The 141074-nt window shown below is 50.2% G+C and overlaps 4 protein-coding genes across 4 annotated transcripts in view; 2 read left to right on the top strand and 2 right to left on the bottom strand.

The window, feature by feature from the left end:
- LOC132317210 (death domain-containing membrane protein NRADD-like) overlaps nucleotides 1-4428 on the top strand; it is a 6731-nt gene extending 2303 nt beyond the window's left edge. The window contains exons 3-5 of the mRNA XM_059818761.1: nucleotides 2093-2276; nucleotides 2367-2512; nucleotides 4124-4428. Coding sequence (XP_059674744.1) covers nucleotides 2093-2276; nucleotides 2367-2512; nucleotides 4124-4428 — 635 coding nt within the window. The remainder of the gene's footprint in view (nucleotides 1-2092; nucleotides 2277-2366; nucleotides 2513-4123) is intronic.
- Nucleotides 4429-8624: 4196 nt separating this feature from the next.
- On the bottom strand, nucleotides 8625-61145 carry SETD2 (SET domain containing 2, histone lysine methyltransferase). The gene is made up of 20 exons (XM_059818760.1): nucleotides 61125-61145; nucleotides 56031-60451; nucleotides 53654-53785; nucleotides 52628-52756; nucleotides 48447-48570; nucleotides 47127-47204; nucleotides 46723-46820; nucleotides 44978-45104; nucleotides 43226-43360; nucleotides 42440-42568; nucleotides 38745-39383; nucleotides 27108-27156; nucleotides 26616-26796; nucleotides 22674-23349; nucleotides 21658-21792; nucleotides 20923-21062; nucleotides 18392-18503; nucleotides 11726-11806; nucleotides 11305-11406; nucleotides 8625-10018 (listed from the first exon to the last, which is right to left on the bottom strand). The coding sequence occupies exons 1-20, from the start codon at nucleotides 61143-61145 to the stop codon at nucleotides 9857-9859; spliced, it is 7671 nt and encodes a 2556-aa protein (XP_059674743.1). The 3' UTR covers nucleotides 8625-9856.
- A 25421-nt stretch (nucleotides 61146-86566) lies between these two features.
- KIF9 (kinesin family member 9) lies at nucleotides 86567-111341 on the bottom strand. The gene is made up of 21 exons (XM_009809653.2): nucleotides 111319-111341; nucleotides 110127-110227; nucleotides 109340-109505; nucleotides 109099-109205; nucleotides 108085-108309; nucleotides 106179-106262; nucleotides 105966-106058; nucleotides 105117-105264; nucleotides 104206-104270; nucleotides 103016-103093; nucleotides 101560-101628; nucleotides 101010-101114; nucleotides 99546-99601; nucleotides 98028-98118; nucleotides 96820-96947; nucleotides 95319-95501; nucleotides 93271-93479; nucleotides 91540-91719; nucleotides 89711-89826; nucleotides 87324-87428; nucleotides 86567-86691 (listed from the first exon to the last, which is right to left on the bottom strand). The coding sequence occupies exons 1-21, from the start codon at nucleotides 111332-111334 to the stop codon at nucleotides 86584-86586; spliced, it is 2433 nt and encodes an 810-aa protein (XP_009807955.2). The 5' UTR covers nucleotides 111335-111341; the 3' UTR covers nucleotides 86567-86583.
- Nucleotides 111342-114614: 3273 nt separating this feature from the next.
- Nucleotides 114615-140676, top strand: KLHL18 (kelch like family member 18). The gene is made up of 10 exons (XM_059818537.1): nucleotides 114615-114752; nucleotides 128637-128767; nucleotides 128957-129097; nucleotides 131328-131526; nucleotides 133620-133780; nucleotides 134087-134223; nucleotides 135194-135416; nucleotides 137260-137364; nucleotides 137692-137803; nucleotides 139459-140676. The coding sequence occupies exons 1-10, from the start codon at nucleotides 114615-114617 to the stop codon at nucleotides 139843-139845; spliced, it is 1734 nt and encodes a 577-aa protein (XP_059674520.1). The 3' UTR covers nucleotides 139846-140676.
- Nucleotides 140677-141074: the final 398 nt, after the last annotated feature.

The following is a 141074-nucleotide window of genomic DNA, read 5'->3' as shown; positions in this document are numbered from 1 at the left end:
ATTTTATTTCATTTCGTTTTATTTTATTTCATTTCGTTTTATTTTATTTCATTTCGTTTTATTTCATTTCATTTAATTTCATTTTATTTAATTTTATTTTATTTCATTTCGTCTTATTTTACTTTACTTGTTTTTACTTTACTTTTTTTTACTTTATTTCCTTTTCTTTCATTTTATTCTCCTTTATTTTATTTTGTTTTGTTTTCTTTCACTTCATTTCATTTTAATTTCCTTTTTTTTTTGCTTTACTTTCTTTTACTTTATTTCCTTTTCCTTCATTTTATTTTATTTTCCTTTTTTTTTTACTTTATCTCCTTTTCTTTCACTTTACTTTCCCTTATTTTCTTTCCTTTTCTTTCATTTTACTTTATTCTCTTTTACTTCCTTTCATTCCACTTCATTTCCTTTTCCTTTTTTCGTTTTTTACTTTATTTCATGTTTTTTCACTTTCTCTCTCTCCGTTTCGCTTTATTTCTTCCGCTCTTCGCCCTCTCCCTGTGCTTTATTTCCCCTTCAGTCCGTCCGTTCCACTCTGTACTTTTATTGTCAATATTTTTCTCCGCCTCTTGAATTTTATTTATTAATTTGCGAGTTTTTTTATTAATTTATTCTATTCACTCCTCCCCCATCACCCCCCCCCCCCGCGGCCGAGCACCCCCCGCCCCCCCCCCGCTCCCCCCACCCCCGAGCGGGACCCCCCCCCCCCAGCGGGGGGGGCACCCCCAGACAGTGGGGGGTTGGGGGGGGGGGGCACCCCGGGGCAGAGCGGAGGGGAAACTGAGGCAGCGCCCCCCCCCGCAGGTGCCGGTGCGGGGCGGGGGGTGCGGGAGGACGACGGCGGCGGGGGGGTGCTGCACCCCCTGTCCCCCCGGCTTCGGCGTCACCCATCCCTGCGGCCACACCGACACCCGCTGCCAGCCCTGCACCCACAGTGAGTACCCCCCCACCCCCCCCCCCGCACCCACACCCCCCCCCGCACCCCCTGAGCACCCCTCGCCCCCCCCAGACCGCACCTTCTCGGCCGTCAGCAGCGCGGAGGAGCCCTGCCAGCCCTGCACCCCCTGTCCGCGCCCGCCCGCCCGGCCCTGCACCCCCACCCGCGACACCCTCTGCACCCGTGAGTGGCACCCGGGGCGGGGGGGGCACCCACACCCCCCCATGCTGTCACCCACACCCCCCACCCCGGGGTTGGGGTCTTCGCTGAGGGATGTGGCTGTGCCTCAGTTTCCCCCGGGTGGGTCTGGGTGCGGTGTCCCAGCGCGGGAAAATGGGGTGAATTTGGGGTGGGGGGGGGGAATGGGACACCCACACCCCCCCATGCTGTCACCCACACCCCCCCACCCCGGGGTTGGGGGTCTTTGCTGGGGGACGTGGTCGTGCCTCAGTTTCCCCCGGGTGGGTCTGGGTGCTGTGTGCCAGCGCGGGAAAATGGGGTGAATTTGGGGTGGGGGGGGGGGGAATGGGACACCCACACCCCCCCATGTTGTCACCCCCCCACACCCCGGGGTTGGGGGTCTTTGCTGGGGGACGTGGTCGTGCCTCAGTTTCCCCCGTGTGGGTCTGGGTGCGGTGTCCCAGCACGGGAAAATGGGGTGAATTTTGGGGTGGGGGGGACAGGACACCCACACCCCCCCCTGCTGTCACCCACACCCCCCCACCCCGGGGTTGGGGGTCTTTGCTGGGGGACGTGGTCGTGCCTCAGTTTCCCCCGTGTGGGTCTGGGTGCGGTGTCCCAGCACGGGAAAATGGGGTGAATTTTGGGGTGGGGGGGGGGACAGGACACCCACACCCCCCCATGTTGTCACCCCCACCCCGGGGTTGGGGGTCTTCGCTGGGGGAACGTGGTCGTGCCTCAGTTTCCCCCGGGTGGGTCTGGGTGCTGTGTCCCAGCGCGGGAAAATGGGGTGAATTTGGGGGGGGGGGGGTCACACCGCTGCAGCACCCCAACATATTTGCCCCCCCTCCCCCCCCAATCCACCCATGGGTCCCCCCCAAGGGGAAACTGAGGCACGGGGTAGGAGGGACCGGGAGCTCCCCTAACCTTTGGGGAGGGGGGGACGGACCCACCCGACTCCCCCTCCCATCCCCACAGATGAGGACCTGGAGCGCACAGAGGGGCCCCCCCCCGGGGAGGGGGTGACGGGGGACCCCCCACCCGCTGCCACCCCTGAGTTGGTGCCACCGCCCGATGCCACCGGCAAGGACATCATCCCGGTCTACTGCTCCCTCCTGGCCGCCGTGGTGGTGGGACTCCTCGCCTACGTGGCCTTCAAGTGGTGGGTTTTGGGGGGCGACGGACACCCCACGGGGTGGGGGGGCGCGGGACCCCCGGCACCCTGTGTGACACCCCGGGGTGGGGGTGGCAGCTGGCACACGTGCAGGCAGAAGCGGCAGCTGGCCAAGGCGCGGGCGGGGGACACGGGGACGTCACCCGACGGGGAGAAGCTGCACAGCGACAGCGGGGTCTTCCTCGACACCCACAGTCTGCAGGACCCCCACCAGCCCGGCAAGGGTGAGCACCCACCGCCCGGCGGGGGGGTTTGGGGGGGGGGTGTCTCCCGATGGCATCAGGATGGGGTTGGGGAGCACCCGTGTTGGGTGGGGGGTCAGGGTGCATCTGTCCCCGGGGAGAGGCGGTGGATTGGGGGGCGTCTGGATGGGGTTGGGGGGCTCTAGGGAGCACCCAGAGGGGTTGGGGTGCCACCGTGGCCCAGGGAGCACCCAGGTGGGGTCGGGGAGCACCCATGTCCTGGGGAGCACCCCAATGGGGTCGGGGAGCACCCAGATGGGGGTCAGGGAGCACCCATGTCCTGGGGAGCACCCCAATGGGGTCGGGGAGCACCCAGATGGGGGTCAGGGAGCACCCATGTCCTGGGGAGCACCCAAATGGGGTCGGGGAGCACCCAGATGGGGGTCAGGGAGCACCCATGTCCTGGGGAGCACCCCAATGGGGTCGGGGAGCACCCAGATGGGGGTCAGGGAGCACCCATGTCCTGAGGAGCACCCAAACGGGGGTCGGGGAGCACCCAAACGGGGGTTGGAGAGCACCCATGCCCTGGGGAGCACCCAAATGGGGTCGGGGAGCACCCAAACGGGGATCAGGGAGCACCTGGATGGGGTCAGGGAGAACCCATACCCCAGGTAGCACCCAAATGGGGGTCGGGGAGCACCCATACCCTGGGGAGCACCCAAATGGGGTCGGGGAGCACCTGGATGGGGTCGGGGAGCACCCATACCCCAGGTAGCACCCAAATGGGGATCAGGGAGCACCCAGATGGGGTCAGGGAGCACCCATGTCCTGGGGGGCACCCAAATGGGGGTGAGGGACCACCTGGGTGGGGTCAGGGAGCACCCAAACGGGGGTCAGGGAGCACCCAAATGGGGGTTGGGGAGCACCCATGTCCTGGGGAGCACCCAAATGGGTGTCAAGGACCAGCTGGATGGGGTCAGGGAGCACGCGAATAGGGGTCAGGGAGCACCCATACCCCAGGTAGCACCCAAATGGGGGTCAGGAAGCACCAAGATGCAGTCAGGGAGCACCCAAATGGGGTTGGGGACCAACTGCACGGGGTGGGGGGGCACCCACACGGGGGTCGGGGAGCACCCAAACGGGGTCGGGGAGCACCCAGATGGGGTCAGGGAGCACCCATGTCCTGGGGAGCACCTAAATGGGTGTCAGGGACCACCTGGATGGGGTCGGGGAGCACCCAAATGGGGGTCGGGGACCACCTGGGTGGGGTCGGGGAGCACCCAAATGGAGTCAGGGAGCACCCAAATGGGGGTTGGGGAGCACCCATGTCCTGGGGAGCACCTAAATGGGTGTCAGGGACCCCCTGGGTGGGGTCGGGGAGCACCCAAACGGGGGTCGGGGAGCACCCAAATGGAGTCAGGGAGCACCCAAATGGGGGTTGGGGAGCACCCATGTCCTGGGGAGCACCTAAATGGGTGTCAGGGACCCCCTGGGTGGGGTTGGGGAGCACCCAAACGGGTTTGGGGAGCACCCACGCCCCGGTAAATCTCTCTCTCTCTCTCCCGGGAGCCGGCGACGCCTCCGGCGCAGCAATCCCGCCGGGCGGCGATTTGGGGGTGCCGCCGCTCACCCCCTCACCCTCCCCACCCGCAGCCCCCCGCCCCGAGGGGCACCCGCTGAGCGGGGTGCCACCGCAGCAGCGGGAGGAGCTGGAGCGGCTGCTGGATTCCGGGGGTCCCGGGGGGGACTGGCGCAGCCTGGCCGCCCGCTTGGGCTTCGGCCCCGACGCCATCGGCACCTTCGGCCGGGGCCGAGCACCCACCCGCACCCTGCTCAGCACCTGGGCCGCCGCCGAGGGGGCCACGCTGGAGAGCCTCTGCCAGGCGCTGGCCGCCATCGGCCGCCACGACGCCGCACGGCGCTTGGCGGGACCGGGGGACGTCACCTCCGCCGTGTGACCGGGGGGGGTCCCCGAGGCTCGCCGGGACGCGGCGGGGTGGCCGGGTGGGCTCGGTGGGTGCTCCCCGCTTTTTCCGGCCGGATAGTTGGGTGGTTTGGGGTTTTTTTTTAAGTGGGTTTTGTACTTTTTTAGGGGTGTCGGGGGGTGGGACGGGGACGGGGGGGTCATTTGGTGGCCCCGGTGTGGGGACGGGGGGTGGGAGGCTCGGGGACGCGGCTGGGCCCTGGGCGGGCGCATTAAAGTTGTGTGTCACCAGGATGGGTGTCCTCGGGTGTCCGTGTGTCCCCGCGAGCGCGTGTGTGTCCCCCAAACGTCTGTCCCTGGGCTGCGTGTCCCCAGGTGTCCGTGTGTCCCCACGATGCGTGTCCTCGGGTGTCCGTGTGTCCCCAAGCGCATGTCACCAGGACATGTCCTCCGCTGTCTGTCCGTCCTCAGGATGTGTGTCCCCTGGTGTCTGTGTGTCCCTGGGCTGTGTGTCCCCCCCAGGTGTCCGTGTGTCCCCACGATGTGTGTCCTCGGCTGTCCATGTGTCCCCAAGCGCGTGTCACCTGGACATGTCCTCCACTGTCTGTCCGTCCTCAGGATGTGTGTCCCCTGGTGTCTGTGAGTCCCTGGGCTGTGTCCCCCCCCCAGGTGTCCGTGTGTCCCCACGATGTGTGTCCTCGGCTGTCCATGTGTCCCCAAGCGCATGTCACCTGAACATGTCCTCCACTGTCTGTCCATCCTCAGGATGTGTGTCCCCAGGTGTCTGTGTGTCCCTGGGCTGTGTGTCCCCAGGTGTCCATGTGTCCCTGGGCTGTGTCCCCCCCCCAGGTGTCCGTGTGTCCCCACGATGCGTGTCCTCAGGTTTCTGTGTGTCCCCAAGCACGTGTCACCGGGACATGTGTGTCCCCCAAGCGCGTGTCCCCAGGCTGTGTGTCCTCAGGCGTCTGTGTGTCCCCCAAAGCACGTGTCCGCAGGTGTCCGTGTGTCCCCGCAAGCACGTCACCATGAAGTGAGTCCTCAGGTGTCCAAGAGTGTCCCCAAGCGTGTCACCGGGACGTGTGTCCTCAGTCATCTGTTTGTCCCCAAGATGTGTCCCCTCAGGTGTCCATGTGTCCCCAAGCACGTGTCACTGGGAAATGTCCTCTGCTGTCTGTCCGTCCTCAGGATGTGTGTCCCCTGGTGTCTGTGTGTCACTGGGCTGTGTGTCCCCCCCCCCAGGTGTCCGTGTGTCCCCACGATGCATGTCCTCGGGTGTCCGTGTGTCCCCAAGCGCATGTCACCAGGACATGTCCTCCGCTGTCTGTCCGTCCTCAGGATGTGTGTCCCCTGGTGTCTGTGTGTCCCTGGGCTGTGTGTCCCCCCCAGGTGTCCGTGTGTCCCCACGATGTGTGTCCTCGGCTGTCCGTGTGTCCCCAAGCGCGTGTCACCTGGACATGTCCTCCACTGTCTGTCCGTCCTCAGGATGTGTGTCCCCAGGTGTCTGTGTGTCCCTGGGCTGTGTGTCCCCAGGTGTCCATGTGTCCCTGGGCTGTGTCCCCCCCCCAGGTGTCCGTGTGTCCCCACGATGCATGTCCTCGGGTGTCCGTGTGTCCCCAAGCGCATGTCACCAGGACATGTCCTCCGCTGTCTGTCCATCCTCAGGATGTGTGTCCCCTGGTGTCTGTGTGTCCCTGGGCTGTGTGTCCCCCCCAGGTGTCCGTGTGTCCCCATGATGCATGTCCTCGGGTGTCCGTGTGTCCCCAAGCGCATGTCACCTGAACATGTCCTCCGCTGTCTGTCCGTCCTCAGGATGTGTGTCCCCAGGTGTCTGTGTGTCCCTGGGCTGTGTGTCCCCCCCCAGGTGTCCGTGTGTCCCCACAACGCATGTCCTCGGGTGTCCGTGTGTCCCCAAGCGCATGTCACCAGGGCATGTCCTCCGCTGTCTGTCCGTCCTCAGGATGTGTGTCCCCTGGTGTCTGTGTGTCCCTGGGCTGTGTCTCCCCAGGTGTCCATGTGTCCCTGGGCTGTGTCCCCCCCCAGGTGTCCGTGTGTCCCCACGATGTGTGTCCTCGGCTGTCCGTGTGTCCTCGGCTGTCCATGTGTCCCCAAGCACGTGTCACCGGGAAATGTCCTCCGCTGTCTGTCCGTCCTCAGGATGTGTGTCCCCAGGTGTCTGTGTGTCCCTGGGCTGTGTGTCCCCAGGTGTCCATGTGTCCCTGGGCTGTGTCCCCCCCCCAGGTGTCCGTGTGTCCCCACAATGCATGTCCTCGGGTGTCCGTGTGTCCCCAAGCGCATGTCACCAGGACATGTCCTCCGCTGTCTGTCCATCCTCAGGATGTGTGTCCCCTGGTGTCTGTGTGTCCCTGGGCTGTGTGTCCCCCCCAGGTGTCCGTGTGTCCCCATGATGCATGTCCTCGGGTGTCCGTGTGTCCCCAAGCGCATGTCACCTGAACATGTCCTCCGCTGTCTGTCCGTCCTCAGGATGTGTGTCCCCAGGTGTCTGTGTGTCCCTGGGCTGTGTGTCCCCCCCCAGGTGTCCGTGTGTCCCCACAATGCATGTCCTCGGGTGTCCGTGTGTCCCCAAGCGCATGTCACCAGGGCATGTCCTCCGCTGTCTGTCCGTCCTCAGGATGTGTGTCCCCTGGTGTCTGTGTGTCCCTGGGCTGTGTCCCCCCAGGTGTCCATGTGTCCCTGGGCTGTGTCCCCCCCCAGGTGTCCGTGTGTCCCCACGATGTGTGTCCTCGGCTGTCCGTGTGTCCTCGGCTGTCCATGTGTCCCCAAGCACGTGTCACCGGGAAATGTCCTCCGCTGTCTGTCCGTCCTCAGGATGTGTGTCCCCAGGTGTCTGTGTGTCCCTGGGCTGTGTGTCCCCAGGTGTCCATGTGTCCCTGGGCTGTGTCCCCCCCCCAGGTGTCCGTGTGTCCCCACAATGCATGTCCTCGGGTGTCCGTGTGTCCCCAAGCGCATGTCACCAGGGCATGTCCTCCGCTGTCTGTCCGTCCTCAGGATGTGTGTCCCCTGGTGTCTGTGTGTCCCTGGGCTGTGTCCCCCCCCCAGGTGTCCGTGTGTCCCCACGATGTGTGTCCTCGGCTGTCCGTGTGTCCTCGGCTGTCCATGTGTCCCCAAGCACGTGTCACCGGGAAATGTCCTCCGCTGTCTGTCCGTCCTCAGGATGTGTGTCCCCAGGTGTCTGTGTGTCCCTGGGCTGTGTGTCCCCAGGTGTCCATGTGTCCCTGGGCTGTGTCCCCCCCCCAGGTGTCCGTGTGTCCCCACGATGCGTGTCCTCGGGTTTCTGTGTGTCCCCAAGCACGTGTCACCGGGACATGTGTGTCCCCCAAGCGCGTGTCCCCAGGCTGTGTGTCCTCAGGCGTCTGTGTGTCCCCCAAAGCACGTGTCCGCAGGTGTCCGTGTGTCCCCGCAAGCACGTCACCATGAAGTGAGTCCTCAGGTGTCCAAGAGTGTCCCCAGGTGCGTCACCGGGACGTGTGTCCTCAGGCATCTGTCTGTCCCAGAGATGTGTCCCCTCAGGTGTCCATGTGTCCCCAAGCACGTGTCACTGGGAAATGTCCTCTGCTGTCTGTCCGTCCTCAGGATGTGTGTCCCCAGGTGTCTGTGTGTCCCTGGGCTGTGTCCCCCCAGGTGTCCATGTGTCCCTGGGCTGTGTCCCCCCCCAGGTGTCCGTGTGTCCCCATGATGCGTGTCCTCGGGTTTCTGTGTGTCCCCAAGCACATGTCACCGGGACGTGTGTCCTCAGGCATCTGTTTGTCCCCAAGATGTGTCCCCTCAGCTGTCTGTGCGTCCCCCCAAGCGTGTGTCACTGTGACGTGTGTCCTTAGGTGTCCGTGTGTCCCCGGGGGGGGGTGTGTGTCCCCAGGTGCGTGTCCCACGCCCGTCCCCATAACAACAGCAGGAGGGCGGGGGGACACCCCCCCCAAAGTCCCCAAGGCAGGTGGCACCGGGGGGGGGGGGGGACGCTGCGTGACGGAAAAGAGCCGTTTTAACCCCAAAATGCGCAGGGGCACCCCTGCCCTGCGCTGGGTCACCCCAAAACCCCGTCCCGCTCCCCCCCACGGGGTGTCGGGGCTCATGGGGACGCTAAGGGTGACGGGGGGGTCCCTGAGCGAGAGGGGACGGCCCACCGAGCCGGGCCCCTGTGTCCCCACCGGTGCCACCGCCAGGTCCCCCCCACCACCCCCCCCCGGCCGTGTCAAACCTCTTTCGGGGCGGGTGTCGATTTTTTGTCATTTTTCTTTTATTTTATTTTTTTTTTAATTTTTTTTTTTTTACATAAAAAGTTCCGTAAAAATTGGATAAAGTAAAATGATTTAAGCAGTAAAATCAATCTTATCAACATAGCACGAGGGCGGCCAGAAATCCGGGGGCAGCCCTGCTCCGCAATATTTACATGAAAACAGATTAAACCTCGCAGAACCAAAAAAATAAAACCAAGGAAACAACCGAAACAACAACAAAATAATAACCCCGAAACTATCCTTACAAAGTGTTCCCGTGGTATCGGCACGTCTTGGGCTAAAAGCAAAAACAACAACAACAAAAAATAATAAACCCCCAAAATTATCAATATATTCACATATACGTTAAAATATAATACAGAGCTCGGTGACGCACGGGGCGCGCGCGTCCGACAGCACCGCCGGGGCAGGGGAGCCGGCAAAGCCTGGTTTAACAAAGCCCGGCTTTTCCTCCGCGTCTCCCCGGCAGCACAAACCGCCTCACGCCGTTGGGAACGAAGTTTATTTTCTTTTTTTAAAAAAAAAAAAAAAAAATAAAATAAAATAATAAATTCACAGGTTGGTGGTTTAAAACCGTGACTCCTGGCAGAATTGGGTATTCATTCCGAGGTTTGGCTGTGTTGGGCGTCGATGGGGTGGTGCTGGTGGAAGAGGAGGAGGAGGAGGAGGGAGGAAGAGGAGGAAGAGGAGGAGGAGGAGGAGAAGGAGAAGGAGGAGGAGGGAGGAAGAGGAGGAAGAGAGGAGGAGGAGGAGGAAGAGGTGGAGGGAGGAAGAGGAGGAGGAGGAGGTGAAGGAGGAGGAGGAGGAGATGATGGAGGAGGAGGAGGAGGAGGGAGGAAGAGGAGGAAGAGAGGAGGAGGAGGAGGAAGAGGTGGAGGGAGGAAGAGGAGGAGAAGGAGGAGGAGGAGGAGGTGAAGGAGGAGGAGGAAGAGAAGGAGATGACTGAGGAGGAGGAGGAGGAGGAGGAGGAGGTGGTGAAGGAGGAGGAGGAGGAGAAGGAGATGATGGAGGAGGAGGAGGAGGAGGAAGAGGTGGTGAAGGAGGAGGAGGAGGAGAAGGAGATGATGAAGGAGGAGGAGGAGGAGGAGGAGGAAGAGGTGGTGAAGGAGGAGGAGGAGGAGAAGGAGATGATGAAGGAGGAGGAGGAGGAGATGATGAAGGAGGAGGAGGAGGAGGAGGAGGAGGAGGAGGAGGAGGAAGAAGAGGTGGTCACTCCAGGTCCGTGTCCTCTTTGGGTTTGTAGATGGCCCCGAATTTCTGCATGTATTTCTTGATGTATTCCTTCGTCTTGTGTTTCACGTTCTCGTTGCACTCCAGGTCCTCCGGGTTCTTGCAGTATTTCAGCTCCTTGTTCATGACGCCGTGAGTCAGCTGCGGGGGAGAGGAGGGGTCGGGAATCCCCACCGTTATTCCCAGTATTCCCAATAATCCAAGTCTTGGGGATCCCCAGGATTCCCCAAGCTGTTTCGCTATTACTCCCTAAGTGTTTGCTATTGTTCCCCAAATATTTCATACTACTCCTTAAACTATTTTGCTGTTATTCCCCAAATATTCCCCCCAATATTTTCTGTTATTCCCCAAATATTTGCTATTATTCCCACAATATCAGCTATTATTCCCCTAATTCTCCCTATTATCCCCCAAACTATTTTGCTATTATTCCCCAAATATTCCCCAAGTATTTCCTATTATTCCCCAAATATTGGCTATTATTCCCCAAATATTTCCTATTATTCCCCAAATATTGGCTATTATTCCCCTATTATTCCCCAAGTATTTCCTATTATTCCCCAAATATTGGCTATTATTCCCCAAGTATTTCCTATTATTCTCCAAGTATTTGCTATTATTCCCCAAATATTCCCCAAACTATTTTGCTATTATTCCCCTGTTATTCCCCAAGTATTTCCTATTATTCCCCAAATATTGGCTATTATCCCCAAGTATTTCCTATTATTCCCCAAATATTGACTATTATTCCCCAAGTATTTCCTATTATTCCCCAAATATTTCCTATTATTCCCCAAATACTGGCTATTATTCCCCAAGTATTTCCTATTATTCCCCAAATATTGGCTATTATTCCCCAAGTATTTCCTATTATTCTCCAAGTATTTGCTATTATTCCCCAAATATTCCCCAAACTATTTTGCTATTATTCCCCTGTTATTCCCCAAGTATTTCCTATTATTCCCCAAATATTGGCTATTATCCCCAAGTATTTCCTATTATTCCCCAAATATTGACTATTATTCCCCAAGTATTTCCTATTATTCCCCAAATATTTCCTATTATTCCCCAAATACTGGCTATTATTCCCCAAGTATTTCCTATTATTCCCCAAATACTGGCTATTATTCCCCAAGTATTTCCTATTATTCCCCAAATATTTGCTATTATTCCCCAAATATTCCCCAAACTATTTTGCTATTATTCGCCTGTTATTCCCCAAGTATTTCCTATTATTCCCCAAATATTGCCTATTATCCCCAAGTATTTCCTATTATTCCCCAAATATTGGCTATTAATCCCCTATTATTCCCCACCACCAGCTGTTAGTCCCCCACCATCGCTATTTTCCCTCCCTCCCCCTGCCAGAGGAGCGGGCAGAAGGGGCGATGCCACCCGCCCCTCCCCGGGGAGGGAGGGGACGTCACCTTGCGCGCCAGGTGTTTGAAGTCCTCGGTGGTGGTGATCCGCCCCGCCTTGCAGTCGGGTTTGCGGTAGGGGTTCAGGCACTGCACGATGAACTGCGACATCTGCGGGAGAGGGGACCCCGATCCGGCCCTGCCCTCGCTCACCGGCCCCACCGCCCCTTCCCCACCCCGGGGTGGGGACGTGTTCCCACCCCGGGGTGACAACGTGTCCCCAAGGATCCAGCGAACCCCGCGCCCAACCCTCCGTGGGGCGGCGAGGGGGGACACCCCGATGTCCCCCAGCAGTGGGGTCCCCCCAACTCCAGCGTCACATCACCTGCGTGGGACAGTGAACCCCCCCCACCCCGCTCCGGCGTCCCCCTGGGTCACGTCACCGGAGCGGGACAGTGACAAACCCCCCCGGGGCGCGGGGGAAACTCACTTCTTTCCTGAAGACCTCCTTGCTCTTCTTGGCTAGCTCGCTCGAGGTGTCCGCTTCCGCCGTCTTGGGCTTCTTGGAAGACTGGAGAGGGGGAAATAAAAGGGCGTTAGACGCTCCTCCGGTCCCTGTCCCCACCCTGGGGACAGCGCACCCGCCACCCACCCCTGCCCCACAGCCAGACGGGCAGCGGGCGCTTCCCAGCCCATTCCCGGCACGCTTCCCAGCCTGATCCTGGTGAGCTTCCCAGCCCACTCCTGCTGAGCTTCCCGGCCTGCTCCTGCTGAGCTTCCCAGCCTGATCCTGGTGAGCTTCCCAGCCCGCTCCAGGTGAGCTTCCCAGCCTGCTCCTGGTGAGCTTCCCAGCCCACTCCCAGCACACTTCCCAGCCTGCTCCTGCTGAGCTTCCCAGCCCATTCCCAGCACACTTCCCAGCCTGCTCCAGGTGAGCTTCCCAGCCCATTCCTGACATGCTTCTCAGCCTGGTCCCTGTGAGCTTCCCAGCCCATTCTCAGCACACTTCCCAGCCCGTTCCCGATGAGCTTCCCAGCCCCTTGCCAGCATGCTCTCCATCCCAATCCAGATGCGCTTCCCAGCCTGGTCCCGGTGAGCTTCCCAAGCCAGTGCTGGGGCACTCCCCAGTCCAATCCTGGCAGTCCTTGCTGATCTTCCCAGCCCAGTCCCGGTGCGCTCCCCAACCCATTCCCAATGTCCTTCCCAGCCCAGTGCCGGTGCATTTCCTAGCCCAATGCCGGCATGCTTCCCAGCCTGATCCAGGCACGCTTCCCAGCCCAGTCCCGGTGAGCTTCCCAGCCCAATACCGGCATGCTCCCCACCCCAAACCAGACACACTTCCCAGCCTGGTCCCGGTGAGCTCCCCACCCCGGTCCCAACATGCTTCCCAGCTCAGTGTCAGTGCGCTTCCCAGCCCGATGCCGGCATGCTCCTCACGCCATTCCAGGCACGCTTCCCAGCCTGGTCCCAGTGACCTTCCCAGCCCAGTGCTGACACGCTCCCCACCCTGATCCTGGCACGCTTCCTAGCCCAGTCCCAGGGCACTTCCCAGCCTGATCCTGGTACGCTCTCCAGCCCAGTGCCGGTGCAATTCCCAGCCTGCTCCCAGCACACTCCCCACGGCAACTCCGGAGAGCTTCCCAGCCTGGTCCCGGCACCCTTCCCGGTGCGCTCCAGCCACGCTGCTGGGCTGGGAGCGCAGTGCCCAGGGAGGCGCGAGGGTCGCTCCTTGCTCTCGTTTTCTTTGGAAAAAAAGCTGGAAAAAGGGCACGAGCTGGTCCCGGGGAGTCGCGCTGGTTTGGAGGGGGGGCGAGCGCTGCGGTGGGGGGTATTATCCTTAGCTGGAGGCGAGGGGGGAGGAAAGCAGCGGATCCCCCCCCCATCCCATTTATTTCATGCATGTTAAAGCCTAATTACCGGCACAACTATGATTCGCGGGGATGAATCCGGCACGGCCGGACACCCAGGCAGCGGGAACGCTGTCCTAACCCCGCTCCGGGGGCTGTTTGAGCAACGCTCGTTTATTCAGCCCGTTGTTAATCAAAGCCAGGCGCTCGGCGGCAGCTATCGGCCGCGGCAGAACCATCCCCGCCGGAGAGGCGTGCCGGCGCACCGTCAGCCCTCGTGCCGAAATCGCTGCGAGGTCTGGGAACCCACCAGCAAGCATTTACAGCGGATTATCTTTAGCTATAGACGATCGCGGAAGGATGAAGTGAATTTTAGAGGAATTTCTGGCTCTTCCCCCAAGTACTAATCCCACAGAGCACAAGCACCCGCTGATTTCATTTGCTGCCCGTATTAATGGAGTAGAAACTGCCCCCGCTGCCTCCCGGCGAGCGCCCCTTCGCCACCAGCTCAACACCCACCTCCCCACGCACGCCCATCCCTGCGGGCTTCGCCTTCGAGCCCCGCGACCTCCTCGGGGACTAAAGACGGCGAAAAGCGGCATCGCTCCTCTGGCGCTGGTTTTCGGGTTATCACGACTCAGATTTTAAAGATGGGGAGAGCAAAAGGGCTTGTTAAAGGCTTGCAAAGCCGGGGGAGATTTGCCTTCTCCTTCTGCTCTTTGAAGGTGTCCTCCTATTTCTTTTAATTAAAAAAAAAATGATTTTTTAAAGTATTTAACACTGCAAAAAGCAGGAGCCATCCCACCCCTTTCAAACCCCCAGCGCCTGGCTGAGGCTGGAGGGCAGAGCTGCGAAGTCCCGTACGCAAACCAGCGTCGGAGCTTAAATCAACCCTTGACGGGGAAGTTTTATTGCCGAGGGCTGTCCCGAGCGAGCGCTGGTGCGTCTCCGGGCTGGCCGCACATCAAAGCTCGCCGCTCCCTGCCCGCGGCTCGGGTACCGACATCAAAAGGTCGGTAATGGGGAGCAGATGGCTCCCTGCCGGCTCCCGGCGCGGCACCGGCACGGTGGCGTCACCAAGCCCTGCCACCTCCCGTCACCAAGTCCTTCTCCATCGCCGAGCCCTGGGTTCATCGGCACACCCCGATTTCTCTTCATTCCCCGAGCCAGCACGAGGAAGGAGTTATTTTCTACGCGGGTCAGTTTGGTAACGATGGGATTTTAATTTAGCCCTCCAAGGATGTTATAAATTATCGGCGTTAATTAGCTTGCTTAAGTAGAGCCGGAGGACGGGTTTGGAGGAGCTTGCAGGGAAGCGCTGCGAAGGCCAGATAAAGATGCCTGTAAATAAATGCGTAAAGAAAGTAAATGCAAAAATAAAGCCTGGCCTGGCTGGATTAAGCCTGGGACTAAATGCTCCTGGGATTTCGAGCTCCATCGCTTCCCACCACGACCGCGGGAGCCACCCAGGCTGCGGGGGGTGACCTAGAAGGGGAAAAACGGCACTTTTTGGGGACCGGAGCTGGGAGGAGAAGCCAAACCCCGGCTGACCACCAAGCCCGACGGATGGGAGAGCCGTGAGCCGAAGCACGGCCGCGGTCCCTGTCCCGGTGCGGGCAGCGCTGCCTACACCAGGCAGCCAGCACGGTCTGGTAGCCGATGCGAAATCCTTCTCCCCTTGGCCGGAGCACATGGGATGGGGGGAAAAATCAGTGCCAAAATCTGGGGGGGGCACGCGGAGGAGAAATAGAAACTGTATTTCTAAGCTACTACTTGTGGAAAGGTGCCAATTTCTCCTTATGCTAAAATTAATCTTTATTTTAAGATGAAAACCTCCTTATGGAAGGGCTTTAGCCTGACGTGACCGCAGCGTTTCCCCCGTAGCCCCTTCCAAAGCGCTCCCACAATCCAAAGCCATGCCACCTGCCAGGAAGACTCTAACGCAGGAAAAGACCCCCAACACGGTGGTATTCCCGTTTATCAGCCTCGCTGCGTTAGGCAGAAACCCTCCAGAGGAGAGGTGCGATGGGGAGGTGGGCAAAGATGCTGTTAAGGGAAAACCAGCCTGGGATGGGGTGACAGTGGGAGCTGAATGAGCTGGTAAATCCTGTGCAGGATGCTCTCCTCCGGCAGCACGGGATAAGGATGCCAGGATCTGCTCCAGTGATGCCGACCTTTCCATGCCCTTCAGGTACCGATGGGCAGAGACACGAACACACCCGTGCAATAAATCCGGGCTTTTTCCATCTTAAAAGGATGCAAAAACTTCGGCATCCAGCCCTGCGTCACTGCCAACCTCCCCGAGCGCTCCGCCGTGCCGCCCTCTCACGAAACCCTTTTTCCAAGGGAAAAAGCGGGTTTTAAAATGTGCTTTAAAGGGAAATAGTGAGCGCGGCTCCGCACGCCTCTTGTGCCTTTCCATCAAAACCACCATACCGGCACACAAGCCCCAGGCGCGCTCACCCACCGCTGACACCAGCCGCGGTAACGCCGGCCGCGCCGGGGCTTTGAGGGTGTCAAGAAGGGAGCAGATGATGCTCAGAAGCATGCTGAACATGCTCCAGAGGAAATAAAATACCCTGGTCGCCGCCGTCGCACGCGTTTCGCCGGGGCGAGCGGTCGCCCGCGGCCGGAGGACACCAGGAATAGCAGCAGCAGCTGTCGGATGGTCGGAGCCACGATGCTGGTGGGTTTAATCCCTCTTGGAAAAGGTGCAGGGTGGGGAGGAGGAGGGTAAAAAAATCCGAGGAATGTGGCTGCAGTTTCAGGGTGGAAGCGTCGTTATGGAGGCGGCGGCGAGCGAGCTATGACCACGTGGGAATTCAACGTTATTTCCACAACCGGGAAAAACCCAACCTTCAGGCGATCCTGGCCAAGAAGGAAAAGATTTAAAGCTCTGAAGTGAGTAAGAACCACATCACCGTGAGGTCAGCCAAAGCTGCGCGTCCGGTGTTCATTTAGGAACGAGGTATTGATGGCTTCAGAGAAGTTTTGCACCTGAAAACAGGGATTTGGGGGGTTGAGTGAGCAGCGAAAACTGGCAGAAGCAGCCAGCTCACGTCTGCCCTGAGGCGAAGCCCTTCGAGCATTGCCCCGGTCCTCGGCACCTTTTTTATCCCAAAGGTTTTGAATCTGGCATGGAAACGCCTGCCCGCACTTACAGAAGCATCTTTCCTTGCTGCTCCCTCTGCAGTCGCAGGACCCACCGAGACCCTTGAAAGTCAGTAGGAAAAAGACTCCCAAGCTGCAAAGCACCGGCGCAACTATATTTTCTCGCTCAGAAGAGCCCAACCGTCTCCTCAGTACCTTGTTCTCATCAAAGAGACGCGCCCCAATACCTCCAGGCTGCTCCACTCCATTCCGCTTTAGCGTGTACAGCTAGAGCAGCAAATCCCTCCATGGGGATGCAGTTTACGGCTACTCCAGCTTAACAAAACCTCGCCTTAAAGCCTAAAATGAAGGTCTGTTTGATAAATAGGTTCTCGCGTCTCGTTCTGCACGCCGATATCCTTCAACAGCAACTCGCAACCCGAACCCAGAAGCGGCAGCAAACGCAGATAAACTGGGATCGACGCGAGGCAAGCGCAGGGGAAAATCCTTCCCGTTGAAGCGAAACGCGCTGTAGAAAACAGGCAAATTAGGAATATTTGTTGTTCTTTCAGCCTGAGTCATCTGGAGCATTCATAAAGCTGCATGAGCGGTTTTTAATGTTTTGCTGAGCACAATAAAGCGAAGTATCAGCCAGAGCAGTGCAGCGCAAGCTCGCTGCACGCTACCGATCCCGAAGCTCACCTAAGGGATCCAGCAAGCCCCAGCGATCCCAGGACACTCGCCTGTTTATAAATCGTCCCCGTGCCGTGACTTTTGCTCCTTTGCCTGCCGAGGTTCCCAGAACCGCAGGGGATGCCGGCAGGGTACGCGGGATACCAACCCAGGGACAAAAATAATTTAAAAGGCTTTTCTGGATTCCTCTGCAGAAGTAAAGGCTCCGTGGCTGAGCGGCGTGTGCCAGGTCTTGGTTCATTTTCTAATTAACTTTTTTACAGGGAGATAAATATTTGTAAATAATGTAGTTTAAGTGAACTCGCCAGGAATCCCGGCTGAAGTATTCGGAGGCATTACGGGGATTGGGTTAACCCTTAGGATCCTGGCAGCACATGGGAAGACTCCGCGGGAAGGCGACGGCAACTGTGGGAGATGTTCTTGGGCATTGTAGGATGGACGCTGCCTTCGGTACCTACAGCAAAATCAGCCCCGGGTCTGTGGGTATCACCGGAGCACCGACAGAACTGCTCCCTGAGAGTTATAACCCAACAAACCTTTCTTTCCACAGCTCTTCTCTCTCCTTTTTAGGGAATCAGAAAGGTATATAGAGTGATTTATCTACAGGGGCTCAGCAATCGCTGCTCAGACTCTGCCCTCCCTCCTTTGCAAGGGCTGGAAACCCACGCCGACGGCAGACGTGTCCTCCAAGGAGGCTCAGCCAAGTCCCCTCCCGCCGAGCACTGGGTTGGATGTGGCCGCAAAGGGACCTAACTGGAAATCAAGCCCCATCTGGAGAGCAGCTCCCTCCTCTCAGGTGTTACCTTTGACAGCAGCAGCGATGGAGATGCTGCAGCACCCACAAGAAAAGCCACAGCAGAAAGGCAGCTGGTGGTGGAAGCAACACAGAGCTCCCAGCACCTCTGCTCCTGCTGCTGCACCGTTAGTTTTCCCTATTTCAACGTTATCCCCCCCTCACACCCCTTTTTTTGGCCAGTTATAAGGTCGTCTCCTGACGTGAGGTTGCAGCGACGGTTTGCATCCAGGGCAGAACATCAGCCGCCCCCCAGGGAAGTCCTGCGTTCACCCAAGCCGCGGTCGGCACAGCCCAAGAGGTGAGCAAAGGCGCACCGGGGTCTTTACCAAGCCAGTACCCAGAAGGATGAGGAGGTGAGAGCGCCACGAAAATCTCTGCTTGACTATTTGTCAAGCAAAACCTGGCAGCAACAAGGGGAAGCTGCTCTTCAGCGGCTACCAGGCAGCACAGCATGTTTCATCAGGTATTTCACAGTGGCAAGAAAAGAACAACTTAATCCAGTACTCCTCTACCACTATTTTAAAGCACAAAAAACCCGTGGCCCCATGGTCAGTATAGCCATGACGGCTTATCTCAGGCTGCTGCTGTCCCTCCGTCACTCCTCCAAGTCTGTAACAACCCCAAGAACAGCCCCGGCTGTTGCCGCTCCTGCTCCGCAGGACAGGATTGTCCCCTCAGTCTGTCCAAGAGATGTTAACACCGAGTTTCCCTCGCTGACCCCCACGCTTACCTTCATGGGGTTTTCGTCGTATGTTGGGGTCCCAAGGTCCATTTCAGCTTCGTGTTCAAGGCTGGCATCATCGCCTGGGCTGTCCCAGGTAGGAGGGTCCCACTGGGTTTGCCTGGAGGAAGACAGACAGACAGACTGACCACCGTCACCCTCTTAAAAGTAACCAGTATCTGCTCATTGATCATCCCATCAAGTGGGACATCTGGTCTCCATAAGTCACCGAAACTCTTAACACGGGTGTAACACACGGCCCTACCTTGCTATTAATGATGAGTTTGAGTCGGCTGCTCAGTTGGAGAAGGCTAAAGCCAAGCAAGAAGAACTTAAAAAAGAGAATTTGCACAATTTTCTCTCACTGGTGACACTCAACGTGGGATCAAGGGAAGTTTGTCACAGGCATGAAATAAAGAAGGTCGGTGATTCTGGCATGGAAAGATGGGAAACATCACAGCCAAGACCTTGGGGAAGGCACTCCTTCCTGCAGAGCAAGGCACCTCAAGCCAAGTATTCAGTCACAGGTATCTCATCGTGGAAAGGATGACCAAAGATCTTGAGAAAAGCCACAAGAATGAGCAGGAGCCTGAAAGGATGGAGGGGTGGATGCCATGAAGCCCATCCATACGCTAGAAGAGGCTAAACGCGGGGCCAGAGCTCTCCTCGGCTCACCGCACACGGGAAGCACCATTTCTGCAGAAACATCTGGGCTGAGATGGAAGAAGCCATCACAGCCTGCGTGGGCTCGTCAGGCCAATGCTCGGGGAAGAGCCCCACCATGCCTAAACCGGGGAAGGATGGGGAGAACTGGTCTGGATTTCCTCAAGAGCCCCACCATGCCTAAACCGGGGAAGGATGGGGAGAACTGGTCTGGATTTCCTCAAGGTGGGAGAAGGGGAGCGGGCAGCCGTCAGCATCCGAAGGCAAATACAGGACGGTGCTGGGGAGGAAAACCACAGACCAGGGGAGGAACACAACCAGGAGAAACGGGGGCCAGCAAGACAGACCGCTGTCTTTGCAGTACTAGGGTGAGTATGGGACTCCGCATCAGGTGAGAGGACTCACTCACAAACAGACTAAACAAGAGGGAGGCAAAGGACAGATCTCTAGACTTTGTTAGGTTTGGAGGTGACCTAATGCGGCAACTATTTTCCATCTCTAGACTCTGTGTGAAGCCAGGATGTGCACTCTTCAGCTCAATACAAAGAAATCCCGAAAGCCTGCATCAAAAAAAGCTACTGGTTTGAGTTTCTCAAGGTTTCTGACCTGTATCAGAAAGTTCAAGATTAATTATATTCAATCAGTGGCTTCTCATGTATTCGCAGAAGATGCACGGAGGAGGCATTCCTCGCCAAGGGGGAAGGCTCAGTTGGGTCTCTTCATCTCATTGCAAGACTTCCAAACCACGGCACAAATCACAAATTCCTGCTCGACTGTTTTCTTTTTCTTCCTGGGGTTTGAAGGTTTCCTGCTCTGCTGGTGGTGCAACTCTCGATGTGTAAGGTAGCAGGAAGGAGTCCAAACAGGAGATTAAAAAGATCGATTGATGCAGAGAAATGTGTGCAGGTAACAACAACTGACATCAAGACAGTCAGGACACATAAGGGCTTAACCCTTTAGAGAGGTGGATCCCCACACAGACTTCACGTGGAGTTTGAAATAAAAAAAAAATCCTTTTCAGAAGTCTAAAATTACAATACTCATCTTAGTTAAGTTCATAGGTATTGATCCAAAAACCTGGTACCTTCCAAAACTGATCGCAAAGCTGTGGGGAAAACACTGGGAAACTATTTCTTGCTCCAGAAGAGACTGGAGGCTTGAAGGTGGAAAAAATGAGGATGAGAAAACAACCCCTTTGATGCCGGACACCACAGATCACAGCCGATCCCTGAGCCACCAAAGACCTCCTGTTCATACGGCATGCCCACCGCAAGGCTCGCACGCGTGTTAAAGCCTGCACAGACCGGGGTTATTTGCCTGGCACCGCTGCCAGAGCCGCACGGGTGTTTCAGAGCACGGGGGACAGACAAGGTCTCTCTCTACCTGTTAATTCTGCTGCCATTTCAGCACCATGTGGGGCAGGGCACATTCCAGCAGAGTGATGGGAACCAAAGATGATGTCAAAAGAACTAAATCCAACTTGACCGAGATGCTGGGGAGAAAGATGTTGCTTTGATGGGATTTTTTTTTTTGGCAGCCAGACGTCAGAAGTGGAGCTCCTCACCACCACATTATCACACCGGGTTACAACACGACACATGGCCGGAGTCATCGTTTGCAAGGAAATAGTTTGCTATCGTTGCACTTCTGCTCGCAGAAAACAGGGCTCTATCCCCGGGCCACATTTATGGGGGTGAAAGAAAGGGTTTGAGCAATCTCAGCCTCCCACCCACCCGGCTAACGAGCAGCACCCCCCTGGGTGCCTAACGAGACACCGAGGGCTGAACATCCATTTCTCTTCCACCCAATTCCTTCGCATGAGCTATCAAACTGCAGCCCCGAAGCAGCCATCACGCTCACCTCGTTATCACGCTCACCTTGTTACCACATGGTAGTAGTAGATCTTCCCCTCTGGGTCTCGGGCTGTTTTCCAGTTGGGTGGGAGGACGATCGTTTTCGGTTTTGGAGGGGATGGTGGAGGCAAGTCCAGGAGGTTATTGGTCACCACAAGCTCTGGCTGAAAATAGCACAAAAGGGGTGAAGAGAAAGACGTGAGTGGTCGTGAGAGTGGTCAGAGCAGCCCTGACAGCTCTTTCCCCCGCGACAAAGACTTTGTTGAAGGTAAAACTTCAAAACAACATTAGTGTTGGCCCAAGTAGTGATGAGGACAATGTCTTTCCCTAGTTCTTCATCAAATAGCCCAAGCACCCACTCATCCACACCCTGAGCTTATAACGCAGCCACTTTGCCACCCGTGCTCTTAAATCCTCCGTGGTAGATGCCAAAACCACCATTTCTGACAGAGGGGCTTCAGCAGCGAAAGCAGGTCATGGAGCTCCCACGTGCCCACCCATACACAGCCTGCTTGGATGTGCTGGTAGAAAGCCTGAACACAACAGGATCTGGGCTCAAAACCCCCAAAAATGTGTCTGATGCCAACATCCAGCCTGGAGAGCAGCGTCCCGAAGGGTGCCAGCCCGCTGCCGCATGGGAAACTCCTCCAGCTGGTACCACGGACGCTTTCACAGCATCCAGAAGCCATGGGGAATCACGCAAACCCAGAGCAGATGTAGACGAACGCTCCCCATCCCTTCTGACCCACCAAGCCTTACCTGCTGGATGGGCTGAGGCTGCCCGGCTGCAACGATCGTAGTTACTGCTGTCGGTGGCTGCACTATGACTCCCTGCGGATGAGCCGTGTAAATCTGCTGGCCCTGGATGTACTGGAGACCTGGCTGGGCGTAACTCTGAAACAGAGCACGGGGAATCACAAGTCAGCTTGCTTTACCAAAAAAAACCTTTACTGAAGGACACAGGACAGCTTCCCTTACTGGGAATCAAATAGCGGAGGCAAGAAGAAGATAATAGTCCTCGACGACTAGCAGAAGATTAATATCCAAACCAAAGAGCAATAACCAGTGACTTGAGGCAGGGTTTAAGCAAATGCTTTTCATATACGATTGGCCTATTTGCTATCCCAGCAGTCGTACAATTGCCTGCCTCTTGCTTTTAGGAAGAACTAGGCATCGGCAAGACGCTGAACGCCAATACCCTTGTTAAGGAAGACATAGTAGAAGGAGGCAGCGCTTCAGCATGGTCATTCGAAGCTCCAGGCTGAGCCTGATGGAAAGGGACGCGTAATTCAGAGAAAACAGATAAAGAAGGTTGATCTGTTGGGGTTTTTGTTTGGTTTACGTCATACAAGAGCCGGTAGCTCCAGACCCTGCTTCCAGAAGTCAACAGAAGGCACACTCACACCTCCACGTTTTACTGCTTACTTGGTCAGTGACAACGGAAGCTCTTACCCAGAAATATCCGTTCACCAGAATCAACAATCAAAAAAACAACCTAACTTTTATAAACAGGTTAAAAAAAATCTCTGCAAGCTGTAAACTCCTGCAAGGACTATGATGTATGGCATCTGTACACGGAAAGTACCCTGCCTACATGTGCTTTTCTCAGACTTTTGGATGAGAAGTTATCTGAGAAGCGCTACTGCAGCTTAATATTAGAGCAAAGTAGGATGCTCTAATATTAAGAGCACTAGCAAAGAATGAGTAAATAACGTGTACCAGGCTGGCACCCTTCGTTTTGTGGGTGTTTCATGCCACGCTGTGTCTGAAATTACCTGTACAATCGGTGGGGTCGTCTGCGAGTAGGGGGATGTCACACCGTAAACGGTCTGACAGGTCTGTCCTTGGTAATATATGGCTGGTTGGGACTGGGCTGGCGAGTACTGCTGTTGTACAGCTACAGTCTGCTGGCTGGAATCCCAGACCCCGTAGCTCTGGCTCTGCACCGGTCCCGGCGCGGCCACGGGCAGGACGGCCACGTTGGGTTCTTGATGGACCACGGTGTCGCTTTGTGCTACATACTGGGGAGTTGTAACCTCCATCGTCGTTGCTACATGTTGGACTACTGGTACCGGCTGAGGAGTAGTTAGGGTTGGTTCCACCGTGTGCCCGACCAACGTCTGCGTGTGCTCGTAAGCTGCCGGCGAGCACATCGAATCCATGGTGGGCGTGGGCAGCAGCACCTTGCCAGCGTTGGGGTTGCTGGGGTCTACGTAGGCTTGCATGGGGTAGCCAGGCGGGTAGCCGATGAAGCTGTGGTGGGGCGTGCCGTAGCCCATGGAGTCGTAGGGCAGGGGGGACGTCATCCCCAGGTTTTGCAGTTGCTGTTGCTGTTTCTGGGCCTCCCGCTGGGCGACCTCCTGCTCAAACAGCTTCCTGCGCTCCTCCGTGGACAGCTTGTTGCGATCCTTAAGCCGGACTTTCTTCTTCGAAGATGCTGGTGTGTCATACCTGGGAGAGAAAGAAAAGGCTTTGTGAGACCTCAGAAACCCGCAGGTCCAGGGCATCAGCAGCAAAAGGACCACCACCGATGGCACGCAGACCTGGGGGGGGTCCAAGTGCCCAACAGCAGCATCAATTCCTAAAAACATTCATTTGTTTTCAGCTGCTTGACCAACCATGGCAACTCACAGAGAGGAGAAACACCCACTGATCCTGCTCGTCCACAAGCAAGGAGCCAGGGCAGAGGATGAGCTAAGTCCCACTGGATTTACCGACTTTGGTTCAATGCTGGAGCTAATGGAGATGCAAAGGTGCAGCAGAAATAGTCTGCAGGACCTGCTAAGCCTCACCGAGATACCCAGAGAGGTAAGGCAAGATCTCCAGGACCAAGAGGGAACAGGCTGGGTACGCGTGCTGGAGACCCTCTGCCATGGTTTCCCAAAGCAGGACCAATGAAGAAGGGTTTTGGAAGAGGCTCTCCAAACAGAAGGCGCAGCTCACACCACAGCATCTTCAGCCCCAAAGACCAGGGAGGCTCAGCGATGGGGAAAGCACCCCATCTTTCTTGTCTAAGGACACCCCCTCACACATTGGAGCTGCAGACACAGGCGCGTTTGCAGACATGACGAAGAACAAGGGAATTTCAAACAGCACGTTTCTGTTTAGAGTTATGCTATTTACTAGACCACAGATTCAGCTTAAAAAATAATAAAGCGTGGAAGGATTTTTTTAATTCTTTTTTTAGGAATAAGAATTTTCATCCCGAGACACAGAGCAGCTGGAGGGATTTTTCCAACGAGTTTAAAAAAAAAAAAAAGCCTAAGGACTTTGATCAGACCTCAACCATGGAAAATTTCAGATCAAAGGTGGATATTTTGAGAAGTTATGAGTGTGGTAAAACAGGGATTACAAGCGAAAATGCTTTACAGCCCTAATATAATGGATTCTACAAAGTATCCAGTATATTCTCTATATACTCACTTTATGTTCATTGCGTTCCATTTACGTATCAAAAGCACATTGCTACCAACAGATACACTTAAGATGTTTCCTCGCATTCCCAGAGTAGCTGCAAGGATCTGTTAATGCGAACCTTATTGACGTGAAGAGTTCAATTTCAGTAATTAAAGTCTTTCCTGGCACCGTCTGCAGAGTTTACACGAGAGGCAGCCGGCGTGAAGGGACGGGCAGAAGAAAACCGCGGGTTTAGCGTAGAGCAAGCCAGCGATGCTCTTGTACTTACTCTGCTTCTCTCTCCACCTATTTTATTATTTTGTCTCATTAAATCCTTCATAAAAAAATACGAAGGAGGACAGTCAGAGCGGGGAGAGCATCCCCAGAGAAGGATGCTGGGACCCCGGTCCTTCTCCCGGCAAGCACCGCTCACCAACAAAGATGCCGGCCGCAGGGGGAAAAAGCCAGAGCAGGCGACTCCTTGCCCAAAAAAGAGTTTGTTCTATTTAAACTAGCACAAAACATAGGCTATTTATTCCATCCTTTTTCATATCTCTTGACACACCGCCATTACTCAGCTCCACTGCCACCCCCAGACCTCACTGATGTTGCCATCCTCCAAACGGCTAATTACAGTATTATAGATTTACGTCTTTTTTTTTATCCAGATGTTTTAAACTTTCCCAGCAGACCTCACTACGAGGACAGAAGTTTCCTTGCCTGGCTGACTCACCACCAATTGTTCCCTAATTACTAAGTGGCTTTAGATCCTATTTAAGAGGGACAATGGAAAACTGACTTCTTTAAAGGAAATTACTTGGTAATTTTACTGCCTTTGACAAGATCTGAAGTCTCCCTGAAATGCAAGACGTGTAGTATTTTCCTTCTCTTAATTAAGAAGCAACTTTCGAGGGAGGAAAACGAGCATCTGGTACCAAGCAGCCGCTGATTCATGCTCTGCCTAGGACCAGCCCTGCCACCACCATCACCTCTGTCGCTCCTCCGGTTCCCGGGAAGTTTGGCTGCGCCTGGCTGCACACTCACAGGACGCTTGGGAATGACCCTGGGAGCCGGCGCAGGCTCAGGCACTCTAAAAGCGATGGTGTGAGTCTACAGGAAAAGGAAAAGGCAGCTTTGGGTGGCTGCCAGGGTCATTGCACTGATCCGATTCTCACTTAAAATCTGGGAGAATGGCTAATAATTAAAAATATTTTCTCTTACTGCTTGTTCCTTGAACTGACCAACTCATCAAGACAGAAGACATCTACATTTCAGTTATCTAGCCCTTATCTTTACTCTTCTAAACACCCATCCCACCAGACCTGGTCAGCAGAAGCCTTTCACGTGGAAGGGCACAACTCACGCTAGTGCAACACAAATTGGGTGCTTTTATTTGCTACTTTATCTTCAGCTTCTGTGCGCACTGTAACTTAAAGTATTTTATACTTTCACTGGAGCTTATAGACTTCGTGCCTTGTTCCCCTAGACAACATGTGTTTAAAAATCCTTTTTTTTATAAAATGTAAGTAAATTTGAAGTCTCCACACTCCCTTGTATCCATCACTTGCAAAATGTACTCAGGGGAGGTGGGAATCCATCGGGCAACGGAGCGCCCACAAAAAAAGAAACACAAAGTAAAATCACCGCAAGGTCTTTAAAACTTAAGAGACGCCCTCTCAGCCACGACAGCGTGATGCCGCTCTTCCCAGGGGAAGGCAGGAGACACGGCACCAGCTCGGTGGGGTCATACCTACCTGGACCGCTTTCCTTGCGCTCAACGCTTTTGGGGGATATTCACTTGGTCAAGGAAGATGTTTTGTGTTAGAAGTCCTGTTTGGCTCGGGTACTGCTAGCTCTTGTACAGGCACGGGCTTGCTCTAAGTTTAAGTTTAGAATAATCGCCAAGTGCACTGGGGAGAGGCGGAGTAGAAGAAGGGAACAGGTTTTGAAGGACTCAGAAGACCTCTTTGCATTAGGAGGGCTACATCCTTAATTTCTGAGCAAGAGCTGGATAGAGCTTCCCTCGTCACCCATCTAATTCCCAAAACGTGCCTGAAGATGAAGGTGTAGGTTATCTCAAGATGAAGGTGTAGGAGAGGCCACCTAATGCCAAGGAGCCACCCAACTCCGGTCAGGGAATGCATCTCACCATTCACATGGGATTCCTCCAGAAGAAAATTTCCTTCCCCATCCCTAGGTGTCTTCAAAGACCACCAGGACCATTTTTCCCAGAGTTTTCACCCAGGACTACCGCAGATCCGACGCTCCCAGCCCAGCGGTCAGATCCTCAACCCTGCCACCACTGCTGCCAGACAACTTGCCTGTCCTCCGGCCTCTTTGTTCCTCGCTCGTACGCCGAGGATGGAGGGGACAACGAGTCTCTCCGTCTCTTCTTCTCTTTACTTTGGCTCTGCCTCTCGGGATCCCGCTCTCTGCTCAGGATGGGGTTCTTCGGAGTAGGAGTCTGATCCCTGAGGCCGGCTGTCTCTCTCCCACGGTCAGCTATTGGGGAAAACGGGTCAAAGGGAGAGAATTTTTATAATTCAGAGTATTATATAATTCAGCTCTCCCCTCCCGCAGTTTCAGTAGCTTCTGTTAGTCAACAGAATCTTCATTCAAACAAGTCACATGTTGCCCCGTATCGGCCTCAGGACTACATTTCCCATCGCCCACTGCTTAGATTATCCTATTTACAAGAGGTGTTTTCAAGGAGTAGGAACGCTGAGCTATGAAGGCAGAACATCTCCTGACATACCAGACCAGGAAAATTTCACAGGAACGGAGCGACATGTGGGAAAAACGTGAGTACATACCACTGTTCTCCTTTTCTGCTTGACTCTTCTTCGGGATCCGGTACACCTCCTGCAAAGCAAGCCGCAAGCAGGGTCAGAGTTTCAGCTACTCACAAGAACAACCCCGATATCTACGGGGCTGCAAGAATCATAACAGGGCGCTAATAATTTACCAATTCAATCATAATTTTAAAACAAACCAAAAAAAAAAGGTGTCTCTTGAAGCAAAGTTCTGGCTGTAGGCAAATTATTGTGGTGCTTTCTATATATTGCCTCTGATGAGCATTTCATGTTTGATGAGTTTAGGTGGTTTTTTGGGCCACGTGCGACAGGCAGCGCTGCAGGATCCAAGGTGGCCGTCCCACCCACGTGCTATGAGCACCTGAATGTGCAGCTCTGCTGGAATAGCGAAAAAAATTATTTTTGCAATTAAACAAACTACCCTCCAGATGCAAAATTGCGCTTTTCTACCTCTTATTTTGTCAGCCCTGGTGTTCCCACAGTGACCACAGCCAGCATAGATCCCAGCTGAGTCTTGATTTGTCGGGGTGTCTAAGGCCACCAATCTCTGCCCTGGCAAACAGAGCTGAACACGGGCATCTGACCTGTCCTCTAACGACACCGCGGTGACGTGCCTGTCTGCCACCAGCGCCTGAAGACCTCCCGTTGTACCCGTCCTGCTCTTCAAGGCAGTTTTAGGTAGTCCTGCGAGGAGCAGGGAGTTGGACTTGATGATCCTTATGGGTCCCTTCCAACTTGAGATATTCTATGATTCTATGACAGCTGCAGTTTCACCACGTTGGAGGAACAGAGAGCGCGCTGGTGGCCATCATCTGCTCACCCATCTCATGGGCTCCTACGGACCATCCCATGGCTTCTCCCAGCACCCACCAGTCCCATCAGGGACGGGGTCCACCACCTATCCCATGATGTTCCCCTGATCCGATGCTTGATGTCGGAGCACCGCAAGGGAAATGAGCAGGAGGCCATCTCCCAAGTCTGAGTAAATCCCTTCGACCAAGCACCTACTGAAGGCTGGTGAGATCAACAACCAACACCCACCACCCCTTCTCCTACGGCAGCCAACTCCGCACCCCGCTTCTTATCCAGCTCTGGGGTCCTCAGCACAGGAAAGACATGGACCTGTTGGAGCCGGTCCAGAGGAGGCCACAAAAAAGATCAGAGGGCTGGAGCACCTCTCCTGTGAGGACAGGCTGAGAGAGTTGGGGTTGTTCAGCCTGGAGAAGGCTCCAGAGAGACCTTATTGCGGCCTTTCAATACTTAAAGGGGGCTTATAAGAAAGATGGGGACAGACTTAGTAGGGTGTGTAGCGATAGGACAAGGGGGGATGGTTTTAAACTAAAAGAAATTTAGACTGGACATAAGGAAGAAGTTCTTTATGCTGAGGGTGGTGAAACACTGGCCCAGGTTGCCCAGAGAGGTGGTAGATGCCCCATCCCTGGAAACATTCAAGCTCAGGTTGAACGGGGCTCTGAGCAACCTGATCTAGTTGAAGATGTCCCTGCTCACTGCAGGGGGACTGGACTAGATGACCTTGAAAGGTCCCTTCCAACCCAAACCATTCCATGATTCTATGATTCATTTTTATATCAAACCGTATCAGCCGGCTGAGCACCAGACACGGGGACAGCCCTTGGAAGAAGCATCATGTCCCAGATAACCTGCAACTACCAAAGAAACTCACTTTTCCCATGCATTAAGCAGCCCCTGCTGTGCCCAGCAGCTTTTTATATCCATGTTTCAGCTAAGAAATACATATATTACATATAAAAGAAAAATATATTCTTAGCCCCGTGTTTCAGGCTAAGAAAATATATTTTCCTTTGGTGAAATAAATGAAAGTATAAGAAATCCTGTTGTGGTCTGTTCACAAGATGCAAGCACTTCAAAAGTGCTGCCGAACGTTAAAAAAAGGGGATTTTGGCCAAGATTTTAGTTTTTCAAAAAATATTTTCGCTCTTCCGTGGAGCCTGAACACAACGCAGGAAACACATGCAGTTTGAAGCATCTGCTAATATGCTACCATGTGTGCTGTGACCTCTTCCAGCGCTGAGAGGCACTAGGAGTCTGTAAACATGCCCTTTTCTGATTGTTCTTATTTATTTACACGTTTGCTAGGGATCAAAAAAGGCAGGAGCAGGAAAACCAGACCAGGAGAGTCCAGAGCAGAGAGGTGGGATGCAGAACCATTGCTAGTGCTCCCCTTTCCCAAACCCTTTCCTTCTGGAGCCCAGGCGTGCTGCCCATGCCCATCCAGCTCAACCCAAGGCATGCCAACCTGGAGAACCCCCCCTGACCATGGGGCAGCAGATCCACGGGGACCAGGGCAGGGAGAAGGACCTGTTGAGACCACAGCCACCACCTGCATGCTCTTAACACCAGGTGGGCACCGAGGGCTCGAAGCAAAGCAGGTTATGATGCACAGCCAACGCACCTCTGCATCTCCAAGACCCCCAAGCCCTGCCCTTGCTGCGCCACCGAGCTCCTGCCTGATTTCGGTGCCCTTCATGCCCCATCCCACTTGCAGCACCAAGGGAATTCCCCGTTAAACACACTCAGGCTGTTGCTCATCGCTTGTAGCAATTCTGACCTTCTAATACCTGAATGCTAGCACAACTCCTGGTACTAAGTCACGTATTTCAGACCAACCCACGTTTCTTCTGTCCGTATTTCAAGGCAGGTCATGGTTCAGAAGCTGGAGCAGCACCCAGCTTAGCTCCAAGCCTGCCGGCAGAGCAAACCGGAGCAGTTTTCTGCTGACCTGCGGGGCTTATGTTATGCAGCTGCTTTTTTAACTAGGTTTTGTTCGCCTTGCAAGGGTCTTCAGGGCATCCTCTGATCACCTCCTTTAACTACCCTGTCTGATCTTTAAGTGCATTGCAGTAAACCCCACCCCGTGTTTACTTGCCAGCGTTATTATTTGCAGTAAGGACCTCTCAGCTGCACCCACACAGCCCTTTGCCCGCACCGCTGTCCACCAAGATTTCTGCCCACGCTGGTTCGGTCCCCAAACGCCACCGACTCGGTCACATGCACTGGCCTCCTGAGAGAAACCAGGACCTTAGCCCTGGATATTAGGATACTAGGGGGATTGCAGCCACAGCAATGTCAGAGATTGCTGAAGTAAAGGTGCTGCTTTGCAATGGGAAATTACCAGAGGTGTTATAGCACTTTTACTTATTTACGGCTTTTCTGACCCACCGGCAGCCCTGGGGTTAGGCCACTTGCTCCGTGCCTTGTTTGCAACTCCAGGCAGAGACGGCACCGCAGGGAGAAAGGGGAGAAGAGGAGCCTCAAAGAAAGGAAGCGCAAAAGAGTGCGTTTTGCTAATGCATTTTGCTAAGGCGATAGGTAATTCTTGGCAGCTTCAAGTTATTTGAGCCAGAAACCATTTCTCATATATATATGGATGGCACGCTATGTGTTGCTAGACCCCAAAACCCACGTGAGCAGGAATAAATCATCAATACCATCCCATTAACTTAACAAAATGGGACAGGACTTGGGAATGAAGATTAAAACTTCCCTAGGGTGCTGGTCTTGCAAATGCCGAGACTGGGACTGCCACAGCTTAGCACAGCACCCTTGTTAAACACCACTGCATCACGCAGCAACGATTATTTCAATGTCATGTTAAGCAACACTACAGATTACGAAACAAGTTTTATTAGTGCCACCGTGTTTTCGATTGTACTTGTCATTGAAATATTCTGACGCTCAAAGTGTAAATGAAACTTTATCATATTAGTGATGCTAATGATCCTACAGCACGTAATAGAGGCATTTTAGAGTACTAACAACCATCCAAATTCTGGTAGCTTGGGAAAAAAAGCTCGTTTTCTCTTAATTCCAGTTTGTAGCAAGCCCTTGCTCTGTTCCCTTCCTGAAGTAATACAGTAGTTCACAAGAACACACCATTATTTGAAGCAGAATGTGATGAACCAGCTATTTTCTGGCTGAATGCAACCAGTATGGTCAGGCAAAAGGAAATAAGACCAAAGAAACCAACTATGAAAAATCAGAGAGAGAAAATCCGGGGCATCCCTAATGGAGGCTGCAGCTGCATCCCAAAAAAACCTGATTAATTCAAAGATATACTCAGCGCTATACAAAGAAGCTGTTCTGGTGGAGTGTGCCAAGATCCCAGCCTTCCCAGGGCAGGATTTGTGCCTTCCTATGACAGGAGACAGAGCAAAGCCAAAACCTCGGTGAAGCCACCTCCCCAAGTCCCCACTCCACAACCATCAGAGCCTCTGAACGGCGTTAATTCTTCATACCTGACATGATGCCAAATGCACCAATCATACCTTGATGCCTCGGGGCGAAAACACCAGGGACCTTCCCTGGAGCACTAAAATATCCTTTAATTTAGGTCATGGATGAGGCAGAGGGGAGAAAAAGAGGCATAAAACTGACTGGGGGAGTAAAAGCTGCTTCTAGTTGGGTATTTAAAGCTTCCCCACGCTCAGAAATACGAAGCTTTAGCTTGACTTGACTCTCAACCTTATATAATGTTCATTTTCGAAATAAAATCCCGCTTGATTGTTTAAAGCTGGTTGGAAATTAATTGACTACCATCTCCGTTGGGCTGCCCGGTTGCACCAGATTGCATCACTCATTAGCAATGTGTCCACCTCCAGCACTGGATTTAACGAGGGAGCCCAGGTTTGAGAATCCCACTTTTATTGTGTTAGGAAAAAAAAACCCTGTGCCCCATGGGCTAAGAAAATATATTTTCCTTTGGTGAAATAAATGAAAGTATAAGAAACCCTGTTGTAGTCTGTTCACAAGACAAAACCACTTCAAAAGTGCTGCTGAAGGTTAAAAAAAAAGAAGAAGTGATTTTGACTAAGATTTGTATTTTTTTAAACACTTATTTTGCTTTTCCGTGGAGCCTGAACAACACAGCAAACACTTGCAGTTTGAAGTGTCTACAAATACATATGCCGTGATCACAGCCATTAAGAGTCTGTAAATATGCCCATTTTTAATTTTTCTTCTTTATTTACACATTTGCTGAGGATCAAAAGACCCCAAATCTAGTGTGTTTTTACCCAAATGCAAAGACACAAGGCAGCAGCTCATTGTTTGGGGTGGGGAGGGATGCAGAAGGAGCCAGCTGGGATAATAAAGCCTATATAATGCTATTTACTTGCCGTCCAGCAGCAGGGATGATTTTGCCTCTCACTGCCTTGTGCGGGAAGGAGTGGACCACGAGGGCAGCTTCTGCAGACCCAAAAGCACCCACCAGCAACAGGTTTTGTCTATTTATTTTCTCTCTCCCACATCACCCCCCAAAAACGTTCATTCTCAGACACACCGCAGAGCAGCACGTTGAAAAAAATCACCCGATGTCTGGCCCGAGCGGTGTCCCCATCAGCAGGAGAGAAGGTGTGATGAGGAGCCACCAAGCCATGAGATGATGGATGAACCAGCCAGGACAGCTAAAGGACAACGCAGCAGGCAAGTGGAGGGAAGAGCTAAGCTAGACCAGCCTCCCCAGCTCCTAAGAAGATTTGTCCCATTAAATAGCAGGACATGCAACGGGAAACGACTGGAAAAAAGAGTCAACGGGAATCGAAGGAGGACAGGGGCCACGTCGAGTAAGTGGACTTGGCAAACACGGCACTGCCCACTCCTGCCGTACGCTGCTTTAGGTTCACCATGACATTGAAAGCGCAGCTGCTGAAGCTAAGAAATACGGCAATTTCAACTCAACAGAGATAACTGAGTCTAAGCTTCGAGGCCAAAGATGGTTGAACATGCAAGGGGCAAGAAAGCATGTGCCCTCCCTAGGTAGGAGAAAGCATCTTCCTCTGAAAGACATGGCTGTGACCACAGAGACAGGAGGCACCGGAGGGGGAAAAGGGCTGAACCATGGCAGGATCTGTCCCATCAAATTGGACTGCCCTAACGAAGATCCAGGAGGCTCAAAATACAAGATAATTATGAACCGGGGAGCAATCTATGTCTTGCTGGAGCACAGCTATGGATTTACCCAAGGGGCTGCAGAGCTGCCAGCATCGGTCTGGTGAAGAAGGAGGCAGCCGAGTCTTTGAACCAGCAACAAACAGAGGAATATGTCAAAATTGCTCCATGAAAACCAGATGGTGGTCAAACCAGACATAAGCCAGGGGGAACTCCGAAGAAAAGCCTATTTTATTTTTGGAAACGGAAGCTGCTGGCTTTGAGTATGCATAACTGCTAAATCAATGCAACCGCCGCTAACAGAGTCCAAATGGCTCTCTACCTTCCAGAACAGTTTTAATGAGTTGCATAGAAAATTAAATGCAGAAAGAAAAGTGATACAAGTCTGTTACAAACAAAAGAAAAGAAAAAAAACCCAGGATTTAGGCTGTCCAGCTGCAGACACAAACCATCCTTGGCTTAGGAGAGGCAAGAGAGATGCAGAATGGTCTCAAGACTCAAAGGATGCAGCGGTAGGAAACGAAGATCGTGCCTAACGAAACCCTCTCCAGAAATCTGTCGCTCAGCTGCCAGTTATTTCTGATTTAGTGGGACTGAACTGGAGAAGACCAATGGATACCGATGATGGTTGTAGGGAAACAACCGGGTAGAGGCTTGTCTTGTGTTCATGCCAATGCAAGCACAGCTGGCAAATGGGTGACTGCTCTTCTACGCCGACCTGTGCCAACCCAGCTGCGCACCCGCGCTTCAAAACCTCTGTCACCCAACCGGGGACCTGGCACGTTTCTCCTGGGGCTGAGGGGATGAATCCCATGTCTGGACGTAGAGCTGGAAAGCCACCTGCAGCCCTCTGGAGCTCACGGTGTTTGGCAGGGCTTAGGCGCTCAAAGCCAAGATGACCTGCAAACTGTGTGGCCTCACCTAACTCTGGTCTGGAGTACTCTGAACTTACGTCGTTGATTTGCTGAAGAAACACCATGCAACCGAATCCATCCCCTACCAGGCTGGATACCCAATGCTCCACCAGCCACAGCTGGATCTCCTCTTCCTTGCTCTCCTCCCCTCCTATGATGCTCCTTTCCTCTCTTCCCTCTGCAGCTCCCCATTCCCTCTGCATGGGCACGAAGCTCCAGCACGATGCCAAGGGATGGAGGAAAGCAAGAGAAAGGACTAATGCCACAACATCCCTGTTTGAAGGCCAAAAAAACCCACCACAAACAACAGCCCGGCCACTCACCAGTGCCTATTGTTTTCGCAAACTATTTCTTGCTCTAAGTTATAACAAATTACAAGCCTCCTAATTAAAGCATGCGATGTGCGTGCCGGAGTGAGAGTCAGTCACTCCAGGACAGCTTGTCTGAGAACAGGACAGGCAAGAGCAGCTTCACAGGGCTGTCCTACCAAGATGTATCAGACGTGACTTGGAAAGACTATCTCAGGGGAAGACAAAAGCTCGGTTTGCCTGGGTTACTGGCTCTGCTATCCCTGTTCAGGCTGATAATTAAGCTCAGGAAATGAGTGTTTCCATTGCAAAAGAGAAAGTCGACCTTGGCCAAAGTTGGGGTAACACCTGAGCCTTGAACTCCAAGTCACTGCTAAATACTTGTGAGACCAGAAGTGTCCAACCAAAACCTTTTAAACCCAAGACACTTGGCTCTTTCAAAAGTTTTTTCTTAAAAAAAAAAAGATCTTCTCCAACTCATAAGGGCAAGATCCTCACAGCCACAATTCCTACCTGTCCCCTCCCCAGAAGGTGAGGGCATCATCTGCCCGCCCAGGGGTGGAGGAAGGTGCCAAAAGCTCGGTCCCACCTGCAGCAGAGCGGCACCCAAACCACGGTAGCATGGTGGGACGTTCTGCAGCACGTTCTACCGTGCTGGTTGTGTTCACACGTCATTAGTCACTTGGCAGAGCACGCAGGTTCGCTATGGGACAGATTTTAGACATCTAACAGGTCATCACAAGAAGCCCAGAGCTTGGGTAGTGGAGCTGCAGGACCTCAAGGCCCTGCTTTGGGGTAAACAGAGGAAACCCCAATGGCCAGACCACCCTGAAACACCAACACTATTAAAGCACACGCTACGCTTGAACCCAAATGTGCTCTCCTGCCCCTCAGCCTTAGCTACGGAAACCTAAGCCATCTAAAGGACGTTGAGAAAAGCTTGCCATGCCTGGTGGTGCTGACCCTACCACTTGTTTCTGAGACGCCAAGAGGTAGAGCACCGGGTCTGTTGGCCATCACACCGCATGTCGCCTCCATCACGGGTTTGGCTGTATGGATCAGTCCACGGAGCCTTACCTGAGCGCAATCCTCCAGCTGGAGCGGACTAATACGCCTGGAAGAACCATGCTGAACCACCACCTGCACCCTGCTGGGTGTCCACCGACCAGCCTTTGCCACTCAGAGTGAGTTTTCAGCATGGGAGAAGACATGCACCGCTTCCTCGGAGAGCAGGAACGGCGTGCACAAGCCCAGGCTGAAAACTTACCCCGCTGGGGAGTGTGAGTGTGTGTTGCAATGGGTATGTAGCAGTGGCCAACACTCCTCGTGGGTTAAGGAGTCGGAGTGTACGAGCCCTGTAAGCCGAGGACTTACAAGTCCTGTGTATAGAGGTATAGAAAAAGATAGCTCACTTAATCCTCTCATGCCAGGAGTTGGGATTTTCCCGGAGCGACGTCCATTGCCGGCAATGGACGCACCAAAATAACGTCGGCATCAATGAGTTAACCACCTCTGTCCTCTTTTCACCTATTATATTGCTCATGCATCATCCAGCTTCCCAACCATCTTCCCGTTTCTTCACCGTATGCACGCTATGTCCTCTCCCTTCTTCAGGACGGAGTTGAAAATGGAGTTGAGAAAAGGAGACACATGGTCAGCTCCTTGCTGCCCTGAGAAGCTAGATGGAAATGGTTGAAATTACAAGGGGGTCATCAGCAAGACTGGAGAGGACATAGCTTAAGTTACGAGGTTTCAGACCCTCCCGCCCCCCCCATCCAATGCCAGTTATTGCAGATGTTCCACCACTCAAAACAAAACCAGCTTTTAAAAAGCTTGAAGTGCTGGAAAAGGCACCTGGCTCTCTTGCCACTGGGGTGATCGGGTTTTCCAAGGTGACTATCCAACCCCCTTCCATCTAAAGCATTGCCCTGCCAGCTTTGTCCTTTCTTTCAGACATCGGCCACCTCTGGGCTGGGCTACGGTGGCATCTTAACAGGTGAGAGTCGGACAGAAGCAGTTAACTCTTAGTGCCATGATAAAGTCCAGGACAGAATCCATCCCCAGGTCACAGTTTCCCCACGAATGCTTTACAGAAGAAAAATGAGTTTTCACAGACCCATGGCACGATTCTGCTTTTTTGGGTTGGATTTGCTGGGATTACTACAAAGCTAGGGCTTGTGAGATACAACCCCATCACTACGACCAGGCACACGCGCTGCATCAGGCTATCAGCATCCTCGCAACGACACGAGGTTAATTAATAAGTACACTATAACACAGATAAGATGTGAATCCACATCTTAAATAGCAACAGTGACGGGTTGTGACTCCAAAGCCTGACCACAGGCTTCAGGAAAGGTCTCTAGATACCCAAGGCTGAGCTCCTCCAAGCTCAAAAGAAAACACCAGCCTTGCTGTTAAGATGACACTGTCAGATGAAATTTGGTCTTAAACCAATGTTTTGGAGAAGTCACCCATTTTATGAAACCTCACACTTTTCATTAGCGTTTTTAAACATTTTTTCTGTGCTGTTTCAAGCTTAAATACTGCAGCACGTGATCCTGGAAGCGACAACGTCTGGTTGCAAACACAAGACTGGATCTGGGTAGTCCAAAGCAAGTCTATCTCCAAAGCAGTGCAGGACTAAGACTTGACTTAGCGTTCAGTTTAAACAATCCCAGTTATTAGCAATGGATGGAAAAGGACTTTGTTTCAATTTAACCATAAATTCAACATGACAGTGTCACTTCAATAAAGAAAATCATGAGGCCCACACAAATTTTAAGAGTTTGCAAATTAAAATCTAGTAAATGATCAGATCCACTTGGTAAAGAGGGGAGGGGGAAAAAAGAAACACAGCCTAACTTCTCTATAGAAACGTATTTTAGTTGTTTGTACAGTAAAGTCTCACCTCTTCTCCCACTAAGATTTATGGCACAAATGATTATGCTCAAATTCTGCAAATGTTCAAGAGTATCTGATTCTTCTGAAAAATTCAGAGATTAAGGTAAGATTTATCTTAAGTCTTATGTAAATCTCTAGATACATTTTATAAATGCTAATGTTTGTAGCTACAGTCACTGAACGGTACAAGCAAAGGTTCACGGACTCAAAGCTTGCTGCGGTCTCCTCCATCTGCGCATGGCACTGCAGTATGCGTAACACCCATTATTTTTATTAGCCTCTTCTAAATCATTACTCATTATCAAATTCAATGGATAAATTAACTTTTTAGCTATATGATGCATCGTAAAACGTAAATTTGCTTAAAGACTACTTCCAATAATTAAAACTGGGCAGATACTTGATTAAGAGAAGGGCAGAAGACCCTCCAGGACCTTTTCCACCAAGCCCACACCATGCCAGAAGCACAGTAGCACCTTCGATTCCTTTGCTGGATCCTCAGCAAATGCTGCTTTTACGCTTATTAAAGTGTAAAAATAACTTAAAGGCTCCCAACCCTCTTGCTCTCGAATATAATATAAGGAACATAATACAGGGAATATAATATAAGGAATATAATATAAGGAATATAATCCTACAGAAGCAGCAGATGGGCGAGGAGTTTCCGAAGACCTAACGAAACCCCAGGAAATGCCTGAAGCGTTGAGTGGCGAGTTACTGGAACGTCATCCTATATTGCATCGAAAAAAGCTGTCAGCTGAAGATCAAGAGGCCAGGTTGGCCAACTACGCTGTGTGGGGACAGGGGCCTGATTCTGGAGAAGGCAGCCTGCAGCCACCAAGCCCTTCTCTTAAAGAGGTGATCTGCTCGAGGAAGACCTTGATGGGAGTGAAACCGTGAGCAGCTGCACACTCTAGCCGTCTCTAAAGGCTCAAACACCCCCCACAAATCTGAGTATTTATCTGATCTAAACACCAACTGCAAACACCCAGAGGTTAACCCATCACTAAAACTACTAACGAGAGAACGCAATACGGCCAACAGACCAGTTTCTGGAGGCTCTATACGTTGCAGATGAAAAGCAGATGTTAACAGGACAGGAAACGCTGATGATCTTGCAATAACTGAATTTAAGAGTAGACAGTCCGTCAATTTGTTTCAACGTTGACGGATACTGGGCCACTTTAATCAAAAATGCTTGTGGCGGTGTCGCTAGCCTCTTTTTCGGATCGGTTGAGAAGCGAGTCTCAATCCTAGAGCCGCCCACCCCCTGAACAGCCTGAAAAACAACTGGATGACTACGGTGTCTTTGTGGTACCCAAACCGAATTATCTGCTGTTTTCAGCGTGCAATGCACCGACGCCTGGAAATCTACTGTAAGTCACATACAGGGCAGTTTGCAATGAAAGGATATATATAGAAAGCACCTGGAGAAGCCCTTTTGCGTAGAAAAGGCAATCTTAGTTGTCAAACATTTACCAACAGGACAACAACTTTAGCCCCGTTTGTACTGAACCGCAAACAACTCTGCATTTTCCTTATCAAGAGCAGAGGTGGTGTAGCTGCACGTAGGTGCCTCTTACCTTGAGCTCCTTCCAGCTGTCAAGCAGCCTGGTAGCCAAATCGCTCACATCCACAATTTTGTCCGTTTGTTCTTGGCTTCTCTCGCTCTCAACGTCTGATACGCCTTCCTCTTCGTCTTGAGATGGCGTTTCCATCGCAATGGGCTCTTCCAACTTCGCACCGTTGCTCTCTTTGACCTCTGCTTCAGGCTCAGCCTCCAACTCTGCAGCTTGGGGTTTGCTGCTCTCCACTGGCACGTCGACGGCAGCTTTGATCTCCTGCTGCTGCTGCTCCTCTGACACCTCCATCGGGGCACCCTCCAGCTGGTCCAAGTCCTCTTTGCCCTCCTTCCCTTCCAGCTCACTTGTCGTATCCGAGATGGCACTGTCCATGCTGTTTTCACTTATAATTTTCAGCCTTCGAAATACCAGCTTCTTAGGGGTGTCCGTGTCACCTTCCGTGCTCACCTTGGTGGAAAGGTCTGGCGTGTTGAGTGGTGTGTGAGCCCGTGAGGTGTTCTCGCTCGAGTAGCCATCCCCTTCGCTGAGCTGCGGGACAGCAGTCTTGGTCTGAGCCCAGCGCTGAATAATGGGAAGCACTTTGCTCTCCTCCAGCATGTTCTTGGTAGGTATAGGCAGGAGCTCTAGTGTCTTCATAATCTAATTGCAAAGACAAAAATCACGTTGTTAGAGCCGTTAGAATTTAAAGCTGTCTCCAACCTGGAACAATTTCCTTTTCTCAACAAGAGGTAACTCTGAAATATCAATAAGATGGTGACAGGTCACAGATCGGGGATAGCGATGTCCCTGCTCATGACTGAACTGCAGCGGTGAACTTCTGCTGAGAGCAAATAAACCACGAGTGGGTGGAAAAGAGTGAGCACAAGTATTTAGCAATTAAACTAATTTAGCAATTAGTTGCAATTAAACTGAGTTCAAAGAGCTCAGACGCTTATGGCTGGCCATACCCATTCCTAGGGCAATCAATGCAACAACAGAGCAGTTAATATGCTACATGAAAGAAAACCTGATCAGAAATGTCAAGACATATCAGCAGTCGAAACAGAAGAGATCGACCCAAAAAAGTTTGCAAACTAATACCGGGAAAGCTTTTTCCTCACTTGACAGAGGTGCCCTGTGCTGCAGCAGAAGCTGGAGTGTTACCGGCGTCAGCGGCAGAGAGACAGTCTGCTGCTCACGGAGCTAAACCTTAAGCACAAAGAGATACGAACAACTGGGGAGCTCCAACCCACGAGACAAGGAGAGCATCTCTGATACTGATGGCACTTCCAGCCGATTTAATCTTGCCAGAAAACAAGGCTGCCGCTAGAACCTGCACTCTCGGTACCACAACACGCTTCCAGCACCCAACAAGGCAGTCCCAGGAACAGGTATCCTCCTTCAGACACAGGGAAACACCCGGAGGTACCAGCTGATGAAGCCAACACAGTGTCAGAGACATCAGAGACCACAGCACAGATGCTACAGTGCTTTTCCCTGGAGACCAGCCAAAAAGCTTGGCCTCAACTGGGTTGTGTCCAAAGCCTGAGATGAGAAAGAAGTCATTGAAAAGATCTTCAAAATCCTTTTACAAAACCTGTCAGTGGGAACAGGGAACACAGGCACAGAAAAAAGCACCAGACATTAAATGAGCACAACCTTTCCAGGATCCAGCAACATCTCTCCCAAGACCATACCCCAAATCTCTGTTTTTGAAGCAAGAGATAGCCAACCCTTCTACAGGACTTTTCAACTTCTTCACTTTCTAAACCAGCCCTCCAGGAGTGAAGGACAGAAAGTGGTTTTATGGCATTATGCTAATTTCTGCCATGGGTATCTGATGGCCAAAAGACCATTCCTCTTAAAACAATGATAGTTTTTTTAAAAGGGGGGGGAAAAAAGCAAAGTCTGATCTGGCCCCTATCCCAAGTCCCACTTGCAACTCAGTGAAGAATTACCTGGATTTTAAAAGAATATATCCAATCCACAAAACCCCACCAAAGTTGACAGTGTATCGTGACCAGATGCAGCAAGAGTGGAGACAAAGCCACCACTACTGCATTGATTCGGTTTCCCTCCTGCAGCTTGGTGGGAGCAGCTCTGGGTTTGAGCTCAACGACATTGAGTGTCTGAATCTATTCCAGGGGAAAACCAGAGTCTAACCTGACGATTGATTTCTCCAAAGCTAGAGGTCGAAGATGAGTTAGAGGTGAGCTACCGAGCAGCTCTGCAATGCCATGGCACCCGTACATCAGGGAGCAAGGAAGGTAGGAACTACATGTACAAAAATCCAGACTTGAGACTCCCTCGGAGCAACGGCTTCAACATCTATCAAGTGGGATGGATCCTACCTACCCCTAAGAAGAAAATACTGCAGTCCCAAAGGGGAATAGCTCAGCTCCCTCCTAAGAGTGGTTACTGCAACAGATCTCATGACTAACTCAGTCCCTGTAGATTTGGTCTCAAAAGATCTGTTTGTAGCCTCGTGAGCAGTGCCTCCCTGTACCGCAACATGGTGGTGACGTACCGCAGCAAGAAGAACGTTGACTCAGCAGCTGTCAAGCACTTCTGCTTTGGCTAGAAGTACTGAAAAGCCACATCACATCAGCAGGAGAGAAAAGTGGAGACACCCGCTAAATCCATGCCTTGAACGCAACGTGCAAGGCCCGTCGGCAACAACATGCTCTGCACAGTGCGAGGCAGATGAAGTATGGGCAGGTCTACTCAAACCCTACAAGTCAGCAAGCTCTAACTTAACATCAGAGACCCCCAACCCGACAGCACTGAAGTTTTCCAGGTACGTACAGCCTAAACGGTGTCTAAAGAAGTATGGATGAGGACTAGGGGGTGGAAACGCTGGCCTTTCCCTAGGACACGTTGCCTGCTGTCCCTCTCACCACCAGTGACACGCGTGCTTCGAGAGAAGCCATTAGGCCTGGTATCGAGCTGGGCTCCAAAAATCTTCAGGTATCCTCATCCTACCCCAAGAGCTGAAGGTTCACAAAAGCACACGTAGCTCTTCGACTTCTGATACCAACAGGGCCTGTTTCTCAGAGGGAACCCCTGAACCCACGATGTTAAAGAGGAGAAAGGCATGAGTAGGACACGACTCGGTCAGAAATGCTAAGGACCAGCTTGGAGAAAAACCGTGCTGAGCTAAGGAAGCCGGGCTGAGCAGGATTCTCACCGCTTCTGAAAAACAAAGGAGAAGAGGCGCCCTGAGCTCTAGAGCTCACGTGGCTTCCGCTTTCTTCCTCGGGATGCAGGACCGCGTGCACCTCTCCAAACTGCACAGCAACCTTCTTGTAGAAGCACCTTTAATAAAGGAACTTCCAGATGTCTTTCTGCATGCAATGCCGAAGTGCGTATAGAAAACAGAAATTTCAGTTCCACTTCAGATTGTCAATACCTCAAATCCCCTGTGTGGTTCAGTACAGACTAAACAGCAACGGCAATGATCTTTATTTAAGTCTGGCCCATGTCGCTAACTGAGAAATTTAAGAAAAACCACAAGAGCAAATGCTTTCCATATATTAAGGATCTCCCTTAGAGCAGAATTTTTAGGCTGTAGTTCCAAGGATACCTGCAATTTGTTTTCATGAATTCTTGGCAGGTAATATGTACATTTAAAAAAAAAAAGAAAAAAGAAAATCATCACGCTTCTGAGCAATCAGCAATGCTGCTAGGAAAGCTTCAAACCCAAGGGAATTACTGACCTCCAGCTGCAACTTCAGATTGTTAGCGGTGCTTCCTCTCCCATCGCCCAGCTCCGTCATCCAAATCCAGAGGAGAGATAAGCCGTGACACTCCAGGAAGGACTTCAGGCAGGACTGCGAGTGTGTGTTCTGGATGAGCCAAAGGTAGAGAGAGTCCGTGGGAATGCTTAGAGACTTACAGGCCAAAAAACTTTTGATTTCCACGGGCTAACATGGCTAACTGCTCAACTGGGCTTATGTTACCTGTCAAACCCATTGCAGAAGCCAGAATTAGGCACCTGCCAAGATCAGCGCCCGTCTTAATGTCATTTAAGCGGCAGTAACTGCCGGGTTTGGAGCACTAACACATGCAGCAGAACCGTTATAACCGTTACCTGGTGAACAGCTTGTATTGGCGAATAAAACTTAACGATAATGGATTGCACAGAAAACTGGCTGCAACTCATCTGCATACACACAGTGGTAAAAATGCAGGATAATCTTGGAGATAAGACAGCTATGATTTTTAGCTGACAAACTACTAATTTACTCTCTAAACCCTTATGTACAAGGAATTTATTTGCTTCTAGAAACGGACATTTTGCATCACCACCCAGGCTGAGTTCCACCAAATACAAAACGAGCAAGGGGTGGAGATGACACATGATCTATAAAGCAAGCAAAACTGCTCGGCTTGTGCTCGGGATGCCGGCACAAGTGCAAGACCTTTCTCCCACCTTCCCCCTCCTTCCTCTAATTGGCTTTAACAGGACGCGGATCTCTCCCCTTCAGCTGGGTCCTCCTCACCTGTATGAGTTTGAGGCAGGTGAGCTTCTGCTCCAGCGTTTCGATCCGAACCATCAGCCGGGATAAGCTGAGAACTTGGTTCTTATCGGACAGACCCTCTCCGTTTTCCAGCAGCGCTTCCAGCTCCCCGTCCACCTACCACGGCCAAAGAAAAACAACTCTCAGGTGGTGCCGGGCTCATGCCACCCTACGTGATGGCAGAGGCAATGCCTCCCCTGGCTTTGAGAGCCAGCAGAAGCCTCTCCCGAGCAATGTGCCCATACGGAAAAGAAGTCTGGCTTTAATTTGACTCAACGTTTCTTTTATCTGGCCTGTTACAGGTTTTTTTTTAGACCTTAAATCCCGTACAAAAGCACACTGTTCCCACCAGTTCTGTTTCTACTGGGGACAGAGGGCAGGCAGTTGCACTCCTGCCTGACACACACGCAACAGGCAGGAATCCCCCGACTCTAATACCCATTTCTCTTAACGAATGGCACGTTTTAGATGTATACATCTAACGCTGCGCGGAGGAAATTCCAGGTGCGTGCACCAAAATACTCCCAGTCGCAAGTTTATCTTTTCACGCAGGAAAACAGATGTGCGCTGAGAGATTATCTTTAATTGCAGACAGATTCACTCCTTCAAATAACTGACTGGTATTTATAATCTTTACAATCAGAGGTGCATTCCTCTCCATGTGGACACCGAAATATCAACATTCATCATTTAGCCTACAGCTCAGTGTCACCAATTAGCATTTTAAAACCACTTATAAATGACTTATAAATAATTTCTTGGCTTCCTGACTCTCCGATACAGTAAATAAAAACTAAGCTGGCATTTTCAAAGGGAGCTTCTCCCACAAGAGCAGGTAACGAATCTTATTTGTAGGAGTAGAGATTTATATCTTCAAGGAGAGAACAATTACATCTCACAGGAAGCAAAAGGAGCCCATCCAGTTTCTTGCAGCAGTCTGCACACAGGAAAAACTCCTTTTGACTGCTTCGCTCAGATTTCTCCACAGTTTCCTATATCTACCATGTGAACCCATCCCTGCAACTCAATGAGGGGAGTAGGTTCATAGAAGAGGATTACATGCATGAAAAGCTATAAAAAGACCAAAAAAAGGTCTGCCTTTAAGTTACGGATTTCATTCACGTCCATCTGCAAACGCAACTGTAACTGAAGTCAGCACAAATAAGACACATGTTCATACAAGTTCCTCCTGGAAGCTGACTTGCCTCTAGGCCAAAGCAATTAAGAGATTCAAATTTCACATCCCAGCCTGGAGATGGCAAACATCTGCGCCCTTTCAGCTGTCAAATTTCAGGTAATGTCCTAAACGGTGAAGCCGGTATTGCCTGTCTTTCACATACATTTAAACATCATGCAACACAAACCAAATTTTTAAAACCACGTAGAATTTCGTATGCTTTTTAGTAGCATGCAGTATTGATAACCAGAGATTGTACCTGTGAACGTCCCTCTCTGGTGGGACTTTGTGCTAAGTTACCCAGAGAAAGGAAATACAGATTTAACTAAAGCTCCAAGAAAACACAAGTGTTGAGGGCCCCTGTGAAATAAAATGACACAAATACATTCACGGAAAAGACTGAACCTTGAGGTCATCACGAGTCACCGATCGCAGAAGACGACTATAGAGGTGACGTGAAGACTCACATAGAGAGGATCGAGCCCAGGGTCAGCCCTTGGTTGCTGCTACTCTTAGAAATAAATAAAAACACATGTACAGGGGGGAATCAGACTCACCGAGTCCTTCTTACGGGAGCGCTCCTTTTTCATTTTGCCTCCGGCGGCTCGGATGCTGACCCTGTTCTCTCCTCCCAGGTAACCCCGGCAGTTGGCCGAGCCGCAGAAACATTTCTGAGCCTCTTTGCTGTTGGTGGGCACAAGCAACAGCACAGTTTAATAACAGATCGACTGCATCCACAGCAAGTTATTCTACCTTACTCTTAAGTGCATCCACAGAAGAGACAGGAACTTCTCTGCGTGGCAAGGCCTTTCTGGCCACTGAAAATTCAAACAAAGTCTTTATTTCTTACATAGCTACCGTGATCCCATGTTGTCTCAGCTGGAAATCAAAGCCTGCTTCACGTCCAGGCTCTCTGTAGGTCAAGAGCCAAGAACCAGAAAGGAAAAGGTTGGGGTTTTGGGTCTGCTGACTTCTTACCACACATTGCAATCAATATATTAATTTTAATCAAGATTATATATTCATTAGGAAAAAGGCTTGCATTTTATTGCTCGAAACAGAATAAAGAATGGGCTGAGGATTCACAGAAATAGTAAGATTCAAGTGGAAGATGGGTTTTTGCACGGATATGCAGCCATGGAGAGCAGAAGAGATACAAATTATACAATCTTCAGGCAATATTTCTACAAAGCCTCTGTATTTTCTACTTGACATACCATACATTTTAAACTATATGCCACAATTGCTTGGGAGAATGAGGCCACAATATGAAACCCTAATAATTTTGACTAAGCCATATACAGATAAAAATAAAACTATGGGTGTATAGACTGCATATTAGGTGACTTTGCTCGGCTTTAGAGATATTCCCACATGCCCAGCAATCAAACAGCCCTTGCTGCACGAGCAATCAGACGGGCCAAGGTTAAGTTTGCCTGCCTTCCTGCAAGTTTGCACCAGGAACAGAAAGCTACAGGACAGCATCTGACACTTTAGCACAAATCATTTTATAATGCAACTAAAAATTCATTTCTGATTCTTCTGCATATAGAAAGAGCCACAGCGTTGCAGAAGGTCAGATCCAGAAGGAAGAGACGCTCCTTAAACAACTGTATTCAGTAAAAAAACCTAGGGATTATAAAATGGATCTACAATTCATCTCATAATTACATGTTGCTTCAAGCCTGTCAGACGCTATTTTGCACTAATCACATTAAAGAGAGTGAAATACTTTCCCATACACCTGGACAAGCAGTAATATAAAAATATTAGGCCCAGGTTTAGAGAAGAGAGCCAAAGCCCACGCTGGAGCCTGCACACCTGCACTTCTGGAGTCAGACAGGAAGAGGGAATGTGCTATCTATTGGGGTTTTACAGCTCTGCAAGTATTTGCAAAGTCATAAAACAGGGGTGGGTGGGGAAGAAGAGGCGTTATTTAAGAGTATGGCCAATTGTGGAGCTTGGATAATTAATAATTAGACAGAGGAAAGAAACAGTCAAGATAATTATCTGGGAAATTTCCACCGGGTAGAGATGGTATGAAGTGGAACAAAAAGGCAATAAAGTGAGAGTGGAAAAGAGATACTAAATCAACAGGAAATTCCTCTCCCAATCTCTTGTGTTAAAAATGGAGGAAACTTTATCCCAGTAGCTTTTTATATAGTTGAATTCCAGTTCATTTACAACCACTCTATCAGACGAGGCTTTGCAATGGTTTGTTTCAGAGCAGGATTTTTTTGATCGCACCAACGCTCAAAAAGCCCCACTTCCAGCAGCTTAAGCAGAGAGAGCCGAAACGTACCCGTATCTCTGGAACTGGTAATCAAACGTCAGCTCTGAGCCCGATGGGACTAGTTTGGTGGTGAAAAATCCAACTCTGAGCTGCCCATTCACAGTCCACTAAGGCAAGGAAAAAACAAGATGACAATAGTTACTACAAAAGCCAGGCTTGACTCTGGTTTTGCTTTAAATTAAACAAGACTAATCCTTCAAACAGCATCACTGATAAATCTAAAATTTGCTAACTGGATCAGCAGTACTTGCCCATTTCAAAGGCAGCTGCTTCCATTTCACCAAGTTACAACAACAAAAAAACACCCAAAACAAAGAGACGTAAAGATAAAGGAGAAATGCTTTTCACTCTGAGCTCGCTAAGTCGCAAGGCAGTGGAAGTGAGAAGGCAGCAGCTTTGATCCAGCACTTTACCTTTTGTGTCTCGCAGTTTGGTTCACAGCTATGGTTCATAAAACGAGAGCAGTTTCCTTTTTGGGTAGCATCGATTATCTGAAAAGAAACAACAAATAGAGCGAAACAGCCTCCCTCCCTCTGCACCAGGCAGAAATACGAAGCAGGATAGCTACGAACACCGCGCATTTGAACACAACCCACGTAGAAGTCATCACCCTTTCCTGCTCCAGCTATCAACTTTATTTGATTTGGAGAACGGGTTTTATAATGATATTAAGTGCCCTCAAAAAAGAAGAGCACTGAGCAACTGGTACATGGTTCTTAGTTTTCATTGCAGGTTAATACAGATTTCTTCAGTTGGGTGGGGATCCTGAATTTTTAGTATCGGTTTCTGACCCTCTGATACGTGGTACAATGACCATGAGGGCTGGGGAAGCCGAACATCTCTGCCACACGCATCGTACTCAAATAGAAAGGTCGTCTCCGGGATCACTGCGTCCTCCCTTTTATAAGTGGAAACACTCCCCTGTGCCCCCTTGTGATCATACAACAATCCCACGGCAGCTAAAAAAATTGCTTACTTTGGGGGGAAAGAAAAGGAAAAAAGAACTCGCAGGATTTTTAGCTCATTTACTGTAAAGCTACCCAGACCCAAAAAGTCTTGACAGAAGAGACAAGCAGAATACGGTATTAAATTTCTATTTATACACTTTGTTCCGAGTGAGCGAGGGCCTGCCGCCCAAGGTAAGCAACGCTGCACTCTCTGCGTCGCGGCTCTGCCATCCCACAGAGCTGAAGCAATGATAAATAATTAAGAACTTCTATATAAATATTTCAATGGCAGTAATCCTGCACATAGGGACTCCACCAGCTAAAAGTGGCAGAATTTAATGTAGCTCCATGAGCAAAGGAAGTGAGGAAACGTGGTTTCTTGGTAGGTTTTCTAGACTGTTTTACTTGGGAATCCAAGAAGGTCGAGTTTGGCTTAAGGCATCTCCCCAAGCTGGTTTCTCTCCCACAGAGATTTGCTCGTGTGGAAGGGATGGGCCATACTCTATCCTTTCCCCTGGGAGGACAACTTCTCCTCTCCAAGGACACTGGGACAGAGTTAAGCTAACAGACTTCTCTTGAACCAGGTTGAAACTGAGCAATGGGTTAAAAAAAAATATGTAAGGCATGACAACACAAGGCCAGCCAAAGTTTCCTTTCCTTAGGAAAACATTTCTAATAGATTCAGGACGTTGCTTAGCGGGTTCACAGGGAGTCGGCGCTGTACGTAACCAGGGCTAAACCCTGCTAGCCTCCCCCAAAGCCAAGCACAGCCATCACACTGCTCACCTCGTCATTCTTCAGGGCCATGAAATAATAGTGAATGTTCTTGTTCCGGGCATATTCCTTCACGCGAGCCTTGAATTCTTTGTGATCCAGCACTTCTCCGCAGTACTCCAAGACAAAAGTGTTGCTGCAAAGCCCAAGAGGGAAAAAGCATCACTTCATTTAGCCACAAGCAAGAAACACCAAGGAACAGAAAATAAATGCTGCTGAGACAGGATCTCTGAATACAACTTGCAGCCTGGTCATCCTGGTGGTGTAGCTATGATTATTATACACCTTAATCTCAGGCAATTCTGATTAATTTTTTTTTTTTTACACTATCACATGGGTAGGTATATCACAGCGAAAAGCCCAGACACAAGAATAAAGCTCCCCTTCGAGCAGAGTTTATTCTGTAAAAGAACAAGACCTTGTGAAGAGGAAAATAAGGACTATTAAGAGAAGGTGCTGGCAGGTGGTTTTCCTCAGTTGAAATGGAAAGCCTGTCTCCACCTTGGTGGTCTGGTGGGTGAAATGAGGGGCCAATAAAATACGCTTTTTAACTGTAAGAAAGGTGAATTTTAAAGCAGAGATGGAAGAGAACAACTAGTCACCCCTACACTCAGACACAAACCTCACATTCTGCAGCACAGCTGGCCTTTAAACCCTCCAGTCTACCAAGATGCATTCACAGAATCACAGAATCACTATGGTTGGAAAAGACCTGTAAGATCATCAAGTCCAACCATCAACTAACACCACCATGCCCACTAAACCATGTCCCACAGTGCCTCGTCCACATGTTCCTTGAACACCTCCAGTGATGGTGACTCCACCACCTCCCTGGGCAGCTTATTCCAGTGTCTCACCACTCTCTCAATAAAGAAATTTTTCCTAATATCCAGCCTGAACCTCCCCTGGCGCAACTTGAGGCCATTTCCTCTTGTCCTATCACTCATCACTTGGGAGAAGAGACCAACACCCACCTCACCACAACCCCCTTTCAGGGAGTTGTAGAGAGCGATGAGGTCTCCCCTCAGCCTCCTCTTCTCCAGACTGAACAACCCCAGCTCCCTCAGCCGCTCCTCATCAGACTTGTGCTCCAGACCCCTCACCAGCTCCGTCGCCCTTCTCTGGACACACTCCAGCACCTCAATGTCCTTCTTGGAGTGAGGGGCCCAAAACTGAACACAGCATTCGAGGTGCGGCCTCACCAGCGACGAGTACAGGGGCACGATCCCCTCCCTACTCCTGCTGGCCACACCATTTCTGATACAGGCCAGGATGCCATTGGCCTTCTTGGCCACCTGGGCACACTGCTGGCTCATCTTCAGCCGGCTGTCGACCAACACCCCCAGGGCCTTTTCTGCAGGGGAGTTTTCCAGCCCCTTTTCAGCTTTTCACCCCCTTTCCTTCCCATCATTAATCCCTTGCACGGTACCATGGTGGCCTTCCAGCCCTCGTGTACAAATTACGCCCATCTTCCCCCATCTCTGTGTCTGCCCAAAAACCAGTTCTGGTACACTAATCTGCTCCTTCAGCTCATAACTCAGCCATATCTTTCTTATAGATGCCTCCCCAGCCTGCATTTAGCAGATACCAACGTGAAGGTGTCAGCAATGGTCTTCTAATGACCCGCTGCTTAGCTGGGTTAGCTTCCCTCAAAGTCCCGACCACAAAACTCCAAGCCTGGAAAACAGGGACGCAGCAGCAGGACACCGAGGAGAGCTGAGCTAGAAATATCTTTGAACAAACCCACATCAGGTGAGATGGGTCATCTTCTGGGTGTACAGCCTCTCCACCCTTCGCTGGATCTGCGACAGTCCACAGACTGTCTTCTGGTGGGCTGACTACCTAGAGAAGGTTGTTTTCTCCCAAGACAAGCTTTAGCTCCGCAGCAGTGGTCTGTCAGTCTGCAAATCTCTCTCCAAACAACAGTTTTTCAGAATAGCACACGCAGAAACAAAAGCAATATTCCAGCCAGCCCCAGACTTAAGTCGCCGGATGAAGTGTTGAGGAACCGTATCCAAATCCCTTGACGCCCACAGGCCAACTGCAGTAGATACTTTTGCTGCTCTTGTTGATTTATTTACCCTCTTAGCCAAGATGGGCTTCACAGTTATCTCCTTCCCACCTTTCTCAACGTTCCTGATCCTAGCCCACCTAGCAGACATGACGCTTGCTATGGTGAGCTGTTCGCTACCAGACCTTGTCTTCAAAAGAAATTCCTAAAATGTTAAATAAAACTGGACCTGATATTTCCATGCGGGGTAGCAACACTGCTTCAGTCCCCATCACTACCACTTCCCTGTGCACGTGTTATTCCAAAAACAGGACCCTGCTCTTGCAAAGGTTAGGTCCAGCAGCACCAGGGACTCCTCAGGTTATCTGGCAAATCTGGAAAAATGAGGAACCAGAAAATGCCAGGATGCCCACCCTCTTCTTCGATAAAGTTGCTGTGCAACAGAACAGTGCCAGAGAGTGCTCACACGTCTTAACAATCGCTTAACGTTGTTATCTTTTACATAAACACAGTGTGAAGGCACTCTCGGTTAAACGTATCGGGTTGAAAGCGCAAATTTGTTTTCACTGCATTTTAGGTAACTTGGCATACCTCTCTAAAGCAATCAAAACTTTTCCCCGTTTCTTCCTGGGAATTAGTCTCATATATTCGATATAGCAGGAAAAAAACTCTGCCGTAAGACCTATAGCTTTCTTAAGAGTGTCAGAAACATTGCTGGATTCCTCAGAACTCTTTGTCTTCAACAGAAGCAAAAAAAAAAATCAGTTTCCACGGAAACTCACTAAAATATCCAGAGTTACAAAAAATCTTTGCACAATTAAGTTCTAGGCAGACTGTCTTGAAGGTCAGTCTCTGCCGCGCTTGAGACTGAACAGACTCACCATGCCCATCCCACAGCCTTTTGAGGTGGAAATCAGAGCCTGGTGAAACTCTGAGCCCACAGCACTGCTTCCCCACGGCAAGACATTCCCGCAGCTTCTCCTACAAAGTCTGTTGTTGTTCATCTGCGGAGCAGCACAACCAACTTCTGCTCGCCCTGCGTGGATCTGAGAGGACACCCACGCCCACATGACCCGCACACAAACGCGGAGGTCTGAACCTGGGGGAGAAAAATCCACCCAGGTCTTGCTAGCCGTAGGAGCGTGGCAGTTCACCACAGCCGCTCTCGCCTGGAGACACCTCCCGCCTTGCTCCCTTCTCCCAGCAAACCCCACCTTTGCCGCCTGCTCGCCCTGCGACTCTCGCTGCACCTTGTGCTTCAGGCCCCAGCAGCTCTTTGAATGTCCCCGCTCCTCTCCCTTCTCTCATGGCCTCGCCTAAAGCTCTTTTTACTACTGGGAGTATGAGACAGCGCTCAAGGCAAGGCAGAAGGCAACTCCTTGACTTACCCTACCTAGCGAGAAGGCATTCCCATCTCAGAGCGGCTCCTTGCACACACACTTAGGGAGCAAAATGTACCCACTATTCTTCTTCCCAGCCACGCTCGCTTTTGGAGTACAACAGTTTCCAAGCAGGACTGTAATTCCAAAAATATCAGCATCCATCCTGCTGCCAACGGGTTCAAGCACTGCGCAAGCCTCACGTTCAAGTCCCACCAGCTCCTTTGTGCCAGACACTGTCGATAAAGGCACTGATCCAGACACAATGGGCAAATAACACCTGGCTTTAGTGAGAGATGAGTCAAACACAGACTCAGATCCGTAAGCATGGCTGATGTTAAACCAGCTCTTAGAAGTAGAGCCGTTAACTAACAATAGGCTAAGAGGGAGGAAAGATCCCCACGGGATCTTTGTGTAGTCCAAAGGGGAGGAGAAGTCTTGCAGAGGTGGGAAAAGAAGAGGCACAACTGGAGTATGTGCTCCTCCGACACCATGTAGCGGGGACAGAGGAAGGGGGGAAGACAGATTAAACACAAGATGAAGCCATGGAAAGGCTGTCAGAAACCATTACGAGAAGACAAGAGCGCAAAACCAGAGCAGGAGATCTAACTCGCAACTAGTAGATACGTACGTGCTGATAACTAACAGGGGCACCTGACGGAGGACAAGGACAGTATACGAAGCTGGAAGAACCTCAGCCAATCTACTAACGTCAGTGAAACTACAAAAATGCAAGCAACTTATTTTCCCTTCAGGAGGGAATAAAATAGCACGAGTACGTCATTCGAAGAGCAAAGGCTTACGATGGCAGATCTTTGGCAGCTCTCAGCCCCCAGCCTTTCTTCTCAGTGAGGATCACTTCAACATCTGCATGCTGTTTCTTCTGGAAACGCCTGTTGGAGCAGTAGTCGCCGTTTGGGCACCTGGAAGAACTAAGAGAAGGAAACGGAAGAAATCAATTCCCAGCAGGACAACAGTGATAACAGAAATGGCTTAGATGGGAAATAGATACCAAGGAACCATAATAAATTCAGTGTAAAATCTTCAAACGTGTTTTGCTATAAAAAGCATAACCATCTGACTGTCAACATGCAAATGCAGACAATTTATTTCTGGAAGGAAGATAAAAACATTTGGAATGTGAAAGCTGCTGCATTCTATGTTGTACAATCAAAATGGGATGAACCCACCTCTTCTCCCCACGTTTTATGGGTTCTTCCCCCAAGATCTCCCTTTCCCCTGCATCTACTGCTGGGCTATGAAATAAAAACCCAAGGGCAGGGCTTCTCCCAGGTCATTCGTCTTCTTCCACCCCAGCTGGTGACAATCCTCGTGCCAGGGGTTGAATCCCACTAAGCGCCCTGTTCCCTGCCTCCCGCTCACACGGAGCGGCGGCTCCCTCTTCTCCTAGCCTCTTCCAGGAGGGAAAAGGAGACGACAGCCATAGGCTGCAGAGGCTCTGGGGAGAGGTGAGAGATGCAAAAGGAGAAATAAGAGGAAACAAGGATCTCAAGCAGGGCTACATTTGCATTTCTGACTCCCTCCAACCACGTGTGTAATGGACTAGAGTTAAGGCTAAGGAGCAGAAGACTCCAGGCATTTGTAGCAGGTTTTAAGAGGAGGTTGCTAAGGTCTAGCCTCCTGCAGAAGATCTAAGGTCAGATGCTGGTACGCAGGCTCTGAAGACCACTCCGCACCAGCCAGTGAAAATGAGAGTGCACAGACAGCTCATTGCCATGGCCCAGGGAAGTCTGAATTCCTTCAGGGGCTCCCAAGTCATCTCATGGACACCACTGCCCAGCTCTGGCGACTCGTGAAACGCTACTTACCACTCTATCATGAGCAGGCGATTGAGACAGTCTTCTCCACAAGCAACCTCCCCCTGAGCTCGCTCTTCTTTGGAGAGAGGAGGGCATTCGCACAGCATTCGCTTAATATCCCGGTGAGATTTGTTCTTCTTCCTATTGAAGACAAGTCATTGAAATACAGGTTAGACAGCATCTGGGTAGAGAAATTACTCCTCAATCTTTATCAGTTGTTAATGGAGGAAATTAATTTATTCTCTAGAAACTGGGCATATGGATTGATTACCTTTGGACACCCACAAGAAGGTACAGAGTAACCAAGGACTCTGGTTTGAGTGGGAGGTGATGACTTTCTGATCACAAAAGATGATTTCTCAGAAAGACATCCCAGGATATTTAACTCTTTTCTTTTTTCCTTCTCCTCAATGTCCACAATTCAATTTTACTTCCAATGTAAATGTGCACCTACACCCAGAGGAAGGACTAAAACGCCTTCATTTTGTCCTATAAGTAAAGAAGCTGATTTCCAGAAAATTCAGTTCCTGATTTTTCTATACAGAGGCTTTCTCACTGCATAGTACCAGTTCTGAAGTTTAAACTAAAAGGATAAACTTCGATTAGCCTCTTGTGAAATACTATATTCTGTAATCACATATAATACTATGGAGACAATCTCCAGAGATCCCTTCCAACCTCAGCTATTCCGTAATATCCATTTGGTTTCGCTGATCCAAAGGCCAGGAGAAAACCTATATTCTAAAATGTTAACATATAAACCGTTAGTTGAGTGCACAGACCATTTTAAAATACCTTTCTTTTAATAAAGCAAATGGGAAGGTTTAACTACTTAAACCTCTGCTTTACGGTCAAATAAGATGATGAAAAAGAAAACAAGAAAACTGCAGTTACAGAAAAGGCAGGGCATCAGAGGCATCTACTGGTATTTTAGTTGCCATGAGATGATTAGGGAAATGCTTTGGAGCGTGGATCCCAGCAAGACAAAAAAAGGCCTAAGAAAAAAAACTTAGAATGAACTGAATAGCAGGCTTTATCTGCAGATAAGTGGTTGGTATTCAGACCCCGAATCAAGAATATCTTTTAAAATACATTTATAAAAAATAAAACCAGCCATTTTAGCGAACAAAAGGCATGTCAAAGCCTTGAGTGTACAGACCCCAACACACGAAGCCCAACATGACTTTAAATTGGCCCATGTAAAGCGTTCCCCCGAGCTGGTGCTGCGCCCGGTGCCCTCGCTGCTGGCGAGCACCGGCGCTTGGTACCCAAAGGTTCGGCAGGAACACCGTTACTCAACCACCCTTCAGGAATCAGGAGATGAAAAAGGACCATGAAGTTGAATGAAATGGCAAGATTTTAAATAGGCATAAATCATCAGAAGGCTTTACCATAGTCTGTGCCAGGAATAAGAACTGGTTACAAGCTCGTAAGGAGCTCTCACCTACGCGTTAAAGCCAGAGCGAGTATATTTTTGGCAAGGACGAAGGTAGTTGAGCCCTGAAGCAACACACTTACTAATCACCCCTAAAGCTCAGAAACAGATGATTTTCTTTTCCAGAGATCATATCCTGTTCAACATTCCCATGCAAAAAGGGAAAAGGATAATCTGCAGCCAACAGCTACACTCTGATATTTCAAATTACAGTCTATTAGATCTAAAATAACTCATCTGAGATGACAAATAATTACATGCAAGTAACCAAAGCGTTTGGAAACACACATTGTTTGTCCAAAACCTTTCCCACACCTGGACAGATTTCCCTGTGTCTTTGGAGAGGGAGTGAGCTGGCCTCTGAGGACACAAAACAGACAAGAAGTGGCAAGCCCAGAGGTGATGCTGATATAACAGCTCTGGGCTTTAATGTAGCTGCACCAGGTTCAGACGAATGGTGGACAATAGAGAAGGTGGCAAAAAGCTTGGAAAACAATTAATTAGTCTTACAAATTACCATAGGTACAAGAATAACATGTTTACTTGGTGCTGATGGCTGAAATCCCATGTGTGCGAGTCCTGCCTGCTACCCGAATCAACATTAGACAAAGGGGATGCTGCAAGATGACTGAGAAAAGGGTATTAAAAAAAAAAATCATCCTTCCCCCATATCCTCTCATCTTCCCCCTCTTCTCATCACCGGGGCCTGTCTGGGCCCAATCGGGGTTTTCTATTTAGGAGAATAGACCCGGGGGGGGTTAAACACTTGCCCAGCATCGTCTCCTCTATGAGGAGCTTTGCCAGATGTAGGGAACGCGACATCCCTCCCCCTCCCTCCAAATTATGCCAACTTGGCCATAAAACACCCCTATCACAGAATAAATGCAAGTTGAAATCTAAAATTGCTATAGGCAAGGGAAAAAAAAAAAAAAAGGTAAAAAAATCAGTTACCTTTCTGTCAAGTACACATTTTCCTCAATAAGGTCAAAGTAACAGGGCATCTTTCCTTGCTTGGCAAACTCCTTCCAGCGCTGGGGGTCTCTGAAGTCGTCCATGATACACAACCGACCAACCATGGAAGAGTCCTGCAGAGCCGAGTCCACTTGCTCCCCCTCCGGTTTCACCTTCTTCTTCTCCCTTGAGTCCACATCGCTCTCAGAGTCGCTCTCCAACTCCGGGCGCCTTTTTTTTAGTGGGCCTCGCTCTTTCGCATCATTTTTCTCCAAAACCTTCACCTCCTCCTTCTTCTCCCCACCAGGCACCGGCTCCTTGGTCGAATTGCTGCTGATCTCGTGTGCCTGCACCGAGCCTTTCTCTTTCTGCCCGGGCACCTGGCTGGGAAAACGAGGCTTGCAGTCATCATCCCAACGGTCATCTTCGTACTCCTCATGATCCTCAGTTAAAGAATCCGGTACTTGCCCTTGAATTCGTTCGTAATTAACTGCAGAAGGTCTGCTGGCGGACCTTGCATCCCAATAACCATTGCCTTGCCAGTAACTCTGAGAGCTGCCGTACGCTCCCGAGCCCGGCTGGTAAACGTAGCCCGAGTATCCCCCAAAGCTGCTATCCGGCTGCTGGTATGTGCTACTGGGCTTCTCCGGCTGGGAAAAGTCCCAGCCCAAACCACCCAGATCCTCCGTCGTATGAAAACCGTCCAGCCTGGAGAATTCTCCGAGGCCAGACTGGTTAAGCCCACCCTTCCCTTGCCTACTGTCTGGCTTGGAAGAGCTCGTCTGGTGTCGAGTTTTATCGGCGCTTTCAAAACTCTCCGGCAGACAAAATGGCTGCTCGTCTTGTCGGCCGACCGGTCTGCCAACGGACATCAGCTCCTTCAACGTTGTTCTCTCGTCCAGGTTGGGCTTGCCGTGGGAGTCTGCCGTCAAGTCTGCCTGACTCGTACTGTCAACACTGTCGCTCTGAGGCTGGCACGGATCCGGCCGCAGCTCCTCCATGTCCTTCCTGCTGAGCTCGGTAGAAGTTGCTGGGCTCTTCTCCATCCCTCTAGGAGAACATCTGCTCTCTACTTGCGACACACCTTTACTTGGCATATTCTCCGATCTCTCTTCATAGTAGGGTCTACTGGGCTCTGGTCGGTCATCGTCCCAGTGGTCGGAGAAGCGTCTGTTGCCCTGGCTGCTCCGTGAGGAGCCAGGGCTGCTCTCCTCCATGGCTATGGTCGAGTTCTTTGGTACAACCACAACAGACTGGAGCCGTTTCCGTGGCGCGCCGTCATCGGAATCAGAATCCTCCGTGTCACTCTCTTCACTGCCCCCCTCGCTGTCGCTCTCCCCCGTGTCTGAGTAATCGTCGTGGCCAGCAGGAACAAATTCAGCGGCATTGCCACTGCTGTCGCACGTCGGGGCTTGAGTTACCGTCTCCATTGCTTCTGCAGTGACAATGACATCGCAAGAGGGAAACAAGGCATCCGGAAAAGCCGAAGCCACCAAGGGCTCGTTTCCCTCATCCTTCTCGGCCAACACACTGGGACACCGAACTCTCAGATCATCCGGCTCAACTCCCTCAGTGGAAACAGCACTTTCTTCCACGACCTCTCTGCCGCGGTGCTCCAGCGGCACTTCCGAATAGTACGAATGTTCATCTTTGAACGATGGCTTGCTTTTTGCCGAACCAAGATCAACGTGCTGAGTATCCAACTCGAGCATCTCTTCGGCTTCCGAATGCTGCAGCAGCTCCTGGCGTCCATCCGGCGGTGGCACGTCCCATTTGGAAGAGACGCTTTCCTCCGGCACGGGATGGTCCGACCTGAGCCTCGTGGAACAGCCATCCTGGGAGGGATCCCTGCTCGAGCTCTCCACTGCCAGGCTAATTTTATGGGAAGGATGACCGTGCTCATCATCACAGGCAGACTTTGAGTGGTGATCCTCCGTGCTCTCATAATCACACGTAACAGTCTGCGGCTCTACTTGCATGTCCAGGAAAGTCTCGGATGTCACTTTTAAATCTGCTGGTTCTGCTTCGATTTCAACTTCCGAATGATACAACGCAGGGGTGGCATCGTCTGAAACGTAGCAAAAAACTGGTTCTTTGGTTTTGTCGCACGGAGTCGCCTGATCATCCAGCTTCTTAAGTACCGTTTTAGTATGCTCTACATTCACCACAGGCAGAGGGATGGCTTCCCCTTGCTGCTGCGGGACAGGAGCCTCGGCTTGCTTAAACAGACTGTCGCACTCGCTGGACTGGACCCGAGAATCGTCTGGCTCCTGCTCTTGAGACGCATACATGCTCTCAAACCCATTAGATGGCAACGGATACGACGGACTCATCTTCACAACAGGCAACGCTTCTGACCGACACAGGCTATCGTCGGAAGACGCGGCGACATCCTCTGTTTTGGAGGCACTGGAAGTTGCCAAACCATCAGCCTTACCCTCCAGGGACCCATTTACACTCAGCTCCATGGGGAAACACGTTCTTAACTGATCGTGCTTTATCTTTAATAAAGTTTCTTGTTCCTTAACACTGTCATGGCATTCATTTCCTGAAAGTTCCTCGGACTTCGAGTTAGCAAAACCGGCTTTCGATTCGTCTGCCTTTTTAAAAGCGGGCGAATCGTTTAACTGATTTAATGGAGAAAGTGTCTTTTCCCTTTCCAATTTTTTCGCAATGGACACCCTGATCTCATTGCTCTTTAGACAAGAGGTCTCTAAATCTAGAGAATTAGACTGCTGCTTTATTTCTTCAATCGATTCTGTACAACAGAAAGAACTCTTAAATTTATCAGGCTTTGGTGCGGGGGTCTTTGAAGGGGTGGACTTATAACGGGAGGAATTCACATTACTGTCAGGCTTAGAATGGGATGTCCCCTTTCGATAGCCTAGCTCATCAAGGGGAGAGCACCTTTTGGTTACTTCACTTTCTGAAGTCCTTTTTGAATCTCTCTCTGCTTTCGAAGAAGACCTTCCTCTCCTCTCCACGTCGGCATGTGATGACTCTACTTTGCTATCCCTGTCCGACTTAGAGTAAGAAGTCCTCGAGTCTCTGTAGGAGGAGGAGTGGGATGACGTACGCCTTGAGTCGCTCGACCTGGAATGTGTCCTCCTGTACTCGTCCTCCGAGTCCGAGCTCTCTCGCGCCCTGCTGTCCGCGTATGAACGGGAATATCTCGACCTTTCCCTATACGGGGAGCTCCGATGGTATCTGCGGTCGGATTCGTAGTAATGCGAACGCTCCGACCTCGAGTAGGAAGAGCTGGTTCGGGAGCCCCGATCGGATCGGGAACGGGAATGAGACCGGCTTCGCCTTCTGTCTCTGTCTGATCGAGAGCGGGAGGATGCATACCGCGAATCTCTTTCCGATTTTGAATAGCTCGAGTACTTCTCATCCCTGTCCGACTTGGAGCGTGAGGAGGACTTCCCCAGGTCGTCACCTCTGAGGGACGCGGAGCTTCTTCGGGGATCTCTCTCCTTTTCCGTACTTGATATCTTCAGCTCGTGTGACCGCTGGCTGGAGGAGGTCCTCACCGAATCTTCGTCGGACTCAGAGCCCAGCAGCGTGCCGTCGGACTGGGAGAACTTCCTCTTCGACCCCTGCCTCCGGGAGCAGAGGGGAGCACCCTTCGAGCTGTCGGAAACCTCCTCCTCTTTCCCAATATGGGAATCTTCCTTCTGCGGAGTTATTTCCGTCTGCTCGGGTATGTTTTGAGATACACGTTCTTCCGAACCACGCAATACCGCATCCTGCTTGACATTCGGCTCCAAAGCCTCTTTAGGTACTGCGTGGCACGGCTCCTTCGAAGCGGGGACTTCAGCTTCCACGAGCGGTGACAGCAACAGCGTCGACATCAGCGTTACCGGCAGTTGTGGCAAGGCTGCCGCTGCAGGAACCGGCATCGATGCTGCTGGCGACGCCGCCGGCGGAGGGGGAGGCGGGGGAGGCGGTGGCGTTGAGGGAAAGTCCGCGGCCAATGCCACCGGTTCCGTTACCGGTGCCACAGCCGGCGGCGGTGGCGGTAGCGTTGCTGCTGTAGCTGGTGGTGGTTTTGCTGTGACATTAAGTAAATGTTTTTTAAAATGGATCTTCCCTAATTCTACCTTCGGTTTTGGAGGTGAAGACTCCTCAGCTGAACCAGTGGCATCCCCCAGGTCCATTTTGCTTTTGGGGTTAAAGTCAGTCTGAAGGGGTACTGCTGGCGAGTTCTGAGTTTCATTTTGTTTCTCGTTTCCGAGACCAGTCAGAAATCTATTCGGTAAGGTTTTCTTGGTTAAACTAAAGCTGAAAGACACCTTTTGTCTTCCTTGCTCCTCAAGGTTAACCTTTGTTTTGGTGCCTTTGGGCAAAAAGCGACTCGAAGCAACGCCTTTGAATACCGGGCCTTTAATAAAACCAGCTTTCTGCACGGTTTCAGGCTTGCCCTGCAAAAGAAAACAAAGATGCAGTTAGAGGAATTGGGTTTGGGGTTTTTAACTCTGTTCTACAGGCACACTGAACAATTTTCTTTTACCTGGTGAATTTTCAAGATGATAAAACAGAAATTGATACCCTGGGCTGGAGCTTGGGGGAGCACAGCCGCGCTGCCTGCTGCACCTGGCTCTCTCTTCAACAGAATCAACTACCCAGGCATTTCCAGTTTGGAGCAAAACCTCCTTTGGGGTTTGGGCTGAGGCTTTTTAACTGACTTATTAATGACCAAACTGAAAGTCCTTTTTTCATTTAATTCTTATTTTTTGAAAAAAGAGATAGAGTTCAACATACAAAGTTAATTGAAGAGATAGTACCGCTTTATTTGTGCTGTTTCTGTGGTCCTAGGCTACAAAATATCCCTCATTTTTAAGCTCTAAGTGTGTTTGTTTTCACATCCCAGGAGACTGCATTTGGTTTCAGCATAAATTAGACTACCCAGAATTACAGCAGCAGTTTTACACCCCGTCCTTTCCCACCTCCTGCCAACAGCCTTATCTCAGTCATTAGTAATTCCTAATAAGTTTCCAGGCTCAGGAGTAGATCAGTATTAATATAACAACCTCCAAGAATTCCCATCAGGACTCAGTCGTGCGTGATGACTCTGTCACCTCCAGGCCAACCGACTGTAATATGCTCCACGTGCATCTCACCAGCAGCTCTCTGCTGTCTCCTGCCCAGGATCTCACTCGCCACCTTGCAGTGAGGACCGTGCTACAGCACGTCTGTTCATTTTCGATGCTAATGAGCTGAAAATCATCTTCTCTAGGACATTAGGATCTCCAGATCTCCACCAAGAAAGCTGCCGTGCCAGCACTCACAATTGAACCCTGCCTTTGGAAACGGAGTAAGTCTAGAGCGACCAAGCTCCTTCAAGGTGGGAACCTCTTACCTTACAGGATGCATTTATCCAAACCCACAATTAGCAATTTTCAGAGCGTAAAGCACTATATATTTACCCATCTTGGCATTTTTCCAACTATTTTAAAGCTTGGGGCTCGTCTACGCAAAAGCTGTGTCACAGGAGTGCGATCCCTAAAGACAAATGTTGTGGCACCGTGGTAAAAGGGTGTTGTTGTCAATAGTCTTTATCCCCCCAAATCCAAGTTGCATTAGTGTAATTGCACTTTGCGTGAGAAGCATAACTCCAACGGAAACAGTTGTAGCAGTATAAAAACTGCGCAGAGCTGGGTTTTACTCCCATAACTGTTGCATGAACACATCTTTGGCAGCAGGAGTGGTTTCCTGCAACCCACTGTGAATTATTACATACTTTGTTATCCTTTAACTTTTGTAAAACAATGCATAGCTGCTCTGGCTAAAGGCACCATAGTAAATTATTAAATAAGACGTTGGTGGAATGGAAACCCCATCTCATTCTGTTTGCACCCTTGGACATCATATATACAAAAATATCCTCATTTTTGATTAAACACATGGGGTTTTATTTTAATTGTGAAAACCATGTCATGTTCTCCATGCGATTAATCTTAGCTAACAGACCCAGCAGCATGCACACATTTGATCTTCAGCAGCAGAGGACTAGCTGCGTTCGGGAAAAAAACATCTGACTCCTTTTAAATGGGTGCTATTTAAATGGGTGCCATTTCATGGGTGCTTTTAAATGAGGGCCATGGCTAAAAGGGCACCTAAACAGTGATCTTGAAAAAAACCTGCACGTCCACACACTTGCCCAGCTCTGAAACAGGCTCCTCTCTCCACTACTGTCCCACAACCATCTCCAGAAAGTCATGCTGAAAACGCTATCCCTGTTTTCAAAAGAATCCACACACCAGAAGTGATGCAGAGACTAATACACAAGTGTATCTAAACTAATTCACAGAAGCATATAGGACAAAATTAAGTGTTCAGCCCGTCTGGTAGGAGTTTCCACATGTCTGAACGCCACTGAGACCACCCTCCCGTAGGACGCCAGGCTCAGCCTCCCAAAGAGCATGGAAACATCATTTTGTGGGTTTGCTGCGTCAATTATTATCCCTACGCGACCAGAAGTTCACACCTTTTTACCCCTGATCTCTGTATATGTCTTGGGACAATGGAAAAGTAAGACAGCAGGTTCCTATCTTCATCCATACCCTGATGTCTAATGGAAGGAGTCTCCACACATCTGAATCCAAATTCTTACCAGAGATTGGATTCACGTATTATGCCAATTACATATAAAAAAGTAATTTGTGTATATATATAAAAATACAGTAAAAATACAGTAAATACAGTCCATCAGCATTCAAGAGCTTTCTTTCTTGCTAGAATTTTGTTGAAAGGACGTGCAAAATTCACAGTTATGGAACTGTGTCGATGTTTTGATCAAAATCTTTCTAACTTCAAGCACAACAGATCTGAAATCCAAGCTCACACGTGAATAAGGGGGTTTGGATACATCCACCTTTACACAAAACACAGGACCTGAAGGCAACAAAGAAGCTGCTAAGCTTCTATTCCTCCCCTTTTCATGGTCTATTCAGCAGAGATGATACATTTCAGAACAAATGTTTCACCCTCACGTGCTCACCCTTCCAGGGATTTTTTTCCTTAAATAACACCAAGTTTAAAAAAACATGACTTACAGAATTTTAAACATACTCCACAGGTAGCTTTTGGAATTTAATAGGTAGCAATTACTGGTGAAAGCTCTCTAGCAGAAGAGGCGTTCTCCTTCCTTTAATGTTTTACAGAAAGGGAACATTCCCCAAAACATTGCTGTGGGTATTTTGCAGAAAGAAAAAGGCGACAGAAGCGCACTGTACGTATTCAGCAGAGGTACACGATTACTGAAGCAGTAGTGCTCCTGCAGCTCTCAATTCGCTGGGAACGCAGGGAGGACACACAGTATGTTCACCAGCACAACCAGAGCAGATATGGTCCTACAGCATCAAAAATTATCAGCAGCAGTCGTTCCTACGCTGGGATATTATCAACTGTTCCAGTCCCACCAAGTTTTCTCCTTTCCCCTTAAATTCCTTGAGCCATATACAGCAAAACTGATTCTTTTTGCACAGATTAAGTCCTTAAATAATGATCTTCTCATGGTGCAGAAGGCAGCATCTACCTACACCGAATGACTCAAGGGCAGCGTCGCGCTCTGCGATCGCATCCCTGTGTGTGGCACTGACGGTGGTTCCCTTCTTTCCCAGATTTAACCGTCAAACTAGAGGCACCCCAGGATAACATCAGTTTGCTTTATCTGGACCCTCAATCTCTCTCGGCTCAAGAAATCTATAACCAGGATGGGCTAACGCATGTCTCAGGAGCTACATCAAGAAAAGAATCAGTTTTACTCACCTCATTTTCTTCTTCTCTATTGCAATCCAGCCGAAAAAAAAACATGCAAAAGAAAACAGAAAAAGAAGGTGTAAACATCAGGCAGGAACAAGAAATGTAACATTAGACCTCTAGCACTGCAAACGGGATCGACCCGGGGACACAGAGCAAGGGTAACACCAACCCCACAAATAATCCTGCTGCAAGAGACGTCCCGACCAACATCACCCAACGGTCAAGCAGACACGCCAAACACCTCTGAAGGGGAGCACGGCATAGTTTTGAAGCTCAGAAATTTCAATGCTGAAAATTCTGCAAGGACTTGGACAGAGCAAAGCGTTTTTGAGCAAACTGCTGCCTTAGTGTTGTCTTCTGAGGGTCTGCAAACCAGCAAGAATCTTATTTCAACAGACACTGCAGAGGTAACGCCGATATAAAAATCTTGAAAATGAGACGTAGGAAGCCGAATTTGGTTTTCTTTCCATTTTAGTATTTTCCTTAGCAGCCCAGAAACAGTGAGTATCTGCCTCTCTCATGACCAGAAATTAAAGATATTTACGAACACCTTATTGCTGCATGACCTGCTATGGATCTGCAGCCCTGACTATCTACCATGACGCTTAGAATTAATTAATCAGTACTTTGGAAGACAGCCGCTCGACAATGAACTAATTTGGAGCGTTACCTTGATCCTAACCCAACCTGCCAATGCTGAGCCAACAGGAAAGCCCAACTTTTCTTTGCTTCCCTAAATTCTTCACTCCAATAGCACAAGCAAAGCAGATTCTCCTACAAGGAAGGAGAAGGAACAAGAACACGACTACTCTCTTCTTGCTCTGCCTGATACCTGGGAGAGCTTCATCGAGTTTCTCAGCCCCCAAAGGAAAACTACAGAAGTAGATGTAGAAGTTTCAGCGGTTACCGATACGCCTTAACCGAGATATCAACAGCTCATCTGGTTTATCTGTTGTTTCCTCTACTAGAAGCCCAAAAGCACTCTCCAGTGCTTTAACCTTTACGTTTGCACGCAGACAGCCTTTTCCCCCTCTAACTTACAGATACAGGGGAAGTTCTAAGCTAGATTTTTGCTAAATTTTATCAGTTTTTGAGCCATAATTCGGTGCTGTCGTGGTGACACGGCGAAAGACTTCTTGCAGAAAAGGTTCACAGATTTCACTTTAAACGTCAGCAAATCGAGAAGTATCAGTTTCTGGAAAAGAAAGCCAAAGCTCTCGGTTTCTACATAACCCAGGCAGGGCCCCGACGCGGTGACGGCACGGCAATAACCACCTCTTTCCCCACTTAAACCATCATCAAGAGAGAATTAGGAGCAACCTGCTAGAAAGACCTATCACCAGCAGTAATATGCTCCTGCCTCTACGAAGGCTCACGTCCAATTGATAAAGCTTATTAGTAGGCTATAAATCATTCTTAGAGCAGCAAGAACAGGGTTTGTTTTCACTGAGGAAACATGAGCCGTGAGTTTAAGCAAGCTGTGGAGTACACGGGAGCACGTATGTGATTTAATGGGGTTAAGCAAGCCATGAATTCAAAATACTGCTGATGCAGAGGAGGTCAAAAGCCCTCTAAGAACAGCACTTTGACACAAATTAGTGCCTAAAAGGAGGTTTCATCTTTAGGATCACAGAATGCGGAGTTTAAGACTTCCAGAACACCGACATTGTCGACAATCACATATTTTGAGTGTTAAACAGAAGCATTTACAAGGCGTGAGAACAGCACTGAGGTCTAGTGTAGCCAAGACCCAGCAAGACCCAACGTGAACATTGGACTCGATGATCTTAAGGGTCTTTTCCAACCTAAATGATTCTATGAAGATTTTTCAAGACATCCATAACCAGACGTGTTGCGATACAGCACAGAGTAACAACCAACAGATGAAAGCTGGTGGTCCTAAACCAAGAAGAAATAACTGTCTCTTTATACATAAGAACACAGATTTAAGTAGCTATATACTCAGAGACAGGTAAAGAAGTTTAGTATTTGTAATAAATATCCTGCTGTAAGAGTAAAGTAACTAATTCCTCTTGCATCTGCCACCTCGAAACGGCCGCTCCACGAAGGCGCACGGCAGAGCACCGGCTTCTGCATGGCGGGGTCAAAGCAGGCAAGAAAACTGCAATACACTGAAGGGGAAAAAAGCTAGTTGAGATCCTTCAAAACCTAGAGAACATCTTGCAGGAGAAAACGAGCTGCTTTACAAAATCCTGCTGCTCTAAAGCCACTTGGTAGCGAGACTCGTCTGCCCTTGGTGGGGGAAATCGTTAAAATTTGAGCGAATAAAGGGTGGCAAATGAGAAATCAAAATATTAAAAGCTAGAAAACAGTTAAGAAGGGACAAAATAGAAGACGTTGCATGAATTAAACTGGTTGCTTAAAATATAATATGTAAGAACAAAGTAGATATGACGTTACTGGTAACATATCTTGGATAGTCCTAGATGCCTACACAGACAATTTAATTTCTACCGGACAGAGAAGTATTTCTTCTCAGAGAGGAACAGCAGTATTTCCTCAGAGAGGGAATAGCAGCGGTATTTCAGCTAGTTACACCCAAGTGCTTGTCCCTCCTGAATTACCCCTCCGTCAGCAGCAGAAAGTCGTCCCACCTCGCTACGGGTGCCCTTGCGCATGTTAACCTTAATAAAGGCGGCAGCTGGCTTGGGTTATGGATCCCATTTCCATTTACAGCCTCTTCCTTCGCCCCAGATCAAAAAAATATAAATAGATTTCCAAAATTAGTGAACGCGTCGCTGTTCGCTCGAAAACCTTTTGCCAAATTCCTCCCACACTGGGTTTGAAGTTACATAAAATCCCCACGTTACAAGCCTGAGGAAGGAGCTGGCACGCAGGAGACCCGGCACAACAAGAGCGTACGCGAGCTGGGGATCCATCCAAACACACAACCCGTAGGTTTTCCAGCAGGTTTCCAGCCCCAGAGGTTTAGAGCAATCCCACTTGTTTCCCTCCAGACACACCTTGCTATCTGCAGGTACATGAAAGGAAGACTGTTATTAAAATTAGCATTGAATTCATGCACTTAGTGGCTGTTTCTGTGAATGTCAAGAGAAAGGGCTTATTAAAACCCAAAATAAAACTCAAAGCAAAACTGAAGAGCTCTACAAACAAGTGGTTAATAAATTAAAACAAAAAAAAAAAACAAAAGAAAAAAACAGGGAACAGTACCATCTTTTATTCATCTACAGCAGCCCTACGTATTAGTATTTTAATAAAATAAAAATCAGTCTGCCCCTAAAGTAAAATTTAAAGGAACAATTTTGCCAGTCAGATCTGGTTAACTAACAAGTATCGGTCAGGTCACAGCAAGGTGTGCTTGCACACACCCACAAATGCACCCAACAGCAACCACGGCAGCAAGTAAATCCCAAGCCCCGAGGAGTTTGTACTTGCGGGAAAGGCTTTTTTAAGGCTATGGACCCACGTTTATACCAAAGTTGTTTATATTTAAAATTTATCAATGGCCTTATATAGCACTTTTTTTCCATGTTTTTCTTCTTTCACCCTTCCTACTCATGGAAAGGTCCCGGGTTTGCTACTGAAAAATAAGGTTGTCTTTTCATTCTGAGGTTCAGCAGCTCCAGCATTTCTTAGATGCTTAAACAGCTTGACTTGAAGGAGACTTCTCTCCTTTTTAAGACATAATCCACATTGTAATCTGAACTATAGGTAGGCTTTGCTTATGCTAAAAAAGCAAACAAAAAAAAATGCCTTCAGGCTTCTGAATTCTAAATGACAAATGCTGGTCTGCATTAAGACAAAACTTGAAGAGCCTCACCTCCCATATGTCCTCTTTTTTTTTTTTTTCTTTCTTTTTTTTTATTTTCTTCTTCTTAAGAGAGAAAAATCTGGAAGCCTAAAGCTCTTCTTATCTAACCATCTGCAAGACTAACAACCCTGCAAGCCTAAACAGCCCCATCCCGAGCAGGCACTGAGCACACCCTGCTTTAAGCTGATGGGGTATTGTGCAGGCATTAGCATAGGTCCATCTGAAAGCCTACCTGCCTTGGCAATTACCTTTCTTTCTGAAGAAAGGAAACAAAATGCAAAACCTCAGCAATCAACCGGAGGAAATCCCAACCTCCAGACTGTTTTGCTTAGGCCAGGTTAGCCAGAAATGGCCTGCCAGAGCGGGGATGCGGATGGACTTCCATACCTGCTGATGGATCCACCAGCACGTAACACCACCCCAGCAGGGCTAAGCAAACCAGGAGGCAACACAATAAATTAACACTAAGTTTCCACCGAAACTTGCAGTTCCAGCAAGATCCCGAAGCCAAAAAGGAAATATCTAGGCAGATATCACCGCTGTGCAGCCAGCAATGGAGAGCTGCATCTCTGGGCTTCCGCCCACCGCCGTGCACCGTAGATGATGTAGATGATCGCTCGCTGCTGCTCTCATGCAGCTCCTGCCATCCTCAAAACTGAACGATTCAATAAAATACTTACAGGCCTGAAGTGCTATCGCCCGCTCGGTTTATTAGTCTCTAATGTGGCCGGCTAGAGATAAAAAACAAGGACAAACATGCAGCCGTCCCCATGATTAATTGAAATCTTTTGTACAGAGCGCTGTGCTTTTGATACCCAAGTGTGTCCCTACTCCCGAAAATACTGCACCACAACCGGATAATGTACAACCAGGGAAAAAAAAAAAGCAGGGAAGTTAATAGACAATCCTGCTCCTTCCCCCAAAAAGCCACGGGCAGAGGAAAGGCTAAAGCACACCCAGGAGGGGGAGGAAAAAATCACTAACAGTATCAAACACCTTATTTAAACAGAAGCTTGAAACCAAGCCAAGCTCTCCGGAAAATGAGGTCAAGGTAGCTGTAAGCATATCCCTGTCCCTGCGGCACATCCCCCAAATCCAGCTCTGCCATCTCCTGCTTTCCTAAATCAGCGTTTGCTGGTTTATACAACATTTTCTCTGGGTTTGGAGTTGTAAGTTTGGAGCAGGGGAGGACACACCATTTCCGTGCTGAAATACGAAAAGAACAGAGAGGATTGAACACGCCAGGAAAACAAGTAGCTGAACACACAGAAAAGAAGTATTTCTTCTTTCATTTACAAAAATGATAAGGGCTGAGTGACATCCTGCATAGTCACAAATATGCCAGAAAGGGATTTTTCTTTTAACACAGATTATGGGTTACTGGCGTACGGAGTCACCTGTCATCGTCGGTGAACGCTCCCTCATAATTCACCCCCCTGAAATGAACTTTGTAAACCAAGACAAACCCCGGCCACAAGCCATTTCAACAGCAGGCATGAAGAAGATTAAGAAACTCAACTGTTGTAGCTTCCACTTCAGGCCAGCCCAGGGTGCCGTTTCTCATCGGGCTGGAGGAGAGCCACCGAGAACAGATTCGAGAGGCATTACAACACAATATGGAAAACTTATAGCGCTATAAATTTTTACTACTAGCATTTACACTCTGTTCTCCACAGCTGGGGAAAATAGAGGCTAAAATAAAAAACGGCACGAGCTAAAATGCCTGTTCTTTGCCAGCTGGCAGCGCCGGCAAAGGGAGTTCTGCCCAAGCTATGAATTAATAAGCCCTGGGTCCGGCGGAGCCCGTGCAGACCTTTCCCGGGGCAAGTCCACCCGACAGCGACCAAACCCTAAAGAGAAGGGAAAGAAATAAAGGGGGGAAAGAATGATTTTTGAAAACAATTTGCTTTTGCTGCTGCTCCTCTTGCAAAGGGAAGTGGGTCAGAGAAAAAAGACATTGGCAGGAGCATGTGAAAAGCCACAGGTTGAGGTTTGGGGGTTTTTTTTGGCCAAAGCTTCATTTACTAATTATTTAGTTATCTGTGTGTTAATATGATGAGTGTTTTAGAGAAGTAGGATCTTCCGCTTCAGGAAAAAGATCCGGTAAAAAGCTCCAATAAAAGCATCACAGGACCCTGCTCCTTCCCCAGATCTGCCCAGGAGTTCCCAAACTCACCACCACGCACACAGCTCCTGCTCTCCCCTTTCTGCTCAGGGCCAGGGCACGTCTAAAGAAGAAATCAAGTTTGAAATCGTGACAGCAATCATCATAAGCAATGCTGTTCCCATGGCAGCTGGGCAAGGGATTTACCAACAGAGCACCGACGAGGGAAAGGATGAGGACAGACGGAGGGACAGACAAGCAACGGTGCCAAAAAGAGAGGGCACAAACCCACAGCTTAACTCGAAACCACGGCTTCTGGCGCAGTACCATGAGAGCATCAGTCCTTGGAAAGCTTCCTCCTCCTCCTCTCGGAGCAGGGAAGGAGAGATTTCAGCAGCAGCTTTTAGAGCGAGCAGCCTCCCACCAACAAAATTTAAATGGAATCACTGTTCAGGTGATTCCTGCCTCAAAATCACCTCCTTTCGACCCATCAGGCACAAACAGTGACAAAAGAAAAATGTTTCACACATACAAGGTACTCTTAAACTGCATTTCCCATACCTGATGCAATTAACCCCTAAAAACGTGTGCACACCCCTGAGCCGTCTGTCTGTCCAGGGCTGCAGCTGCCCCTGGGGAAAGATGAGGCTGGATGTAACACAAATGCAGTTTATCACCTCCGGCTTATCACCTCCAGCACGCAAGTGGGACAGGTGCAGGAGGGTTTGACATCGCTCTCCCTCTCTCTCCCTGTGGGGTACCACCGGCAGGACAGACGGGCAGGACAGACGGACGGGAGTTGCACAAAGAAACCCCAAAAACCACGTTAAAACCAACAGTCCACGGCAGCTTTACAAAGCGGCGTGGGGGCACTCCCGGCACCGGAGTACACCGCTGCTTGCGGCGTGCAAGGCAAGGTCATTATTTCACTAATCATCTTCACCACCTCATTGAACAATTTCTAATAATTCAACAGGCTGAAATTAAAACCTCCTCCCTACAGCCTGGGTTAGGCCGGCTTAAAAGCTCGGGGTCAGCTCCTAGCTCTGCAACAGCCTGCGTGCAACCTGAACAAGTCACTAAGGTGGTTATCCCCATTCCCAATATTTTTTTTATCTGCCCCCCACATCCCACCTGTATTTCTTTCCAGGCTTTTCAGGCCACGGACATTTTAAAACATCTACAAACAGTGTTTGCAGCCACAAGACCCTGACGCCGCTTTAAGCGGAGGCACTACCACGAGACAACCAAGCAACAAGGCATTTCTTATACCAGCACAAAACCGTTTTTAGGACTCGCTAAGCCTGCGTTACACATCCCAGCGGCCCCCACCGCAAGCCCTGGGGGATACCGACCCCGTAAGCCAAAATCACTTGCCACCAGGAGAAGCAGCAGCTATTTTCAAACGCTCTGCTGCAGATTTATAGTAAATACCCTCCGAGTTCATTAACAAAAGGAGAGAAAGCAAGTGCCAGCCTTCTGCAAAACTCCCTCTCGCGTACGGCGTCCGCCGTCGTAATCCAGCGGGGACGGTCACGTTTGGCTCGAGCGCCGTGGGACAGCATCTGCAGGCGCTAACAGGTTATATGCTGGTAATGTTTCTAGGCTCGGAGGGAAAAGGAATTAGTAGAAAAAAACAGTTTGTTTTCTAATTTTGCTGAAATCCCCATCCCATGCAATCACCGGGCTCCACAGAAAAAGTTCAGCATGTGCTGAACTAAACTGCTCTAATTAAAAGATGTTCGATACCAGGAAAATCATTTCAGCATTTAAATCTGCTGAAAAGCAAGTGCCTACACCCAGCTTCCATGAAATACAAGGCTCAAGTGATACCAACGCTTCTCTAAAGCATTCCTCTGCTGCAACAGGGGAAGCAGAGGAAGGCGAGGGACCTGAAAGCATACTGAATTTTAAAAAAAGACCTAATAATCAGAAATATCTAAGCTGACTTACGATCATTACTACCGGCGACCAGCACGGGGCTTCACTCTTGGCAGAGAAGTCAGCAGCTCGGGCCGCCGGGTATCTCCTGGACACACGCAGACTTTGAGGCTTCATCCGACCTGAGCAAGACTCTGGGTAATTAGGTCTGTGTGCTAATAAGGGGGGGAAAAAAACCCAGAGCAGAAAGGCAGTGCCCCTCCCTCAGAGGGCAGGCACAAGGGGGGCAGGACTGGCTCCCCAGGGCTGAGCAGGACCCCCGGGCAGCCCACCGGCTACACCGCATCCTCCCAGGGCGACTTCTCACCCCTTGCATTTCTGGACTGGGTGAAAACACAGGGATTTCTACCCCTCCCTTCACCTCCTCTGCCCGTCAGCAGGAACAAACCTTCAGCAGGTATCACCATCCCGCTTTACCTGCCGGGTTTTCCTTGCATGGGCGAGCAAATTCCTAACCTGACCTTATCAAGCCATCACCAAGCCTGCATGATAAATACCCCCCCTGGCACTGCAGGTCATCTTTGTCTCCTAAAATGCCTTGCAAATACAGATTTCTCCCTGTTGCGGAGTGCAGGCTGGGCTTGCAAGAAGCCTACCTGCTTCAGGAGAAGGCTAACCACACTGGTGGCCTCGCTGGTGGCCCTGGGGACGTCTCCCACGGCCCAGCAAGCCGGTGTCACTGGGTGAGGCGGAAACATCTGCACTGCCCATGCCGGGATGCAGTCGGATGCGTGCCACCCGCAACGTCCAGCGTGGAGATTTGTCACCTTCGCGGTCCCCGGCATTCCCTTCTCCCCAAAACAGAGAGCAGGCAGGAGCAGTCCTGTCCCCCGCATCCCAAGCAGGACAGGTTCCTGACGGATGTACCCTACAAGCTTCACACAGAGGTAAAAACATTAAATTTTAGTGTACTTTTTCACCTTGAGTCACCCTAGCGAGATCACCTGATAATTCACAGACACGCATATAACACCAAACACTTCCATATTTCACCATATGGAAGTCTGTGTTCACAAAATGTCCCACCCTTCCCCTAAATTCACCCCAAATTTAACAAGAAAATATTTTCCAATAATCAGGCGTCCCTAAAATCAGACTTCAAAGGGTAGAAACTGCAACCCGCACCGTGCACCCCGAAAAACTTTGTCTCAGTGCCGTAAATAAAATGGTGCAATGCCCGAGCCAAGCTTAAGGTTGCTGCTTTAATATAAAATCCTTAATGTATTTATTTCTTACGCGATTATAGATGAAGTTTAATCTTCTATTACAAAACCTGCCCAGCAGGTTAAGTCGGCAGCGGGAGACATCTTGGGAGCCGCTCTCAGTTCAATAAAAGAAAATAAACCCAAGCTCCCTGCAACACCAACTCCTGGAGAAGCGAGCGCTTTTACAGCAAATGATTTTAGTGAGATTAAACCCAGCTTAACGCCGTAAGAAGAAAGAAGAGCTAACGAGTGAAAACCTGCACCTTGCTATCGCTCCGCAACATCGCGGCCGGTTGCTGCGGCAATGCTAAACACAGGGGATACCAGGCAGGGAAATGACTGTAGGAGCAGATAAATTCAACCCCCTTCATCCTCCTTTATACCTTTATTCGCAATAAAGGTGCAAGTTGGGAATGAGCTGTGCAAGCAAACTCCAAGCACTAGGCTCTGGAGTTTTTTCTGCTGGACATCGATGCTACAGAAGGCTGCAAATGTTAAAAATAATTGTTTTCTGCTAACTCGGAACAACACGCTTTTTATTTCTAGCTGCAAAACCTCCGCTGATGTGTTTCCAATAGAAAGGCGGTAATACAATTACAACGTGACGCTGCGGAAATTGTAAAATCTTTTGAGTGATGGTGGGTAAAGCCAGCAGAAATCCACGTTTGGTCCTGAAAATGGTGTGTAAGGTGGAGCGTTGCTCAGGCTCCAGCTCGCTCCGCACACCCAGCCCGACGCCTCCTCCTCCCGCGTCAATATTTTGGGTCAAATTCTGACTCCCGGCCCACGTTTCTCTTGAATTTCAGGTCCTGCTCTACGTCAGCCCCCCGGGCTCTCAGGGAGATGCTCTGGGGGTGGCAGCCTCTGGGATGGATCCCAAAAGGCTGCAGCTCGCTGGAGAGGGGCAGCTGTAGGGACGGAGGATTTTTATGGAAGTTTACCAAGAAAAGATAATGGGAAAAGTCAGGAAAAACGTCAAGGAAAAAAAAAAATAAACTTTTTCAGCAAGTGTCCTACCAAACCTACAAAAACCAGAGCCACACTTTGACTTTCTCAACACTTTTTCTCAATGAATCCTACCAGTTCTGGCATGAAAAACGAAAACAAAGCGTAGCCCGGGATGCTGTAAAGTGTAAAGAGCATCACTGCTCCCGACGCGCCCCTGCCCGCATGGTTACGCGCCTGCGCCGACACGGGGGCTAAACCACCGACAACGATCTGAGCCTTTGGACAGCAGCGTTTTGGCTCCTCATCGCTTCCCGCAGCACCGGAGTTGCACCAAAGCAGCTTGCACGGCTCCACTGGTACACCACGGCTCAGCTGGTTAATAAATCTAAATAATCATCTAAATAATAAAATGCAGCCGGTCTATTCATCAGGGCGAAGGTCAAATACGTATGGCAAACATATTAATTTTTCTTTATGCTTCTGTGTCTATTAAAAATAGGTGTTTATAAATCCTCTCTCCCTGTCTAAATATACACACAAACAAATTATATTTAGAATTACGTCAACAGATCTCTACCACAGGATGTCGAGAGAAGGCTGTCACCTCTCCATTTTAAGCCCACTTTGAGCCATTGCAAGGAAAATATTAAATTGCAGAGGGAAAATCAGAAACAATTAAGAGAACCAGCTGAAAGCTTTCTCCTTCCAAAAACCAGGGAATTCTCCGTCTCTTTTCCAAGCGATCACCGAACCGCAGTATTTAGGAGAGCTGTGTTTATATATTAGCTGCTCTTGCATACTAAGTGTGGAGTCTGTAATTACCTGGGCACACGTCCGGGTGACTAAAGGTACACGGAACGACCTGGAACTCAAAATACATTGCCTGGGTAGCCTACAGCTGCTAAATTTCCTCATTTTCGAGAAACCCAACTGCTCGAGCACACCCTCCCAGGGAGGCATCCCGAGGCCGCGACTTTCCCTGTCCCATTCGCACACATCACTCCATCTTTAATTACTCCACCATAGAGGAGCACCACTGATCCAAAGACCTAAAACGTTGAAAACCAAAGGAGAAAAGTATTCCTGACATGCTTACGCACGGCCAGCTCCTGGAAAAAATGCACCGTTTTCCAACTTATAGGCATCTCAGAAATCACAGGGACCTCAACTGCTTGAAGCCAAAATGTGGACCTATTTTTTTCCCCCCTCCCTTTTTTAATTCCCCCTGAAGCTAAACGCTGCAGATCTACCCTGCCTTTGCTGCACGCCACGTTTCTGGACCACAAGCAGGTGCAAAAGGAGGACCGACAGAGCGGTCGGTGGAAGCTGCACAAGAATCCAGGGCAGAAGGACAAGCCAAGAGGTCCTCCTCCTTCGAAACCCAACAGCGATAAGAAGACCCAAAGCTGGGTACCAAAAACCAGGGAGAAGATGACTTCTCCAAGAGCAAAGCTACAAACCTCAGGCTTCGTTTTTAAGAGAACTGGGCAACAGTACTGAAAATGCACTGTGGATGGAGCAGCAAAAAGGCAAGAGAAGAGCGGAACGGGCTGCGCTGCGCAGAGTTCGCATCTCCTTCCTGGAGATACCCAACCTGGAGATAAATGACCTCATTTAATTCGGCTCCGCTGCAAGCATCCGGCCTCAGAAAGTTCAGGTCCAGCTGGGAATTGTCCTAAGACAACACCAAACATAATAAACCCAAGTGAGAAATTTGTCTGGTAACTTACTCGCCGGTCAGGCAAGCAGATGAAGGTCTCCTCCTGCAACCGAGACAAATTTGGATGTATAAAGAGAATTTTCTTTAAATAAACTGACTTTTTAGAGACATTAAGGCTTAAGTGCGGAGCTGAAAAACCCTCAGGTACGCTCAGGCAGCGATAGCCAAGTTTCTCCCTTACCACTCTCGATTCCTCCCTTACCACTCTCGATTACCACTCCCCCTGGGACCATCATTAGACTCCTTAATAAAGGGGAGGAGCATTCAAAGGGAAATGCAGGTGTAAAACTGAGCCTTTCCCTTCCATTAGCATCTCCCCGATGGATGAGAACATACTCGAGGACCCAAATTTGGGTATTTAACCACAGTACATTTGCCAGGAGCTTCTGCCTTGTGCCAAGGGCACCGACATTACCGATTGTTTTCCCTAGAGAAAAGCAGAAAATAGAATCCAGATGCCTACGAGAAGCAAAACATAATCAAGTCCCAAAGTGGCACCAACGGTGAGCGGCCCACGAGTCTCCACAGCTGCAACGCACATTAAAAAGAAAACATAGTAAGAGCCACAGCCAAAAACTTGACGTTTTAGACTGTTCGAACCCATATCAAGGCACATTAACAAAATCATGGGGGTGTTCAAATGCACTGGCCCTAAACCCCGACCCCACTAAACCACCCATACGCACCACCAAGCCCCACCAGCATCACTGGCCTGCGGAGATGTGGGATGGCAGGAAGATCATCTTCCCCCAAAATGAAGCTGAATTCAAGTTGGGGAGGTCTGCCTGCAGCAGAGCACAGAGGAAGCAGAAGGTAAATATATTTCAGCTATAGGGTGCGCAAAGGAACCTGCTGCAGCACCTTCGATTTCCATCCTAACGTGCAGACGCCGGCTGAAGAACTCCTTGGGACTGTCAACCCGATCCATCTCACCCCATGTCACTTCTTTGAGAGGGTCCTCCACCCTCAGTACGCAGCGGCCGGGAACGGTCTCAGTGTCCGCTGGAAGGAAGCGCTCGCTCATCCCAGGTTTCGCTGCATCGGCTGCACCACTACAGCTCTAGTACCGGCACGAGGAGATGAAGTTTCTTCTGTTCGCAGCCTACGATACAAACATCCACTAAGTAGGTCCAGGTAGGCGTCGAGCAGCTCCACGGTGAAGCTGGAGCTTGGCGGTGGCTCCGAGCTCAGGGACCCAGGCCGGCCCAAATTTGAGCATCCAAAGAGGCGAGGAGAGCTGGTTTTGCTGGACGCTGAAGTTCTCAAGAACCTGAGCTCTGGCTGCCGAGTGGGACGCAGAGAGCAACCGACCAGGCAAAAGTTGGCCAGAGTTTCTTTGCTAGTAGGAAAACTCCAGTAAATGCCATCAGCTCGTACTCAAGTCGCCCGTAGTCCAGCTCCCCGAGTCAATATCCCACCTCCTACAGCCAGCGTGGAGCTCCACCTCAGCAACAATGATGCCCCATCATTGGCGGTGTTAAAGGTCAGGTTGGATGCGGCTTTGAGCAACCTCATCTAGTGGACGATGTCCCTGCCCATGGGTTGGACTGGACGATCTTTAAAGGTCCCTTCCAACCCCAACCATTCTGTGAATAATTCCTATGAAAAATAAGGCTGAGCCTGCCGATTTACCGAGCTCCGCTTGCGTCACTGGGCTCTGACCAACACTCTCCGAGCCCCCACGTCTCGCAGCAGCACAACTCCAACGCTACGAGCTACCAAAGCAACTCCTCCAAAAAACGAACCATGCACATCCCTCTTCATCACACCCCGCAGCGGGTACGGGACCGGGGGAAGCCACCATCTCCAGCAGCAGCAAACGTCCCGCTGCCATCACGGTTCGCTTTTAATTGCGTTCTCCACCACAGCGGCCAACCGCACTTTGGAAATACCCAACCATCTCCCGGGACGCGTCGTACGGCACATTTCTAATATCGTAACATTCCAGAGCGAGGAAGGAGATGATGAACCTCGAGGTACCCCCACGTCTGAAGAAAACCATTGCTGAGCCACTGCAAATAATCCTTTTCTCAAGCTAAAAGCACATGAGCTGGGGAGAGCAGGTCCTAAATAAGACACGCCATTAACGAAGCGGCAAACACGACTCAGACATGTAGCAAAATACCGAGCTTCGAGACAGGCACGGGGAAACAAGGCTCCTAAAAACATCTAAACGCCTGCTGACAGCTTTCAGAGTTCCAACCCAGAACGCATGCCCCAAGAAAACCCCAGTCAGACCAATAAATTAGTATTTCTTTTAAAAAGTCGTTAGAGAAACAGCTCTGGCTTCTTTCAAGAGCCCAGGTTTGTGACACTCAAGATTGTTTTAGACGACAAGCGACAGCGTGATATAACCCGTACACTTTTAACTGTCAAGCTCGGTGCGACGTTTGGTTTGACACCGAATGCCGCGCGCCACCCCAGGCCCCAGGGACAGGATCCCTCGTGCTCTAAACTAAAAAGGTGAAATACCTCAATTAGGCTAAAACTTTTTGGACGGACAGTAGAGTCGTCTGAACCCGGAGGGTCGCTCAGGATGGGACCGTCGCTCCCCGCCGGGGTTAAGCTCACGTAAATCAGGTGCAGGGCTTGCTCCAGGCTCCCCTGTCCCAGAAGAATGGCAGGAGCCACCTCTAGCAAAACACAACCTGAATTCAAAATGAAATCCTCCATCTCTCACTAATTTTAGAAGGCTCGGCCGCAGGCATAGTTTCAGCTGGAACAGATCCTCAGCTGCTCCAGGTGGGCACAGACAGAACTCGTAGCGTTTGCTCAAAAAGGTTTGCTCTGTTGTCCTTGCTCAAAACGCGCCATTTTTAGCTTTGCCTCCAATCCAACCATTGCACGGAGGTGTGCTACAGGCCAGGTGTCTGCCTCCTTCCACCCCAGAGCCGGCCGCCCGTCAGGGACGCCGCACGCGCAAAGTTTACGGAGCACCCGAATCCTTCGCGAAGGAAGTCTAAAAATGCAAAAACAGCGTTCAGAACCAACAAGAAAGGAGGGGGGAAAAAAAGAAACCCCACCGCTACCAGCAGGAACTGAATGGCTGGCTCAGAAGCAGCGATAAAGCTGGCGGCCCTGGCGTGATGTTGGGGGGGGTGTTAGCGAAAATCCCCAGCGGAGAGGAGAACCAGAGTTCACCGGCCATTAGGCTGCTCTCCCCCCTTCTGCCTGGCTCCTTCCTCCTGTCAGAAAATGGGGTCAGGGCAGGGGCCGACCCGGGGCTGTTGGAGGGAGGATTCAAGGGGCAAAATAAAGACGGGACTCGGTAACTCCTCCGCACACCGGTGAAAAAAAATAATAGTAATAAGAGGTGCGGAAAAATGGCCCCCCGGGGAGGCCGGGACACGTCCGCACTCACCGCCCGGCCTCCCTCCGCGGGGCGGGCGGCACCGCGCAGCCCCACCGGGCCGGGGGCCCGCGCCCCGCCGCCCCCAGGCCAGGGGAGGGAGGGCAGGGCAAGGGCGGACCCCCGCCACCCCCGGCCCCGGCCGCCGGCAGCGCCCGCCGCTCCGCTCCGCTCTCCACCCCCCGCCCCCCCCCGCGCCGCCGCGCTGCCCGGCCTCCGCCCGCCGGCGCCCGGCCGCGGCGCTCACGCAAGGCCGGGGATGCGCGGCCTACCCCGGCCGCCCGCCCGCCGCGCCCCGGGGAGGGAGGGAAGGGGCAGCGCCGGCGGCGCCCCGGCCCCCGGCCCCCCCCCGGCCCCGGCGGCTCCCCGCGGGGCGGGCGGCCCGGCGCGGCGCGGCGCGGCTCGGCCCGGCCGGGCCCGGCAGGCCTTAGGCCGCGGCGGAGGGAGCGGTCGGGGCGGCCGGCGGCGCGGCCCGCGCTTACTCCGGGGTGGGGTGCTCCGGGTCGTAGAAGTCCCCCATGGTCGGGCGGCCGCTGTCGGGGGCAGGCGCGGCCCCTCGGGCGGGCAGGGCCGGGCCGGGCCGCGCCGCGCCGCGGGGGAGGCCCCTCTCCGCCCTCCGAGCCCGGCGGGGGCTCGGCTCCGCCGCCGCCGCCTCACATCCTCCGCCGGGCCCCGCGCTGCAGCGGCCGCCGGCGGGGCCCCGCCATCCGCGCCGTGCCCTGCCCTGCCCTGCCCGCCGCCCGCCGCCGAGTCCGCCCCGGCCGCCCGGCTCCTCCCCGCCGCGCCGCCGCGCCGCCGCTCCCCCGTCCGCTGCCGCTCCGCTCCGCTCCGCTCCGCTCCCCCCGGGCGGGCAGCGGCACCGCCGGGGACAGGCCGGGACCAGGCGCCGGATCCGCGGGATCTCGGCGGGATCGGGCGGGGGATCAGCGGGGCCACACCGGGATCGGCCGCGGGACCGCCGGGACCTCCTGGGGATCACCCCCGGGATCAGCGGGGCCACACCGGGATCAGCCGCGGGACCGCCGAGAGCTCCCCGGGATCACCGGGGCCACACCGGGATCAGCCGCGGGATCACCAAGAGCTCCCCGGCGTCACTGGGACCCCACCGGGATCAGCTGCGGGATCACCGAGAGCTCCCCGGGGTCACTGGGACCCCACCGGGATCAGCCGCGGGATCACCGAGAGCTCCCCGGCGTCACTGGGACCCCACCGGGATCAGCTGCGGGATCACCGAGAGCTCCCCAGGGTTGCTGGCACCCCACCGGGATCAGCCGCGGGATCACCGAGAGCTCCCCGGGGTCACTGGGACCCCACCGGGATCAGCCACGGGATCACCGAGAGCTCCCCGGGGTCACTGGGACCCCACCGGGATCAGCTGCGGGATCACCGAGAGCTCCCCGGGGTCACTGGGACCCCACCGGGATCAGCCACGGGATCACCGAGAGCTCCCCGGCGTCACTGGGACCCCACCGGGATCAGCTGCGGGATCACCGAGAGCTCCCCAGGGTTGCTGGCACCCCACCGGGATCAGCTGCGGGATCACCGAGAGCTCCCCGGGGTCACTGGGACCCCACTGGGATCAGCCACGGGATCACCGAGAGCTCCCCGGGGTCACTGGGACCCCACCGGGATCAGCTGCGGGATCACCGAGAGCTCCCCGGCGTCACTGGGACCCCACCGGGATCAGCCGCGGGATCACCGAGAGCTCCCCGGCGTCACTGGGACCCCACCGGGATCAGCTGCGGGATCACCGAGAGCTCCCCAGGGTTGCTGGCACCCCACCGGGATCAGCTGCGGGATCACCGAGAGCTCCCCGGGGTCACTGGGACCCCACTGGGATCAGCCACGGGATCACCGAGAGCTCCCCGGGGTCACTGGGACCCCACCGGGATCAGCTGCGGGATCACCGAGAGCTCCCCGGGGTCACTGGGACCCCACCGGGATCAGCCGCGGGATCACCGAGAGCTCCCCGGCGTCACTGGGACCCCACCGGGATCAGCTGCGGGATCACCGAGAGCTCCCCAGGGTTGCTGGCACCCCACCGGGATCAGCTGCGGGATCACCGAGAGCTCCCCGGGGTCACTGGGACCCCACTGGGATCAGCCACGGGATCACCGAGAGCTCCCCGGGGTCACTGGGACCCCACCGGGATCAGCTGCGGGATCACCGAGAGCTCCCCGGGGTCACTGGGACCCCACCGGGATCAGCCGCGGGATCACCGAGAGCTCCCCGGCGTCACTGGGACCCCACCGGGATCAGCTGCGGGATCACCGAGAGCTCCCCAGGGTTGCTGGCACCCCACCGGGATCAGCTGCGGGATCACCGAGAGCTCCCCGGGGTCACTGGGACCCCACTGGGATCAGCCACGGGATCACCGAGAGCTCCCCGGGGTCACTGGGACCCCACCGGGATCAGCTGCGGGATCACCGAGAGCTCCCCGGGGTCACTGGGACCCCACCGGGATCAGCCGCGGGATCACCGAGAGCTCCCTGGGGTCACTGGGACCACACCGGGATCCCACCGGGATCAGCCGCGGGATCACCGAGAGCTTTCCAGGGTCACTGGGACCCCACCGGGATCAGCCGCGGGATCACCGAGAGCTCCCCGGGGTCACTGGGACCCCACCGGGATCAGCCGCGGGATCACCGAGAGCTCCCCGGGGTCACTGGGACCCCACCGGGATCAGCCGCGGGATCACCGAGAGCTCCCCGGGGTCACTGGGACCCCACCGGGATCAGCCGCGGGATCACCGAGAGCTCCCCGGGGTCACTGGGACCCCACCGGGATCAGCCGCGGGATCACCGAGAGCTCCCCGGGATCACTGGGACCACACCGGGATCAGCCGCGGGATCACCGAGAGCTCCCCGGGGTCACTGGGACCCCACCGGGATCAGCCGCGGGATCACCGAGAGCTCCCCGGGGTCACTGGGACCCCACCGGGATCAGCCGCGGGATCACCGAGAGCTCCCCGGGGTCACTGGGACCCCACCGGGATCAGCCGCGGGATCACCGAGAGCTCCCCGGGGTCACTGGGACCCCACCGGGATCAGCCGCGGGATCACCGAGAGCTCCCCGGGGTCACTGGGACCCCACCGGGATCAGCCGCGGGATCACCGAGAGCTCCCTGGGGTCACTGGGACCCCACCGGGATCAGCCACGGGATCACCGAGAGCTCCCCGGGATCACTGGGACCACACCGGGATCAGCTGCGGGATCACCGAGAGCTCCCCAGGGTTGCTGGCACCCCACCGGGATCAGCTGCGGGATCACCGAGAGCTCCCCGGGGTCACTGGGACCCCACCGGGATCAGCCGCGGGACCGCCGAGAGCTCCCCGGGATCACCGGGGCCACACCGGGATCAGCCGCGGGATCACCGAGAGCTCCCCGGGGTCACTGGGACCCCACCGGGATCAGCCGCGGGATCACCGAGAGCTCCCCGGGGTCACTGGGACCCCACTGGGATCAGCCACGGGATCACCGAGAGCTCCCCGGGGTCACTGGGACCCCACCGGGATCAGCTGCGGGATCACCGAGAGCTCCCCGGCGTCACTGGGACCCCACCGGGATCAGCCGCGGGATCACCGAGAGCTCCCCGGCGTCACTGGGACCCCACCGGGATCAGCTGCGGGATCACCGAGAGCTCCCCAGGGTTGCTGGCACCCCACCGGGATCAGCTGCGGGATCACCGAGAGCTCCCCGGGGTCACTGGGACCCCACTGGGATCAGCCACGGGATCACCGAGAGCTCCCCGGGGTCACTGGGACCCCACCGGGATCAGCTGCGGGATCACCGAGAGCTCCCCGGCGTCACTGGGACCCCACCGGGATCAGCCGCGGGATCACCGAGAGCTCCCTGGGGTCACTGGGACCACACTGGGATCCCACCGGGATCAGCCGCGGGATCACCGAGAGCTCCCCGGGGTCACTGGGACCCCACCGGGATCAGCCACGGGATCACCGAGAGCTCCCCGGGATCACTGGGACCACACCGGGATCAGCCGCGGGATCACCGAGAGCTCCCCGGGGTCACTGGGACCCCACCGGGATCAGCCGCGGGATCACCGAGAGCTCCCCGGGGTCACTGGGACCCCACCGGGATCAGCCGCGGGATCACCGAGAGCTCCCTGGGGTCACTGGGACCACACCGGGATCAGCCGCGGGATCACCGAGAGCTCCCCGGGGTCACTGGGACCCCACCGGGATCAGCTGCGGGATCACCGAGAGCTCCCTGGGGTCACTGGGACCACACCGGGATCCCACCGGGATCAGCCGCGGGATCACCGAGAGCTTTCCAGGGTCACTGGGACCCCACCGGGATCAGCCGCGGGATCACCGAGAGCTCCCTGGGGTCACTGGGACCCCACCGGGATCAGCCGCGGGATCACCGAGAGCTCCCCGGGGTCACTGGGACCCCACCGGGATCAGCCGCGGGATCACCGAGAGCTCCCCGGCGTCACTGGGACCCCACCGGGATCAGCTGCGGGATCACCGAGAGCTCCCCAGGGTTGCTGGCACCCCACCGGGATCAGCTGCGGGATCACCGAGAGCTCCCCGGGGTCACTGGGACCCCACTGGGATCAGCCACGGGATCACCGAGAGCTCCCCGGGGTCACTGGGACCCCACCGGGATCAGCTGCGGGATCACCGAGAGCTCCCCGGGGTCACTGGGACCCCACCGGGATCAGCTGCGGGATCACCGAGAGCTCCCCGGCGTCACTGGGACCCCACCGGGATCAGCTGCGGGATCACCGAGAGCTCCCCAGGGTCGCTGGCACCCCACCGGGATCAGCTGCGGGATCACCGAGAGCTCCCCGGGGTCACTGGGACCCCACCAGGATCTCACTGGGATCACTTCCGGGTTCACCAGGATCACCAGCACCCTGGATCACCCGCAGCACACCGGGATCACCCCCAGGACACCAGCACCCCAGGAATCTGGGATCACCAGCACCCCTGGGATCTCCCATACCCCGGGGCACCAGCACCCCCGGATCACCCGCAGCCCAGGATCACCAACACCCGCGGTATTACTGGCACTCCCAGATCAACCCCAGGATCACCAACACCCCTGGGATCACCCCTGGGATCACTGGCACTCCCAAATCACCCCCCAGGATCCCCAGTACTCCTGGATCACTCCCGGGATTACCCACGGGATCACCAGGACTCCCAGACACTGTCACCGTGGGAAACCGATGCCCCTGGGATCACCGGCACTGCAGAATCATGGGACACTGGCACCCCAGGACAACCCCAGGATCTCCTCCAGGATCAGACCCCCAGGACAGCCCTGGGATCACAGCCCAGACACTGGCACCCCCCGGGCCCCCACCAGCCACCAGACCCGCTCCCCTGTGCCCACCCCGGTCCCCTGCTCTAAGGGGCACCCAGGTCTCTGCACCCCAGGTCGGTGCTTGTCCCCAGGCCCTGCCAGTACCCACAAAGCATTTCAGAAACACCAAAAAAATGGCTAAAAACTGCTCTTATCCTTTCAAAGCTTGTTTTATTTCACCAAATTCCCAAACCCCGGGGAGAGCTCCTCCAGTGAGACCATGCTGGCGCGCCCCAGGATACCCGCCTGCTTTTGGGGTTCGGTACAGACCTTCCCACTCATATGGGAGCCTCAAAACAACATTTGCAGCATCCAAAATTGAGATTTCTTGCGCTTTTTTTGCAGATTTGGGACCATGGCGTGGGCAGCAGCGGCACAGGGACCTGCGGGGACAGGGTGGGTGGCACCAAGCAGCACCCATGCAGAAACATGAGGGGGAAGCAAAGGAGGGGTGGATGGAAAAGGTCGACAAAAGGCTTAGCTCAGTTCGTGCGGAAGTGTTTTCTTGGGGAATTCAGCCTGGGTTGAATTTTCAGCAGCTTTATAAGCCTTTGGAAATTGATAATGACAAAGAAAAGGTGGTTTCTAGGCTGTTTTCCACAGCACTTCTAGGGAGCAGGAGCCGTTACTGTGACAGAAGTGAGCTGCAACAAATTAAACCAAAACTAACAGCTTGGACTAATGAATTTTCCCAGTGTTCCATGTAAACAGGGGTGGCCTGTGGAAAACCTCTGACCCGGGATCCTTGAATTCAGGGATGCTCCCGCCGTGGCTGGTGACGGTTTTGGCCGCGGGGGCTGTTTGTCCCCCATCCAATTGCCCAGCAGGACCCAGCATTATTCTTCCAGCTCCCCAAATAATTTTGAAGCTCTCAGGGCTCCCCAACCTCCCAGAGGGATAAAGAAGCGACTCCTGCCCGCAGCGGCTCTGAACGCAGACTGGACCCTGCGTGTTTGCCGCTCGGGCGAGCAGCACCCACGGGCTGCAGTGACAGAGGGCAAACGCTGAGGGCCACCCAAAATGCATAGTAGACCCAAAAAAATCACGGCTGACACTTTTATTCTTTGCAGAGACAAGAAGCAGAAAGCCCAAGGGGGAGCGGGACCCCAAGAGCTCCTTTCAGCCAAGCTTGCAGCTTGACCACCACATATATATATACACATATACATGAACCCACGTCCATACGTGGCTCCTCAGAGCCACAGCCATGGTACAGGTGGAGAGGAGAGACAGGGGAGCCAACACTGATGGCAGGTTACGCTTGAGGAAATGCCTGCCATCACCAGAGCTGCCTGAGAGGGCGCGTGCTGCTGTCATTGCCCGGGCAGGTATTAAATTAATTTTTGTTGTTTCATTACCTTCTCCAGGCGGATCCGTACGCCCAGACGTCAGGGCACCCAGCGGCACGGCCAGCCCACGCGCACGACTTGCCCTGTACCCTGGGCGAGCTGGGTGTTGGAGGGAGCCCCACGAGATCTCACGTCTCTCATCATTTCGGGTAAATCGCAGGACCGGCCCAGCCCTGTCCCGGCAAGACTGATGTGTTTGTGAAGCGTTTGCAGCAGGAGGAGGAGATGGGACTCTCTTGGCTGGATATTTGGTAGACAAACTTCCCTGGCATGTGCCAAGCCGGAATCAGCTTCGCATCTCCGTGGGTGCCAGAGGAGGAGGAGGGCTTCCAGCAGGCCTTCAGCATCCTCTGCTCAGCAAGCAAAGAGAACAGCAGCCTGGCGAAGCAGCAAGGTATCCTCTGGAGCTTTCCAGCTGCTGGGCACCGTGATCTCCCCCTGGATCTGAATCGCCTTCTGAGAAAGCAATGGGCAAACACAGTTCCTGCTCCACTGGGGTTGCCGTAGATCAATGCTGCCGTCTAACGCCACACAGCTGATGGAAACGGTTCTCTGCTGCGTGCGCCTCTCCAGCCCCTTCCTCTCTCCGGGAGAGCAAACACCCCGGGGTTGCTTCAATCCATAGGAGGACTCACTCTCATCCAGACTTGGATCCTCAGGATCCACCTTGAGAGCATCAAGCTAGCAAAGACGTGACTTGACACTCCGTCGAGAACAAGCCCAGCAGGCCCTTGCCTCCGGCATCGGGAAAGAGGGAGGCAGAAGCAGCCCAGGTTGTCCACAACACACCTCTCTGTCGTGACGCTACATTTTCCGGAGACGCTCAGAAAAACAAGCGTTGCTATTTGAACCCCCTGGCTCGCTTCCTGTCTAAACAGTGGGTTTGATTACCGATAACTGTCGGTCTAGCTGCACAAAAGTTGGGTGGTTTAGGTTTTTTTTTCCTACTGTTTATTTTTGATAAATCTATTGTGGACATGAACGCAAGGCACTTTCTGAGGTGGCATTGCTTGTATTGAATGCCACATTCCAGACTGAGCCCAAATCTGCTACATGACCTGCAAAAACGACAGGGGTTTATTCTTCCCAGCAGTTGTGACGAGCCCGGGTTTCTTGCGCATTTGCTCGAGGGACGACATGGTTCTGGCATACATGTGCTGGCAACAGAAAACAAAAAAAGGATCGTTAACATGAGCTCGGTTTGCAGAGCAGAATTCTCACCTGTAAAGGCATTTTTCCTGCCAAAACAAAACACCTTCCCAACCTTCCCAAGCAGTGCTAGAAAAAGCTGCCCAAATAAGCCCTATCACACCAGCATTGCTCTACCGGTGACAAATCCCAGCAGGCTCAAAGGAGGGCACAAGAAGCCCTGGGAAATTCTCCTCTCAAGCACTAAAGGTTTTCAAATATTTTCCTTAAAAATGTTTAATGATATAGTTGTGCAGCCCTGTTACTCTTATAAAACCCAATCTCTTTGAAGTCCTCCTAAGCTCAGGGCCTCGGTGGTATCTTACGGTGAGCCCTTGCCAGGAAGGAAGTAGAAGTGAGAAGTGCTGAGATTGGTTTTTAGCAGAAGACCAGCACAGGATGGGGCCTTTACATCAGCCAGAGACAACGTCTCAAAGAGCTTTGCTGTGCTGCAGAACCAAACTAGCATCTTTCAAAAGGCTACAGCCAAAATGGCATCCATTCCAGAAGAGTCCTACACCCCACCTGGCAGCGAGGCACAGAATCGCTCTCCCAACGCGCGTTGGCAGGGGTACGTGGAACTGGGCCAAGCTGAGATTACCTTTTGATCAGTCTTCATTTTTGCCTTGTAGAACGAGAGCGAAGCTGGGCAGGCTGGCAGCGTTGTCTCCTGCATCCGCTCAAACCTCTCCTGCTCGTCTTCCTCCTGCCAGCACAAAGACAGACGCCGCTCCATGTGAAAAACACACATATGGAGACATAGCGGTCAACCGATCCCATTTACGGCATTGAACGCTGATTCAACAATCTCTCCAAAGCTTTGGAAGTGAGAGGTTCCCCCTTCCCACACCTTAGGTGAGCAGATTTGGGCAGGACTTTGGGCAAAATCCATCTGCAAGTGTAAAGCCCCAAAGAGAGTTCTCTCAGCTGTCTTCTCATGGCCATGCTCTGCCCGTAACTACCCCCAGGACAGTCTCCCACTGCAAGATAATCTCGCAGTGTGAAGGAAGTCTGAGCTTCAGCGTGGTCCCCCTTGAGCCCAGCTGGCTGATGTCCATGCCCACGCTTCTCCGGGGAACCATCTGGAAGGCGTGAGCGCACTGAAGAGGACCACTTGTTGAATGAAAGTATGATTTTTTTTAAGATACCAGCTTGTGTATAATGTTTTCGTGGCAGATTTGAGGATGGCTCTAGCAGATTCTTAGGTCACCTCCTGTGGCGGTTCATGAGTAGCCTGGAGACGGTGACAGTGAAATTCTGGTGTGACAAAAGGCAAGTGGCCCAACCAAATCAAGCCAAGAGTAAAAGACGCACACCCTGGAGAAATGTGTTAGAACAGTAAATGAAAAGCCAGCCTGAAAAAGGGAAAATGGTTCTAAATAGGAAACAAACCTCCAGAGAAAAGTGAGGTGGTTGCCTCCCAGACCCAGTATGGGCCTCAGCACGGCCAGTGCCACTGACCGGGAGGCTGCAGTGAACTGCCCGGTAAAAGAGAAGAAACCGGCGCTGAGCAACATTACCAGGGACACTGTTTATCTTCCGCCTGAAGATTTCTGCCTGTAACATCAACAACTTGACACAGCTGCAAAGCATTGCTAAGAGGCATGTTTCATTCATCTTTGGGGTTATAATTGATGTGATGACAGGAAATCCAGGGCTGGAAACCATTAAGGGAGTTTCTATGAATACATTGAGTAACTTGGATTAGTAAAAGTAACTAGGTTTCCTCTTTTCCCCAAAGAGTGACATCCTGGACCCATGCAGTCAGTCAGGGTTTTCCTGTTGACCTCAGTCGGTGCGTCGCTTTATCCAAAGGGGGTTGGGTTGGGTTTTTTGCTCTTTCCCGTACAGGTCTGTATCTGAACTCTTCCACAGTCTAGTAGATCACAACATTCTGTTTAAAAGTAAACTCACTACATTTTTTTTTCTCACATCATGTGTGTTATTCATACCCTCAAGGGAACTAATTCAGTAGGATGGGAAGAACCTGTCTCTCATCAGCTCTAAAACCCTTCACATGCCCTTCTAGAAGGGAGTAAAGAAAATGCTTCACTGAGATTGACGGTCCAAACAACCAGATACCTGGAGACAAAAAGAGTTCCTTTCCAGTCATCCTTCTAAAGAGCTAAAGCCCTCCTGTCCCCCACTACACGTTGGCTAGAAACAGGGCTGTGCATTTAGGAAAGAGGTCACTCAGCTCACACTCTGCTTATTCTCCTTCCCAAACACCTGTGGGTGCCCCTGCTTCTGGTGGGGACAGGCTCCTGGGAGAGATGGACCCACAAGCTGTTCTCTGCGATCTGCAGAGGTTGAGCAGCCGTAACGGAGAAATGTTACGCCTAGAAAGGGCTGATTCCCCCTTGCAGCCAGAGTGGGCTCTCCCTCCTTACCGTGTTGTGTCAGACAGAGTGGAAGCAGTGCCACCACATTCCTATCAAACAGCATGAAGGTTTTGAGCCTGACATTTAACATTGAAGGACAAAACCTGGAATGACTTCAGAGGAGAATAATGCAAAGAAGTGTGGTAAATGAGAAGCTTAAGAGAAATGTGCTTTGTCAGGAATGACAAAAGACCCCAAAGTGGCCGTTTCTAAACAGAGGGCTGGCTGAGTACCAGTTGCCACAACACGAAAGACAATAGTTTCGCTGTAAACATTACAGACCGTGCAGACTGGAAACAAGCCTCCCAACTACCCCCTGCACCTCTGGGCAGTTTTCCTGATTACCGATAGCCAGCAGATGACTGGCTACTTCAATCACCCTGTCTTATTTTAGCCTCTTAAGGGTAAAGCTAATGTGAAAGCAAGATGTATCTCCAGATAGTTGCTCTCTGCATCACAGCAGATAGCATTTCAATGCCAGCCACTCTGCTTAGAGAAAGGGGCAGAGTCGCCATGCCCTCCTCCTCCCACGGGCTTACTTGTGCCCTCATTGCCATGCCACGTGTGGCTATCAAAGAGAATAAGCAGAGCTGCCAGGACAACTCACCAGGCACATGACTCTGTTTATGGGAATCATTCCAGGTCTGATGCTGCCACCGGGCTTCAGAGCTTCCTGCATATCCTTGGGGATAAGGAAGGACTCGCTGTACCAGACCTCAAACTCTGCAAAGCAAAGCAGGGGGGCAATAAATAGGGCTGTAACGACCAAAGAGACAAGGGCGGGTTGCTTCTCGCTGCCTGCCTGCGGATCAGATGGGACCGGAGTGCTCTTAAACTCTCAGACGGGACCTCAGAACTCCAAGCTCCTGAGGTTCAAACTACTAGAAAAATTAGTTAAAAGGGACAGGGCACCGACAGCCGGCATCGACTGTGCTGAGGCCTGTCCGTGCTGCCTGCAAGGTGGCTGGGACGTGGTGGCTGGCCCCGGGGACAGTCCCCTCAGCTTGTGGAGCCCGAGAGGCGGCTGGCCGCGAGATGGCACTGCCCCTGCGTCCCGGAGCCAGGGAGCCATCCAGCTTGGAGCTAGCCATGTTGAGTGGTCAGCACATTTGGGGGTCAGATTTCAATTCCAAATGCTAAAGAAGCACAGCCGCTTTCCATCCATCCCGTAATAGCCAGTGATAACATACAGCAGGTGCTGCGATACAGCAGGAATTCTGTCCTTATTAATACTGGGCATTTCCCGGACGCCTGCTGCAAAGTGGCTGTGCTCTGCTCCATTCCTCTGGCATGTTTCCCTGTGGAGTGGGAGAGCCCACAGCTCCTGAAGAAGGCTGTGCTGCCCAGGAGGGACCCCAGGAACGGAGCTGCTTTCTGTCCTGAGAGTCATGAAGGATAAATGAGATTAAACGCAGAGCCCTGCTCTTGCTAGGCACTGTGGGCATGATGCAACACCACTGACTTTTTACCCTGGTTTTAGCTCTGAGATGACCTCTTTGCACTGGCATGACACAGATATTGAATGAGTCCATGCCTGTATGGTTAAACAAGCAGCAAACATCTGGAGCACCCAAAAAATGCCAAACCCAGATCCAACGCAAACCAGTGGCAAAGTTTCTGCACAATTACGATTTGGCCCTGTCTATCTCCTGGAACAAGCCATGCATTTCTTTCAGCGTGGGATGCACTGATGGATACAAGTTGTGCTCTGGCAAGTTTGTAGAAAATAAAGTGTTGCCATGTGCACAGCATCCAAATGTTTGGGACTCTGGCATTCGTACACCTACTGTCTTCCATTGTATGGGACAAATCTGGGGATACAGCAGGACTGCACTCCTGCTACCACAGACTAAAACTGAGCGGCTTGCAGCAGAGGACACCATGAATTTGCACGGATCACCCTGAGCAGAGGCGTAACTCATCACCACAAGGGTGGTGCTTGTGAAGAACGTGCTAAAATGACCAAGCTCTGCTTCCTGCCAAGGCGACCGTGCTGCAACACTGGAACCTGAATCTCACAGGGGTACAGAGGAGACATCTGTAGTCCAGAGCCAAAGCCCTGGCCTGGTGCAGTTCCTTGGCCACCATCTCTATTAAATGAAGTCAAGGGTGAGAACTAGGGCCATCGGTGGGAGGATTATTGTCAACTTCATTGTGAAAGGCTCTTACCCACAGCATTGCATCTAGTGGCGTGACTAAGGAGCAGTACGTCATTATGTGTGAGAGAGAATCTGCAGCAATTCAGTGTTATGTCAAAAAAACCCACCCCAATCATTAATAAAAAACATGCCTGGAAAGCAACAAGAAAAATGATGACAGAGGATGATGGACTTGGCTTACGTGCAACGTATCTGTGAAGTGCTTCAGTACTGATCTGCTATCAAGCACGCCAGCTAAACTGGAGGCTGTTCAGAAACTGCGCTGGCGAGCCAGTACCTGAGATGAGTTTGTTCCGACACTGGTCCACCAGATGCTGGCAGTACTGGATTTCTGCCTTCAGGTCCTGCAGTTCAGCATAACCAGACCTGTACTCTTCCTTCAGGTCCTTCAGCTTCATGATGAGTAGAAACTCCTTCTCATCAATTATGATCTGTCCTTTCTCATCGACATACTCTCCTGGAGGGTAAGAAAAGGAAACAAAGGTTTCTCATGAGGGTGGAGAGGGACGAAGAACAGTCATTATACTTTGAACCACACGGTAGTTACCCAGTTATACTGAGGTTAACCACACAATTGACATTTCCTTAGACGTGCTTTCTACAAATACAGTGTTGGAGTGGTGTGGGGCAGAAATCACTGCTGAACTCTTGAACCCGCTCAGACATCAGTCCTCCCTGAACAGGGACAGATGAAGAGGAGGGATGGGGCTCCACAGAAAGACACCCACGTGACAGACTGTTGGAGGGTATCTCTTAGAGCTTTTATGGCTCATGCTGAAAAAATCCCTCAGCAGCCATGGTAAGGGTTTTTGACACAAGGGGCTGGTCAGCCCTTTGGGGACAGTTAAGCTAGTGCTACTCCCCTATGATAAACATCTCTTGTTCTTGGTTTCCTTCAAATCAGTTTATTCGTGTGGTTTCCAGCATCCACAATAAACCACCAGTTGGTAGATATCATCATAAAGAGCAAAGGCCCAAAGAAGCAATAAGTCCATGAAAAGACAGACCCTCACTTTGATATGGATTCAAGCTGATTTGCTCATCATTTAGCCAAGAGAGCTTTGCATCTTGCAGGATCAGACCCTATGGGAAGAGGCCATTTGCAAAGCATGGTCATAAAAGTCTCTCTATAGGAAGGAACCCAGTAGAGCAGCATTCACTCTGGGTCTGAGTCTCTGGCCCTCATTCACTAGTCAGGGCCTGCTTGCTGGTGACCATTCCCTTTCTCATTTCTTCTTATTTCCTGCTAATTGCCCGGCAATAGTTAAGGCTGTTGTTTCACAGAACTGAGTTGTTTTGCTGTCCTCCCTGCATGCAGGGAACACCACTGCTGCTTCCTCACCATCACATGCAGAGCACTCTAGACCACTCTGCCCTTAAAGCCATTTGTTTCAGATTTCTCTCCTTGCCTGGAGGCGTTTCTTCTCCGCTCCTCTGCAGAACACAACAGCACTGACTCTTGGGAGCCCCATTGCAGGGAGCACGAAACCTGACACACTTCCTAGTCTCGTCCAGGCATATTCCACCTAACAAACATCTTGCCGCAGCAAACTTACCTCATTTTTTCCTCTAGTACTAGTTTGGAATTTTGACCTTCATAAGCCAGACCCTAATCTGGATGAAATCAAGCTGTAAGAGATGCAGTACATCTCCACCACAGTGAGGGCAAGCCTGCTACCTGTGATTTCTGCACTGTACTGACCTCCATTTGTCAGCAGTACGCTGCCTAATCCATCGAAGCGTGAGGCGAGGAATAAAGCTGACTGCAGCTCACCTCACTACTGTAAAGCCTGAGTAGCACGACTCAATGAGGCTGAAGTGTGGAGGAATCAGGTGGCAAATCACAAGGCCAGCTGCACAGCTAGGGCATAAAGCCTGGCCTACCCTGCTGCCCTGGCAAGCAGCAGTGGTGGTCTAGTGAGTGGTCTCACCACCAGAACTGCTTTGAAACCAGGGGCTCCTCTCTTCTGTCAGATTCTCGCTGGCCAGTCTCCACACAGTGACTTACCCTGCTGCCACCGCTCCTGCTTCTGAGCCTCCAGAGCCTTTTTGATGCTCTCCATCTCACGCTTGATGAAGTTGATCCTCTGCGCTACTGTACTGCTTCTCTTCTTCCTGGCAAGGAGGATGCTTTTGTTCTCTTTAAAGATCCGGTTGATCTCACTTCCACACTCCTCCTTAAACTGCTCAAATGCCACTGGCTTGGATGGAGGGGAGCTGCAACAGAATTCAAAGAAAACATGCACACAGACATGGGGAGGTCAGTTTGTTCTGCTCTGCAGCGTGACACAGTTCATGGGAGCAGCCATAGCTGAGGTTTGTGGATGGTATTTCAATGGGCCCTTTGAGGATCTCGCTGTGCTAGCTGCACCCTGGTACCATCTCTGTGCCAATCTTCATATCCCCTTCCCCCCCATACCACTCCCAGAAGAAAGAGTTATTTACGTAGAAACCACATTCCTCAGGAGATGCCTCAGAATTGAGTCTTCCCTGGAAAGTGGACCTTTAAGGGTCTGAATTTTCAGAAAAATAACTAATAGTGTTCCTTCCTATTGTTAAACAGAAATGCCTTTGTTCTTTCCTCGCTGCATTCCCAGCACAGACCAGTCACCTCTGCCAACCAAACCGCATAGCTGCATGCGTTGGCTGGCTCTACAATGCTGCTGCCCATGGCTTTTAAGTCTTCCCTATTTAGAAAGACTGAATTCAAAGTGGTGTGTGTTAATCCTGACTTTTCTATGAAATGGCTTTGATGCAAACATGCACCCATGAACACTAGCTCTTACTTCAATACAAACCACGCAAAAGGAGAGTCCCTCAGGAGAACATCACGCTCCCACAGATGCTGCTCTGTGCTGTGTAAGGATGTTCTTGGTAAGCGGGCTGGATCTGATAGCAGAAAGTAGCTACAAGTCTCCACATTCCTCAGTCCAGATTGGTCAAAGCAAAACTCTGACTACTGCCTTCCCCTGATTGACCTCTTCAGGGCATTTTTCAAACTCCTCAAAGGCTGTGTGAGACTGCTTTCCGTGCCAAACTGCTGGCAAAGCGCTGTAAACAACGGCCACTGGGCAGACTGCCACAGCTACAGCTTTGACAGCCAGCTACCGAGCTACTTGAAACGCTCTGGGTTGTGCCTTACGCAGCTGCAGCAGCAGCCTTCCCTGCCAGCCACAGGACTTTTAGAAGAATACTAAAATGAATGTAGAGAGCATGGAGGAACACGCTAACATGTTAAAGTGCTTCAGGAGTGAATTCTCCTAGGACAGATTCACCCTGCGATGCTCTCCCTGGGTGCCAGGAACAAGCAAGGACTGGTCATCTACAACACAGGCAACGGAAGTGCTCGCAATACTTCGGACCTGCCTCGCTTGTAGCTTGAGAGCTCTCAGCAAGAAAAGATGGCTGGTGATGGGAAAAGTGGTGTCCAGACTGGTTTGGGTAGGGTCCTGGCTGAGTTCCTGTGAGTTGAACATCCTCATGCTGTTGAGAGCATCCTCCTGGAAAGAGTCCTTCGTCTCGGTACCCTTTTACCCCATCAACTCCATCCAGAATGAAATGCAATTCAGTGCTGCCCTCCCATGATAAATTCTTGTCGTGGTACAAGCAGATGACTGGTACATTGCTGCATTTTTTGCCATTCTCCACTCTCCTGTCTTGATATGGCACCTCCTGCAGTGATCTTGTGCAGCTATTGACCCATTTTAATGACTGGGAGGGGGTTGTGGCTGGACATGAGGTCTCTCTGGGCTTTTACTACTAACCAAAGGGTGAAAAGTGCTGAGATATTCAGAGACTTCACACTTAATAGAGCAACTGATCAGGACAGAGCTCAAAGCAGATGGAGAAGATGACTGCCACCAACATACTTTGGCACATAGGGTGTCCATACAACCACTGCTGTCCTACAATGCATTTCTGCATCCAAGCAATGAAGATCTCTGAATCTCTCTTTATTTTGAAGCAGGTAGTTGTACTAGGGGAACACAATGCAATCACTCCAGTGCAAACCACCCTCTGGCAAAGGGGATATACTCCCTTGCAGGGAAAGACTACCTGGGCCGCTGGGAATCCTCCACGGGAGCTGGCTTTGAGAGCTCTGCATCAATATTTGCTGTATCCTGGTTCCTTGCTCCCTCTTTCACATCTAGATCCTTGGTGGAAATTATTACCTGGCTTTTTGATGGTAAAAAAACATCCAGATCTCTCCCAGAAAGAGAGCTCCCGATTCCTTCCTTCCTGACAGGAGGGAAAAAGATGAACCAGAGTAATTTCTTCATAATAGGTAACTGGAACCAAAACATGTTGCAAGTGCTAGCTTTGCTGACTAGCAGTCTGACACTGCTTCTACCAAAGTTTGCAGTGAAATACCTACTCACAAGGAATAAGGTCAGCCTTGTTCTCACAAATCCTTACTTCCTAGAGCAGAGGGTCTCCCTTGTGTAGCAAATACTACAGAACAGCCCAGGCTGGACTAGCTCTCTTGAGAAGGATCGCAAGGACAACAGTCCCACCCTGTCTGGATTGAGGCACACCTGCAGACAGGATAACCCTCTTTACCTTCAGAGGAACCTACAAGCTGAATCCCCTAGGATTTGATCTAACCCCACATCTAAATCAAGCCCAGCTCTCTGTTCTCCCTCAGCTCACCTCCACAAAAAAACAGCAGTCTCATCTGCTATCACGCGACTTGAAAGAGATACAGAAAAGTGCTTGCCGAATCTCCTTCCATCTCCCTAAAAAAAGAACTGCATAGAGGAGTCCCCCATGTCATGTGGATACTAAAGCCTTGGTGGTTCCCCTCCTCTCTAACACAAGGACTTTGGGGAAGTGTCAGGGAGCGCCAAGCAGATGCTCTCGGCCACAGAAGTAGTTGTAGAAATGGCAGGGACCTCACTCCTATAAATTGAAGGATCTTTGCTGAGTACTGATTGCTGTTTCCCCCTTCCCTCTCAAAATCTCTTCTCCATATCTGCTCCTCTGTCCACTGTCCGTTCCTCCCTTTCCACTTAGCAGATCTCCTTCTACCTAACACTTTAAAGAAAAACTGCAGGTTTAACATGTCTTCTGATGCCATCACACGCCTGTTACCCTGCCTGCATGTTCAACTCTCCACCTCTCTCGTCACAGGCTAACCCCGTCTGTGCTGGCTGCAAGCTCTTCAGCTGAAAGCCTGTCCACCCTCTGTGTCCGCAAATCACACCCTGCACAGCGCTCCTTGGTCTTGGTTTGTCTGTAACAGACACACAGACGAACCGTTTGCAGTAAATCTTCCCCATAATAGAGGTCTGCCCTACCACAGCCTGTGCCTGCCGGCCACAGGCATTCCCTTAACATCCTCCTGATGGTTTGGCTAGTGGCCATATGGACACCACAAACCCTTCCAGCACTATGCTTGAATGTCATCCTTGAGGAAACACAAAACTTCCACACACCCGTTAAGCCAGCTTCATCTCTGCCTTCCTCCATGGGCTGCCCATCACACCTTGACCAGACCCAGTCACTGCAATGATACATTATTAGAGAAAAGGGAGAGCTCTCTGGCTACTAAACTCACTTGGGCTGCTCATTGCTTTTCCTGGATTTCTTCTTCCCACATCTGGATGAAGAAGGAGCAGTTCTAGTCCCCAAATCCCATCCATCCTCTTCCTGCACCAAACGGTCATCCACAATAACCACACCTGCCTGGAGACAGGAAGAAATAAAACATGGAGCAGGAAGCATTAGATCTGTAGCTGTCTAGACCACAAAAGCTGTACAGCCCTTGCCCAGCAGCTATTCCATCCTGTTGTACAATCTTATCTGGAAATCTGTATGCACTACCAAGTATTTCAGGGAAACACATCTATAAGAATGAAGTGAGAACTAATATAGGGCCAAAATTATCCTCAAATTCATGTGTCAAATGTTTCAGCCACTTATTGGTAGAATAACTTGGGTCTAGTGGCACAGAAATAAAAGCACCCTCAGAAGTCTTCATTTAGTGAAGATATGTAAGATAACTACGTTTCTTATACTACTTCCCATACTGCCTCTATCATAAATCAGAGGGGCCATTATGCGCTAAAATCTACCTAAATCAGGTTTCAGTTTTGTTTTCCACTTCTTTAAATAAAGACTTGAATAGGCCTGTTAGTGACGTGTTTCTCTGTTATACAAATACTTTGCATTTTCCCTTGTGCCTTTCTTACAAAAAATTCAAAGCATCTTCAGTTAAGCCACAGGACAAGTATATGACTCTGCATAACAGATAATGGTTATTTTATCTGCCTTACTGGGTAAAACCAAGGCTAGGGAATAACCACTTCAGAAAGAAAATATTTCACAGATGGAAATAAGTAATGACAAATAGATTATAAACTAGAAGTTAGAGTCCACATCTGAATTTATGGCTTGCAAATGATACATTTGCTTTGCTCCAGAAATTATGAGGATTAAAAGGGGGACCTCAGCAGGAGCAGGTGACCTGACCCTGCCTTCTACAACTGACAGACAGGTCACCTTCTAGTTTATATTTTCTTCATTCTCATTTAATAAATTATTCTGTTCAGATAACAGGCCTAATCCTCTGCTGATAGGAATGTCACTTTGTTAACTGGTGCACCTCTGCTCTGTGCAAGTTTTTTGACACGCTCATCCCGTTAACGTTTCCGAGCTTCAGATTTCAATGGGGAAAAGTTGAGAACTTGAGGCAATTCAAGGTTCAGCAGCAAAGAAGCCAATTCTAAAATGGATTCTGGGCTGGGCTCAAGCACCAGGCATTACCTTCTCAACAGCAGCAACAGCAGCAAAGTCATTTTTGTCTATCAGAGCGTACTTGCTTCGTAATCTGGCCTCCACTTCATGCTCCTGTTGACTAGGGGAGAAAACAGCCCCTTAGCGTTGTGTTCAAGGAGGACTGTTTCATATGTCAAAACCTGTAATACCTGCCAATATCAGATTTCCAAAGAAAACCATCTTTTACCTGTGATCTCATTCCCAAACACCCCACCTTCCTCCTTCTGTTCTTCCCCATAACTGTTGTAACCTTTTTCCACTCTCCTCTTCCTTTCTTTTTCTACAATGTCCCTTTAGGCCTCTTAGATATGGAAGCTTTTTGATGGCTATTTTAATACTTAGCAGAACCTTTGAATGGTCCAGATCAAATAATATTATATCTGTTCACTTCCATCACCTTACTTTAACCTAGTGATTTTCAAACTGAGTGATATTTTCACTGAAAAGGAACAGGTAAAGCATTGTCAGTAGGCTTAAACACACTGTACAAGACTGCAAATTCTTAGAGAATTTGCAACTAAAGCCCACTGCTTCAGAACAATAAAAGGAGTCCCAAGTTAAAAAAATAATAATCAGACAAAATTTTACTGCGAAACCCATTTTGGTCTTGGGTCCCAGCAAACTCTGACTGCCCAGTCTGATGACGTACCACAGACACTCGTGTTCGCACAAGTTTCTCGAGGGCAGGCAGATTTTCTACAGCAATATCCCAGGGTCATTCTTTTGAGTAGCAACCTCTACTGCCTATCCAGACCACTGCTGCGAACATTGGTGGGGCAGGGAGTGAGTGGGTTGCCCTAATACCCTTATTCTTTGTTCTCTTTTATTTTATGACATGGAAGCTGCTTGTCCTCATTTTTAGGATTTTTTTTCCAGCCTGTCATTCACCTTCCCTCCTTCAGCCCAAAAAACAACATTCATCATCCACTGGTGACATTTTCAAATAGCCACTTTCACGCTTTCTCCCATCCCACACCACACATCAGAGAGCGCCTCGCTGGACATAGCCACAGAGCCTTCTTATCATGCTCCTCCAAATTGCTTTATGACCTTCCTTTGCCATGATCTCTAAAAAAAAAAGTAAATCTGATGACTTTTAGATGCTAGTGTGGTGAGACCACTTCATATCATCTCATCCTACAGAGTTTGATTTTTCTTTTGGTCTGTTTGCAGACTGCCTTGCACTATGGAGATACGCTCCATGACTAGGGATCCTGCACAGTTTATGCTCAGTGATGGTATACTTGCCAAGCAGACATTTTAACCAATGAAGCTTACCATCAAGAGCCCTTGCACATGACTTACGAGCGCAGGAAGGTTAGAAGCCATAGTCTTTTTATGCAAAGGCCAGCAGAATTTGTCCAGAATTGTGTTTTCAGTTACAAGTTATTCCCTGTACTTCACGATGATTCTTCACCAATGTCATGGTAAGTGTGATAGCACAGACAAAAGCTTGGTGGGATTTCTAAACCTTACTGTGAAATGCATCAACCTTGGATATCTTACCTTACAATCAGTTTGAACTGCTTAAATACTTCTTGTACTTGCCTGATGTTCACTATCTGAGGAAGAGATGTATACAGTGAAGATACAGGTAAGCATTTCTATGCTGTGGCCAGCTGTACTGATTAAAATATTTCAGATTGTGAGGGCTCTGCTTTCCACTCGCTGGGTACCCACACTCAAGGAGAGTTACCTTTTTCCTGCACTTGAGAGGCAGGCTGGAGGTGGATACATTGCTCACGCTCAGGTTTTTAAAGAGAGGAATCCGTGGTAAATTCCATGAAGCACACAGCTATCGAGGTAATGAATTATTTACAATAATTTTACAAATCACATAGATGGCATCTACTGACCTTGCGGATTGTGATGCTACTTCTCTTTTCACTACTGCCCAAGACTGCCTGAGTACTTGGAAGAGCCAGAGCACTATCTTTAGGTCTCTAACCCATGATAACAGATCAGCGCAGTTGAGCCGTGCTACTATCTCTGTTTTGGAGATGATGAGCAGAGGCATGGACAGATAAGTAATGGGCAGTCTGTCCCGAGCAGGAATCTGCACTCAGCTCTCCCACGGTCCAAGAGACTGGACCAGGCGATGAAATGCACTACCTCTGTTCTTGACCCTCTCTCTAAAAGATTCTTCAGTGCCACTGAAGACACCCCTCCCTGTGTGAAACTCCTTAGTCCTTCTCTACCTTCCCTGCTCCACACCCACCCACATCACATTTTGCAGGCCAGGTAAAACACACCTTCACGTAAGCCCTTATTCTGCCCCAATCCTGCCTGCTGGAGGGAGAAAACAGGGACTTTGAGAGAAGATAACGATTACAAGAAATGAGAGGGAGTGTCGCAAGTGTTTCGTTTAAACTAAAGGGTTATCTAACTGTTTGGAAAACAGTCTTCCAGCAACTTCTGCACTGTTGTCACAGTGGCTTCTGTTCACAACCAAACAAAACCTTACAGTAACTCTGAGTGTGCATTTATAACTTTCATTTTCTTACATTTTGTTTGTTTTCCTGCTTGCCCCCACAGGAATATTTGTGTACACAGGACTTCTGCTGTTTCTTTTCGCAGTCATTTTTCAGTCAGCGGGTAGTTTCAAGTTGAGAAATCCTGCCTTAATGAACCTGTCTCTAAGAGACTGGACATATTTTGGCAACACACCTTGCAAGGATTTAGTTTTACATTGGCAGAGCAAAATTTTGACACTAATTCTTTAAAGAAGTTCTAAATAAACAATTCAAAGGGTTTCTGGACTAAGGAAAAGTCTCCTCAAGCTTCCAAAAAAGCAAAAATGGTATGAAAACAAGGAGACAGTCCTTAACATGCAAAAAAATTAAATGACAATTCTGTAGCACTTTTTGCGTTAAATACAGCCTCTTCAGAAGACATTTTCATTGCTTCTGTCTTGGAGTAAGATGGGATAGAAACAGTGTATAAGTCCTTCTCCATTAGAAAGCTACTTACATCAATTTCATCAATGGCTCCTTTTAGGTATTTATGGACTTGAGACTTAATCTCTGCTATCTGGATGTCCGTCAGAGGGTCATAAGTCACCAAAGTACGATTTACCTAAGAAAAAAGGTGAACAACTGAGCATCAGTGAATTACTAAAAGCTAAGCAAGTACTAGTCTGGCGAACACCTGACATTGCTCTGCTGTGCCCAGGAAAGCCTTATGTTTAATTTCTGATGGCAGCTTCTCATCATCTGAGTCGACAGGACACGGGACTTGGGAGCGTGCTGAAAGCAATGCATTCCCCTTCACATTTCAGTCAAACAACAGAAGGGCTTCAAGAGTCTGAAAAAACCATCTACAGCGGATGGGGACTGAAGCTAGAACGCAGTCTCACTGCATGGGATCTCAGAGCTCTGCCTAAACCCCAAAAGACAGTGCTGGAAGCAGAAGGAAGAGTACAATCACACTGGACACAGAGTTAACTGACCCTACTGCAAAGTAAGGATCATGACAAAGCCTTAACCAGGTCCTGTCTAAGATGGTGCAGTCTATTCCTTACCAAGCTGTCATGCATGGCCAGTTCCCGCTTCAGAAGAATAATCTCCTTCTCCAGGGCCTTCACTGTCCCCTAGCAGGAAAACAAAAGGGTGAGCAAATGACCAAATGTTTATTGGAGAAAAAACTGCTGAAAAGCAGCATTAAACTGGCTGCTAGAGAACATCACAGCTGTGTACCAGCTCCCCCAGGGTTTGCTGTCAGGTTTGCATCAGTGAAGTTGAGAGTCTGGAAATCCCTTTGCCTTTGATCAGCTTCCAACAAGACAGCTTCTCTTGTGTCCTGGGTATACTGCCCGCAGAGTCAGCCTAAGCCACCAGAAGAAGGGCCACCTGTTTCTTAATTTGATGCTTTCCTGATCTGGTACTGTAGGGGCCATCAAGTTCTGGAGTATGAGATATTATCTTGAAAGCAAAGAAGTATGCAGGTTTCCACTCTGACCCTTGCTGAAGTCAGCAGGAGTTCTGACATTAACTTTAATAGAGAAGGGAGTCTCCTGTGGTGTATTTGATTGAATTTCTCCGTAACGTGGAATATCTTCAAGCATTCGCTTTTTAGAATGAGTTTCCAGGAAGCTGTGGGTACATAAATCTCCTTGGGATTCAGTGAGGATTGGATACCGAGCTGCTTTTTAAGTAAGTGACCTGTTGAGCATCAAAGCACAACAGCTTCCTTAAACACTACTCTTTTGGCTACTCTTTTCTACTCCACACATCTCAACAAAAATGAAAGGGATTGAAGAGGAAAAGACAGTTTGTTGCACAGCTTCTTCTGGAAGCTGTTGGAGGAAACTCCCCAGCTGTTTCTCTGCTTGCCAGTGAGATCAGGCCATGAAATACAGCAGGGTTCTCACACACCAAATGTGTTACGGATCAGATAATTCTAAACTTGTTTTTTGGGCTATCAGTAATTCATAGAGCATTTACTGCTGCCAGCTCTCTCTCAGCTGTGGAAGTGCACTCAGGACATCTAAAATACTATGATCACTTTCTTTAAACTATTTCCTTGTTTAAACAAGTTTTGTAACTCTGGCAAAAATGTTATGTTAGCAGCAGCGACGGGGATAATGCTGTGTAAAGCTGCAGGTAGGATTGGACATGATTTTCCCGCGTACCAGGGGAGTAGTCCACAACATAACATCTCTGTTAAGAGGTGAATCTTATCAGAAAAATTAAGGACTTAAGGATGCAATGGAAAGAATTACCATGTGTCAGGGAATATGTGACTGTCTGCATGACTGTACTTGTACCATATTCAAGGCAACTGTAATTAAATATAAATTTTAAAAAGTTTTATACTAATCTGTTTTATCATATACCTAAATTCAGCACGTGTCAGCTTGGCTGATGAGTGGTAATTCATTAAACTACCAAATTTTCCTCTGGTTTTTAAGGTCATTATCCAAAATATTAATGAACCTTGAAAAAATATGCCTTCTTCCATTCCCCTTCTCTACATACCTCTCGGTCATATGTCTCATTGATGACTGGCTCGGTTGTGATCCATTTCATTCTGGTAGCAAAACGAAGAGAAGACAACTGAAAAACATGGTTTTTAAGTAACTGAAAGAGATATTGGTGAGGATATAATTTTCATAATCTGTTAGTACTTAATCATGTCAGATCCCAGAACACCGAACTACAAAAGCTATTTAACTGCAGGGGGGAGTATAGGATGTCTCATTCCAGGAGCATATCTTCTAGTGCTCACTGGCTTCTATGTGATTAGCCAGCTTCAGATGATGTCTTTGTCTGTTCTGTTCTGCATGTGGACAGCTCTTTGTGTAGCAGAGCTGTGATCTCAAAAGTACCCACTCCCATTTCTGATCAAAATAACACATCCGAAAAACTCCAACTCACACATCAATGGCTTTCGAGCTTAATTCCTGCAGTTGCGGTATCTGCAGAGTAAGCCCCTGCAGCCTGAAAATCCTCCTCTTGATGCCAAGTATAGCAGCTATTTCCTCAATAATATCACATATTTCTAGATGCTATCAAAGCGCAAGCAGGAGATGATAAAAACAACACTCTGCCTTGAAGACAACTGCATAAAACGTGTCTGTGTTTACTTTTTTTTTTTTTGCTACCTAAAACTTTCTTGGCAAGGAGCAAGGTGATTCCCTTCTCTGTGTTACAGATGTGGTTAAGTTGAGCCAGTTCACACAGTGAAACTTGCACCAATTTCATTATTTCACAGGTTAAAAAAACCTGCCTCTTAGGAGGTTACTCCTGATTGCTGAACCAGCTGAAAGCCAGCTCAGCTCTGATGTGAACTGGTGCAATTCCATAGACCTCATTATGTGATGTTCCGTTCAAACACACTCGTAGAGGTGAATCAACAATAAGAATTAACACCTTCCAGTGTGCTTAGATTTTAGCTGCTTGTGCCAGCTCTATTTCAAGCTCTCATTTCCCCCCACGGGCCAGTTACCACTTGACTGTTTGTATCACGAAGCAGATTGTCGAGAGCAATCTGTTTTCTGAGCCTTTGAGATAAGATGAGCTATCCAATGTTTCTGATGAATTAGGCAGGATGTTTCTCTGGGACTCCTGCCATAGCCCTCCAGAGACTATCCTTTAAACCGAGCTACGGCCAACTGCAACAGTAGCAGGAACAAGACTGTAATTCTGCAGAAATCAGTTCAACTTACAGTCTCTTCCACATGCACAGCTTCCCCACAGATATTTGCCACTAGGACAGTATTGCAGTTTCCCCCTGGGAAAAATTAAAAAAAAAAAGAAGAAAAAAGCAAAGAATATAATTTGGGGGTTTTTTGTTGTTTCCTTTTCTGGAATGTATTATATTATATGCTGACTAAAACAGAGAAAACGAAGCAACAAAGAACGCAGCCAGTTTGTAACTGTCCCTCTAAAGTTCCCATGCGTACAGAAACACTTAAGAATAAAAGTTCCCATGCGTACAGAAACACTTAAGAATAAAGGTAAAATGTGTTTCTCACATGGCAATGATGCAATAAGAAGATGGGAATACAAACTGTGAAAGCCTGAAATGGGGAAAACCAGAGCAGAGGACCTTAAAGCCCTTGGCAGGACATAGTCACTGCTTTCCTAAAAGCAATGCAAGGCTTGCGCTCGGAATGCCTCAAACGTCACTCTCATTTCTAATGACTTTGGTTACTCCACACAAATGTCTACAGCCTGTTTTCAGCTGCTTTCTCCTCCCATGTCTCAAGCTAGCATTCCGAGAGCATAAGCCTTTCCTGTGGATTCACGATACGCCACAGCTTTGGGTTTATCATCTGTGGCCTGATGCTAAAGCAGGGGCATCTGAGAAGGCTTGTAACATGCTGGGGGTTTTTTTGGTGGTAGTTTTTTAAAGTATTCTAACTAAGGTTTTGTGAATTTCTACTGGCTTGATCAGTGTGGGCTTTGTACTGTCTCCTGCGCCTGCTGTTTTATTTGATGAGGAAAAACAGACAGCCTTTGAACAATGAATTGGTTCCATGTGTTTGCATGTTATGGCCTTAGGACTTGGTATGCTCATTGAAACAACACGGTTTTCTAGGAACTATTTGGGGCTGTTGTAACCCACCGCTCTTACCCAGCGAGTCCTTGAGAACGTGAGTGAGCTTGCTCTGACGGAAGGGGATGTGGTCCCTTTTAGGATCAGCCAGGGCAACGATGATTTGCTCAAGGAATGACAGAGACTTGTTGATGTAGGTGGCTTCTTTCAGAACCTGTCCTTCAGACTGTAATGAAGATCAAAAGGCAAAGCTTCCACAACGCACGCTTCTGGCTGAACCGCAGAAGAGACCATATTCCTTACTGAGGGTACAACTCTGCTTGACTGCGAGGGTAAGGATCTAATTCAGACCCAATAAATTCACCATCTAGAGCTTTCTTCAGTTTAAAAACAAGTTTTCAGAGACCTCAGATTCTCATTACAAGTCTACTAGGACCACTGGCTTTCCTTCCCAAAGGGTAAATTATGTATTTGTCACAGGGCAGATGCGATTTCTATTCTGATCAATACAGAATGTCACATGGGACCTGAGAAGCTTCCAGTTGTTGAGCCCTAATGCTCTAAGAAAGGTTCAACAGTTTGCCTGCTGTGACCAGAAGCGGGGGATTTGCACTGTCACTCATGGAATGAAGAGGAAAATCAGACGTTCTTTGAGAAATGATAGACTCAAATTCCCTAACTGAGTCTGGGTCAGGTGGGAAGGCACACGCAGGATGGGAGTCACATACATGTGGACTTAGAAGCGATACACAGCAGCTGCAAACAACTGAGCACCCTCTGATGTGTTAATGTGACTTACGATTTGTCACAGTCTCTCCTATTTATCACAGGCTGAATTCTGTTATGAGGAAAACCTGTAATTTCACCTGCACCGTGTTGATTACTGGACTCTTCACCACGGATTGAAATATTTCTTCCATTACTTACTCCAGTCTTGCTCAGTCTCTCTGAGCCTGCCAGATCTATTAAGTTGATTTTAGAGTGAATGCATTTGACATCTGAGAAAACTCTGAAACGAGACTGAGGGAGAAAAGAATATAAACTGTACTTAACAGTAGACAAAACTGAAAGACAGTAAAAACTAGACATGTAAAGATCCTCAGCCATTTCAGTCCCTAGAAAAACTGCTGGAGCTCTTACCTCAATATAAATAGTAAAGATGCAATGGGATCTGGATGAATTTTTATTCAGTGTGTGCTCTGCTATCACTCTGTTGGTCTCACCCTGTAAATGAAGTCAAAAATGAAGACAGTGTTTTTAAACTTCTGCACTGGTAAAATAAAGGGAAATTAGAAATCCACACAGTTAAATAAACAGTGGTTCTATCTTCACTCTGCAGAGCCTGTAACACCAATGAGTTGGGTAGAGGAGTCAGAGCAGGAGCTCACCGTATTTGCCTCGCTTTCTTACTCAAAGCATTTCACAGTGCAGTCGGTAAAGGTCACTGTTTACTGTAATAATGCCTTTTACCGGAGACCACATTATCTGCATTTCCACTTTCAAGGCTCAGCTCACAGATCTGTGGCTTTTTGAGGAACAGTCAGGCAAGCCTTGTTTAGAGGCAATACCTCTCTGGCTGTTTCAGTTTCTTGATGACTAAAAAACCAAATTGCTCCCCAAGCTTTAAGTGTCATAGAAAACTCACACATACACGATAGCCACGAATTTGTAATGCCTACTTACAGGAAAAGAAAGCAACATTAAAAATGATGTTGCAACTGCTTGTTAGGGGTGCCAGTCTATCACAGAGCTGTGCTGCCAGGCTGGTGAGGCAGAAAAGGAACTGGAAGGCTCTACAGCAAAGAAATGCACTTATCGACAGGTTTCACAGCCAGCTGGTCTGCCTGGGTCTCAAGGGACAATGACCTTTAAGAGCTCGAAGGTCAGTGACTGGCTCCATGCTGGGGAGTGTAAATCCAAGAGCAAGAATGAAGAAGAGCTCTAGGTAAATATTATCAATGTCACTCCACAAATAAAGAGCCAGAGCGCAGGGGGCAGCCTCCTCAAAGCCTAGAGCTTTCTCTGCGAATCAAGAACCACAGGCAGAACTCGTCTAAGGACCTGAACAGATCCCCAGTCATCACTTGCACTTCTTCTGTCAACAGATATCAAGTTAAGCTGCATTATCATCACCCTTCTACTGTTTAAAAAGAAAATGGGAGCTCCTATGAATCACAGAGGCTGGCTTAGGACACCACAGTCCCAGTATTAAAAAGGCAAGTGAAAGATTTTAAGGACACCAGATGGCTCCTGGTAAGAATACGCTTCCTGCATACAGAACCAATTATTTATTCATGTTTTCAATGAACTAAAGCATCCACAAGTAAAAGAAAGATGCAGACATAAGTAAGCAAAACTCCCTTCACAAAGCTAACCCATTGTGTGAACGTCCCTGCTGTAAAATCTGACTAACAGTACCTGTGCCATGACCATCCCAAACTATCCGCCAAAGATGTCGCCGGTAAGACTGTTCTTGGAGCACTGACATAGCTACGTGTGTTTTTCAGGAAGAAATTCCAGTGTCAGTCAGCTGGTGGGTCTAAAAGGATCCCAAATATCATACACTTTGTACTAAGTCACTCACCGACACTCCTACGTGATAACCAAGGTAATGAAAACAAGTCTTTTTGGCTGTCTCGGATCTCGGTCTGCTGAAGGGGCCGGTGAGGTGGCTGGTATTTCAGATAAGCCTTTTGAAATGAAGGCAGATTCTGTGGCTGCCTTAACTATTTTGGTGCTGCCTGGAATCTCCAGTGCCACTACGTTCTGTGGTCTCACCCCAACGTATTTCCTCCATCACTTGACTTGCTCTGGTGCACGCTAAAAACAAGATTTCTCCATGCAATCTCTGTGCCAGGGACATTTTCCTTGCAAGAACATGGGCTACAAAGCGTTACTAGTTCCTCTACCCACAATAAAGAGAACAAAGAGGGTTGAACCTCCCTCCAGACATCCTGGCCACCCACCTCCTGCTTTACTGCCTCCTCCCTCAGCTAAGCCAATAAACATAACAATCAGATGAAGTGTAATATTTGTTTTCTCTTGCCTCAAAAAGGAGATTTAGAGCATCCTCCTCGTGGCTAACTGAATGTATAGATAAGCCCTTCACATAAACACCCTGTGGGCAATCCACTACAGCCATCTGCGTGTCACTGGTCCCATCGCTTGTCATGGTGGACAGAAGGTCAGACAAGGTCTCATTGTAGATTTCCAGGTAGGATATTCGGACAGTGACGAATGGATCAACGGAACGTGCAGTTGATTTGAAGACCTATACAAAGAAGAAGAGTTTGTCAGTAGCGGTGCTAGTTCACGAACAGAATTATTAGCTATTTATGGCTTTCCAGAGAAGCTATTTATAACTTTCTGAACAGCTAAAAGTGCGTCTGCGTGTCTGTAGCTAATTCTGCGCTGTGGTTGCCCGAGGGCTGACAGGGCTAAGTCAACAGTTTTAATATGATTTCTCAAAATGATAGTTTTGAAACCAACACTTTGGAAGGCCTGCTTACATTACTTTCTATGAGCTAGTAGAATTAAACAGGAACAACCTCTGCAAATGACAAGAAAAGCGTAACTACAGAATTCCTCCCCTCTTTGTTTCAGGTTGTATGCGTTATGTCAGCCCCACACCGTGCGTGTCAGTTGTCTTTGTGGGAGTGGAGAGCATTCCACAGTATCACTGCCTAAAGATAAGCAGACCTGCCCCCTCAGAGCAGTGGTAAAAGTGCGCCTCTGGACAGGGATGTGTCTATGCCACAACGGGATTGACAAATCAGCACGTTTCAAGCCAACACCATCCCAATGCTCTGAAACGTCACCGTTGTCAGTGCACGAGGTCATGGTGTAGTAAAACGAAGGTACAAAGTAACAATGTTTTACAGGTTCCTTTATTTCTTTAATGATCATCCTCTAGATAAAATGGGGGAAAAAAAGGACTGGTGGAGATAAAAACATAAAACATATTCACCATGTTAAAACACTTGCATGAGTATCAGCACGAGCTGATACAAGAGATGACTTTGTTATTTCTTCCAGCCTCTTTCCCATTCAGATCCAGTACCTGCTGTATAGCTCGGGGTATGATTCCTCGATGCTTGTACTCGGCAGTTGCTCCCGTCATCGTGTAAGTTTTACCAGCCCCCGTTTGCCCATAGCATATTATTGTGCCTAGAAAAAGTTCAAAGCAAAAGAATAAACTTAGGAGGAAGTCTCTGCATTTCTCAAACGTGACATCAAAAGGATCTCTCCCTCAGATAAAATCTCCACCTATTGTCAAAATAATAAAAATAGCAACAAATTACCATTATAGCCAATTAAAGCTTCGGACACCAATTTCTTAGCCACAGTCTCATAAGCCAGTTCCTGGGAGGTATTGTGAAGGACGCCATCCAGCCGAAAGGACCAGTCAGTCTGCCTGTTATTCACAACTCCTTTCTTGGCATCTTTTTTGATGTATATATTTATGCTCTGAAACCCAAAAAGAGATGAAGGTAACTGCGATAGCCATGAAGAGTTTCAGCAGTTATTGTTTGAAAAAAAAAACCCCACTGAAGACCTGGAGGTAAGTAGAAAATGGAGCGCAAATAATGGTATTGCTTTACTGACCCTGATGGTATTTTCTGGTAATAGATATTCTAAAAAAAAGGAAAGGTGGCTAAGCTCACCTGTTTCCCTTTCAGTGATGTGTCTGATTTGATGACGCAGGGAAATTATTAATTAAGGAAGAGAAGGTGAAGGGAGGAGCTTGCAGAAGAGGGGATAGAAATAGACTGTACCACAGGGAGACCTCTTAGGTTGGAATCGTGGTTACCACTAGGAAGTCCTCAAGGATCAGTCAGAGTCCCAGTCCTTTTGAGGATTTTCTCTAGTGACTGTATCACAAGAAGTATGTTTTCCATAGTCACACTTGCGGATACAAAACCACGAGCCACGGTCAGCACAGAGGAGAACAGCAAACAGGAACACATGAATCAACATGCACCAAAACGTTATGGACAGCCTTAAGGAATGGAAGAATTGTGCATTTCTGTGGGGAAAACTGAAATCAAATTCCAAACCTTTCACACTTGCAACCTCTTTTTCCTCTACCTTGTTGTCTGGCCCAAACTTGATCATATCTTGAGCAAAATCAGCTGTTGGCTTGACTCGCACGAATGTATGAACTCTCTTTTCTACTGTATCCATTCTATCTAGAGAGGAAAAAAAAGGAAAAATCAACAATGTTGCATTCCCTAAAATGAAATGTAATATTATTTGTCACGAAAAGGCGAGCTACAGAGTAGTCAAGTTTAAAAATAAAGTTTTGACAAATGTTCAGCTGCAGTTTTTATCCTTTATTAAGAACAACTGTGGGCAAACAGTTGCTGAAAATTCTTTCCAGCATTGTTCTGCTCAGAAAACTGAGCATGTAAAAAGAGAAAGGTCTTACTGATCATGATTTCCTCTTGTGTATCAGCCACAGTACTGTTTGTCAACACAAGCTTCCTCTTGGCCTTGCAAAGCAAAATAATTGCAGGAATATGAGAGGGATTTTCTTTTGTCTAGTGTTTTCTGTGTGTGAAGGCACACACAGACTCCTACTTTGTAACATCAGTTCATCGAGAACTGTGTTTCCAGCTTCTGAGGCTTTAAGTAAGACGTGTTATAAGTGAAACCAAGCCTAAAGGAGCTGAATAGCACTGCAAAATGGTGTGCAATCCGTTGGTATGCCAACATTTCCAATGCTCTGAGCAGCAATTACCTTGTTTACAGTCTGTATTGAGTACACATTTCTCATATCTTTGTAACCCCTTCTTTATATTGATATGCAAAAATATTTTCAAGTTCCTGATGAGTACCTGATCTTTAAGTTTCCAGAAGAAAAAAAGTCATGTGCCTGACAACTCCGGGTGAAATTCTTGTGTTGCTCTTCTGGTCAGTGCAAATTCATTAAGTCGCTGTCAATATCCAGTCAGAGTAGAGGATCTGCTGACTAAAATCCACTGGAGGGCTCAGGGGATACACCCCCTACCTGAGAAACATGCACTGAGTGCTTTTAAATCCCTGGAACATGCAGATCCTATGTTTTCTCTCAACTGTTTCCTACAGACAGCCTGTGCTCAACAGTTGGGTAATATCTAGTGACAACTTCTAGTTTCAGACTAGATCTTTTGTATCCCTTCTATATTAAGTATTTTTATTCACCTTATCTGCTGTGACTGCTCTAAAAAGTAACGCAGAGATGTGAGCTGAACCAAGACTTCTCTTTATTTAAAATAGAGGTCAGCATTTGAATGACTACCTGGTAACGGTACCATGGGCGCCTTGTCCTCTTTGTAGACTACCGCAGTGATGCCAATGCAATGCCTGCTGTAGAATCCAAAATGGTGCTAGGTTACTGTGTCCATAATCTCTTCAGTATCGGAGACAGTCTTCAAATAAATGATCTGTGAAAAAGCACGGTGATAAAAAAGTGCACAGACGTCACCATAAGGATGGTCTCTAAGTGATACGCACAGAAAGCTGCCAAAATATTTGCTGGCGCTGCATAAATAAAGGCAGGAGCAGCACAGGTACAAGCGAAATGGAAACAGAGATGGAGTTTTAAGTTGGTAACCAGCATGAAAATGCTATTCATCTGGTTATCGGGATTGTTAGACATCACAAAACTCCGCTACACAACTATAACCCAGTGTTGGAGGGGTATGTGCTTTATTTAGAATCATAGAATCATTTAGGTTGGAAAAGACCCTTAAGATCATCGAGTCCAACCATAAATCTAGTTTCTGCAAAGCTGCAGCAAGAAGCAAAGCAGGAAAAAGGAGCAAGGGAAAATTTTAGGCAAAAACTCTAATATGAATCACAGAGAGAACAAATTCAGAACTATTAGAATTTTCCTCACTGCAACAATGCCCATTGTTCGGTGTTAGGACAAAAGCAATTCCTCCTGGGAGTATTTACTAACATTAGAAGATGGGAAGGAAACAGGGAAACACCTCTCTGGCAGACTCCTAACGAACAGCCTAGAGACCAAAAGCTTTCCAGCTCATTAGCAATACCCCAAGCATCCAACCAATCTGATTATTAATCGTTTTTTTTGTCTGCAATGGAATTTTTATTAAGGCACTATGAAGAAAATTATGTGTTTATTGGTCAGCTAACCAAAAATGTTTCTGGCTGTTTCACCACTAAATCATCCTCCCCCAGTTTAAGCAAGAAATGTTGAAAGGGCAAGAGTGAGACTTGCCTTTACCTTCGCTCATCATTCAACACCTGTAAGGTAAACCAAGCAAGCAAAGCAAATCACAATTCACAACTCAGGCCATTGGTTTTGAAGCTCTTTATGACAAATCCAAGTTCCTTGGTCCTTCCTTATACAGCAGATGAAGCCAGCAGGGCTCCCCCAACAGTTAGTCTCAAGGCTAAAGGACTATTTATACTCAGAATTAATGGAAACACAGTTACCTCTGCAATGAAGGCAGATGCCAACGCGCCCACACAAAGATTAGCGCCAAAGGAAGATTTTTGATGGGGATTTTGGGGCTGATTGGCACAGAAACATGTACCCAGAGCAGTGAAGTGTGGTTTTCGGTTCTGCCTGAGAGACCTGAGCTTATCCACCATGGACGGACAAAAGCTTGGACCAAATCATAGAATCATAGAGTAGAATCCTAGAATGATTGGGTTGGAAGGGATCTTTCAAGGTCAGCTAGTCCAACCCCCCTGCAATAAGCAGGGACATCTCAACTAGATCAGGTTGCTCAGAGCCCCGTCCAACCTGACCATGAATGTTTCCAGGGATGGGGCATCTACCACCTCTCTGGGCAACACGTGCCAGTGTTTCACCACCCTCATCATAAAAGATTGCTTCCTTATATCTATTCTAAATCTCCCCTCTTTTAGTTTAAAACCATTACCCCTTGGCCTTAAACACGAGAGGCAAACTGGGGCGGCAAAGCTGCTTTGGGGAGGTGACCATGAAGCAGCCCCTAGAATTCAAACTCCAGCAATGCTTTGAGAGTTGAATCCACCCGGTTGGACACCAAAAGTTCTGCCCCAGCACCCCAGGCCATCTGCACGCCCAGGGCACAATCCTCAGCTGGGCCACCTCCACCCCAAGGAGAACGAGGGAGAGAACAGCCCCAAATTACCTGCTGCCTTCCCAGCTGAGTGCAAACCAACCAGAGAGTGCGGGATGTGAGGCGGCTGGTGATACCCGTGCACCGATAACGGGGGCCTAGGAGAGGTGACAGAAGAGGCGGGATGAGGGCATGCCGGGATAACAGGGGACACAGGGAGTGCTGTGGACAGCCATGCCCACAGCCCTGCTTGCTGGAGACCTGGGCAAAGGAGGGTGATCTGAGAGGGGGCTGGGGTGGAGGGGGCCTGCAGGGACAGGGAAAGGATCATCCATGTTTTAGCAGACCTTGGCGGGGTGGAGATGGTGGGGAGACAGGGAGTGAAACAACATCTTGAGGAGGTGAGGCTGGTGGGGTGGTGAGGGGGAGAGCGAGGCCTAAGGAGACATCATCTGAGATGGGGGAAACAAAGCCTGGGGGAGGAGGGGACGAAACTTTGAGGAGGAGGACAAAACCTTGAGGAGCAGGTCAAGGCCTTGAGGAGGGGGACAAGACCTTGAGGAGCGGGGCGAGACCTTGAGGAGGGGGATGAGACGCTGAGGAGGGGGACGAGACACTGAGGAGGGGGACGAGACACTGAGGAGGGGGACGAGAACCTGAGGAGGGGGACGAGAACCTGAGGAGGGGGACGAGAACCTGAGGAAGGGAACGAGAACCTGAGGAGCGGGGCGAGACCCTGAGGAGCGGGGCGAGACCCTGAGGAGGGGAATGAGACCCTGAGAAGGGGGACGAGACCTTGAGGAGGGGGACTAGACCTTGAGGAGCAGGGCGAGATGCTGAGGAGGGGGACGAGACGCTGAGGAGGGGGACGAGACCCTGAGGAGTGGGACGAAACCCTGAGGAGCGGGGACGAGAACTTGAGGAGCGGGGCGAGACCCTGAGGAGGGGAACGAGACCCTGAGGAGGGGAACGAGACCTTGTGGAGGGGAACGAGACCCTGAGGAGGGGAACGAGACCTTGAGGAGCGGGATGAGACCTTGAGGAGGGGGACTAGACCTTGAGGAGCGGGGCGAGACGCTGAGGAGGGGGACGAGACGCTGAGGAGGGGGACGAGACGCTGAGGAGGGGGACGAGACCCTGAGGAGCGGGGCGAGACCCTGAGGAGCGGGGCGAGACCCTGAGGAGCGGGACAAAGCCTGAGGGGCTCAGGCGGCCTGTGGGGACAACCCTGCCGGGGGAGGCGGGTGACGAGAAGGCCCTGAGGAGGGGACGACTCCCGGGGGCTGCCCCCGCCCCTCACCTACCTGCGCCCCCTCCTCAGCCGGGCCCGGGCGAGGAGAAGCCGCGGCGGCCCGTGGCGCTGTGTACGCCGTTGCCATAGTACCCGTCACTTCCGGCCTCCCCCGGAAGTGGAGGGAGGCGGAAGTGGGAGGGGAGACGGCCGCGCTACGGCGGCCGGGCGGGGACAAGGTGCGGGGGAGGCGAAGCGAGGCGGGGAGCGGCGGGAGCGGCCGGGAAGATGCTGGAGGCGGCGGCCGAGCCGGAGCTGGACCCCGAGGACCTGGTGCACTTCTCGGTGGGCGATTTGCCCAGCCGCGGTTACGGCGTGATGGGCGAGATCCGGCGGCAGGGCAAGCTCTGCGACGTGACCCTCAAGGTGGGGCCCGGCCCGGGGGGGTGGGGGACCCCCGCTCCTGGGGGGGCCTGAGGGACCCCCCGGTCCTTTGGTGGGGAGAGGGCGGCAGCTGGGGTCCTCTCGGGTGCCTTTGGTGGGGGGGACAAGGCGGGGAGCTGAGGGCCCCTTTGGGGGGGCGGCGAGTGGGGGAGCTGAGGGCCCTTTTGGGGGGGGCAGGAGGGGGGCCTGAGGGCCCCCCCAGCCCCTTTGGTGGGGAGAAGGGGGAGCTGAGGGTCCCCCCTTCCCGTGGCTTTTGGCAGCAGAAAGGGGTGGTGCTGAGACCCTCCTCCCAGCCCCCTTGGTGGGGAATCAGGGGGTGTTGGGCCTCCCCAGCCCTGGGGGAGGGGTTCTGTGAGGGCCCCTTGGGGGTGAGGGGGGTGCTGAGCACCTCCAGCCCAGGGTGGGTGCTGGGACGTGCCGGTGACACCCTGTCCCCAACTCTGTGCCTCAGCCTGGGCATGGGGTGGGAGATGGAGGCTCCATCTCCCTCGGAGCCATCATGGTTCTTCCAGCAGCTGGGCAGAGTGAGTCAATAAAATATCTTGTTTTGGGGGGAAACGGGGCACCCCAGACCCCCCCGCCATGTTTTGGTGGTGGTCCCAGCACCGAGGAGTGATTTGGAAGGACATACTGTGGATGGGGTTGGTGTGAGTTTATGGACCAACCTCTGCTCCAACCCATGGGAGAAGAGTCCTTTTCCCTAGGAAACCTCCATCTTTTAAGAACATCACTTTCTTACATCAAAGAAATAATCTATAACCTTGGTAAATCCTCAGGATTGCGTGCCTGGCTCGGCAGGGGCGGGCTGTAAGGGCTTTGAGAGCGGCCCGTGGCCAGCGCCGGGCAGGAGATGCCAGAGCCCTTCAGACCAGGAGCTCACGGGCAGAGTTTTGTCGTGGGGTGGGTGCGACGTGCAGCTCCCTGGATTGGTTGAGTCATTCCAGAATTAACTCTCAAGTTTAATTAAACGTGAAGGTGTTTCCCAGCCTACTCATGCTGAAACTTTTCACCTACCTCCTGCCGCCGAAGAAGGAGCCGGCGAGGGTTGCGCCTGTCACGGAGACAGCAGGATGTGTGCGACTGGGGTGCACCCCTGGGCGACGCAGGGCTGCCCGCTCCCCGTGGATCAGCTATAGCCTCCCGCAAAGAGGGACTACTTCGCAGGCTGAAATGCTCATCGTGAAGAGCACAGCCGTGCGCTGATCCTCCTTGGCAGAGGTTGTTACCTTCTAAGACGTGGTATTTGCGACAGTTTGTGCCATAACTTGGGGGAGTTCTGTGACAAAACTGGTTTGTGATGGAGAGTGCCATTTTATTAGAATTAAACTTTGTGTTATAGAGGTGGCTTCATGTTGCAGAAGAAGATTCTCAGGTCCTGTGAGTCCCGCATCTCTGGAATCACCGTAGTGAGCTGACTGTGGGTCCTCTTGCTGGGCTTGGGCTGCTCTGAGTGGTCCGGAGGGAGACAATAGCGACGAGGTATATGGCCCTGGCCTTATCTCAAATAAATGCCTGACTACTGTTCTGCAAAACTCTTCTGAGTAAGTTTTCCCATAGATTTACCATAGCAAAGTGCTTATTTAATCTTGCTTATCTCACTTTGTATATCTTTGGTGGCAGAGTGGGAACACTTTTAAAGGCTTGAGGGCTGAAGGAGCTGTCAGAATGAGTGCCCTGATGGTGCTGGGCAGCTTTATGGATGAGGGCACCATGTTGGTGCCACTTTCTTTTTTCCCTCTATTATATTTTGTTCCAGGGACTGTTGCTATCTGGGGAGGGTGCAGAGCCTCTCATTCCTGTGAACGCTTAAAACCTATTAAGAAAGATGTCTCTGTCATTCTTAAAATGAGTCTTAACTTTCTCCACTGCCTGGTTAATTCTTTGTTGTACTGAAGAGAGATCCCAGCAACGACTGGTAGGTTTGGCAGAGGGCTGACAGTGTGTTTCCATGTTGGTTCAGACAAACAGTCCGGCTTTCCCTCATACACATGCAGCTGCAGAATCCAAAGTACTTCGTTCGTTTGATTCCTCTTGTTATGTTGAGTCATCATGTCAAAATATTCCACCTCTTTGCCGCTTCTCCCTCTTGACATCAGATTTCTTGGTGCCTGCGTGTCCCACGGTGATTGAATTAACGCAGCCTGCTGAAGCCAAGCCAAGCCTTTCCTCCGCGTTGTTCAGTACAGGGTGTCTTCTCTAGCTGCTGGATGTTTAAGAAGTAATTTTTCTTAGCTTGACTTTGGAGGTGGCTTTGAATCGGTTAGCCACCTTGAACACCGCTGACGCAAAACGTGCTCTTCCCTGACCTTGCTCGGGAACGCTTTCCGCATGCGTTGGCGAAGCTGTAAATCCAGCATGATGCAGAAGGAGCCTGCCAAGTGAGTTGTCTAGTGGGGACGGCGTCTGAATACTTCCTACCCAAAATGAAGGTGGGAAAAGCACCGAGAAGTGTTTAAAGTCAATAACTGAAGGAGGTTGTAGTGGGTCCTGGTGCCTGTTGCACCACTGGGGCGAGTTTGTTGCTCTTTTTTCGCACCTAGTACATTTAGGCTGTCACCTCTATAAAGAGGGGGAAAAAAAAAAGCTGCCAAATACTCCTTTGGGCCAGAAGTTGGATTCTGCCTGATGTGACCAGTGTTCAGGCTCGCAGCTGAAATGGGAACGAGCAGCGTTGTTGCAGCACAGTTCAGGTTTTTAGTGGCCTCTTTAGCAATATCAGCGTTGGGGTCAGTGGCTGTAAATGATTCTCCCAGCCCACAGAAATGTTTGCTGTACAAACAGGCCTAAAATTGTTAGGAAGCATCGTTACTCTCGTTTGTTTGTTTTAATTATTCCCCTCGTAAAGCCAGGCGAGCATTCATTCAGTAAATAGGAGGGGCAGAATTTGTTCTCCTTTCTCAGAAACCGTCTTGCTGCAGTTCATGCTGCTCTGCGGGAGACGGTGCTGCCTCAGCAGCGTACGGCAGCTGGGTTTAGATGCGATTAAAAGCAAGAAGTGCTGATCTGACTGGCTCCCTTGGAGCTCCGATTATTCAAACTCAGCTTAGGGAAATCTGTCACTGCTTCTCCTGATTGCCCATGTGAAAAAAAAATTTCATGGGGCAGCAAGTGAGCCGCGCGTCTTTCCAGCGGCTTAGGAAATGTTCATCGAGAGCCAAAGCTCCTTTCCTGTGCGGATGGTCGAAGCTATGGATTTGAAAAGTCCTTTTCTATTCCTGTCTCTTAAATAGCTGCAGGTCAGAGCTCCTCTTGAAGATGTTCCATCACAGGCATCATCTTCTTTCAATCTCCCGTTGGCGACTCTCTGAAATGTTTACTTAAAGAATAATTTTAGGATGGTTTGGTAGCAGCAAATGTGAATAAACTGGAGGGAAGGCAAGGAGGCACACCTTATTCTGTGGTTAGTTCATTTTCCTCTGGCGAAAGTAGGATTTTTGCTTACTAAAGCTGAATTTCTGCTACTGCTCTCTTCTCTCAGGATTGCTAGAGTGTGTGTTGGCGTGGTCCTGTCTGGTTAAAAAAAAAAACCAACAACCAAACCCACCCTGTTTGCCTGTTTAACCTGACCAGAGTAATATTACGGAAGAGTGAGACTCGGTATTTCTCTCCTCATCCAATATTGGGGGTGTTGGCAAAGCTGATGGTGGGTGCGTCTGTGATGGGAAAACGCCAAGCCTGGAGCAATTGTCAAGTGTGCAGAAAGGAAGCTGCTTTACTTTTTTTTGAGTTGGGTGAGGTTTGAGGCTTTTAGCTACAAATATGGCCGTGTCAAGAGGTTTGAAGACTCGTAGACTTATTTTAAATTTAGTTTTCAGTTTTGGACTATACGCTCTGAGGTGTGATAGCGGACTTTGAAAGCAGGGCGACCAGCAAAACCAACAGAGAAGCAGCCGCTCTCCATGCACCTCCCCTTACCCTGCACACGGGGCCAAACTGGGATTTCCAGTGATGGACCAAAATTTGAATTGCCTGGACTTCTCAGGCTTGAAATGGGCTGTGAGTGGCAAAGCTTACATATGTGTGAGGGATAAGTTCAAATTTAATGTGCTTAGCACCTCTGGCCATGGAGCAGGACCTGCTGTAGCGAGATCTCTTCTGGGTGCCATCTACTATGGGTCAGATGTTATCGCAGTTACTGACAGCTGGGGTTTTGGGATGAAATCAGGGAGGTTTGATTTCTGCATCCACCCTTTTTGCCCCAGGAATGGGATATAAAGCAGTTTCTTTCAGGCTGTCTTTGTGTTAGGAGACTTTTGGGTTGTTTCCTGGCTGCTTTGCTGTTTGCAGTGCTGTCATGCTCCTGTCCAGGCACTACTCTGCTTCTCTCTGGAGCTCTTTCTTCCCAAGATCGTTTCACCCATAACATCACCTTCTGTCTAAACATGATCAAGAAGTCTTCAGTTATTTCTACAGTCAGCACTGCCGCTGATTTTACCTTATTGATAGAAATTAATTAGCTTCTTACTGAGCTCACTGGATGAGAAAAGCTCTGCATTACCGATCTGTCCCCTCACTGCTTTGGTTTCCTGTACACGGTAGCACAGCAGAACCTTTCCCATTTGTTTTAGCATGGATTTGTAGTCCCTTTTCTATGCACTTGTGTTCTCAACGCATTTTAGAGCTCACAAATAAATGCTGCAAAAGTGTGAAGAATCTCAGTTCACTGACAAATGCAGGTATTTGGGGGCGTTACTCCCTGATCTGGAGATCCTGATCTGCTTTTTAGTTGCAGAAAAGAAGCTACTTGGTATTTGTGCTCTTCCTGAGCATTGTTTTTTTTGAAGACAAATATCCTCTTGAGATGAAAGCTGCTTGGGCAGTTTTGTTTTCTGGAGTTTGCGTCTCTGCTTTAGGCCAAGGTACAAGTGCTCTCTGGGGACGCATCAGCAGCTTGCTGGAAGCCTGTGGACTGCACCGCTCCATAAAACAGGGAAGGAATACTCGTCCTATTTCTTCATTGATAAATTCGGGGCGGGGGGCGGGGAAATGTCTTTATAGCTGCTGCTCGCTGCGATCAGAGCCAGAGGAGAACCGAGTGCCAGGCTGGCACCTCCAGCGATCTTGGATAACCCTCTGTCAAAAGAGAAAAGGTTTGTGCCTTTCTGAATCCTCAAAGAGCAAAGTTAATGTGAGCTCCTGGTATTGTTGCTGTTCCTCATTTGGTTTGGAACTGCTTGAATGCCATATTTCCATGACTAACTCCAAGACTAATTAGAAAAGTCTCAAAAAATAACGCAAGCCTGGCAAGTTAAAATACTTCCAAGCTGTGGAGAGGTTATGTTATTTGTTTCATATACAATCCAGATCGGACTGACAGGTGATAGTCCTGTTGGCTTTTCTCCCGTTTTAATCACAGTTTTTTCCAAAGCAGACTGTTAACTCCAAACCCTCCAAACTCGAGCAGATGCACCCAAGAGAGCTGCTGCTGCCAAGCAGACGCAGAGGTGGAGGAGCCTCCCTTTGTCCCGACGTGGCAGATAAGTGGAATTCCAGACAGCTTAGGCTGCCTGTATAATTTCAGCAGGGTCCTTGAAAACCCTGTGCCTGGCTGCTCTGCAGATGTTTGAGCATGTTTGTGAGATCCTTAAGGAAAATGAGCTTGGTGGGAGAGGGAGTATCTTTTTATTTGAGGAGCTGATAGATTTAAAAAACAGATAATCTGTTAGGCATGCGAGACCTTTAGGTTAAGGACCTTATTTAAATCGTGTCATACAGCGATGATGAGCTACTTTGGATTACAATTGGACTTGGTTTTCCACCCGAGGTCTCGGCAAGCGTCAATGCTGTTCCCCTTATATAAATACAAGTATTTTTAGTGCTTTATGAAGACATTAAACCTGAAGCGTTAGCAGAAACCACACATTTCTGCATTAAGCTTTTTACTCGGCTTCACTGAGCATGGCAAAAAGGCTTTACTGTCTGACTTCCAAACCCACTTGCGCTGGTTTTTATTTGCTTTCCTTAAAGCAAAACTTGTCCTACAGCTTCAGGTGGGCTTCGGTGACCGGGGTATTTAACCTGGTGTCTGGCAGGGGCACTGGCAGGTATGTCTTGCCCGTTGAGGAGCAGGATGCTGTGGGATGAGTTAAGAGCAGAGGCTGGGCGTTCTCTGTGTTGCCATAGAGGTTGTCGGACTACAGGAGAGATTTGGGGTTACTGTTGTGAAGAGGTTGGGGAATGTGGCGGGGGAACGTGGCAGGGAACCAGGGTGCCTGCGGCTGGAGGAGCCCTCAGCTGTTGAGTTACCCTCAACTTTGTTTTTACTGGTCCTTCAGGAACGTGAAGGAGGGCAGGGCTGGAGGCAATCCCCTCGGGATGCGTTCCTTTCCCCTATCCCCACGGGAAATGGGGAGGCTGGGCTCCAGCAAAGCAGTTTGACTGCTCTGAATTGGAAGTGAATTATCTGGGAACGTGTGTTGGTGTGGTACATGCAAAAGGGATGTCTTTTCTGGTTCAAAGCAATTAGTTACCATTATATCAGCAGGACTCTAGTCTAGACCAGAAGGATGTCTGACTTAATGGCATCGATCTCTTGGTTTTGCACATGCCAAGTTTGATCAAAACTCTTTCACGTCTCATCCAGCTGCTGTTTGCGTGGGAAGGGGTGGGTGGGGAGGAAGAGTATTTATCTGAATTTTGATGCAAGATCTCTTAAACTTTACTATTCCGTTATCTTCTGCTTAGCTAAACTTGGCTACGATGGCTTGGACGCTAGCTTAATTTCTGCTATGGCCTCTCTGTGTGAATGTCAGGAAAGATGCATTTTTTTGAGAAGATCTTTGCAGCAGAGAACTCGAGAGACTTCTCAGCTATGCAGCGTAATGATGTCGTGAAAACAATAGACGCCTTTATTACACCTACACCATTTTTCTATGGAGAAAGCTTCATTGCAGCCTGGAACTTGTTAACATTTTGTGGACGTGGGAGCGTAAGGGAGAGCATGCCTTTTGTTACTTGTCCAGAGAACACGTTGGAAGGGAATTCTGTGATATTTGTGGTCAGAAAGGATGCTTTGCAAGCAGTGGTTCTGTTACGGTTTACCAGAAACAAGATCTTTTGTCTTAAAAGAAAGGCCCCTAAAATTATATATTGTAAAATAGCACATCTTTGCATAAAGGTGGAAATCTTCTGAAAGGTAAGGTGTTTTGCTCGGGCTATGAAAGGGGTGATAGCCCTGCCTGAAGGACTTATCCTCAAGCCTCTTCCCAGTGAGCTTGCTGATGTGGAGTTTCTGGGCTATTTCTCTTTTTGGTGCTTCTATAAACAGCTAATTCTGGCTTAGTGATGTAGATATAATTAAATTTGTGGTGATTTCATTTGTGCCTGGAGACAGTCCTGAACTGCAGGCTCAAAAAGTGAAAGATAAATGCACTGATTTGTGTTTAGCTCAACAGGAGCTCCTGATTTCCCTAACATCATGAGTATTGCCACGAAACAGTCTGTTCTTGCAAACGAGAGCTTCCACCTTCAGCTGAAAGCTGAAATCCCCGACCGAGACTCTGGTTTAGACGCACGTCCCATGATGACACGGAGCGAGGGAGGCAAAATACTGGGTGACATCCCAGCTTACGGAGGTTTCTCGGCAGTTTGCGCCATGACGCTGGGTAGGCAATGAAATCCTGCTGTCAGGAGGGAGCTGCTGCTGTCGGAGACACCAGCTCTCTGCGTTGGCGGCATCCTACCCTTTGGGTACCTCGGTCCTGGGGTGTATGCAGCAGTATATAAATATAAAATGAAAAGGAAAATCATTCCTTTGAGACAACTCTTGCATACGGATGGACAGGGCAGCAAGTTCCAAAGGCTGCATGGCCAAGTTCGAGCTGCTTTGTAAAATCCAAACAGGAACCGAGTGGACCGTCCCTGCCAGCCGCACTTAGTGAGGACAAAAATGGGGGTTTTCTCAACCAGACAAAGCTTTTTCTATATTTTCTTATGTTCTGCCCACTAATTCCAGAAGTACCAGCAGGGCTTTGATGGATTTTTGAGCAAGGGGAAACCTGTCAGTGGCAGGGTGGGATGATACCAAGAAGAGGATGAGCTCTTTTTCACTTTCTTGTTAGACTTACGTGACTGTAGCGTGACTCCATCAGGCGTAGGAAAGCGTATTTATTTGGTCATAAGGAAGGGAGATCGTTTGGCCCTGGAGATAGGGAGCACTTTTTGCATCGGAAGACGCAAGGATGATTTGAGGGGATATGCACTGTGTGCTCATCCTCGGAAGTATTTTTCGTCTTCTACAGGAAAAACAAGCATTGTCATTTGCCTGCAGCGAGAAACTTAGTTGTTCCTTCGGGACTTGCCATTAAGTGCTGATGGTATGAACATAATGATAGCTTCTAGACCAGAGATCCCAATTTATAAATCTCCCCGAGGGCCCTCTGTCATTACAGGAGCAAGTTTAAAAAAAAAAAATAGAATCGCAGGTTTTGTCTTGTCCAATACCAGGAAACAGTTCCCGTTCAGCTGGTGGCGATCGCAGAGTGGATCAGCTCTTTGCTGATGCAGCTCCGTGGATCTCGCTGCTGACAGGGCCCGTCCCAGTCCTCCCCCTTCCCCTGCTACGACAGCAGAAAATTATTCCCTTTTTTTGTACAGCTTATTTCTGTTTTATTTCCCTGAACGGCGAGGTCATGCGAGTGCTATTACCAGTGCAAAGGAAGAAGTTGTGAACTAGGTGGCTTCAGCCGCGCCGTCCAGCTGCTCTCTGCACGTAGATGGGGACCAAGCCGGGGCAGGAGGTCGAGCCCTGCGTGGAGAGCTGAGTTTTCTCCGTGCGGGTAACCAAAATGAACTCCGGTTACTTCAAACCCTGCCCTGCCTATGCAGGGTCGTCCCCAGTGCAGTTAATCTGTTAAATGGAGCGTTACCCAAGGTGAAACCTTTCCTAAACAAAGGGGGGGTACACCACCGGGGGAACAATCCTGTCCCTTGAAGCTGCTGAGTGGCTTGGAGCCGGAAGGGTGGTGCTGCCCAGACACAAGGTATTTCATCCCTGTGATGATACAGCTCTCATTAACCCATCGGGAATCTTGCTGAATGACTATACGTGATAACTTTTGCAATAACCAGGCATATTATTTATAATAAGGTCGTTTGGTGGCAGCCCATCGTGGGGTGAGAGCACAGCGATGCATCCCTGAGACTGGAGTGCAGTGGAAAGCTTTAGCTCTGTGCAAACTCTTGGGCAGTGCTAGAATCTGTTGTATTTGGACTTGGAGCCTAAAGCATCTCTTGTGTTTTCATCCCTTTCTGCCTTTCCTAGGGAGAAATGCAGGCAGTGGAGATGCAGTTCAATACATGCGTCCCTCAGAGAGGCAAGGTCAAAAAAAAAAAGGCTGGAGCTGCAGGGTTGAACTCCTCGGAAGAAAAAGGGCAGGCGATTGCAGACAGTATTTGTCTGGTTCAGCGGTGACGTTACCAGTGGCTGTCTACGTGCCACAGTCCTTCACCGCTGCCCGGAGAGTGACAACGCGATGGCACACGGAGAAATCAGGCACTGGCAAAGGACACGGGAAGCGCTGATTGACCTCGTGCTCAGCAAAGAGGGAGAGGGAAGCATGAGCAGTGCTGGTGAGCTGCTCGAGGGTTGGGAAATCCCAGGGCACAGCAGACTAGATGAATCCCAGCAACTGAAATCAGTGAATTTAACCATGGCTTAGATGGCTATCCAACACATAGATCTATTTTAAAAATAAATTTCAAGCTGGCGTTGCTCTTGTACTTTACAGTTATTTTCCGAAACAGAGGGCTTTTTCTCGTTGTTCGGTAACACTGTAGGCTTGTTTGTTTTGAATAAATATAACCTTCCTGTTGAAATTGCTATTAGCTTTAGTTATAAGGTTAACTTTGGTTATAACTAGAGGATCGCCGTATGCATTTGAAGCAGGTGTATCATTTTCATAGGTGCCTATTCAATTTTAATACTGATTTTTATTTTTAAAAAGGTGAAATGACATTCGAATAGCTGTGATTTTTGGCAAATTGTGTTTGGGTGGAAATTAAATTCAACTAAAATATTTTTCTTGCACACTCAACCACATTTTGCACTGCCTGGATGGGAACACTCATCCAAACACGTCTTGTAGTTAAGAGATGTATTAAACCAAAGTAAGTATTGCAGTTGGACTGACTTCCTTCCAGGCATCACGTTGTCTTTCAAAATTTTAGAGATATGAGGCCTTGTTCTTTCGCCTTGTTCTTTCACATTGTTTCAAGCCAGAGAAATATTGAGAGCAAAAGTGGAGCTTTCCTGTGTTTTGGGACGTTTGAGATACCCGGGAAGGGGTTTCCCTGCAGAAGCTGGGTGCTCCAGACTAGCTCCTGGTCGGTGGCTCCCAGCACTGCAGTCCTCTGGCCTTTAGTTGAAAAGATTTTCAGAAAAAAAAAATATTTTAAAGAAGAATTGCATCTTGCATGAAAGAAAACAGCCTGGAGTTTTTAATCAGCCCTTTGCCCTTGACCAAGGAACAGACCTCTCTCATGCTGCAGGCTTCATCTGTGGGCATATATCTGTTGCTTTACCAGCAGTGTCTGTCCCCCAGCTCTGAAATGACGCTTAGACCTTGCTCCGCACATGGCAGCGAGGAGCTGGGGAAGTGACAAGGACAGGCCAGGTCCTGCCACCGAGCTACCGGAGTCCTCCTGCAGCTTCTGCCAGGTCTGTGTGAGACATCCCAGGCTGCCGGGCGTTGTGTACGATGCACGGGAGGTACAGCATTAAGGTATGTCAATAATGAGACCCATTTCGTTAGCATCGCCGGTGTTTATCCCTCATCGGGCTGAGCCAGGAGCAGCTGCTGTGGGCACAGCTGGCCGAGTGGCTTCATCCACGGAGTAGGAACGGGCCGGGAAGCGCCGGAGCTTGCTGAGCAGGTCTGGCGTTTCTGAGCCTCGGGGCTGGAACGTGGACAGGCTGAGCAGCGAGTTAGTCATCGCGGTCAACCAGGTTGCGGCTGGTCATATGTAAACCTTTCCCCAGCGAGAAGTTCCAAACAAAGAGCTTCAGCACCCGAGTCTCCGTGTTTACCTATCTTAATCCTGTACCTCTTGAGCTTCTCTCACGAGCAGCGCCTTGGTCACTCGCTTACACGGAGAGACAAACAGAAGCGAAGTTGTTTGTCTGCACGTGTGCTCGACTTGGCAGTTAGCCACGCGGAGTACGGAAATGAAAACCCCACAGCCGTGGACACAGCGAGGTTCTGTCAGCTTTCAGGGGTGCGCAGGTTCTTGAATCGCTCCCTTCCTCTTCTGGGCTTTTCTCATTAAACTCTGTATTTATAAGTGTCTTTAAACCTCTTGTGTTAGAGAGGCCAGGCCGGAGTTTGCGCTCACTTTCAAGAGGCTGCATAAAGTTAGGGTGGGAAACTGCTCTGCAAACGTTTGTTACTTAAGGCCACAAGCCCTAGCCCTCTTTGAGCTCAGTCCCCTCTTTGACCGTGGGCTCCTTTGCGAGTCCTAGCATCCTCGACTCCTTTTGCCAGAGATTCCCCATCCCTCTGTGTGCACACAAGGAAGCTGCTGATGATTTTTGCACGTTGAGGAAGCGCGGGCTGTGCCCGTACTGCGGTTCAGCACCTGCTGCTGTAGCTCTGGTAGAGCTGTTGTCTTAACTTCCATGCTTATCCTTACCAGCTCACTGCTATAAAATATCTGTCCTTTTGCTTTCATTACCTTATTTTTTCCTGCTTCTTCCCTCTCTCTCCTGGAACATCATCTTAGCCCTCGTCTGCCAAGCAAGCCCTCTTATTCCTGCCTCTGTCCCCATCACCGTCTGGCTCCTGCTTGGCTGTCTGAGGAGCTCATCTCCTTCTGCTCGATGCCGGCAGAGGAGGGCAGGAGGTGGAGGTAAAGTGTGAGATAAATTAATGACTGAGTTAGCAGAGAAGGGAACAGAGCAGCAGAGTATTTGCTGGTATTTGTGGCACAGCTGTTAAGTCTTGGAGCTTCTGGGATGTTTTACACGTGGTTTTGGGTTAGTAGAAGAGATAGATACTGACCTTTACCCATCTTGGCTAACAAGTCACTGTACAAGTATATATGTGAGGTTTTTTTTCCGTGAGCTGTAATAGTCCATACCATTTCACTTGTTGCTTTTGCTCTAGGCATTGGGAACTCTGCAAAATCCAGGACAGCAGGGTTTGTGCAGGGTAATCCAGGCACAGCGGACAGCGTGGGCAGGGGTTCAGGCACACCTACGCTGACCAGGACAGAGGCAAGTCTCTCCAGAAGTGGCCCTGCCGTTGCCAGGTTGGAGCAAACCTTGGAAGCCATTTGACTGGATGTTTGCAGCACTATTTTAAATTGGGAAGCTTGGGCAGAGCAGACTTGCCCCTGCACCCGAGGCACGCAGCGCCGTGAGCTGACCACACGCTAAATGTTTGCGAGTCCCAGTTGTCGTGCAGGCAGGCACGCACAGCAAGCAGCTGGGTGGTCAAGCTGGTTTTAAAAAAATCTTGTAACAGCATTTGTGGCAGTTGAGTATGCTTTTGTTCAAAAAGAAAAAAAAAATCCCACTTGCTTATGCATCTTGTGTAGTGCCCAATTCCTCTCTCTCTCTTTTTTTTTTAATGTGTCAGGATTTTTGCTTTCTAAATTCCCAGCAAATCGTGTTTACTGGGTGTGAGAGCTCTGGGCCTAGAGGGAGAGGCAAGGCACTGTTGAGAACCATGAAAACCCTGAATACAAACAACATTTTTGTTAATAAGCTGCCTAGACATGAAAGGGTGATGAAGCTTTTCATAGAGGAGTACAGAGAAGAAGAGAAGGGCTCCTCGGATGACCTGGAGAGTAGAGGACCTGCTGTGCCAGCTTGTTTGTCCCAGCAAAACGATGCTCAAATGGGAAAATCTTGCTTAAGTGGGGAAAAAAGGCAGTTCTGCACAAGCTGGGATGGGCATAGACTGATGTGAGTCAGGTTAGCCTGGAAATCAGGGGGGAAAAAAAGCTCTGAACAATAGACAGAAGTAATCAGAGCAAAGACCTGTGTAATTCAGAAGAGGATAAAATATTTTATAGTGTCTGTAGGAGTGAGAAGTGGAATCAGAGATGCAAGAAGCCCCTTCCAAGCCTTGCTCTATAGCTCAGGAAAGCTCTTCAGAGGATAGAAATGTGAGCGGGTATAGCAAAGCTGGGGAAAGCGAACCTGCAGAGATTTAAAGCAGAGGAGCCCCTGAGCCTCTAGGTTATAGTGAAGGTGACTGGCTGTGAGCGTAAGCTAAAGGTAAGCGATGTCTGCCCGAGAAGAGTGCGTGGGATTTAACCTGTAAGCCGGGCACCGGTTCAGAGGAGGAGCTAAGGAAGAGGAAACGGGTGGCTGTGTCCCCCAGCTTTTAGTTCTGCAGAATAATTGCAGTCCAGGAGTCAGGTGGAGCCTTTGCGGCTGTGCTCGGGGTGTCCCAGGATCAGACGGGTGATGTGGGATCGGAGGTTGCCAGCTGTTAGGGGCAGGGTGTTATCTGAAGCAGGGCCATGGGTGAGCGTTTTCTGCCCCAAGCAGCTGGGGGAAGCAGATCTGTGTTTGAAACCTGTGCATGCAGTTGAATACTGAGTTGATTTGTGTAAACACCTGGTTCTGTGGACCTGGCCGTTCTCTGTTAGCAATCTGGAGATGACCCACTCTTGGGCTGTAATACTGTTTTATCTTGGCCTGGTTGGCTGCTCATGGCAGCTTATGAGGCTTGAAAACTGGATTCAAAAGTTTGAATTTAAAAGACAGGCTGCTGTCCTGTTTGCAACTGGAAATTGTCCAATTTTCAGCCCTCTGTTACTGCTGTGCTGTCAGAGCTGTGCTACAGTGAATCATCTGGACCGTGCGGCTGGTGGTGGATGGTGCTGATCTTCCCTTCTTCCCCTTTTCTCTCCTTTTAGGTAGGAGACCATAAATTCAGTGCTCACCGGATCGTGCTGGCAGCTTCTATTCCATACTTCCACGCCATGTTCACCAACGACATGATGGAGTGCAAGCAGGATGAGATTGTCATGCAAGGGATGGATCCCAGGTAACGTCCCGAAGCACGTGAGCGAGAGTATCCAGAGGGATAGTGAGCGCTCTGCGGGCCTCGGCGTTGTGGTGCAAGGCTTGAAAGCCTACCCTCTGCGCGAACGGCACTAGAAAAGGATTTTCTGTTCGTAGTGTCCCATGCTAGGTTAATTGTTAATAAACTCTGCCCTTTCTCCTCCTTGTTTAGTGCACTTGAGGCTCTGATCAACTTTGCCTACAATGGTCACCTGGCAATAGATCAGCAGAATGTCCAGTCTCTGCTGATGGGAGCAAGTTTCCTTCAGCTGCAGAACATCAAAGACGCTTGCTGCACTTTCCTCAGAGAGAGGTAAGGGGTTGTCTTTCGGCTGTGCTTACTGCTCCCCAACAGCAGCAAGGTTTTAGTCGTCTGTGTCTGGCTTGGGAGGGAGCAGGATGTCTCCTGCCAGCGTGATAAGGAGGTCTGCGTCTCCCGAGACCTGCCATTCTCATTGCCTATGAAATAACGTACCTGGCTTATGAGATGCTACAGCTGGGACACGATATAAGGCCTTGGCCAGCCATGAGAATTAATACCCAGAGGAAAACTGAGTGAACATTGCCCTTTTTAAGAGTTAGCTAGCCGGTTACCCATCGCAGTGGTGCATGACTGCCTCTACTGCTAACTAACCCATCCTCGCAGTAATTACCCTTTCTGCTCTTGCGTGTGTGAGAGGGGAGGAACAAAGGGACTCAACCAAGGAACTAGACAGGAAGCTGTGGCAGAGCCTTAAATTGGTCCCAGGTTTTTCAATTCCCTCGCTGGTGTTTGTCTACAAGATTGTTCCAGCAGCATGATCTGGAAATGGAAAAGCTGGGCTGTTCTTTGGAAACGTACCACACGCATTTTCGGTTCGTGCCAGGGAGTCTTACGTGTTTAGTTTCCCCAGCCTGATTTCGCTGCAGCTGTTCAGTGTATTCCGTGGCGTGACACTAAACATACCTACCAAATAAATGGAACATCTCAGCCAGTTATTTTTCTTTACTTTTAGAGGTATCCTAAAATCATGGGTTGGGGAGAAAAAATCTTTTCCCTCTGTGTTTAAGATGTCTCAATTTTCAGTCTCGTGTGCATCCTGAGTTTCTGCAGCTTGTTTAAAATTAAGTTATGTAAGATTACAGAGTATTCATTTTTCTTGCAAAAAACATTTTATTGGAGGTACTGGCTATGACACCGAGCTGGAAAGAGATGGGTTGCGTTGATTTTTGAGTCCCTGCTAGCTTTAGGTGGCTGGAGCTATATGTAGATTTAGTGAGGTGATTTGATTTGTCAGGTTTAGCTGCCACAGTTCTCCCATATCTGCCAGGAGCAACTGGGTGTCCTAAATTAAGCCCTGCCACTTTTGATTAATAACAAGAAAATTGGTGGACTCTGACTATCCTGAAGAGCTGGAGCATGCACACCGAGTTCTCGTTCTTAAATGGAGTTAAGATTTGGGATATTTTTAAGCCCCTGTGCACAGCCAGGTCCATAGTGCTGTAACCAAGCCCTGTGTGAGCCCTGAGAGCCATCCTCACGTGAAAGTCCCCCCCATCAGCGCTACGTATTTGCTCTTAGCACGGTACAGGGCAGTGACTGAGGGCACTTTCCCCAAAGTGGACCCAAGAGACGTCACGTCCTCGCGTGTATCTGGACACAGCTGTCAACAGGTGAGCCTGGTTTTTGCAGACTGTTAGACACTGAAACCATCAGAGCCCAAGGTGTTTTCTCTATACAGGTAGTGTTTAGTTTAGTATCTGATGATTAGTGCCACAAAACAACACAACTATTGGCTCTTGTTGAACAGTAACATGCCTGTACTGGGCAGGGCTTCTTGTTTGGACAGGAGTGTCCAGGACACATACCTGTTCCTGTAGAGCACGTGACTGTAACGAGTATCATCTTTTCCAGCTTCTTCATGCCACTGAGCAGCTTTATGCAGTGGCTGTTTGGCTGTGCTGGAGAGATCTGCAGCGCTACTTCTCACTGTCTAACCTCCAGTTGCAAAAGCATCTTTGGTGATAAAGCCTCCTTAGTCTCAGGAAATGGCTTTATGAAGCTGTAAAAGATGCTGTTCTGTAGTACTTAGAAAAGATATAAGATGAAAAACAGAGACTGATGGTATTTGCACAATGCGCTTGAATCTAGCTTTGTCCCATACTGGAGTTAAAGAAGGTGCTAGATGCACAGCCCAGGCACCCTGAGATGTGGGAGGGAAGGATTGCTGTGCAGAGCCTCACGCTTCCCCTCAAATGACAACCTGCAGCCTTCACCCAGAGTCAGCTGAGTCTGTCCAGTGGCTCCCTGGCAGGTCTCGGGAGAGATTTTTAAGTTGTGGTTTCCATCCTCTGGCTCTGCTGTGGATTCATCTTCAGATCTTTGTGTAGATACATTCATCAGTGAGCTGGAACCTGCTGTCGTTGAAGACAACACAGCCGTGGCTTTCACTGCATCACGTATCCTCCGAGGCTTGTGTTGCTTCACTGAACCTGTTCGTAATTCTTTCTATCCTTCCGTTAAACTGACGTTACTTTTGCTCTCCTTCTCCCCCCTTTGCCAGGCTTCACCCTAAAAACTGCCTGGGAGTGCGGCAGTTTGCAGAGACGATGATGTGTGCGGTGCTCTACGATGCTGCCAACAGCTTCATTCATCAGCACTTTGTGGAGGTATCCATGTCCGAAGAGTTCCTGGCACTACCTTTTGAAGACGTCCTGGAGCTCGTTTCTAGGGATGAGCTCAACGTGAAGTCTGAAGAGCAGGTGTGTACCTGGTGTGGGTCTCAGCAGAGGTAGCTTTTCCTTAGGAGGGTTTTTGGTTGGAATGGGGTATAACCCTAGGCCTGGTCTGGATAAAGCTGAGATGTCCTGGCACAGTGGGGACACTAAGAGGTGCTCGACAGAGCTATGATGACTCCCTGAGCCCCACTTCTTGTCTGTGCTGCCAATGTTACCTTGCTCCGAGAAACGCCTGGTAGAGTTTCTCGAACCAGAGATTTTGCATAACATTGTTTTGAGGTGGTTTGATTCATCAGTGACAGAGGAGGAACCTGGTGGGTCCTGAGGACCTTCAGCTGTGCCCCTTACTGTCAATAAGTTGCTGGAAGAGAAGCTGAGGGTGTGGGCAGTAGCAGGGAGCCCTTCCTTACAGAGCTCACGTTCAAGTCCAGAGGAGTGCTTTTGAGGTGTAAAGAAGTTGCTGTGAGTGCTGCAGCATTTTATAATGACTGTTCCACTGAATTTGCCATCAAGAGGTTCCTCTAGACTGTCTTGTTCCTAGAAAAAAACAGAAAGCAGGGCTGAGCAACCTTAGGACATTTCAACAGCCTCGAGAATCTATCGGTGCTGGGCTGACAGTCTGCAAGAGAAACAGAACTGTCCTCGAGCCAGGAAATCTGTCCTCCTCTTTCAGAGGAGGTTACTAAGGCAGCGACAAACAAAAAGCAGACCCACAGCTATCTCCATGTAGGGTAAAGGAGTGCTTCGATAATCAGACTGTCTGAAATGCCCCTGAAATGGGAAGGGAGGGGAACCTGCTTCACATTCCAGCCGTGTTGCTGTATCGTACCACAAATTTGTCTCTTGCTGTTTTTTCCAAGTGGATCCTTTGTGGAGCAGGTAGGAGTCCAAAGAGTCTGTCCCTGGTGACTTTTCCTCGTGCTCGGAGAGCTGCCAGCCCCCTCTTCAGAAATGGCAGTGTTTTAGTGCAGTGCAGCCTATCTGCTAGTCATAAAGCGTCTTGCAGAGTAGAAGTAAGGTTTTTATAAGCTCACCATAGTCCTATCGAAGAAGTATTCCTGCACTGAAGGCTTCAGGAGAGGCGGTGTGAGAGACTCCGGATCTCCACCATAAAAGGAGGACTTCATAATTTTGTTCTGGTCAGTGGTACTCCTGGACTTTTCTCTACAACCAGAGGAGGGGAGCCATCCTGCGAGGTGGTGTCCACAACCACCGTGACCAGTTCTCCTGCAGCTTCTGGAAGACTGCTGTGGGTTTGTGATCTCCCTGAGCTGAACTTGTGCACAGAGATGAGGCTGCAGTGTGTGATGTTGGCCTTGGAGTGTGAGCCCTGGTCAGTGCGACTGCTGGGGACACTGCGCTCAGTGGGAGCTCCGCCTTGGGCGACAGTGATGGGACTTGGACGTAGTCATCCGGATGTAAGCGCAAGAGCATAGGACAACCCAGCTCAGGCTTTAACTGTGAGAGTCCTGTGAACCAAGGAGTACATGTCTCCGATTAAACTAGTCAGCAGGCTCCTTTTGTAATCTGGAGTCGTCCAAAGCGGGGCAGGGGAACTGTGCTTTGAGGAGGCCTGCCTCTCCAGTGTCTGCGAAGGGAGCCTAGAGGGACCAGCTCAGCTCTAGACATCCATTGTGTAGTTATCCAAAGTTAACAGATGGATCCCTCTCATCAAAACTCTTCTGCTTTTCATAGAGCAGCACCATCCTCTTTACTTCTTCCCCAGTTTGCTGATTTTTGACACCACCTAACCGAGGTTTTGCATTCTGTCCCACCTCCTCTAACAAAACTCTCCTCCCAGCTCCCTCATCTCCCTGCAAACACTCGTACTAAACATACTGATCTATTGTCCCGTGGTACAGTGTTATTGCAGACTAAGTCAGAGGCAGAGAAAGCAAGGCCAAAGCCAAGCCACCCGAGCATCACGCGTCAGCAGAGCCCTCTGGTGCAATGTAGAGCATCGCCATTCTGTCCTGAAACCCTGTCATCTGAGATCAGGGGAAGACCATTGTCAATATGTGCTTTCTTTTCCATCGGACAATTGGCAGCAGTAGGAACTTGCAAAAAAAAAATCCCTCAACCCCAAAACTCCAACTTCCCATGCCTCTCTTTCACAGGTGTTTGAAGCTGCGTTAGCCTGGATACGGTATGACCGAAACCAGAGAGAGTCGTTCCTACCCGAGCTCCTGTCCAAAATCCGCCTACCCCTTTGTCGACCTCAGTTTCTCACTGACCGCGTGCAACAAGACGACCTGGTTCGTTGCTGCCACAAATGCAGGTGAGGCTTGGACGTGGGGTTAGAAAACCACCCAGGGGATGGTGGCCCTCAGAGGGGTGGAGGTAGCAGGAGTGTGGTTTAGCAGTCTTGGAGACAGAAATTCTCTCTTTCTGTGGACAGAGCACCTCACGTAGCAAAAAACCAAAGCACCCTTCCCAATTTTAGCCTGGCGACAGGGCCACATCACCTTCTAGAAGTGTTGGCCATGGGAGGGGGAAAGTCAGTTGCTTACATCTTCATCTGACTTAAGACAGTCAGGTTTCATCATATCAACCGAGCTCTTTAACTATTTGGCTTTGATTTCAGGGATCTAGTTGATGAGGCAAAAGATTACCACCTCATGCCAGAGCGCCGGCCACACCTCCCGGCGTTCAAGACCCGTCCTCGGTGCTGTACGTCGATCGCAGGATTGATTTATGCTGTTGGAGGACTTAACTCAGCAGGTACCTTGCATATCCACTCCCCGCAGTGGCGAGAGCAGCGTAGTTTGCTGGGTGCGACAATGGGATCGTGCATTTCCCTAATGCGAAGCGTTGAGTGGTTTCTCCTCCTCTGTGCGGCACTTTGATCCTTCCACTGAAATGCTCAAGGTGGCTGGCCCATAGTTTAACATCCTCCAGCTAGAAGCTCTGTCTAGGTCAGGTTTATTTAGGATAGATATTCTTGCATATCTTAAAGAATCAGCATTTTGAGGCTGGTGCCCTTGCAACAAGCAGAACTCGGAGATATCTAGGTGATGTCGGTGGGGTTGTGGGATTACGCGTGCAGACACGATGCGCTTCCATGAGCTTAGCCGTAGCATAAAAAGGGGACAGAAAGTGTTCATGAAACGGTCTGCTGGAGCCTCAACCAACCTGGTTAACCTGGGACGTAGGGTCTGATCAGCGGGTGTGTGCTGGGCACTGCCTCGTGGGCTTCACACCCCGGTCACACCACAGCGCGGCTGATTTATCCGATGGCGGCTGATTTATCCGATGGAGAAGCTGCTACGTTCCCAGGAAGCAGCGACACCACCAGATGTGACATTGCAGGTCTCTGCTGCCCCTTTGAGGTTATAAGGCTTGTCAAGTCTTGTGATACAGAGCATGGGCAAGCTTTGAAACACTCTACAACCTTTTTGCATTGCGGAGTGCCGTTTATGTGAATTTTTAGAGCAGGTTCTCATTGAGGGTGCGTAGAGATGTGGCTGGGAAATGCCTCTGACTTGACTTTGATGTGGGAGCAGGGAGCCTGGAATAGAATGTCCTGGCTGTTTTCCCAGAGAAGAGCAGGCAAAGTCCCTGTGTCAGCCCCATCTTTGGGGTCAGAGCAGCAGCGGCTTATCCCTCACGTGCCTCTGTTATGGGCAAGCTTGCTAGAACAGTGTTTTATCAGGTCTCCCTCTTTTAATTTGAGTAGCAAATTTTTATGCAGGTGACTCGCTGAATGTGGTGGAAGTCTTTGATCCCATTGCCAACCGCTGGGAGAAGTGCCAGCCGATGACAACGGCCCGGAGCCGAGTCGGCGTTGCGGTAGTGAACGGACTGCTCTATGCCATCGGCGGCTACGACGGTCAGCTGAGGCTGAGCACTGTGGAGGTTTACAACCCGGAGATGGATTCGTGGTCCAAGGTGGAAAGCATGAACAGCAAGCGAAGGTACATGCAGCTCGCTCAGTGGGAAGGGGACCTTTGGAGCAGGAGGAGAAAGAAAAATGAGGTGTAGGAAGGCTGGAGGTGTTGGGTGGTAGTGGATGCTGAATGAGAATTTCATGTGTGGCGTGAAGGAGCAAAAGAAAAAGGAGGAGTGGAGCAGTATGGAAGCAGGTGGGATTTGCTTGGCCACGTTTGGGGTAGGCAGGTCGTGCTGAGTCTGGGCACTACTTGCTGGTAAGAGGAGAAAACTGTCAGCAGCTCAACAAAGTTATACCTGTGCATCACAGCATCAATTTACAAGGAAATCCATTAAGACCTTGGCAAGTAAAAAGCAGCTGAGCAGTGTGGGCTGTAAGCTACAGAGTTTTCTCTGTTCTGGTGGCATCAAGGAGTGAAATCAAAGTAAAAGAGCATAATTAAGGTTTTGCTGGTGAAGTCTGTAAGGGTTTGGAGTCCCAAAAGAGGTGGTCAGAGCCCCATTTCTTCATGTTGTGATACTAGATGATAGGTAAAGCACTAGCGAGCACCACGTAGGAAGCTCCTGTGCTGCTGGGAGTCAAATAAACCCATTTTACCATCTCTGGCCAGTGCTGGCATCTTCTTTCCCTATCAGAAAGCATCAGAGAATCACAGCTGAGAAGGAGAGGAGTATTTTTATCGTCCAGGGAGAGGAGTTTACAGCTAAGCAGGAGGTGTTTGTGCTTGATGAAAAGAGCTGCACAGTTCACAACCGGCCTGGAGACCGCTTTGTGGTTGGGTTTGGGAGCTTACCGTGCTTTATTTCGAAAACCCACCTATTAAGTTGTGTGGTCGTCCTGTCCTCCCCACCGCAACGTGGTAGCTGCTTCCATGTTTAAACATCTTCCTGGCATCTGGGGTTTTTCCTGTGGTTTTCTTTGCACTTGTGCCCGGTCACTGAGAGTTGTTAAATTGTTCACTTTTCTGCAAGCTTTGCAGCTCTTTACCATCATGGTTTGTCTGGGTTGTTTTTTTGTGGTCCGAGACGTTGATCGCTTGGGAAGATTACACACTGCAAGCGGCTGAGCACATGAAATCCTGGGCACAAGGCTCCGATTTGTAGTGGAAAAGCTCATTTTTTCTGTAGCAGTGAGGTTCCTGGGAGCTTTTCTCACGGTGAGAGGCAGTTGCTTTTCCATGACTGGGTTGTTCTGCCTTGAAACCAAGCAGAACAGGCGTTGGATGCTCTTGTGTGGAGGAAAATGTCAGTTATTGTACAAACTGCTCGGCTCCGGCTGTAGTGCTGGGGTTTTATCACTGAGGATTTTGTTGCCAAGGTTTATGAGAAGCTTTGACTACATTTTCAAGGTGGAATTCTGGTCTCTTGTCCGAAGCGTCTCATTTAATAACCTTTGTGAGCCAAATATGTGATTTACAAGGTGTCATGACAGGGTCAAGCACCTTGGTTTAACGAGCTTCACATTTGACAGCAATTAGTGCATCTCCTGAGGCTGTGCAGTCATGTCCCTCACCAGCGTTATCTCTGACCAGCAGCAGTGGGGAGGTTCTTCATGGGAAGCTGGAATTGCTGGGATTTTGACTCATGATCTGGGTCAAAATTTCTCCCTGTGTTTTGATTTAGTTCCTTTGATCAGGAAAACGGGGCGTGCTCATGCCGCAAGCATCTTTCCTGACCTGTGACACCCAGCGCTCAGATGGGATTGAGCAGTTGAGCAGCCTGGAGGTGAAGTGGGGGGAGAGGAGGAGGTTTGGTGTGGTGAAGGAGGTGATGCAGGCAGCGGGCAAGGCAGGCTGTGCAGATTTGCTGTGTTACGGGCGGTGTGGCAGCACCTACGGTTATCTCACGGGGTCCCGCTGTTCGTTGCAGTGCCATGGGAACAGTGGTGCTGGATGGCCAGATCTACGTATGTGGCGGATACGATGGAAACTCATCCCTCAACTCCGTGGAGTCCTATTCTCCAGAAACAAACAAGTAAGAGCTCTTCATGCCCTACAGCTTATCCATCTGTTTGCTGCTAGGGTAGTGCTGTGCTGTGGCACCGCTGGGAGTCCGGGCTGTAAACTAACACAGTGAACAATGTTGAAAAGCCTTTATATCTTGACAGTGGAGCAGCATCCCTCCTCACAAGAGTTTACCTGGATGCAAGCAAACAAAACCACGGTTTAAATAAAATAAGTGGTGAAAAGAGAGTGGCTGGAACCCCGTCCTAGAGAATCCCATCGAGTTGAAATAATCCACGGGCTGTGTGCATGCCATGCCCGCAGGAGCCCTTGTTAACCTCTCCCCTCTCCCGGCAAGGTGGACAGTGGTGACCCCCATGAGCTCCAACCGCAGCGCCGCTGGAGTCACCGTCTTCGAGGGCCGGATCTACGTGTCGGGAGGGCACGACGGCCTACAGATCTTCAACAGCGTAAGTCTGAGGGGTGCGGGTTCCTGCCAGCCTTGTGCAGAAATTCATCTACTGCAGGTAGCCGAAAGGTCAGGCTGGGGCTGGAAAGGCTCCGCGCCCTTTCCCTGTGAACCCAAAGTGCCATAAGTGTTTGCACCACCAAATTCTGTCATTTCCAGGGCCCTTCTCACTCAGGAAGAAACGAGCCAGCCAGGTACCCACCGGGAACTGGACTGGAAGTGCTGCTCTTGTTCCCCAGCACCAAAAGGATTGAGCTAGCTCATTTTGTTGTCTCCCCACTTCCTTCTCATTTTAAATCATTTTATCATTGCATCCCTTTGAACTCTGAAGTATCCCAGCTGTCAGGCTCTTACCTCTGCTTTCTGTGCCTGTTTGATGGCTTCAGTTTCAGGAACGGATTATCGTTGAAACAAGCTTCCCAGCTTGGGGAGTTGGTGGTACGAGGCCGCTTGTCCTTGTCCACCTGCTCTGCGTTTCAGTTCTCTGCCTGTTCTCTAAAGAAAAACCTGATGCGGAACAGAAAAGACTCGTTCATCCGCTCGGGAGCAAGAACGCGGGGAGCCGTATCTGAGTTGGGTCTGTCACTAATGCACCGCTCTCAAAAATTTGTAATAAAGGGTTTGTTGGGAGCAGCAGTAACCATTTCTGCCGTGCTCGGCAGATCAGGGGCGGGCTGTTGTCTGCAGCCTGAAGTACCCCAGAGCCAAGAACTACGAATCTGCTTGTCTGAGCTCGTTCCTGAGCGTGACAAGTTTGGAGCAGTGCAGGAGTCCTTGCAGGAGGAGTCCATCTAATGGTCTCTCTAGAAACGCAAGGGATACGAAATGGTGGTTGGTTGGGGCTTTTTTTTTCCCCTGTGGGGTGCCAGATAGCCCTTCTACAAACATCCAGGAAGGAGATGCCTTTTCGGAACGTGGCAGAGGTTACTGCACAGAGCAAGGGAAGAAACCCTGCCCTTTGCCACGGGGTGTGGGATGTAGGTTTGAACCGCGTCAGGAGTGATGGTCGTCTGATGTGAAAAACTGGAAAGTTTTGACTGTTACAGCTGAAATCTGCTGCCTGGAGAGAGTGGGGAGTCTCACTTGGGGTTAGGGGGAGACTTAGGGGATCGTTGAGGAGAGCTTGGATGTGCACCGTTTGGGTCTGACGGAGCTTTGCCTGGTTCTGCCTTGGGGCAGCAGCACGATCTTGTGTGCACGAGGAAAATGAATACCTTGAAATTGAGACACAATCCCATGGCAATTGAACTTTTAATTGAAGGGTGCTCAGCCCTTTTGGTGCTGAGGCTCAGCTACCCCTTTAAAACACCACACAGAAGCTGATGAAAGGGGAGAGAGGTAGAGGGAGCATCTTCAAAGCTGCATCTGCTGTGGTCTCCGCAGCATAGCGGGTGGGGAGAGTGGTATCTCCCCGTTCACCTGCTCCAGCTCACCAGGGAGTTACTGGGCTGAGGTCAGAGGCAGTGGGGTGAAACGCAATGGCTGGTGGGATCCTGGCTGTTAGGAAAGCTTAATAACGATACAAAATATGATTGTATGAAATCAAGAAACAAAGCGCAAGCTTGCAGTTGCATATCGAAGCCAGCCGCCTGCTCCGCGCCGCGCGGTAGGTCTCGTCGAGGGTCCCCTAATGCCGTGTGCTCTCTGTGACTGCAGGTGGAATACTACAACCATCACACGGCCACCTGGCACCCGGTCGCCAGCATGCTCAACAAGCGCTGCCGCCACGGAGCAGCCTCGCTAGGCAGCAAGATGTTCGTCTGCGGAGGCTACGATGGCTCGGGCTTTCTCAGCATCGCCGAAGTCTACAGCTCCATGGCGGATCAGTGGTACCTGATCGTCCCTATGAACACCCGGAGGAGCCGCGTCTCTCTGGTTGCAAACTGTGGCCGTCTCTACGCGGTGGGGGGTTACGATGGACAGTCCAACCTCAGCTCGGTAGAAATGTATGACCCGGAGACAAACCGCTGGACGTTCATGGCCCCAATGGTGTGCCACGAGGGAGGGGTTGGCGTGGGCTGCATACCCCTCCTGACCATCTGAGAAGAAAGCGGGTCGGGGGGCCGTCTTTTCAATGACAATCTAGGGAGAGAGGTTCAAAGAGTGTTTCATGATGCGATAGACGCAGAGGTATGTTTCCAGGTGCTCAAGTGTCATTTACAAACACACACACACACAAAAAAACTTGACAAAACAATCCCCACCCTTGGCTTTTTGGGCTGAGGCTCTCAAAAGATCAAACGTTTTGAAATACATTTACGTGCTGCTGCGAGCAAGGACCTGCCCCCTTCCCTCCGCCACACGTTCGCCTTTGCTCGGAGCTGTGGCTAAGCGAATCCTTCCTCTCACCGTTGGTTTTCCAAACAGCCTTGCGATCTGCTTTCCGCTGCAGCCTTGGGAAGTGCCGTTGTAGGCTGGGGGGAGGGTGGCAGGCTTAATTGCGACATAAAAACGGCCACTTTAATGACTTTGAAAATACGTCTGCGCCTTCTGTCAGCAGCAAAGTGACCCCGATACCCCGAGGCTTCGGTGAGTGGCGATGTTTGGGTGTCGTGGTGGCTTGCCTGCTGGGCACAAACAGATCTCGCCCCATTTAACGAAACAGAAAAAACCCGCTGGCGTCGGTACCCGGACCACATCCAGGCTCTGTGTTTTAAGGTGCTTCTTACACAAGACATCTCTGGCTTTTCAAAGCCGAGCTGTGCTTTCTTCAGCTCGATGGGGAAAACTTCTCCACAAGAGCCGCGTGATGGAGAAACTAGGAAGAGGAAAACTGGTCGGTTAAACCATCGAATGGTTTTAGCAATCTTTGGAGGAGAAGGCTGAACGTAAATGACACTAAGCAACAGTCTTAGGATTTCAAAATGGGAAATAGGCCAAGGTGTTAATTACAAAGATGTCCCTTAAATATTGATATATTTTCGAAGTCAATATATAGGAGGCAGCTGGAGCAGAGGGTGGCCAAGATCTTTCAGGAGGGGTACGAAAAATAGGTGTTGAATTTTGTCAGTTCTGGAAGCCCGTGGCTGTGCCGGTGTGGGGAGCGGTCATCCCTGGGGGGAGAGGGATGGCTGCCCAAGCGGGGCCGCTTCGGGCAGCGCAAGCGGAGAAATCCCGTGCAGGGATGCAGGGTGAGCATCTCTGCAAAGGGCCAGGGGGAAAATTGCGTGTCGGCAGAGCTGGCCCGTGGCACGGGTGAGATCGACACCTTTGGTACTTTCTGGTTTGCTACGGTGGGTTTTGTGCCAGGAAACTTTCTGTGACGGGGCTGA

Source organism: Gavia stellata, chromosome 6 (genome assembly GCF_030936135.1).
Source record: "Gavia stellata isolate bGavSte3 chromosome 6, bGavSte3.hap2, whole genome shotgun sequence".
NCBI lineage: Eukaryota > Metazoa > Chordata > Aves > Gaviiformes > Gaviidae > Gavia > Gavia stellata.
The sequence above is the reverse complement of the archived record's forward strand: the minus strand, read 5'-3'. Positions and strand labels throughout refer to the sequence as shown.

What these genes read in the sequence shown, in the direction of transcription:
- SETD2 (XM_059818760.1), bottom strand. Translation starts at nt 61,145, where the DNA reads ATGCACGTGGAGCATATTACA. An exon ending in CGCCTGCTCATGATAGAGTG is followed by an intron (nt 52,757 to 53,653) that starts GTAAGTAGCGTT and finishes TCCTTCTCTTAG; the next exon opens with TTCTTCCAGGTGCCCAAACG. An exon ending in AGCAGAAAAGGAGAACAGTG is followed by an intron (nt 26,797 to 27,107) that starts GTATGTACTCAC and finishes TTTCCCCAATAG; the next exon opens with CTGACCGTGGGAGAGAGACA.
- KIF9 (XM_009809653.2), bottom strand. An exon ending in AGCTTTAATTGGCTATAATG is followed by an intron (nt 109,206 to 109,339) that starts GTAATTTGTTGC and finishes AACTTTTTCTAG; the next exon opens with GCACAATAATATGCTATGGG. An exon ending in AGAGACTGAGCAAGACTGGA is followed by an intron (nt 105,265 to 105,965) that starts GTAAGTAATGGA and finishes TCTTCATTACAG; the next exon opens with TCTGAAGGACAGGTTCTGAA.
- KLHL18 (XM_059818537.1), top strand. Translation starts at nt 114,615, where the DNA reads ATGCTGGAGGCGGCGGCCGAGCCGGAGCTGGACCCCGAGGACCTGGTG. An exon ending in ATGCAAGGGATGGATCCCAG is followed by an intron (nt 128,768 to 128,956) that starts GTAACGTCCCGA and finishes CTCCTTGTTTAG; the next exon opens with TGCACTTGAGGCTCTGATCA. An exon ending in TGGAGGACTTAACTCAGCAG is followed by an intron (nt 134,224 to 135,193) that starts GTACCTTGCATA and finishes ATTTTTATGCAG; the next exon opens with GTGACTCGCTGAATGTGGTG.